Source organism: Antedon mediterranea, chromosome 1 (assembly GCF_964355755.1).
Source record: "Antedon mediterranea chromosome 1, ecAntMedi1.1, whole genome shotgun sequence".
Taxonomy (NCBI): domain Eukaryota; kingdom Metazoa; phylum Echinodermata; class Crinoidea; order Comatulida; family Antedonidae; genus Antedon; species Antedon mediterranea.
In genome coordinates, this window is record NC_092670.1 from 13,832,099 (window position 1) to 13,944,882 (window position 112,784).

Below are 112,784 nucleotides of genomic sequence, written 5' to 3' on the forward strand. Positions count from 1 at the left end.
GTCGTCGTCGTCAAAGCAAACTCTGATCAGTATTCTGAAACCATCTCCTGTCTTCTGCCATTCTACTTGCTTGCTCCATAGAGCCAAACACATCTGTTATAGTCTTTTCCCATTTGCATCTTGGTCATCCTCATCTTCTCTTCCCTGGAATATAAGCCTAAAATAATTTTGACTTCAAAAACTATCGTGGGATATATTATTAAACAAAATAAATGAAAATTGCTAGATGAACGCAGAGACTACGCTCTTGCTTGTATTATGTACAAATGTATGGTATTGCACCTCCCCGCCTGTGCAACGATATTGAAATGGTTTACGACCAACATGGATACTCTACGAGATATTCCCAATCTCTGAATGTTATACCACCTATGCCAAATTGCTTATTAATGAACGGATCGCTAAAGATTGCAGGAGCAAAAGCTTGGAATAAGATCCCTGTATAAATTCAAGATAGTTTGTCTGTAAGTTTTACAATTAATTATAAAAAGCATTTCTTAAAAAAATAATTGTATTTCCACACGTTTTATTATTAACGTTCTATATTCACTGATTGTTATATTAATTTTTTTTCTTGTGTTTTTTTTAAAGTTGTTTCATTGCAGGACCATATTGAAAAACAGAAATGTTGTGATATTTTCTTTTCTGAATTATGTTATCCTGCCTAAATATGTTTAAATAAATAAATAAATAAAATAAAAAACACTCTCTTCTCCATTCCATCTTGCCGCTTAATGTGTCCATATTAACAACGTTAAAACAAAGTCCTAGTTTGTTTGGTTTGTAAGTTGTTTGTTTGTTGATTCGATGTTCGTTTCTGCTAACTGAAATGTTCCGTGTATTTGTAACTAACATCTGTCATAATGTATGTTAATATTTCGATGATAGGTATATGAGAAGAAACCAAACGAAAAAGTGTACAGGAGAATACATGTGCAGCAATGTTTCAAATAGATACAAACAACACGTGGTTTGCAATATTTTGACCAATACCGTGCTAGGACAGACAAATTTAAACTATTTTTAGCGGTAATGGAGTGCGTGCGTGCGTATAAACTATAGTTTGTCTCGTATTAGAGATTGGAAGCATTGGCCTATCACTTGTTTGTTATATCCTATAAGTACAATCGGTAACACAAAAGTGAACACAACGTGTTTTCTAAAACCCATAGAGGAAGGAAAATACTTCTTTGAAAACAAACAAATTAGTTGGTTGAAGTTTCAAATAATTGGTTGCATAACAGTTGCTGCTGATGATAGATTGTCTGGTGTAACTGTTTTATTCTATTCATATTTTCTGTTCAAATTTTAGTTTACTGTGACAACAACCCCTGTCAAAATGGTGGACAGTGTAGGCACTCTGGTACATACTACGAGTGCGTTTGTTCGCAAGGCTTTATTGGATACAACTGTGAAAGTCTCTCCGTATCGGGATGCTCTACTAATCTATGTCAAAACGGCGGAATGTGTGTCGACCTGCAATCTGGAAGCTACAGTTGCACATGCACAACTTGTTTTACTGGTACTAATTGTGAAACAGGTAGGCTTATATATATATATATATATATATATATTACTAAAATTGCCAAAGTTAAGAAAGATACTAGACCCGCCTATAACTTAAAATCTAGAAGATTAACAAATCTTTCATTTACAACTTTTGGTTTTTATTAAACTTGAACCATAAAAATGGAAGTTGTTACCTGGTCAAATATGTCTGACCTGAACATTTATTTGACTCAATATATATTTTTCGTTAAAAAATATGCTAGATTAATAATTAAGTAGTTGAATAAAGTAGGCCTTATTTACTAAATAGTATTACAGCTTGCAAAATGTTTTTTCCTTCTGTTATGTACCGAGTAGCCATAGCGAGCTGCAACCTTAGCCCGTGCTCTAGTAATCCATGCCAAAACGGCGGGGCCTGCAGTGTCGACCAGCAATCTGGAAGCTACAGTTGCGTATGCACATCTTGTTATACTGGCACTAATTGTGAAACAGGTAGGCCTATGCTTCCTATATATCGTTTTGCATAAAATACAGTTTAAAGTTAAGTAAACTAAATATAATCTGCTAGGCTATGAATTGTAAAGAATGAGAATATGTGATAGTGAACAAAGTCGCCATTTTGTAAAGATTCGAACTGTGGTCTTTTGTCTGTTGCACGATATTATCTGGGATGATGGAGCTATCATTGAATATATTTTAGTAACAATTTGTGCTATTCGTTTTTATTTTTGGTTCACCTCAGATTACTAGTATGTGCCGGGATTAGATCAGTTATTGTTACTACTTTAAAATGATTAAAACACAATAATCAATGTAAACTTGTATTGATATCTTTTGGTTTTATTAAACTTTAACCTTGTGTTGTGTAACACATAAAAATGGAACATTGAATGAAGTTACCGAAAGGTACCTTGATCAAACTTAACACAAGATATTTTTCCGACTCTATAAAAACACGTATGCTAGATTATTATCCGAATTAGTACGGAAAAAATATAATTGCTGCCCATCGGAAAAACTGGGATAAGAGACAGACTAAATAGTATTGTATAATAATATAGCCTACAAATACAATGTGTTCTAAATACCTATTTTGTTTTGTACTGAATAGCCATACAGATATGTACCCCTAACCCGTGCCTAAATGGAGGTGTTTGCCTTAATAGCCAGACATGTACTTCGTTTTTCTGCAGCTGCCTAACTGGTTACAGTGGTTCCATTTGTGAAGTGGGTAAGTGTCAAAAGGAGTAGTCCTTTTAATGTGTATTGTCCACTCGTTCTGCTATCATTACGAAATGTTGAGTGGCTGCCCATAGAACGGCACCGAAACAGTATATAATAATTAATAATAATTATATAAATATTAAATTCATTCCTCTTTGAGGTTACATATTAAATTGTGCTTTTATTTACAATATACAAAAATGTCAAAAAATATGTAAAACGTCTTCACAATGTTATACTGTTACATGACCTATATTTAAAGAGTGAGAGACTTAACAATCATTGGGCCATATTAATAAAAGAAAAATTGAAACTCGCGAATGTTTTTACCAAAAATATTGCACATGTTACATTTTGTTTGAACTATAAGCATATAATAGTTTAAATAAATTAATGAAACACATCATTTAGTTACTGCACTATGTTGTTACAGCTCTATTTTCCGGATAATTACATTGTATTCATGTCATATATATTTGATGTTCTGCATACGTGTCTAGAAAATAATGTAAACATATTTTTAGGTGGTAACGACGCATGTAGAAATTCACCATGTCAGAATAGCGGAACCTGTATTCCTATGACCGACACAACTTACATGTGTTTGTGTGCGAACGGCTTCATTGGAGAGGATTGTTCATTAAGACGTAAGTTAACCAAAAATGTATCGACTATTTATTTATTTTCTTTTTTTATTTGCTTTTTTTTTATTTGTTAAATTTGAAAAATCTAACATTATCCAAAAGCACTTGGATCAATTACAATATCAAAATATATAATATGCACTGTACATGATACAAGTGCAATATACAAGTACAAGATACAAATTTTACAATTTTGAGATGTTTTGTACCATAGTAGATCATTAAATAATACAAAGTGATAAATATTTAAATGAATGCCGGTACAAGTTACTATCTTCTAAAGTTTTGATTAAATAAATTGCATGCCATATGCAGTGTTGAAAATCTGAAACGGTTTGTGCAAATCGTTTTCTGTGTCAGTCTAGCTCTTCCTGGGCAAGGGAGACCAGCAATGTAATGTTATACTACAATACAAAATGTTGCTCAGATTGAAATCCAACTGCGACAAAATGGCACTATTAAAGTATGTAACAAAAAAAATTTTCCTCGAAAGAAATATCGTGTCTTCACCTGTCTTGGTGCAAGAGAAGTATAATACGGTCCCTATCACTTTCCTTCCTCTATAAATATCCCCTTTAAAAATAAATTTTTTTTTAATTGCATTGAATTGTAAAAGTAAACCCTGCTCATTTGTTGATAAACATGTCAAATAACTAGACCTCCATTTAAATCTCCAGTCATAGACCCTTGCGAGAATCACCTTTGTCAAAATGGAGCTGACTGTGCACCGGTTCCGGGTTCGTGTACTGCATACATGTGTACCGACTGCCCAGCTTGCTTCTCTGGAGAATTCTGCCATGAAGGTAAGTACAGAAAACCTTGGGAAAGAGTGACATGGGTGTAGACCATTGTGGACAGTTTAAGATCGGTTTGAGTAGTAGGCCTAATAGTATCTATCCTGCTGGATTTAGAGGTCAACGTGTTTTCTAAACACAGAAGATTCTCGTCCTGTGTCGCAAAGATAAAAAATGGAAGACGCTGTTTATTTTTTTTTAAACATAAATTAACACATTTTTGTTTAAAACTAATCCATGTTATTGTACATTTACCGTAACAAAGAATGCGTTGCTCTTATTTGCTGAAGTATATTTAACTAATTAAATTACAGAATGTCATCACCCGTCCTATACAACTAATACAATAACTATTTATTTTTACTGGGTGATGACCTGTCACCTGTGTCCTTTTTTCATTTGTAGATTTTATATTTTTAAATTATGAATGTTCTTTTCTTTATTAAGCTGTGGACGCATGTAACAACCATCTTTGTCAGAATGGAGCCCAGTGCATGGCTGTTCCAGGCTCATGTACGCAATATTCTTGCGAATGTAGTGATTGCTTCACTGGTTCTTTATGTGAAACAGGTAAGAAAGAAAGAACTGTAAAGAAAGAAAGAATTCTAAAGAAAGAAAGAAGAAAGAACTGTAAAGAAAAAAAGAATTGTAAAGAAAGAAAGAAATGTACAGAAAGAAAGAACTGTAAAGAACGAAAGAACTGTAAAGAAAGAAAAAATTGTAAATAAAAAAAAGAATTACTGTAATGAAACAGACTGATTAAGAACTAGAGACTTGTGGCAAGTCTAAATGTTGACATTTGTTAAACCGATTCATTGGTTTTAAAGTTATCGGATTTTAATATGTGATGCTTAGTTGTTCGGTATTTGTATAATACTTATTTCGACAAGTTTTCAATCAAATGAATATAGGACTACATTTGATATTATTATGGCCTATAATTTAGTCCAAACAAAATGCGTGATGAAATAAAATATAAGCAAATTAAGATTTATTGATATTATATTTCAGAATTTAATGGTTGTGACAACAATATGTGTTCGAATGGTGGTATTTGTAATCTGGTCCCAGGCTCATGTACGTCATACACCTGTATTTGTCCATCATGCTACACTGGAAATGTCTGCCAAACAAGTAAGTTAACGACAAGTTACCAAACGTTTGTTTGCAAATTCTGTAGAAAATAAAAAAGGAAACTTTCAAACTAAAGTTCCATGAGCTATTGAAGAGTGCTAACACCGAGAATTGGCTATAGAGGCGACTGAATTATAACCACTATAATAATTATTATATAATATTATTTAGAAACTTATACATGGTTATTAATGTTTTAAGGTATAAATGCTTGCGACAATAACTTATGTCAGAATGGTGGCTTTTGTCTACCCGACGTAGGATCATGTACGTCTTACACATGTGTTTGTCCATCATGTTACAACGGTGACTTTTGTACTGATGGTAGGTGTTTTTTTTTTAAATATTATTATTTAGGCAAATTTTCAACGATAACCATAACGTATTCATTCACTATCCTTCTTAAAAGTAGCAATCCCGTCCCGACGATTTAAGACGACTCGCCGGGTCTGAGTTGGCCTTTACGCGCCTGACATTATTCCTATCCAGTTACAATCATACCGTAAACATTTTAATTACCCTTTATTTTTATATTATTAATGTAGTTTACCAATCACTAAATTTTAATTTTTTTCCATGGTTTTAGTTGTTGACGCTTGTTCAAACAATACTTGTCAGAACGGGGCAGCTTGTGCTGCTGCAGCGGGATCGTGTACGTCATACACGTGTCAGTGTACTGGCTGCTTTACAGGCATTTTCTGCGAAACTAGTAAGTGTCAGATAGTGGTAGATCCATGACTTTTGTGTAACAAAAACATGTGATAAACATAACCTAATGTTCTATCTTTAACATTTTAATTTCAAAATGTCGAATGTTGGGGCGGGACGTATCGGATCAATTAGTTTAATTGGTACATGTTCTTGACGAGAACATTATCAGCAGATTTGAAATGTTGGTTAACAATAATTTTGAAATTAAAATAAAAAATTACAATAACACACTTTCTGAGAGAGAATCATTAACAAAGTACTCCAGGATTTAAAAATACTAAGTTGGTGGGGTGGTTTTTTCAGGTGTAAATTCCTGTGTAGTAAGTCGTATCCGGATATTCACCCCCTGGACATTTACCCCCTGGAAAACTACCCCCCGGACAACCACCAACTGGACCACTACCCCCTTAGGACAACTACCCCTTTAGGACAACTACCCCCCGGACAAATACCCCGCGGACAACTACCCCCTTAGGACAACAACCCCCTTAGGACAACTACCCCCTGGACAACTACCCCCCGGACAATTACCCCCTAGGAACAATTACCCCCCGGACAATAACCGCCCGGACAATTACCCCCCCCCCCCCCCCCTCGGGTAATTACCCCGCGGACAACTACCTCTGACACAATACTCCCCGTAGGACAACTACTTCCTGGACAATACTCCGAGGGCAAATAATCTTTTAGGACAACTACCTCCGTAGGACAACTAACCCCTGGACAACTACCCCCCGGACAATTATCCCTAGGAACAATTACCCCCTGAAAATTACCCCCCGGAGAATTACCCCCCCCCCCCGGGTAATTACCCCGCGGACAACAACCTCTGACACAATACTCCCCGTAGGACAACTACCTCCTGGACCTGGACAATACTCCGAGGGCAAATAATCGTTTAGGACAACTACCTCCGTAGGACAACTAACCCCTGGACAACTACCACCCAGAAAACTATCCCTTTAGAACAACTACCCCCCGGACGGACAACTACCACCCAGACCATTCAACAACCTGACTCTGCAACAGTGTATAATAGGAATTAATAACTATATTTTAATTCGTTACTTTGACGAATTACTATTCATTATTGTAAACAAAAGTAAAAGATTGAACATAAATATAGCCTGGTATAAACTGAAGATTGTCACACATGATCATAGGATAGTCGAACGTATTATATAGTACTCCCTGTATTTACTGTAAAGACTGGGTTCGCTAATAATAATAATAATAATTTTTTTCGTCAGGACAATGCTTCGATAACCACTGGTCTTAAAAGAATTAATTTTTGTCTCAAATTTGTCATATATGTATTTTTGTACACTTTAAGAATAATATCACTTTTGATATTTGACCTCAATGTTCACTCACCGAATAAACGGCGATCTTTAAATAAATTCCCCTCAAATAAACGGTGACCATTTCACTCCCATGAAACATCATATGGAATAATCGGCGTCTATTTCCATTAGATTATACCCCCTCCCATTGAATAAACAACTTTCTTCCAATAAATGTCCACCTAAAAACCACCTAAACAATAAACAGCCCAGGCCGTTTTTTCAATAAATACGGTACTTTAAATCTAGCACATCTATGGTCTAGCGTGCTGTTAAACAGAATAATCGGTTAAAAACGGGTGTTTCGAAACTAGAGACCCGAGACCAGAGACCAGAGACCCGAGACCCAATACGAAAAGAGAGACCTAAATATACGAAAAGGGAGACCCACGTACAAAAAGGGAGACCCCACTATACGAAAAGGGAGACCCCACTATACGAAAAGGGAGACCCTAATATACGAAAAGGGAGACCTAAATATACGAAAAGGGAGACCCAAATATACGAAAAGGAAGACCCAAATATACAAAATGGGAGACCCAAATATACGAAAAAGGAGACCCAATATAAGAAAAGGGAGACCCCACTATACGAAAAGAGAGACCACACTATACGAAAAGGGAGACCCTAATATACGAAAAGGGAGACCCAAATATGTGTCTCCCTTTTCATATTGGGTCTCGTGTCAGGTCTCTGGTCTCGGGTCTCTAGTTTCGAAACACCCGTTAAAAACAGATGATTTCATTTTTACAGAAACCGGTCCTATATATTTGTCTAATTTTGGATTGGGGGGGTGGTAGTTGACCGGGGGGTAGTTGACCGGGGATAGTTACCCGGGGAGTAGTTATCCTAAGGGGGTAGTTGTCCTAAGGGGGTGGTTGTCCGGGGGTAGTTGCCCGGGGGGTTGTTATCCTAAGGGGGTAGTTGTCCTAAGGGGGTAGTTGTCCGGGGGTTAGTTGTCCGGGGGGTAGTTGTCCTAAGGGGGTAGTTGTCCGGGTGGTAAACATCTAGGGGGTAGGTGTCCTAGAACCGTAGTAAGTCGGTGCTGGCAAAATAGCGGTTTCAGGCTGAGTGTGTACTTGTGACGCCAATGAATGTAATATTTAAGTAATAGAGGATTTTAAATCATTGGTTGAATATAATTGACACAGGAGGTGATATGGTCTAAGCACAGTGGCCCCGTTAAACATTCAGCCAGTTCTATACTTTGTGGACAGAATATTCCTACGGACACATCACAACAGGAGTAATAACAGGAGTAATAATAGCAGTTTGTAATGCTCGTTAAGTTATCTGCATTGGCTTTAACATGACCCCAAACTGAGTTGCAACTCTGTTTTATTTTAACTTTTCAGGCATAAATGCATGTTCAATGCACCAATGTCAGAATGGAGCTGGTTGCGTTACTTCTACATCTTGTACTTCTTACTTTTGCGCATGTCCGATGTGTATTACTGGTCAACTATGTCAAACAGGTAAGTGTATACACATCGAATAAATGGAAAACTATACGAGAAGCCAATCCTTTGGTTGGTTGGTTCCTATCAGGACGCAACATTCAGACGCGAACGCAACAAAAATAAATCGGCCAATAATTACGACCGCTGGATTATCGAGATGGGCGTATGTGTAATTTTCAAATTGCGTTCAACTAAATTGAACATTTAGGCTATTTCGACCAAAATCTGGAAACATCAACTAATTATGCAAACAACAAAGTATAATTTGTGTTGCAAACGTTTGCTTCGGTTCTTACGGCTTCTGAAAATGTTATATATTTTTTTTTATTCCAGTACAAAATGCATGTGATTCTAATTCATGTCAGAATGGAGGCCTATGTATGGCCATGGCAAGCGATGCAACGTGTTCGATATACATCTGCGTATGTTCATCTTGCTATACTGGGACATTTTGCGAGATAGGTAAGTGTAAAATAATATTATGTACATAAAGTATGTGAATTTCTTCATGTTATGTGTTTCAGAAAGATGATTTTTTTCATAGAATCACAACTGATCAAACTACTGTAGTAAGATTGTTTACAAAAATGATTAGAAATATTCACAAGGAAACGATACTTCCTGAGCTGAGTTCCCTCAGCTCTTCATTATAACTATCAAATACTGAGCTGTATTCATGTAAAAAATCTATAATTTCTGCCACTATACTTACTAATATTAAAGCCTTGTAAATTTTTTTTTTTTAACTTTCAATTACGTTTTATTTATTTAATGTTGTTTGTATTACGTATTTGAGTCTGCCACGATCCAAAAAAAAATATTATTGGATATTAAAATTGTTTGGATCTTTGAATATTTTATATACACATTTTAAAATCCGAAGCTAATGATTTTGTTGTTATCTTGCAGCTGTCGATGCCTGCGTAAACAATAATTGCTTGAATGGTGGAACTTGCGTACCTGTGGTCAATTCTTGTTCTGCGTACACTTGTACATGTCCGTCGTGTTATGCAGGAGATAGATGCGAAACTCGTAAGTACCTTCTCAGATCATATAAATTCTGCCTGACCACCGACGTTGCGAACATTGAATTATGTTTTCAGATGTTTAACATTAACTCGTTTAAAATTATATGGAGCAGAAATCAAATGGATTTTTTTTTCATATCGTCAATATGTTTAAAGTAAATCTTATATTTATGATCATTTATGTCGAATATTTTAGTTTGTCAAAAGAAGGACTCTCTGCACAAATCCGTTTTAAAAGCAATTGTATGGGTTCTACTTATTCAACATTTTCACCTGACCGTGATGTCATCTCACCGTTTGACAATTACAAAGTAAACGAACAAAATTAAATTAATACGTTCCTTATTAACAACGACGATTACCTGCTGCAAATGTCATGCCGATCCGCAACCAGCAATGAACGACATCGTATGTTATAATGTATACACTACATACGTAACCATTCTTATAATTAATCATGCATAACGGAGAGTAACTAGCACCATCGTATGATTTAGATACGGCTAATCACATTATATTTTCAGCTACTGATGTGTGTTTTGGAAACCAATGTCAGAACAACGCACAATGCGTATCCGTAACCACCACTTGTAGCTACGTCTGCAGTTGTGCTGGATGTTTTACAGGAACGCTTTGCGAAACATGTACGTACAGTTGGATTTTGATTATAAATTAGTGGCCGTACTCACTATTAAGACGTCAAATATTCTTCTCTCTAGACAAGAGACATAATTTCATATTTATTGACGTACGTAAAATACGTATTATGTGTTATTGGCGAATACAACTGCAGCAAATGAGAGATAGAGAGAGAGATATTATGAGATTCATTATGTACAAGATGAACTTCAGAACAAGTATCTATCTAATATACAGTTTAGATTAAGCCTAGTTTGCACTAACTTTAAAAATCCTAGTTTATCAAGACAAGTTAGTCTATCCAAATTAAAACACTTCGGCAAACTGTAGAAAACTAATCTATATACTAGCAAACATAGTTTGTAAACTCCGAGAGCATTGTTAGTGCAGGCAATGCATTAAAGCCACTCTTGTCCCATACAAAAAAATGGAGAAAAAACCTTATTAACAGTATCTTGTGTTTTATTTTAGCAACTGATATTTGCGTAAGCAGTAATCCTTGTAATAATGGTGGAATATGCGTAACAACAACAGGTGCATGCAATTCTTTCACATGTGTATGTCCAAGTTGCTATACAGGGAGCTTTTGCCAAACACGTAAGTGACAAGTGTTGGAATTGTATTGTTTCATGTCTTTGTAGTACAGTCTTTGTATACATCAGCAACCATCCAAAACATGCATATCCTACAAGAATGACAAATAAGACAAATAGTGAGTACAGTACAGTCGCATCCAAGAGGCTTCTCTAGCATCCAAATATATGCTGGATCCGACTGTTGAAGGGCTTCCTTGACTGGGTTAGCTTCTTAGCTTGACTAGGATCGCACTGAAGGAGATTGCTTAATTTAATCCAGGGGTCACGATAGCAGTCAACTCCAAAATAATTTGCTCACTATTAGTCAAAATAACAATAGTGAGGCATTTAATGGATAGACAAACTTCCTTAAAATGTGACATGTTTCGAGAAATAGCATTGGTATACAAGTATTCTAGGCGTTGTTTTCTGTTCTTCTGATGATGAGATGAGAATTGTTTCTCAAAACATGTCACATTTTAAGGCAGTTTTCCTATCCATTAAATGCCTCACTATAGTTATTTTGACTCATAAGTTCAGTGGAGTCATTCATGATTGCTCACTATTGTCGTTAAATTGTTATAAACTATTTATTCTTGTGATTTCGATAAAGAGAGTTGACATCAGTTTAACTACCAATCTGCCGACGTACTTTAGTTTACTCAAACTCTTTTCGTCAGAGAAAGCCTTTCAGTGGTGACCAAAAGTCTACTCATGATTTCATTATTGGTATAATAGTAAACGATGATTTATTTTCGTTTATATTTTCAGTGGTAGAAGCTTGTGCTGTTAACCCATGTATGAACGGTGGACAGTGTCTGCCTGTCGCTAATTCATGTACCGACTATGCCTGCGCATGCCCATCATGTTCTACTGGATCAATGTGTGAACAAGGTAATTCGGTTCGCACCTATAACAATTTAACAAATTAAAATCTTGGTACGAACTTTTGAAATCGTTTCCGTGTTGTATTGATGTATATTCTAACATTAAGGTGTGTTTTACGTCTGCAGAAGGCAATTTGGAGAAACATCTTCCTTTAATAGCATCACAATGCACACATACATATAATTGTTAAAATAATGCATTGTTTTTGTTTTTATATTTTCACAATAATTTTATTTTCATTACATTTTTTATAAGTCATATATACTGGGGTTTTTTCGGCAGCTATCAATGCGTGTGACAATGACTTTTGTGCTACTGGCTCCGTATGCATTCCGACAACCGGAAGTTGTACTGCTTACACGTGTTTCTGTGATACATGTCAAAGTGGTACACTATGTGAAATATGTAAGTTGAATGGTTTATTCTTGCACATGATTATCGGTACCGATTTATTCAGTATCGATACATCAAAATAATTATTTGGTAATACAACATTTCACAAGTATCTCCTAGTATCGTATTATACCATAACTTAACCATTACCCTACACGACACAGGCACCACATGTGATATAAATGAGTGCTGTTTTACTAAATATTCCTGGTACTTGGAAAATATTATAGTATTAGAGATACAGCACTGAGAAGCAGACTACAAAATAATTTTATTTATAACTAAATAAATGTATTTGATTTTAACTATCAGAAAAAATAGTATTTAAACTAGTGCAAATACTTTTATATCACAGTACAGAAATACTTGAGATATTGTGAGATCATCAACAACAACAACAGTAAAAGTTACAATTGTTTGGGTCTTTGATAAATGTGGAAAAAAATCGAGAGCGAGAATCCTGTATTGCTATCGCGCTATATGTAATAATTATAACATACACCATGATAGCAATACATAGTTACTGATGATTTATGTTTCGATTAAACATTCTATTTAATTATTGTATAGCTTCAAACCCATGTGATACTAATTTTTGTCAAAATGGAGCGTTGTGCACAGTCAATCCAGGACAATGCGTATCGTATTCTTGCACATGCCCATCTTGTTTTACTGGCACTTTCTGCGAAACAGGTAATACACAAACTGTTATTAAGTAACTTTATTGACAAAATGTTGATTGAAATGATGCAAAGCCATCGTACGATACGATATACATTATCGTGTATGTTCTCTAACCTAACTGTATTCATAATGCTTTCGACAGGTTAGGACAAACTACATTCACTCGATAATTAGGCCTACACCCTGGCATTTTTGTGTAGTTGTCCGGAGTGTAGTTGACCGAAGGGTAGTTAGTGAATGGTAATTGTCCAAAGAATAGTTGACTTGAGTGCTAGGTAGTAAATTAATGTGGTACAGAGAGATTAGCTGTCAGATGGGAAGTTCTGCGATGTGGGTAGTTGTTTTAGAAGTGTAGTTCTTCAGTTATTATGGGGAATGTAGTTGTATTAGTACAGTAGTGCTAACGTGATATGTACAGTAATAGTAATGAAAACATTTCTTCTGGTTTCGATTCGTATAATAATAATATAAGTAGTTCTTTGATAGTAAACCAATAAAACTTACGTTGGCAAGACAGTTTCGTCTAGCTGTCAGCTTGACTTCTTCAGTTGCTATGATGCGTTATGGCGCCGATTGGTCTCCTTTCCAGCCACTAGATGATTTTGTTGTGTAGCCTAGGGGACCAGTCGTCGTCAGAAGCTGATCGTAAATGTGAGATAGTTGGTGCGCGCCTTCGTCTCTATTCATCTTTGTATTTTTATTTTGCTTTCTTATGCTGATGCTTTCTTTAATTTTACGTTTAAGCCAAACTTGTTCTTTGTGTAGTATCTCTATCTTATCCCAGTTAGGTATGTGGTTGTGTGTGGTCATATGGTCCGTGATTGCTGATTTATGTAAAATGGAGGACGAAACTTTCCGTGATGCACGCGTCTGCATGTTCTGTGTGTTTTCCTCAACATCTTTCTTGTGCTCTTTAATTCTGGTTTTGAGTGCCCTACCCGTTTCCCCAATGTACACCATCTCACAGTTGGTGCACCCCACTTTGTAGACGACACCACAGGAATCCTCTTTGCATGCTTTATCTTTCGGTCGGACGATTAAGTTTTTAATTTTGTTAGATGGTTTAAAGTATGTTCGTATGTTATATTTTTTAAATGTTCTCTTGATTTTCTCTGACAGGCCTTGAATATATGGGATGGATATCGACCCTCTTATATCTTCTGTTTCGGGTTGTTTGTCCGTTTTTTGTTTATCTAGGTTACGTTGTACCTTTCTAATCGTCCATGTAGGGTAGTTGCATTGTTTAAGTGAAGTATGTATCATCTCAGTTTCGTTCTGTTTGTCTGGATTATTTGTGATTATCGTGTTACATCTGTGTAGAAGTGTGCGGATAACGGATAACTTGTGTTGTAGAGGATGATGTGAGTTAAAGTCCAAGTATTGATTTGTGTGGGTGGCTTTCCTAAAAACTTTAGTGTTGATGTTGCCTTCCCCATCAACTAAAATTAGCGTATCCAAGAATGGGATAGAGTTGTCTGTTAAGGACATTTCTTCGCAAGTGAAATTAATGTCATCATCGATTTTGTTTAAGTGTTGTAATAATGGTTGTGTCGCATCCTTGGGAAGTATTGTTATAATGTCATCTACATACCTTTTCCACATCCTCGGTTTTATGTCGGTGTGAGCTGTAGTTATTGCCTCATTTTCCAGCCATTCCATAAATAAATTCGCAACAATCGGAGAACATGGACTACCCATGGCCATACCTGAATTTTGCTGGTAGATATCCCCTCTGAAGCTGAAATATGTGCATGCAAAGAGGATTCCTGTGGTGTCGTCTACAAAGTGGGGTGCACCAACTGTGAGATGGTGTACATTGGGGAAACGGGTAGGGCACTCAAAACCAGAATTAAAGAGCACAAGAACGATGTTGAGGAAAACACAGAACATGCAGACGCGTGCATCACGGAAAGTTTCGTCCTCCATTTTACATAAATCAGCAATCACGGACCATATGACCACACACAACCACATACCTAACTGGGATAAGATAGAGATACTACACAAAGAACAAGTTTGGCTTAAACGTAAAATTAAAGAAAGCATCAGCATAAGAAAGCAAAATAAAAATACAAAGATGAATAGAGACGAAGGCGCGCACCAACTATCTCACATTTACGATCAGCTTCTGACGACGACTGGTCCCCTGGGCTACACAACAAAATCATCTAGTGGCTGGAAAGGAGACCAATCGGCGCCATAACGCATCATAGCAACTGAAGAAGTCAAGCTGACAGCTAGACGAAACTGTCTTGCCAACGTAAGTTTTATTGGTTTACTATCAAAGAACTACTTATATTATTATTATACAGTAATAGTAAGTTGTCAATTGAAGTTATACAGGTGGTAGTTGTCCAGTGTAGTTGTGCGCAATTTTTAAAACGTAGAATGCGAATAGTAGGCCTATAGATATAGATTTGGCTAAAGTCGTCATTATAACAAAATGGGAATTGATTGTTTTAAATACAATTTCTTTTTACTCTGTTTCAGAGATTGACCCTTGCAACAATAACATCTGTCAGAATGGAGGTTTTTGCGCGGCATCGGCAAATCAGTGCACGACGTATAGCTGCCTTTGCCAACAATGTTTTACTGGACAATTCTGCGAAATAGGTAACCAAGTTAATTGAATATTTTCAATTTCACCAAATATTTTCAGTTGTATGACAAGAAGTGCCATTATGGGAGAATAAAGTTAGTATGTGTCGTCCACACATGTGGTTGTTTCTAACGATATACCTGCATTTTGATCAAAACCGTAATAGGTCTACATGTTACACAAGTGTCTGTGAAAATATTATTACAGTAATACATAAATGTACTGTATTCAACAGCTTAATATTACCATTCCAATGTATGCTTTTTTTTATTTACTTCTTCAAGCCGTGACGGCATGTTCGAACAGTCAATGTCAAAACGGTGGAGTGTGTACATCAGTAGCCAACTCTTGTACAGATTACACTTGCACGTGTCCTTCGTGCTATACTGGAGCGTTTTGTCAAACACGTACGTAAACATTTTAATCATGTAATAAGTAATAGGATTGCACTTACCCTAGGCGTTTAACCGACTGGGTTCTGTTTTTTATTCGTTTCTTTCTTGCTTTCCTTTCTTCTTTCCGGTGCCATTTTAAAATGGTACTAATTGCAGACAACTCTGATATCCTCCAAACCTGTTTTCAGTATGTGAGTGGTACACTCTCCTATTTATGTTGTATTTATAACTTGTTTGTGTCCATGTATGCCTACTACGTTCCATCGTAGTTTTTATATCATAGTTAGAGGTACTTTGGCCAGGAAAACAAACTTTTGTAGGCCTACGTATTAATGATTTACGCAACGGTGCTAGAATTGTTGGGAATGTTAGCCATTCATGATAATTGTATTTATTCGTTTCAGTGATTGATGGATGTGACAATCAACTTTGCCAAAACGGTGCCATTTGCACTGCATCTTCTTGTTTATCGTATGTATGTGTATGTAGTTCTTGTTACCAGGGAACATTCTGTACGACAGGTAAGTGTGTTTTAATTTCTTGCGTGTGACACGTGTACAATGCTTGCCAACACGAGAGGTGTAATAGGATAAGGAGGATCAACCCAATCATTCAATTGTTTAAAAACCCCAACGTTTTTGAAAATGTGTGAAATGAAATCAGTACGTCATCACGTTCCACGCCAATTTGTGACGTACGGTAAAATGAGCATTTTACGCATGGTAACCGGATACGGAATTTGATAATCATTATTTGAGCGTGTATGCCTTTGTAAAAATTATGAGTATGTTCTATGGGAAATGTAATGTTTGTTTTTACAGCGGTTGACCCGTGCATTAACAATGTATGTCAGAATGGCGGGCTTTGCATACCGGGTTCAACTTGTACTTCTTACACGTGTGTATGCCCATCTTGTTACACTGGACAGTTTTGTCAAACAGGTAAGCCTCATGAAACATTCTTGTTCTACAGGTTATTCTATCGTATTGAGTGCTTTGTTTGCTACGACCACGACCTATGACAGACGAGGTTATCAGTATTAAACCAGAGTGATGTCTTAAGTTATCTATGGCACGCTAGGACGGAAAGCCACGGTGCCCCATACACAATTTGTTTTATTTATGGTTTTTCGACGATCTTTCTATCTAATTACATGTACACAAAATAAGAATATGAATCTAAGAATCACTAGTTGTTTTATTGACTTTAAGTTACATGTTTCCTTTCTAATAGCTGTTAACCCATGCGAAAACCACATCTGTCAAAATGGCGCGTGTACTGCAGTAGCTGGCCAATGTACTGTTTACATCTGTTCGTGTATTGGCTGTTTTACAGGAGCATTCTGTGAGACGGGTAAGACAATTATCTAATATTCATAGAGTCATTATTTCACTTTAAATTGTGACAGGAGAAACCGATTTCGTTGGTTCGTTGGTTGTCCCATGACCTAGGTGGTCGTAGGGGCGTAGCAGACGAGATACGGTACTCATCATGATACGTTTAATGTTCAAATTTGACTTAGGATACGTAAGGATGCGTAAATGGTAAAGGGTAAAGATAACAAACAAAGAAAAGAAAATTGAACGACCAAGATTCGATCTCTTTATACTGATGTGCAATGCGCCCAAGTGCTATTACATCAGGTAATGGTAGGCCTATTCTGTGATTCCACAATGTAGTTCATTTAGTAAAAATATTATTTCACTATTATAATAAACTAATAATTTTTATTGTTGACAGAAATATCTGCATGTGCAGCCAATTCGTGTTTAAACGGGGGAACATGTGTTCAGAATCCCGGATCGTGTACGGCGTTCACGTGCGCATGTCCACTCTGCTACACTGGATCTCTTTGCCAGACAAGTAAGGATGGGTTTATATGATTATAATATTTTATTAAGTTACTAAGCTGATATTTTACTATAGTATCCCTTCAAAAGATGTCACAAAATGCTTAATAAAATCAAGGATGATAATATATGACAATTTGCCGGTTGATTTGAGAAATCAAAATTATTGTATTTATTAATAATTAAGTCTCTGTTGAGTTTTTAACATACATTAATTCATTCACAATAACATTTATTTCTTTCTCTTTCAAAGTAAACAAAATAGCAATTTAAATATAAATAATTAAGAGGCAAAAAACTTGTGACGGGTAGCCAGTTAAGAAATTGTAATCATATATTGAAGTTTGAACAAACAGACACAATGTATAATGTTGCATGCAGGGCCGCAATGAAAACCAGTTTAAACTGTTTGAGCTACCCTCTGGTTACAGAAATGTAATAATAAAAATAATATCTCGAATTATATGAATCTAAACATACAGTAGGCCTAATTACTAAACAACGCGTCCTCTGTTGCTCTATGTATTTTACAAAGTTTCATTCAGTTTAGTTTATTTTAAAATCGTATTTATTTGTTTTATTTCTATATGCCATAGGCCTAATTGTTTGGTTTTATATTATTATTTTAGTTAATGATGGTTGCCTAAATAACCCCTGTCAAAATGGAGGAATCTGTATGTTGAATCCAGGCCAGTGTTCCCTTTACACCTGTACATGCCCTAGTTGCTTCATAGGCTCTATGTGCGAGGCTGCCATTGATCCATGTGCAAATGTGGTGTGTCTTAACGGCGGACTCTGCCTAGCTACTTCAGGAGGATGTTCCGAATATGTGTGTGCTTGCCCATCCTGCTACACAGGAACGTTTTGCGAAAATAGTAAGTTACTAATATTATTATCTGTGTTCTTGTTTAAACTGTTTATTGGTTGGAATATTATCAACTCGTGAGTGTTTATTTGTTGGAATATTATCAACTCGTGAGTAAAGAAGCCCTTTTTAATTTTGTTAAAGTGCCCCTATATTATTTCACCCGAATAAGTACTGTATCTAGAGTATCATAGGAATATTTTGGTAATACAGTAGTACATCACAATCATGTGTATCTTCTAGTATCATATGCCATAACTTATAGATAGGCCTAATCCTTAACATATGATACTGGCACCACATGTGATACAAATGAGATGCTGTATTAACGAATTTTCCTATAATAGGCATATTGCAGTATGTTGAGATATAGTACTGATAGTGATATATTTAATTCATAACTACAATTATAGATTATGCAATTACGATGGAAATTAATCATACGTATTGTGCTATTGTTGACCCACACTCTCGTATGGAAAGATATCATTAATTTAGTTGGCTTATATGCATGAGGACAAAACATAGATTGAACTATTATTTCCGACATCTGCTCATTGTGATTTTCACGTTACTACTATAGTAACCGTTTTTAAACAGTTTAAAGTTAACCAGTTTAAAGTTAACCAGTTTAAAGCTAACCAGTTTAAAGCTAACCATTTCAAAGCGTGATATTCTTTCCCAATAAAGATAATAATCATAATGATAATAATTTATTGTCGTAGTGGTAAATGCTTGTAATAACCATGCTTGTCAAAACGGAGGCTTGTGTTCAGCAACGTCTGGTTCATGTACGTCTTACAGCTGTTCGTGTGTGGGATGCTACATTGGTACCTTCTGTGAAACTAGTAAGTTCCACTATTAAGCTCTATCTACACTATCAAACTTTATGTGACAAAAAAATATGATGTGCCCATATATCGTATATTACACGATGAGGTCATGTCACATCACTATCGTATTTGGGCACATCACACTTTTTTGTTAAAATAGTTTGATAGTGTAGACAGAACTTTAGTTAAAATATTGAAGCAAATAGTATGATTAATCAATGTTGATCAGATGATTTTCTGATGGTGATGAGATGAGTTCACCAACAGGCTCTTCAACAATATTAAGCCAATCACAACTATCTTACTTTGAGATTGAGGTATCATTGTACCCCACTGCGGCCATTCATTAAGCACAATTATACACACTACGAGTGGACGACAATCATCTTAACTTAACATACATGTGTATAATAATTTCGTATTTTATGTTTTTAAGGAACCGATTCATGTGTAGCCTCTCCATGTCAAAATGCTGGAATATGCCAACTAGTTGCGAACTCATGTACCTCTTATTCGTGTGTGTGTCCTAACTGCTACACAGGAACTTTCTGCCAAACACGTGGGTCCATATTTTTGGTTCTAGTAATACTAGGCTTAATACAAAGAAATGTAATATAGACCAAGCATGGTAGGACATTGTTTTCTAGATCTGTAACTGAACTGAACTAAATGTTATAATACTATATCTAGAAATAGTATTAGGGATTTTTAACCTGAATTTCTATTACTTTTTGCCTATGCTTTATTGTTATCTTAGTTAATTTTTCAACGTAATGAAAAAAGGTTTTACAAATACAGAACAGCACTGTAGTGATCTGTGTCGTTTTCGTATATCCAAGGATATCAATAGAATTTACTTAATTTTCACTAGTTCTCACTTTTTATTTGTCAGTTTTTATGACAAATAATAGTACTCATTTCAATAATAAAATAGTAAAATTCAATCTGTTTTTTTGTGTTTTCAGAGATTGATTATTGTACCGTGAGTAACCCATGTGTAAATGGAGCATGTTTCACTACAACGTGTCCAGACGTTGTGTGTGTTTGTGAACAGTGTTTTACTGGCGAATTCTGCACTATTCGTAAGTGTTTTACGCTCACAAATTATTTGACCAATCACAACTGAAGGACCATACGAACCTTCGCTTGTGATTGGTCAAATCGGTTGTTTTGCACGTAGGCCTATGTCGTCGTTTCGTTTCTTCCTGATGGAAATCAAGCGTTAGGAAGTCAACATTTAAGTAACCTCTAACAACTCGATTGTAAGGAAGATTGAAATAATATTCCTCTTCGGGAAAGAAAAATCAGACACAGACTCGGTAAAAAAAATGTCTAATATTATTGGAATTATTGGTATTATCGTTTCTTTTTTCTTCCTTTCTTCTGCGATTTTTTCTACGGCTTTTAAATTCTAAGTTGTTGCTGTTATATTTCTGATTTTTTATTCTGATTAAATTTTGTTAAAAGTTCTTTGTGTTTTTTTTTTTTGTGAGATTAAAATAAAATAGCAATCACATTCGAATCATTACTAAAATAACTCTTACAAAAACAATTCTTGGTTATTTACAGCTGTAAGTGGGTGTGAAAATAACCTTTGCCAGAATGGAGGTGCATGCATACCTAATGCGAACTCATGCACAAGTTACACCTGCCAATGTCCTTCATGCTATGAAGGTTCCTTTTGTGAAACAGGTATGATAATTCTTCCAAATTAAATTATTTGTTATTAAGTTATTTAAATTTATTTATTTTAGCTAAAATTATTAAAATCAGCTGTAAAAATAATTAAACTGACTCGTTTTAGTCTAAAAGTATTGGAATCTGGATATTTTTTGAGGAGTTTGTTTTCATTCTTCCATTCCTTTATTTTACTCAAAATGTATTTCAATAAAACAAGAAAAAGTACAAGAAAATTACCAAAAGGTATCAAACTTGATTAAATCAACTATTACCAGGTTTAGTTAGGCCTAAAATGAAACGTATTTCAATGATAGATTTTAATAATATGTATGAACATTTATTATACTTCTTTAGAGGTGAGTGGATGTACAATCAATGATCCCTGTGTAAATGGACTGTGCCTTGGTATAACTGGTTCTTGTCCATCAGTTTTCTGTGCCTGCGAATCCTGTTTTACAGGGGAATTCTGTACCACACGTAAGTTTAAACGATTATTATATATATAATATAATAGAATATAATATAGTATTTAGGCTTGTGTCCTCATTAAGACACGCATAAGGCACTTCATCCACGTACGTTTTAACTTGTCAGTCTGTCTTATTGTCTAGCTATCAATGTCTGTGACATGAATATGTGTCAGAATGGAGGAATGTGCGCCACAGTTCCAAGTGCGTGTTTGTCATTTACCTGCCAATGCTCTGCCTGCTTCAGTGGACCATTTTGTGAAGTTGGTGCGTATCACTTTATTTTCTGTATGACAATAATTTAGCGTTTATAAAAATCTCATCCTTGTTAACACAATTGTTTTCACACTACGGAAAACGTATTTTTTTCTTTAAAAATTATAATTAATTATAATTGATATCATTGCTACTCGTCGAATAATGTCTGTAACATCATAAATAGAGTATGGCATAATAACACCCATTTGTCAAAACGCAAATCTAACTTGTTAATGTTATGTGCATTTCACAAAATCTCACAAAGATGTAACTGCCCACTGCATATGTAAGGCAAATGCAGTTCTATACAATCTATATTTCATTTATGTTGCGATGAAAGGAGTTCCTAATTAAAGGTAACTGTAGCATTTACTGCGTTCGGATCAATGATATGTAAATTTGCAAAATAATGATTGTGATAACAGTTATTCCCAATAATAATAATATAAATGGTATCTAATTCTCAGCTCTTGAAGCATGTGACAATGACCTCTGTCTGAACGGAGGTACGTGCGTGGCCATGCCAGGTTCCTGTACATCGTATACGTGTACTTGTCCTTTGTGCTTTACTGGTGTACTTTGTCAAACAGGTAAGCAGTTGGACCTAACTTGACATACCATGAAAGAAATGCTCGTATTTTACATTTTAGACAGTCATTCTTGAAGTATTTTATGGATAAGAATTCATTATAAAAAAAAAGAATTATGTGGTTTAATTGGTCGTAGGGAAAATCTCTAAACAAAACAAGCTTTGCCCTTAGTCTCCATTTTGTTTGTATGTTGTTACTCCACCAGCGGTGTTCTGATTTTGTCTGCAGGGTGATTCAACTGAAAGTATTATACAACCTATACTAACGACATCTAGAAAAGCCAAATTGTTCATTAAATAACAGTAACGATTGTATTTAAATGATAGCAAAAGAAGATTTATTATATAATAGGCAATCTTGTAGTATTACGAAAAACTGAACTTTGCTGATAATTTCGTTTTGTTGTTTTTATGTACAGCTGTAAATCCATGTACCAATCATTTTTGTCAGAATGGTGGTATATGTTCAGTGGATCCTAATTCATGTACAAATTATATCTGTACATGCCCACTATGTTATTCTGGAACTTTCTGCACTACAAGTAAGTAAATAGCTCTTCTAACAAGTTTGTCCTCGTTGATGTCTGTTATACGCACAAGCAAGTTCAATACTAAAACAATACTAAAATCAGGTTTTGGTCTTTGGGCAAGAATTGAACTTTTACTCTATTAAACAATTTCCATAAATGAACGAATACATACATATGAATTGAATTGAATCGGAACTACAACTACATTTAATAAACAAAATACAGTTTTAATTAGAACATCTTTAATTTACAATAAACCGTTTTGGAATAAAATCATCATCATCATCGTCCTTCTGTGCAGAACCTTGTGTAGTCACATGACATACTGCTAAACTTGAAAGTCCAGTTCATTTAAAATACTTAAATATATAGTTGTTCTGTTAATAATGCATAAGTAGTAGTAAGAACATGCTCTTTACGGCAATGAGCCTGATTCAAAAAATCAAAAAATACTGATTGTCTAATTTTTGTTTAGAAATGAGTGCATGCGACAGTAATTCGTGTGCTAATGGAGCGGTTTGTGAACTTGTTCCAGGCTCGTGCACTCTGTACACGTGCGCTTGCACTGGATGTTTCATGGGAACACTCTGTGACACTCGTAAGTAGGCCTAATAATTACACTTAATAAATAGAAAAGAATAAGAACATTTGATTGAACTGTGCAAACTATTATGGTTGTGAAAATGACTTGACTTGCAATATAGTAGTCCCTATTCTGAATTTATACAGCATTTTGACATCTCGTCACACTTCATTGCTTATCAGATCCGAAAGTTCATTGTTTGTCTACAAAACATAGGTCTAAGGCGACATTTACGGATTTCGCTCCCTGCGAGTGAAACCATTTATTGTAGGCGACGATTGTACACTGCGTAGTCCATGGGAGGTTGTTATACAATGAAAGAAGCGTTTTAATATATGCATCTTTATTAGCGGCCTACTTCATAAAAATTACGTTGCTATAACAGATCTGCTCGCAGTCTTGAACTTTTCAATTTCTAATATATATAATATTTTTTTCAACATCATCCAGTAGCAATCAATGTTGCCCATAAAACATTATAAAACTACTTCATGTTAACATGTTAGATGTCTTATTTTTCAGCATTCACTGCATGCACAAACCACCAATGCCAGAATAATGGGTTATGTGTCGAAGTATCAGGTTCATGCACGAATTACAACTGTGCATGCACAGACTGTTTTACCGGGACATTCTGTCAAACGCGTATGTATTTTAGAGAAGAATTAAATATCAAATATAAGATAATAATGTGTGGCCTATCACAGGCTGTATAGGCCTACTGTATGTGTGGCATATGAATTTGCTTAGATCCACGTAAAATATTTTAATTCTTTGTTTAATAAGTTATTGTTTTCAAACGTGTCATAACACATTTTAAATTATAAAAATTACAGGAGAAAACCGAAATATGATTCAACGTTTTTATAATTTTCGAAGTGTTTTGGTATTTTTAATTTCTATGAATTATATATAAAATAATAATAAGATTTTTATAGCGCACATACCACTCAAGAGTGCTCAAGGAGCATTTAAAAAATAAAAAACAAATCATACAAATTCCTGAAAAATAAAGTGCAATTTCTTTGGAGGGTCCCCATCCGTTCTCGTTCTGTCGTGGTCCCGGACCCCTACCTAGGTGACCAAACAAAGGAGCAGGATACACATTTGCCTTGCCACAGACGACCAGGTGCTCAGAGACAACAACCAAGACATATATATAATATATTTATTTGAATATCATAAAACAATAATGATTTATATTTTGTTCAGAGATGAATCCATGTGCTGATAACCCTTGTGTAAATGGAGGTGTATGTTCAGTTGTCACAGGCTCTTGTACTCAGTTCACGTGCGCATGCCCAACCTGTTATACTGGAGATCGTTGTCAAAACTGTAAGTTGATTTATTTTGTCCCCAAAAGAGAAACATGTTACGTTAGTAGCAGGCTCTTTCAATATGTTATTCCATGTGTATGTTGTTCCAACTCGGACGAAACTTAAAGACGTAAGACCGCCACAATGTATTTAACCAATCACAAACAATGGATCATTTGAACTGTCGCTTGATATTGGTCAACTCACTTGCGGTGTATTTATTTCGCTACGTTATCGAAATTATGTATTCTTTATTTAAAAGGTGAATATTAAGTGGACTAGATTGTACTGAAAATTGAATTAGTGTTTTACGGATTTTGTTTATAGTGTATGATCCATGCCAATTTTCTTTATGCTCAAATGGAGGAGTGTGCAGACCATCTGCTGGTAATTGTTTGTCGTTTCAATGTGAATGTACCGCATGTTTTACGGGAGCCTTATGTACTACAGGTAAGTTTGACAACAAAACAATGCTATTATATATATTATTATATAGGTCTAACATTGTAATTTATCTTAAAAGTTAGCATTCTTTACTTTCCATGTAACAGTTATGTTCTAAAAAGGCCAAGTGCCTGAGTCGTAAGTTTTAGGTGAGGAAAGCTACGCTTCAAGTCGTTATAGTCTTGTTTATGCTGTTAGTATTCCTCGGGCGCCACCAGTCGGCATAATATACATATGACACGCTACGTGTGCCAAATGTTTATATTGTTACCAATACTAAGCCAAATCGCCGCCTAGTACCAACTAAGGCCTAAATACAATGTGTGCTTTACATTTTGTTCGCATATCGCATAACTAACATTGTTGTTTTTAAAGAGAGTAATATTTGTGAGGGGAACGTATGTATGAATGGAGCAACCTGCCTCTCCACGTCATGTACTTCTTATGTGTGCGTATGTCCTGCTTGCTATAGTGGAGCCCTCTGTCAAACAGGTTAGTTTATTATGTTATAAGCCAATAATTCCGAACGCATAATCACACCATTCGTTTTAATGCACCTTAATATTACCTTACAATGTTTAAACTATGTTAATATTAGGAGGCGATTTGAATTTCTTTTCATTAGTTCTTGACCATTTTTGTCGCTCCACATTGACAGCTTGAAATAATTGATGGACTATTTTTAATATTTATGTTTAAAAGACTATTAATATATGTTAGGTTTCCCTCTTTTGTAAGTAAAACATCACATAGATACTGTAGATTAGTCAACTTGGTCTTTTATTCTGTGGTCTACAAAAGGTAACATTACGTTAACCAAAATAATCTGTACTGACTAGATACAATAAGACGCGATCTTATCCCGGGGTTATTAGGCCTACTTGAATTGTGTTATTCTGTCGGTTTTTTATGATCTTAATTTTCTTTCTTTGCGTTGTTTAGAAAACTTGATTGAAGCAATTTCGTCAACCATTACCTTATCAAAACTTTTGTCGAATGAGAAATCATTTGTTGTCTTGTTTTATTTATTTTTAGGTATGGATCCATGTGCCAGCCACGAATGTAACAACGGTGGAATATGCTCCCCGGTACCAGACTCTTGTACCGATTACACGTGCATATGCCCTTCGTGTTTCATTGGGAGTCTGTGTCAGACTGGTGAGTGCTCTATAATAGTTACCATAATATATTTGTTCACACGTGTTAAGAAACGTGCATAAAACGGATTTAAGCTAATCCGAATAATTTACCTTCGCCAAGGAGGTATATGTAATCGATCGCGTGTGTTTGTTTGCCTGTCTGTTTGTTTTTTAGCAGGATTACTCAAAAAGTAATTACAAGATCTTTACCAAAATGAATGTACAGATAAATATGTGGTCAAGGACCATACCATTAAATTTTGGGACCATTTCGGATCACGGTCCCAATTCTGGACCACTTTTTTATATACTTTTCAGACCTGCTAGTGTTAAAAGATAGGACAGAATTTTTCAAAAGCCGGCGAGCAGTCTTAAAGTGAAATTGAATTTTCTCGAGAACTACTTGTCAAAAAAACTTCATTTTTGTACAAGAGGCAAGAGTTAAAATTTGTGATTTGAAATTTTGAAACATAATTTGATTTAATGTGCACGTTCTTTTGATGCCAGTAACTATTTCTTTTCAAATTCACTCGTTTGATTTTGGCGTTACTGTTCTATTGTTAGTCAACTGAAGCTATTGTTAATTGAAAGGATTGTTACATAACCATTACACCAAACTCGCATACACAAGCTTGTAGTGAAATTAGCCTAAATCACAAGCAGCGTTAAGACACACACACATAAAATTATTATATATAATTTTTTTTTACCGGAGAAATCCTATGTAGGAGAATTTTACAGTAGGTGGAGGTATGCACACTCGGAGTGGCTTTCTAGTTCATACTACATTCGTGTCGTAAACTCCAATAAAACTACAATTTTCCAGGTGTATACCCGATGTAACGTTAGACCACAAGATTTACTATGTGTTTTAACTCACGATAGGGAATATAGAGAGTGTAAACAGATTTAAACTAAAGACCGTCTTGATAACGCCGATGACGTAAACAATTATTATTATTTGCTTATTGATTTATAATTAGCTTCTTTAATTGTATTAATCTTGATTTGTTTTTAAGGTTAATGTTTTATTATGAAAGGTTTGCAAAATTCAAACAAGCATTAATTTAAAACTATGTTTTATTCATAGCAATCGATGGATGTTTCCAACGAACCTGTTTCAATGGAGGTACATGTGTACCGGACCAGGCAGTGTGTTCCTTATCCACATGCTCGTGCACCTCCTGCTTCACTGGTACAGACTGTGAACTTGGTAGGTATACGAATTTCATAACGTTTAGTTTTCTAATGCAAACCGGGCAATCCCTTCTTATTATGAAAAGGAAATCTGACAAGAATAAGTAATAGCGACCTTCTGTTTCACGATGCACCACTAGACTAAACGCACCTATTGAGTACAAAATTCATTCTTTACATCCTCATACGACGACAGCTACATAGACAAGTGGCGAATTGTGAAAAAGAAGCTTTCTAATTGTAAAATACGATAACAGACGTAATGCAAACCCCTTGGTGCGTTCAGGTTTAGATATTACGCGAACGGCTTACGGGCAAAAATATAATCACAAATGATAGTTCAGAAGATCCGTCGGTTTGATGATTGATCAAACTATATGCGTTGCGTCCTAGTTGGAACCAAACTGCAGTGTGTGAATACCCTGTTATTTGTGTGATAGTAATCGCTAAATTTTCTCTCATTCCAGCTGTAAACCCGTGTGAAAACCACAACTGTATGAACGGCGGAGCTTGTGTTCAGACACCAGGTGTATGTGATAGCTATACATGCATGTGCCCTGAATGTTACACTGGTGAATTCTGCCAATACCATTCTTGTAAGTAATTGATCATTTTATATAATGAAACTTTTAAAATGATAACTCAATAGGACATAAGCGTGTTTAAGAAATTGGTCTCATTTGAAATTTCATTTTTCATTTAAAAAAACCCTAAAAAAATTAATGTTATCAAATAATTATACATTGTCATTTGCTGTAAGCCATGGTGTTATACATTTTCTATCTATTTTTAGCCAATATTCTCCAGTTCAACGTGTGTGGAGCTTCTCCCTGTTTGAATGGGGCTGAATGTTACGCAAGCTACTTCAGTACAAGCACAAATGAAATAAGTTCCGACTATAGCTGCCGCTGTCAGGTTGGGTACACAGGGCAGAATTGCTTGTTCACAACCGGTAAGATAATCGAATACATCCAGTATAATCATAATAATAATAATGTGCCTATTTACCGTAATGGTAGCGAATAAATTATTTTCAACGCTGCTTTCCTTTCTACATTCTTCAAAATGTTCTGTTCTCAGCATCAGCTGATGGTAGAACAAGTCTTCTCGAAAAAACATTTATAAACTGGGGGCCATGTGTACTTTATAGAACCCAGCTTTCCGAATTGTAAGATACTATTTACTCAAAATTATGTTCTGTACAGTAAAAAAAAAGTTTTCTTACAGGTCAACTGCCTACGAGTGATGCATGTGCCACTGCCAATCCATGTTTCAACGGTGGAACTTGTAGGAATCTCTACAATAGCTACGATAGCTCTATAAAATACGTATGCGCATGTCCATTCGGATACAGTGGACAGGATTGTGAGCAACAAGGCAAGTATATATATAGGCTCCATTTTGTTGTATCCTATATTAATTAAGACTATGGCATGAAACCGAGATAATTACATTTTCATAATTTTTTTTATTAGTATTCAAGTTTAAACAGTTTAAAATGAATACAAAAATACAAAATAAATAAGTTTGTTGAAATTAGTTTAACATTGACTTTGAGTTAGGGTAAGATAAAATGAGAAAATGCAAGCATTATAAAGTGTCTATGCAGTATCAAAACTGCCTCAACTGGGAAAAAAGAAAATCAGATCTTGCAACATATATCAAAATCTACGAAAAAGGAACTCAACCATGGATAACTCAGAAAAAAACATTATCAACAGATATCAAAACTGTATAGTTTAAACAGTTATTCTTTCCAAGCCATAGTAAGCTTATTTTTGCCACACTAATTACATAATGCTTTTAAAACGTTTTAATCACCTTTTCCCTCACCAATTGACACTTTTTATTCGATTGATTATATTTTAAAGTTAATACTGTGGGACGCCGTAGAAGAGATGCCAATCAAGAAAACGAAAAAGGTAAAATAATATATTTTTCTTCTTCATCAAGACTAAATTTTTAGTTCATAATTATAAGATTGGGAAATAGTCTTGCAACAATTCGTGTAAGAGATTCAGATTTCTCAACGCGGACTTTTTAGTCATTTGTATACCCTGTATTATTTCTTTTTTTACCAATTCAATATAAACTAGCAGTCTTAATGAAAGAAGATAAGGATTGAAGGATACAACATCACTTCCGTCTTCTTTTTTTTCAGTTAACGTTTATAAATCTAATCTTTAAAAAAAAGAATCAGCTTATTCAATTCACAGTACCGTAATGAATGTATGGATGCAACATGATTATAATATGAATTCAGATTACTCTTTATTTTTGGAGTATTTTCTCCTGTTTATTCGTCATAGTCGCATTTGAATAATATTAAGCCACACTACATGTTTAAGTGATGTTCTTTGGAAATTAATTTATTTTAGATGAATGTCAGTGTGTACATGGTGCCTGTATTCTCGGTGACATTGGAAATAAGTCGTATTGTTCATGCAACGAAGGGTATACTGGGAAACACTGTGATACACGTAAGTAACATAACACAATGTATCTCCACAATAATGTTACATAATATCCGGAGTAATCTCTATAAAGAAATGGACAGTCCATTCGAATCATCACGATCGCCTCTCGACAACAAGGTAAAGAGATAAACATAATTTAGACTTCAAACAATCTTTCAAGATTCAATTTTGAGTCAAATTGACTAGTAATTATTCTAAACCATTTTAAAACACCGTGGCCATGTTCTATTCACACTGTTGATCTCACCATTCATTAACAGTGCTGCACTTGCAATAACCACTCACCCTAAAGCTCGGTTCCTAATTGGACGCATCGCAATTTGGTCAAAGTTCAGGTGATCCATCGCCACATTATTGGTCAATTTTATTTACTTGCGTTGCGTAGGAACCTAGCTTACCATTATTAATATCACACCCACTCTACCAATTCAGATTCAGATTCAGATAACATTTATTCAGATAATAATGAATATATGAACGTATACAAAATAGAAAAAAGATATTAAAGTGAAAATAGATAAAGCAGTAATTGGTAGTCATTATTATCATGGATCCCTTCTAGAAGTTAAAACTTGTCTCGCAGGGACCCACAAACAAAACACATTACTAAAAATATAAAATAAACCTAGAGTATATAATTATATAATTGTTGATAAGATTTACAGTATAATAATAACTAACATCTTCTTTATCAAAATTATTTAAAATTATATTTCTATATTTTCATGATATAAATGAAATAAGTACCGAATATTGGTAAATGAAAAAAATATATACACATATACATATAAATACATATACACATACATACATATGGTTACAATAATTGGATGGAGTAAGTATAGATTAAATATTGCAATAATAAACAACTAATATAATACCACACCCACTCTACCCATACCACACTACTACAGTACTAACAAAGCGGTGTTATTAAAATTAAAATTTAAACCACATAAAGTAACTCTAGATATGTTTTGTAATAAATTAAAAACTTTTAATATACGTAAAAGAAAATCAATGAAGTAATAGGTAGGCCTATAATAATTATAGTAATAAAAATTAGGCCTAATTGAAATATTTTGCAGTTTCTACTATTTCCACCTAGGCCTTATTTTGAATAAAATAAAACGTTCAGTACTACATTATAAATTGTAATTTTGACAATAGTGATAATAGCAATACTATAAATGACACGAATAATAATGTTTTGCATTTTAGATATGGTTGTTGACAACATAATAACCGATATGTGGATCGTTGCTCTGGCCATCATGATGTTTGTTATCGTTATTCTTCTCATTGCCCTCTATAGTTTAATTTCGAAGATTGTTGGTCCTTCAAAATAAACTAGATTTCTTTCGGTTGAAAAAACATATTAATCAATATTCATGCCATGTTAATTTTTCTAATTTTAAATTCTGAATTTTAGCCTACTGTTACGGATTTAATACTATACATTATGCAGATTCCAAGCTTGCATACGCGCTTTGAGCTGCACCTTTGGTGTAAACGTTACTAGGCGTAAATAATAAAAACAATAATAAATGGTAACTATATACTACATACCATAACTTCACATTTGATTTTAAATTAGAGGATTACTATTCCATTGGTCAGAATAAAGGGGGCGGGGAAATTGTATTTTAGATACTAATAGTAATTTGTATTATCAATAAGTTAAGAATGTATATAACAGCTTTTTCCATGCTTATTATTTCCTATGCAACTACAATAGAGGCACCTGTAGTAACTAACTTACTAAAATGTGAACAAAGTATCCATTTTTAAATTTTCATTTCAAATGGTTCTTGTTTGCAGGAAAACCTGTATATAAAATGAAATATTCTTTTTAGTAGAATGTTTAAAAAAATAAAAACAAATAGCAAATGATGCACTACTATTTACAACCACCGATTTTAAGATACACAGTGAAATGTACGTTTGTATCAATATGAAAATAAATAATACAGTAGTATAGTTTGTAATAATAAAAGTATATACAACTAATAGTTATGATGATATGAACTTGTTCTGAATACCGTATTAATATATGTTATCCACATAAGTTACGGTTCGGTGATCTGTCGTTTGTAATTGGTAAAATGGCTTGCGTTGCGTATCTTCCTTGCGTTGATTCTCAATACAGACGCAGTGCAGGGACGTAAGCGCAACGTAAACTTTGACCAGTGACAAGCAACAGTTCAATTCCTCGCTTGGTCAAATGACTTACTAATGTTCTTGCATTGCGTCTAGTGGGAACGCAACGCAACAAATGCACAACGCAATACGTAAGCACAACACATGCCTACTTTTACAATCAGTCTTGTATATAAATGCAATGAAGTAAAAATACACCATCATCTTTGAAACAGTCATAATTTTCTCAAGCTCTGTCTACAGTGTCAAACTAGGTTGACAAAAAAAGTATGATGTGCCCAAATATGGCAGTGATATGCCCGAATATGGTAGTGATATGACATCATGTCTATATAATGTTTGTCTTTTTTTTATGAATTTATTATCTACAAATATTTAATCATAGCGTGATGTCTCTCCCGCACACGAACCAACGAAGCGGAAATTGTTTATCGATTCTAATGAGTTTAAGTCTGGGAATTCTAAACTCATAACCATATTTATAGCACGTGGTACTGCTGAAATACACGCGAGGGTTTAGACGACGTCACTGGGGACGACACGTCATCAATAAATAGACGTGTTTCCACGTTTTGCATTGACAGAACATTCGTCTGTATTAGTTATTTCTGGAAGTTGTGTTGTCGTGTGTTTATGATTGAATTCTTTTTTTACTTTGTATCTGATTAACTGTTGACCTCAACTATTGACCTCAACTATAATCGAATTAATTTTTATAATATTAATTAGTGAGGTGGGGGACCGGGGGAGGGGTCATTTTGGAATTTAGTATCGGAACTTGTTTTGTTCTTCATCGACATATTATTATGTACTTAAATTTTAAATTTCAACCAGCGTAGAAAGAGTGCGCTTGTATGTTATCTCACTCACACCAACCACCTTGGATCCAATATTAGCATTTTTAATGTGTATACTTATAGCAGAGAAGATTATTGCCTGATTATACTTTTGTATAGGACAATAATTCCCAACACTAAAGCGCCGAGTTGACAATGACAAGCGACAGTTAGAATAACCCATCGCTTGTAATTGGTCAAATTTTACGTTGCGCTTATGTCCTTTCGTTGCGTCCTATTGGAAACCAAGCTTAACCCAAGCATCACATGTATTTTATTTTAATGTTTAAAATATTCAGCAAAAATCATCATTATATAAATCCCAAGGCAAATTACTGAAAAAAAGGAAATGCTGTGGGTTCAGAGTTCATAATAAAATAGGCAAAAACTACATAAAAACGATAAAGTAAAACAGCCAGAAATAATGCGCAGAGATTGCGGGCAACACTAGCCTTTCATCAGTGCTCTTCACCAGTGCACTTCATAATAATATATAAATATAACTCCAAAAGGCACAATTGCCAATACATGACTCACTAATAATCCGCTAATACATTTTATTGTGCCAAGTTTAAATAAAACCACAGATGTACACTATCATAGTGATTCATACTTTTGATTATTCATCTTTCTAATACAATACTTAAACCATTTCCTTGAACTATGCCTATAGTTCTTCACAATGTTTTTTTTATCATTTTTTCTTCATTTATATTCACTTATGATTCCTCCTAAAAATAAATTTGTAAACCATTTTTTTTTCAAATATCAATTTTAAAGTATCATTTTATTGTGGATCGAAAAAAAATATTTACAAGAAAAAACTGTAATTTAAAGAAAAATTGTAAACCTTAGATGAATTGTTTTTTTATATTAATATTAGGCCTATGCATTTATTATAATTTATTTATTATTATAATGTAACTGAATAACGTAAATGGAGGATTCATATTGCTAAAATTGCAATAGGACAGTATTTCCATTTCAGCACTTCATTTTACAATTCGTGTGGGTTGTTTTAGTCCGTCTCTCAACCATCCCTAAATCCGCGACTGAACTTTATTAAAACTAAAAATGGCCTACTAACAAATTGATGATTCATCGTTATATTTGTATATTTTACCATACGCATAAACGTATCAACGTACACAAATAGGAAAAATAATGTATATGATTAGAAAACCGACGATGCATTGCAACTTAAAAGGCTAAAAAATGACTGTGCATTAACTATTTAATTTAATTCAATCACAAAACATTAATGGCAATCTTTAGTACACACTTTATAGCGCTTGAATGACATCCCCCTTTAAATATAAGTTTTTGGATGCAATGTATAACTGTGACGGAAGTGAGATTATTAGCAGGAAATTTCGTCGAATTGCATACGTTGCTGCTATGTTTACCTCCTAACCATTACAACACTATTCCTCCCTGCGACGATACAAGCTAAACCTCGCAAAATGCGCCTAATACTGGTTTCCTTGGTTACTATTTTAACATGTTCTGTACAAGTTTTGGGATCTACTACAGCTAACGGCTACAAATATGGTAAGTGAATTATTGTTATTTTTTAGTTATGTTTTCGTTTTTGTGTGCGTTGCATTTCATGTGCACGTAAAAAATAAGTATCCACGCGCACACGTACTGCTGGGAAAACCAATGCAAATGATTGCAATTTGCTACACAGATTCTGCGGCGAGACAGACACGGCTTAGACGCAACTTAGACCTAAGCTTGGTTCCCACTAGAACGTAACGCAAGGACGTAAACGCAACGCAAGCGTTTTAACCAATGACAAGCGAAGTTATATACAGTTAGCAATCACAAGCGAATAAGCCATCGCTTGTGATTGGTTAAAACGCTTGCGTTGCGTTTATGTCCTTGCGTTACGTTCTAGTGGGAACCAAGCTTTAGACTTAGTTCCTCCTGTTCTCTAAAGAACATTGGGCAGCAACATCTGATCTCCATTTCACTCGGTTTAGCGCTTGTATCTTGGCATCCTCCCAATTGAGGCCCATTTTCTCCAGATCTTTTGCCATTGTTCTCTTCTATGTAGTAGCTGGTCTTCCTGGTTTCCGCTTACCACCGTTTGGTATCCAATCAAGAGAAGTCTTTGGATGTCTGCCCTCTTCCATGCTTAGGGTGTGACCTAACAACTTCAGACTGCGTTCCATCACAATGGTGCTGAGTTGCCTCTGGTCTGAGAGGCAACGGTAAACGAAAAAAACCTAAACATTTTTCGAGATAATGTACATAAGTAAATAATACATGGTTTATTTGCATTAATCTTCATTTTTTATTTAATGAAAATTTTTACCAGGCCATATGCGAATAACAGTTAAGCTTGGTTCCCACTTGGACGCAACGTAAGCGAGTTGACCAATGACAAGGGACAGTTAGAATAATCCATCGCTTGTGATTGGTCAAATCCCTTACGTTGCGTTACGTCGTTGTGTTGCGTCTCTAGTGGGAACCAAGCATTACTATAGAGAAGGATAAAAATAAAGGATCGGCGTTAAAGCTTGGTTCCCACTAGAACGCAACGCAATGACGTAACGCAACGCAAAGTGATTTGACCAATCTCAATTAGCGATGGATTATTCGAACAGTCGCGTGTGATTGGTAAACTCGCTTGCGTTGCGTCTACATCATTGCGTTGTGTTCTAGTGGGAACCAAGCTTAAAGCGCATTTAGACCGTAAGAAAAATGTACCAATGGATTTTCGCCTTTAAGTGCGTATAATTATATTTTTATTGTAAATCATATAATTCGCTATGTCTTGCTCATTTTCCCCTTGCCTCACTATGTTTTTACTGAATTATTTGAACAGATTAAATTATTTAGACTGAAGTAATTTCGTATAACAATTTGAACCGGGTGCAAAATATACGTTCGAATCCCCATTTTTTCTCCAATAAGTTCAATATCAATAATCAGTACGGTACTCAATATACTTATTATTGAGATTTTTTAAAGTCTGGATACGTACAAATAAATCCAATCGTTTTGTCATCAATTAAACAATCTTTCCCAGGAGATGGTTATTTAAATAGAATTATAAATCGTATTCAAACAGATCAAATAACTGTATCCTGCTGCTGAAAACGGAACAGTTATATTAGGAGTCATCGGCTTATCATCTCACATGTACGGTCTCACATTCACTAATTTTATCCCGTTATTCTGGATATACATAGACATAGACAACGTAAGGACGTGGACGCAAGCGAGTTGACCAATAACAAGGGACAGTTAGAATAATCCATCGCTTGTGATTGGTCAAATCCTTTACGTTGCGTAGACATAGACTTAGATATACTTTATTGTCACATAATAAATATAAAATATGAGACTCATCTCATGTCTACAACAGCAGGACCACTAATACTATCGGACTAGAGCTATATCGCGGTACATATTTCGTACGCTGCTGCACACGTACTTATGGTACAGGTTATACGCATGGTACATGTTATGCACGCGTGATATGAGTTATGTAAGCATTGCACGTGTTATCTACGCATGTTTCAGGATTAAGCGCGTTTTGTACGTATAGTATACGCGTTGTACGGGTTGTGTACGCACGGTATCGTAGATGTGAGTGTGGTAGGCCTACGAGTTGTGCATGAGACAACAGTGTACTGTATCGGTATGTAGCATTGACTATACGACGCGTACGCGGTACTGGTAATTTATGCGTGGCACTGATTGTTCACGCGTTGTTCTGGTGGTTCACGCTATGGGGTACTTATTGTGTACGCTTGGAAATGGTTACGTGCACGCGATACTCGCGGAACAGGAATATCTATGTACGTATTTGTCAACATTAAGCCTTTATGGTTTAAATGAAACATTACTCAACAACTTGAATAAACAAGTTGAAATGAAATTATGTTAAGGAAGAATTTAATCTATATTAGCACAGACGAACAGAAGTAAAAATAAAATACAATTTTTCCCGTTTTTCTCACGTATTTCTCAATTATTACAATTTATCTTTTCGCATTTCAATTTCCTGTTATAGAAAATAATTGAATGATTTTCTCTTACTATCTTCTTCAGACTACTTTAGGCGGCGACAAGCTAGACAGATGGCCACGTGTAAGTGTTTTAAATGTTGCTTCTTTATTCGACATTAGGTGGCGTGTTTTATCATCAGTCAATGAAAAAAAATAACTTTAGGAAAAAAAAAATACATTTTTATAAATAATAATTAAAAAGTAATTGTTTGGCCTAGTATTAGAGTAGTAATTTAAATTGTTAACAAAATGTAACACACACTACATCTTCTTTACGTAGAATCATAATCTGCTTCATCGTTTACCATTATGGACGCATTCTTGTCAATTCCAAAAAGGTTATCACCTTATTGGTAGTATGTCATATCATCATAATCAAGAAAATTAAAGATAATAGTATTTTCAAGATTATCACGATTGTCAATAATCATCAAACTGTTGTATCATCATTATCAAGCAAAGTAACCATATTTATCATATATTTTATTTATTATCAATCATTAAAACCATTTTTGTCGTCTTAGCTCAACCTAGTCCTTCTGCATGTGACCGTTCACCGTGTCTCAATGGTGCTACTTGTGAGTGGATGGATGTACCAATCACTTGCGACTGCGCAGTGGGGTTCACGGGACCGGTTTGCGAAATAGGTAAGTTCACCTGTCCCAAACGGTTTCAATCCGGGTAAATTAGTCCCACACTGATCAAAGGACAAGATTAACAAACACTTCTTTTTTTATCTTTGTCTTTATTTTTATTTTATTTAGATATCGATGAATGTGCATCGTCACCGTGCACAAATAATGGCTATATGTCCCGATGTGTTGACTATATCAACGGCTACGAATGCGAGTGCCCGGTTGGTTTTGGTGGAAGCGAATGCTCAGTGGGTAAGATACAGAAATGAAAAATCACTTAGAGACCAAAAGCACCTGAACAATGTTGTGTATTACCAATGATATTATAGAAACTTAATTGGCATGTTTTACAAGATAGATGCCTAACTATTATTTAAATAACTCTTTCATTTGTTATATAACTGAATCAACTTTTTTCAACATATTAAAACTCTTAAAAAATATATATATAAAATATCAGAAATTATAATGTTTTACTCAAATATGAATATGAAGAAATAAATGTTTATTTGAATTGAATTGAATTGAGGTACCGGTGCAGTTGCTGCGCATGACACGAGCATTCCTATTTATAACTGTAGGCCTATACATTCAATTGTTCTGTTGGATGGCACTGACAGGCACGTGTTTCTGAACACGTATTGTTTTAAAATGTGTTTGGCATTAAATGATATTGAATATACTAGAATCAAAACAATGGTTCAGCCTTTTTATTTTTATTTTTTTCTAGAGTTAAATGAGTGTGATTCGGATCCCTGTCAGAATAATGGTCACTGTAGAGATCGATTCAACGGTTTTACATGTTTATGTACTCGTGGTTTTACAGGAACATTATGTGAAATAAGTAATAATTTTTTTAATAATTACATAATTGTTTAATTTTATTACATTTTTTATTTCATTTTACCTAATTAAAAAATGTCTTTTATTGTTATTTGAACTACTTGACCTAAGCCGTCCACACCGTCTGGGAGACATGTGATGGCTTCTGTTTCATGACTCTTGCCAGATCCTCCTATCTTGTGACATTCTAGTTGCACTCGTTATGGATCCTTGGTTTCTTGATGTGCAGTCTGCCTTTACACAGTCTAAACATTTCTTGGCTGGTTTCCCTCGTGGTCTAGTTCCTTGGACAATTGCGCCCAAGATTAGATTTAGATATCTTGTGGAGGGCATCCTATTGACATGTCCAAAATACCGGAGCCTCTTTATGGCTATCCTTTCAATTATGGTGTCGTTCAGCCCAAGGGTTTCTCTGATTTTGGTGTTTCTGATCTTGTCAAGTCTGTTATTGTTATTATATTCTGTTAATGTTTATTTCGTGTTTACTGATTTTTTACAATCTATTGGCCTATCTCGTAATTTTTTATAATGTTTAAATTAGTTTTTTATACTTTTTTTAACTTTAATTTCGTGTGGAATGTAGGCCTAAAATAATGTCCGTGTTACATATGATATATAATAATAATGCAATGTAAATCAAAATCAAAACGAAAAGAAATATAGTGTTGGAAATTATAAACGTTTTATTGGATGGTATCACATCGCTTTATTATAGATATCAATGAGTGTCGATCGTTCCCTTGTCAAAACCAAGGAAGATGCATTGATGGTGTCAACACGTTTACGTGTGAATGCAGATTCGGGTTTAACGGACAATTGTGTGAATCCGGTAAATTAAATACAAAAATATATAAAACAGTATGTACATGGCGCGCGGTAAAGCTCGCTGTTTTTAAAATGTAGGTACTAATACATGTTAGATGGCCTTATTTTATGCAGCAACCGTATCATAGGTAGACGATGTAGTATACGTGTATAGGATGTTAATCACTAATAACACTTCAGCTAGGAAACGCACACCATTCAAAAATGTACCTATCTAAGTGGATAGCCTACTAGTCTACTTAAATGGAAATCCTGAAATGATAATGAATTAAGTGAAATATTGAGTATTTAAGTGGCGATTGGCGGATAAGGCCATTATCATGATGTAGGCCTAGTATGTACAGTAGGCCTATGTATCCATTCTGTTCATATATGAATCTGTCCAAATGGCTTTATGTGTGTTCGATCAGAGGGAATACCGTATTGTTTCTAATAAACGCCCCCTTTTTTCCATATTTGTAATGATTGGCATTAAACGGAAATATTTAGTTCACCCACTAGCCACTGGACTTATTGCTGTTCAAATAACTAGCACACGGGATATGACCTAGATATAGCTTGCACATTAACTTGTTTTTCAACAATTAACCAACTTTTTAAGTAATTTAAAGCAGCCTGTTTAGGTAATTTTGGGTGTTAAAATTTACCTCCAATAAACTCTAAGATATTAACCGATTCTTTTCATTTTGACAGCGGTACTGCAGGTGTACGGGTGTGTAGCTATGCCGTGTAGAAACGGAGGTCGATGCATAGATGTACAAGGCGGTTTCCGGTGCGCATGTGCAAGGGGTTTTCACGGACGTACCTGTTCCCAGTATTCAGGTACGTGTGATTACGATTAAAGAAAAAAAAACATGAAAAATGAAGATTTATTAAATCAGACTTTGAATATGTTATTTTGTAGTTTTAATAAAGTGTATCACTTCCGTAGAAAAAAAGGAAAGAAATAACATGATAAATGGTTAAATTCAACCAAAAATCCATTGGCTGGCAGCCAATTTGACTATTTTTTGCTTTAAACTCCAATATTTCAGGTAAATGAATTTGTTTTCGGTCCAATTTTTGGTAGAAGTCAATAACTATTATGTGACATAAAATGGCATATTCAACAAAGACAATTTAACTTATTTTTCAGGGGACAATACATCTTTAACGTAATTTAAAAACACATTAATATTATATTTGTGAATACCTAAACATATATAATTTTTACTCAATAATTATATTAATGTACTTTAATTGTGTGCGCGTAAAAGTATGTCTTTAGGCGAATCGAAATTGGTATTTGCGATGCGAAAAAAAGTGTACCAATTCAGAGCTTAGGAAATGATTTCTCATGCATTCATGAGTATTCGTCATTCAAATCAAACAATTCAGCTGGCACGTGATAAAATTGGAATTGAAGATAATATTAGCTCCTTGTTGTAAAATAATATATAAAGGTCGATTCGCACGAAAACATTCACTTAGGGAAAAATGGATTTAGTTCTGTATAATTTTATACAATGATAATATATACCTATTTAGCAATTTAATTTTATATCAGAAATAAACAAATATACATAACAATACACAGAACAAAAGAAAAGAGTTCAAAATAGTAATCTAACGAATAGAATACAGTTGTTATTACCATATTGCATGATTAGAGAGATGTACGGGAGCTTAAAGTGACCATCCGTACTGAATAAGCTAACTAATACAACAATATAATATGATATTTATATCAATGCATTTTTTATTCATCATAGTGAGATCACAATGTCATATGTTTCCGTGTATGAACGGTGGAAGGTGCATTGAACAAAGACAAGGATATACGTGTCATTGTCATCATGGGTATACTGGATTTAACTGTGAAACGGGTAAGTATAGCCATGGAAACGCCTCAACTAAATAGGTCTAACATATAGCTTACTTAATGAGCCTAACTTAGCTTACCGATAGATGTTAGAATGAATATGTTACTGAAGTGAAATATTTCTGACAGGAGAAGAGAATTCTGCCAGTAACGAAGAGAATTAAGAAACATGTGATTCTTGTATTCTCTTAATACGAACATTTAGAAAGTTAATGAAGTCATCTGAATGCGAACTTAAGAAGATAGAGCAATGATGGAAATTAAGATGTGTCGTGTAAACAGTCACTATAATAGTGCATTATTTATTTTTAAAGCTACAGGTCTGGTAACAAATGGATGTGCACAGCGTCCATGTAGAAACGGAGGAAGATGTAATAATTTGGTGAACGGTTTCATCTGCACGTGTCCGTCTGGATTTACTGGCAAAAGATGTGAACGAGGTATGGCCTAGCTTAACAAAGATAGGTGGATGTAGGTTGACGCCTTTCCTAATCCACTGTGTGGAAAAAAAGAATCTTGTTTTCCAATCAAATTAAATATACACTTGTTGGCTACCCAGATATGATTAGGTTACATTACTGAGTTTTTACTGTTTTTGACTTTACTAATTATTTGTTTTTCAGAGATAGGAAAGTGCAGCCACTCAAATTGTTTGAACGGTGGAGTATGTGAGAGTGACAGAGAATTTACCTACTGCATATGCCCAGGAGGATACTCCGGTCGGATTTGTCAGTTTCACGAACAAGGTTTGAAATTAAAGATAGTTTTTACGCTTTAAAATTACGAACTGTGACACATAACTCCCATGCTTGTGAAAGAAACCAAATGTATGCGACGTTACGTTCTGTAAATATGCCTATATCACACTATTAACAAAACACAAATATTTTTATCGAGAACTAAACATTGTCCGACTATTAGCGTGATAAGTTTACTGTTACATTTTCTATAATAACGTTTCTAGCCATGCAGTTTCCTAACTGAAGACATAATAATTGTAATTACAATTCATTTACAAATAATTGTTCTTAATTCAGATTTTTTAGTTAGATTAGTTGGTGGTGAATTGGAAAATGAAGGCCGGGTCGAGGTGTATTACAAAAATAAATGGGGGCCTATTTCAGACGGCGAATGGACATTAGAAGACGCTAGTGCAGTCTGCCATCATCTAGGCTATCATTCAGCAACTGACGCTTTCTCACATTCAGAATACGGCAACAGCAATGATCCCGCTCAGATCTGTGAAATGATGTGCACAGGAAACGAACACGTCATTCATGATTGTGCACTTGACCAACCTACTGCTGGCGTAGGTTGTAAACACAAAGGGCACGTTGGAGTGATTTGTACTGATCTTCAGTGTAAGTTTTAAGTCAGTTTATTTCTTCAGACTACTTGCACAGTGGCTGTACATACATGCTTTCTGAAAAAATAATGGCGGCCACTGCGCGCCATAGTTATAATACATGTATAGAAGGTTTGAAAAAAACGTATTTTAAAATTTAATTTAGAATCACCACCAACAAGATATTTCATATACAACAAAAAAAGAAGAACCAATGAGTGAGTTCTTCACCAGACCTAAAACATTTTGCCAGTATGTTTATCGAAGCGATATTTTTTCCAGCTCCTTGTCCAGTATCATGGCGATCGTTGGGCTCGTCGTGTTATTACGTAGACCCTAAGCCTCGCACATGGGAAGAAGCAAGGAAAACTTGTCAGAAAACGGGCGCACGTTTGGCTCAAATCGCATCAGAACATGAAAATGAGTTTCTTAGAGATTATTTGGAAACCAACCATGGTGGATATTCTGCTGCTTGGATTGGACTGAGTGACGTCACAAAAGAAGGCACTTGGTCGTGGTTAGGTTTAAAGAACAGCTCATTTTACAGCAAGTTCATTTATTTTATTTTAATATAGAATTACCATAACATCATCATTGTTCAATAATTTCTAGCTGATCTATTTCTTATTTCGTCAAGAGTGATCTACATCTTTTCTATTTATTGTGTATTACAATTTTTATTAACATTGCTAGTATAAGTGCTCTGTAGTACTTTGTTAAAAGAATTCTAAAGTTGTTTTCGTATTCAAAAATGCTGATGATGGTGATGTTGACAAGATGACGCATGTGTAGATGATGTTGATTAAATTGATATTGATAATTCAGATGTTGATGAAGAAGATGTTGATGCGTATTTTGTTGATGATGAAGATGATGTTGATTAAGATGATGTTTATTAAGATTATACTGATGAAGATGATGCTGATGAAAGTTATGATGCATGATGTTTATGAAGATGATGGTGATGAAAATGATGTTGATGAAAATTATGATATTTATGAAGATGATGTTGATGAAGATGATATTGATGGAAATGATATTGATAAAGGTGATGATGGTATATATAGCCAGTCATCTTCATTCACCTTTACCATTTCCAACATTTCATTCACATTTTCCTAATTTATTTATAACTCTGAAGAATGGAACATTGGTGAACCAAACAATGGAGGAATGACGTCAATGATACGAACATCTAACTCAGTGATGATGTCAACAACGAATAATGGTCAAAATTGTGTTGAAATGTTATCAATCAATGGAAAATGGAACGATATTGAATGTTCTCTGAAACGATCGTCTGTTTGTGAAACAGGTCAGTTTAACAACGTTTTGGCGTTGACGATAATTAAATATTTTGCAGTTAAACGCTGATAGTATGTGTACGTCCTCTTGGTCACATTACGGTTGGTACTATCTACATTAACCCTAGATAGTAATGCAATGTTTACTGAGATTTGTGACTTTTACCAGGATAAGAAGCTAATTTGATTCGAGTCTTTCAGTCGATGTTTGCGTCTTGTGGCGTCTGCTTTTGTTATGCAAATGAGGTAATCCCAATCTGCCCATGCTCAGAAATTATATCTGAAAATGACTTCTATTTCTGCTTATGTAACTGTACTATAATAGTTATAGTAAATATTACTGTATCATCAAATATTTGAAAGCCTTGATATTATTTAATTTATTCATAATATTTTTATTTTCAGTTCAAGAAACAATGTCGTCTGTCAAAAAATTGTCTGCCGGTCTTATAGCCGTCATAACAGTGATTGTGATCGTATTCATCGTTGGTGGCGTTGTAACAGCTTGCCTTGTTTTAACATAACACGGAGAAAAAACAACCTCATACTCATAAAATTAAAAACCCTAAAATTTAATTAAATAAATAGACCATTAGCGTGGCCTTTAAATAGATGGATAATAATACTCTTTAGTGATAATGATGACAGGGTGTGCAACCGTTGTTTTTTTTTTTTTTTTTTTTACTGAGATTGTAAGATGGTATCCGATTGTGTAGAGCATTATCGGAAGTATGAATCATCTTACACAAATATTTCGAAATCATAAAATACATATTTCTTCTTGTGTAAAACGAACACTTCCGAAATTCAATACTAAAAAAACCAAAATACAGTATAGGCCTACCGTTTTAATCTTAGAAATTTCAACATTTTCTGGCAACATAACCGGACACATGTAATAGCTCTGATGTTTTCTAGGCCTATGTTCTTATTCTTTGGTCTTTGCCATAGAAAAACCCTCGTTTTCTGATTTTCTAATCTAGGAATCCGAGCTTAAATATTTCGGTGATAGTACTATTTTCACGCTTGTATATGACTACATTTTGTTTGTGTTATTATAATTTCACACTGATTCTATACCAATCTTTGCGGGTCATGTTTTGGTCTCACATGTATATATCATGTATAATAAGTTAATTAACAATACCACTCTGAAATGTATATAATATTATTCTTAAAGTATAAAGATTTATTGTTATCATAGTGTTCTTTAGTTAATATGTCTTAAATACTATTTCTATTGTCAGGCGCACTTGCATTTATTAAACTAAACATCCTCTTCTAGGAGAAACCTAGGCCATAGAATGGCGGCGCTTTGGATGCAGAGTATAGTATACACATAATGATCGTTTAATAGTGCGTACTATTGCACGCCATGTGACCCACATTCGTCCAATCAAATGACAGGAATTTATTTAGGTGTTATATAATAGCAGTTATGAACGGCTTCATTTTCGATTGCGTAGATCGTTACTTTAGTTGAATTAAAATATACACAATATTTGTGTTGATAATTTTGTTATTAAATATTCATTAGTTACCGATAATTGTTACCGTTATTATGCATCGATATTTCTCTTCAGAGAATTATAATTACAATGTCAATCTTTCCTATTTTACAAGTGTGTAGGCATGCTATTTAACAGTTTCAAAATAACAATGCATTATTAATTTTTAAATTCATTAAAACGAAATTGCATACATTTTTCAATAAATTGACTTAATTTACAGCAGTCGTGTTATTTTTAATAAATCAGTGTCTCCCAAGAGAGTCAAAATTACCTCAGTTTGAATAGCAGTACGTGTCTCTGTAGGACCGGCGACCGGACCATGTATATATAAGTCCGTACTCTGGTTATTGTACCTTTTAAGTATGATTCTGAAATCTCAAATTGAATACAAAACATAATAGTAAATTCCCAAATAAGCAGCGCACTATCAGCAAATACGAGATCGCCTAACTAAAATAACAATATTGATGAGAAACCCGCAAAACGGTTAATGAATAATGAATTAATTGAAAGACGATGAAGGTGACAACGTAATGAATATTAAATAAGAATTCACGCTCATTAATGTCTTGTTTGTCTCGCTGCTGTTTTAAACAAAACTTGGAAACAATCAATTTCGTTACCATAAGAACATTTATTTCAAAATATAAAAAGGTGGAAATTTGACCATTTTTCTATATGTTTCTTAAGTCTATAAGATGATTATAACTCAATTAAGTCGCATATATTGCAATATTATCGCATAATTATAGTATTTTTTATATTGGTCATTTTTGGAAAAAATCCCAGGTATTTTTTACGAAAAATTATCAAATTTCAACCTTTTATTTTTTGACATAAATGGTTACTATACGTCTATAAGATGATTATTACGCAATATATGCGCATATATAGCTATATAATTGTATAACAATAGTATTTAAAAAAGTACGTATTTTGGACTTTTTTTGGAAATTTTCTAAAAATGGCCGATTTTCGACCCTTTTATTTTTTGATATAAATGGTTACTATTGCATAATAAACGTGCGCAGAGACGAATAATGGGTTCTGCGCATGTCAATTATGCTATAGTAACCAGTTTTGACATAAATGGTTACTATAGCATAATAAACATGCGCAGAGTCGACTTATGGGTTTTTCGCATGTTAATTGTGCTATAGTAACCAGTTTTATCGAAAAATAAAAAGGTCGATAATTGGCCATTTAAAAAAAAATCCCTGTACTATAGTACAGGGAAATTTTCGAAAAATGGCCGATTTTCGACCCTTTTATTTTTTGACATAAATGGTTACTATTGCATAATAAACATGCGCAGAGACGAATAATGGGTTCTGCGCATGTCAATTGTGCCATAGTAACCAGTTTTGATATAAATGGTTAGGGATTTTTTTCGAAACATTGCCAAATTTCTACCTTTTTATTTGTTGACACAATTTAAATGGTTACTAACGTCTATAAGGTGATTATAACACAATATATGCGCATATATGGCAATATTATCGCATAATTTTTGCCATTTTTAAAAAAAATACCTGTACTACAGGAATTTTGTCGAAAAATGGCCAAATGTTTATATTTTGTCATAATTTCTTGACATAAATGATCTATAGTACAGGGATTTTTTTTTCTAAAAAGGGCCAAATTATCGACAGTTTAAAATATGTATGGAGGTAACATGCGCAGACCACATCATGTGATTCTGCGCATAATAGTTATATAATTTCAAAAATGAATTTCTTTCTTCGCAAATTTCCTGTACTTGGTAGAGGGATTTTTTGAAAAAATTGTTTAAAATGTGTATTGAGGTTTGTGATCCTGCGCATGTCGTATGTGCTATAGTAACCAGTTTTGATATAAATGGTTAGGGATTTTTTTCGAAACATTGCCAAATTTCTACCTTTTTATTTGTTGACACAATTTAAATGGTTACTAACGTCTATAAGGTGATTATAACACAATATATGCGCATATATGGCAATATTATCGCATAATTTTTGCCATTTAAAAAAAAAATACCTGTACTACAGGAATTTTGTCGAAAAATGGCCAAATGTTTATATTTTGTCATAATTTCTTGACATAAATGATCTATAGTACAGGGATTTCTTTTTCTAAAAAGGGCCAATTATCGACAGTTTAAAATATGTATGGAGGTAACATGCGCAGACCACATCATGTGATTCTGCGCATAATAGTTATATAATTTCAAAAATGAATTTCTTTCTTCGCAAATTTCCTGTACTTAGTAGAGGGATTTTTTGAAAAAATTTTTAAAATGTGTATTGAGGTTTGTGATCCTGCGCATGTCGTTATTTAAAAAAAGTAAATGGGTCGAATTTTATTATCATAATTGACATACGCAGAATCACAAACATGTGTTATGCGCAAGTTACCTCAATACATAATGAGTTTTTAAAAATATGTGCGATAACCACATAATAATAACAATCACATAATGTGTTCTGCGCATGTCAACTATGATAATAGTAACCACTTATGTGAAGGGTAGAAATGTTGTACCATAAGTATATATTTAGATATATTTATAAATACATTGAAACTTGAGAGAAAATACATACAAAAAAAGGAAAGGTAAATTAAGCGTATCTATCAATTTGAAAGTATAGGCAATTACATGTATTATTCATGTATATCAATGGTGTTGAAGATCAATATCAAATGAAGCATGTCACTCAAGATTAAATTTAAATGCGACAGCGTTTTAACCAATTATTTTTTTGAGAGAATTTGCGATTCAATTCTCGTTAGACATTATCATCTGGCTTTTATAAGAAGCACATCAAGTCAGAAGAAACCACGGTCAAACGGATACAATAATATCATCTCATAGTCGATAACCAATATAGTAGGTTTACATTACCGAGGCTTCAGGGAAAAACCCAACTAGAGTGTACACAAATTGAGTGGTACGTACTTATACGCATAATTATACTTATTCTTCTTATTCTTTATTGCCAATCAACAACAAACAAACAACAACTACAAAGTAAGTGGCAGGAAACACAAAAGGGAACTAAATCCATACTAAAGCTTGTTCCACACTTGGAGGCAACGCAACGACGAGGGCGCAATGCAAGTGAGTTGACCACTCACAAGCGACAGTTTAAGTGATCCATTGTGCCGTGATTGGTCAAAATACTCGCGTTGACGCACAACACGCGAACCACATCTCTTCTTGCCTACTAATAAGCTGAAGTTTACGAATTTACGAAATTACGAGATAAAATTACGAGATAAAGTTTGGAGCTTACACGCACTTGGTGCCTGTACGAAGATACATATTTTTTTGATATAAGGAAAGACCTCATACATCTCTCGGCAGATAATGAGCGTTGATGATCAAACAAGGGACTTAAACCAGTTTTTAAAAAAACCTGTGAAGATAGTTGGAATTTGAGCAGATGTGTCGCGCTGCATGGTAAATAAAAGTACCTCATACCTATCTTGGCATATAACACTCAGAGAGCTGAGTTCACGGATAACGGTTTTCAAGACAAACTCTGTAAACACTGTTGGATTTTATACGGACAAATTCGTGAAATGCATTTGACTATTCCGAACCTACAAAATAGTGTATGCAATTGAATTACAAGGTAGGTCATGGATAATTATAATAATAATGTTTTATAATAATAAAGTTTTATAATAATATAATATATACAGTAGCCCATAACATCGTACCGACATTAGGCCTATCTATATTGAGTAGGTTAATTGTCACTGGATATCAAATTTAAACTTAAAGGACGGGATTTTATAATCTTTTGTCCCGCAGGGAAAAAATATACTAATAAATAATGTGTAAATTTATAAAGCGCACATTTCCATAATAAAATAAAAATCATCAATACAATCCAATGTTTTCAAGTAGTCTTTTAAACTGACTTGTTCTCCAAGTTACGTATACTGTATTATTAATGTATATAATAATATAAATTATTATTCATTTCAGTACGTTAATGTTATAAGAGAGAAAAACACGATGGAGCACACCTTATTTTTACTTGGTAAGTAGGCCCGAGATTGTCATAACTAAATATTCCTGTCCAACTCATAAACATTTATTATTTTCATTTTTTGATGACTGTAATTAATGTATAGTCTCCGTGAATGTTACGGAGAATTAGTAGTTCGCGATTTTACTATTGGTAACATTAATAAGAAAGGACTTAGTTTCCAAACAAAACATCGTTTTTAAATAAAAATCCCAAACATTAGGCCGCTGGACTTTACAGCAAACATGGTCCACTTCTGCCAAAATCAGTTTGTGTCTCTATGTCTGAAATAACTAAATATCACGGAAAAGTATTCGGGAAGGTGTCAGAACAAACTTATGAAAGTGAAGAGTTGTTGTTTAAATGAATGAACGGGCGTGTCGAGGTTTACGTAATAAGTAATGATTTAGCTCTAGGACCTTTTGTTTAACATATTGTCGACGACCGCTTGAGAACGCTGTACCGCGAGTTCCGACTTTTAACAGGAAGTAGCTGCTAAGCAAAATTACGTAATCGACACTTCTCGGAATATTGACACGGGCCTTATTTCCGCAGACAATATGCGTACAAAAGGTAGATGTTTTCTAGATGGTACTGTACCGTGACAAGTATGGGTCACTGTAGAATATCTGCTAATATACATATCGACACCTTACACTCCTTAAGCAATTAAGTTTATAATTACACTCAATAAATCATCACAATGCTATAAAACCAGTCAATTATTACTCGTGTATTTTATTTTATGATCTCTATCAATACGTGTGATTGATCTTTTAACTTAGTAGCTGTCTGGCTACTGCCTAGTACGTCAGCATTTAAGTGCCTGCAATGCAATGATATTATGATGCAAGATTCTGACTGTAAGCTTATCCCATCAAACGTCAGCATAGAGGTGGAGTGTTCAACGTTTTGCTTTGTACGTATATTTGTATCATTTTAGTGTTCTTTTGAAATCGATTAACACATTATTAACCTACGTGCATACTTGTTCCGTTTGTATGGAATGGTACGGCCCTATTCGTTACGATAGCCCTATTCAGGATAATTATTTAACTACTACGAATTAGCTTAATTGGTCAGATTTTAGCCCTTTGAACCCCAAACCTCCGCACCATTACCCACTAGCCATCAATCTGTAGCCATATCTCTAGATGGGACCACCGTACAACTAAAATACAGTACACTACGTCAGAGTAGGGTAAACATCTGACCAATTACTGCAATATGAAAAAACAACGCCGCCTTATTCCGTTCCTTGAGATGGAGTGAATAAATAATTAGGAAAACCAACCAATATTTTGGAAAAATAAAGGGTCTTCAAAACAAATGCCGAGAATCGTCTTCGTACTGGCCCTTAAGAATTTATGCTTATGGTCACGTGACAATACTCAATCAAAATTCTATGAATAATGGCATGAACACAACCTGAATATTTTTGCAAGAAAAAACCTTTCTGACGTCAATTGGACTTGATGTGACAAATTTGCTTTACGTAAGAGACACGTACCGAATTGATTTTCCTTCTTTTTTTGTGAATTTGATTAGACAAAAATGCATATAGCAGCTGGAATTGACATAGATGTGGAGCGAGGGTGCACCGAAGATGAGGAGTGCGATGAAGAGGATTTATGTGGAGGTATTACACAAACAGGACTTTGTTCAAATTGCTGTCGAGAGAACAATTGCAATAACGGGTATCCCAAGGGTGTTGTTAATTCTTCAAATAATATTCTTTGTAAATATTATGGATACATTTTTCTTATATTTGCACATGCTCAAATGATCATGTTTAACATATTCATAGATTCATGAAACTTGGGTGTTAGACCTATACCTACTAATATTAAGTGTCGAAATTATTAGCACCAGATTCTAGTAAGTTCTATATCATAGAGACAATAAACATGAAGTTTGCCTGTTTCTCAATTACGTTATGCTAACGCTTCGGTAAGTCAGTTGTTTGGCTAAATGGTTAGCATTTCAGCTTCCTTTTCTTAAAGACAAGGGTTGGAATCAGGAGAGATATTATTTATATGATTAGGTTCAGACAATGTTCCTTTTATCGTCGCTTGACATGAAACATCCCCGCAGTGTATTGTATCTAAAGCTTGGTTCCACTATTGACGCAACGTAACGCAATCTACGCAACGTAAACAAATGCCATTTTAATAATTATATTTGCTTCAAACTGCGTGAAATCAAACCTGCGATGTTTGCAGAACTATTGCGTCGTCGGTTCCCACTTGTTATTACAACACTTTGCGTCGATACGTCGCTGCGTTGCGTTCTAGTGGGAACCACGCTTTATAGTACATTGGATTAGAGATTTTTACAGTGTATTGAGAACAATATTAAATTTGCATAATATTAAATTCTTCTTACGTTTGTGATATTTTTTCAGATAAATTATAGAATAGTATCGGTTAGTAAGTCCATTACTTAATCAACAATTTAAACACGCACACAACTTTTTTTTACCAGATAATTATGATTTTAATGTGAAAATAGTAATGAGTTAAAGATCGACTGTGAAATGAAACATTTTCTCTATTTAACAAATACATTATATTATTTGTTTATAACACAGCCTAAAATAAACTGTTATTTTAATCAACAGAGCTCGGCAACTGTTGAATAGAACCACCCAAGATGTTATCGTTAGTTGTAACAAACTAACCGACGCCATACGATACTAACCGACGCCATACGATACTAACCGACGCCATACGATACTAACCGACGCCATACGATACTAACCAACATCAACCAATCAAAAATGCAAGATATACATTAATTATGTAAATCCCCTCGTATCATCAACAACGCACTGCAATTTCATAATTATATACATTTAAAGAACAACAACAGTACTACTAGAATATGAATGTATAATATGTACACAGTATTCTCTTATCTTACGCTCTATCTACACTATCAAACTTTATGTGACAAAAAATGTGATGTGCCCATATATATTGACATGATGTCAATGTCATATCACTACCATATTTGGGCATAGCACTACTATATTTACGCACATCACACTTTGTTGTCAAACTTGCTTGAGTAGACAGAGCTTTATGAATAATCACATAATGTGCTTACCTGCTAGGCCAAATGAGTATATTACATAACTTCAAAGCCTACAAAATCAATGAATCATCAAGTCCATCTTAATTCCTAACCCTAATAATAACATGAAACATAAACATCTTCATTGTGCAGGCAATTATGCACTCCCCAGCCTCTATGAGGGCAGTCGGCAATGTTTAATTCCGTACCTATACAGTTGACATTATCAAGCCAAATTTGTCCACGACCCGGCGCAATAGGTAACGTTAGCAACGGATGAGACGCCCATGGGTAGCCCAGCATCCTGCAAATGACTCGAGCGTTGTTGTGGTCCCATTGGTCATTGCATATTGTACCCCACACTCCGTGACGTAGTATCTCAACACGACCCCATCCAGGTAAAAAGGAACCTGCCAATCTCACTGATCAAAAATGGAGCAAGAATAGTAAGTTTTAGTTAAAACTGGAAAGTGCATGTTTACCACTGTCGCTATAATCAATTATATCATTTTCTACAATATCATCCTCATTGTCATCATAATCTGGCATCATCATCGTCATCATCATCGTCGTTGTTAAAATCTTTCTCATGTTAATGTGTATTCCATTATTAGTATTGAAGGCTTGAGTAAGCTTACCATTAACAGTCTGTGAACACACGACACCAGCGTCCTCAGCATGTTGACAGTTGTGACTACCAATTCCTCCGTGGGGACAATCAATTATTGAGCTTTCGGTTCCCAAGCAATGTACGTCATCTAGATGTATCTGTAAAATCAATACGTGAACGGAATACTGAGAAATACACATACACAGTCTTGCATCATATATTGAAAACACATAAACGTATTTATAAATAATGATATTATGTAATAATAAAGGGCGAACTTAGAAATAAAGAAGTTGGAAATACGTTGGCGTACTTGAAACTATAAAAACGTAGTTGAAAATAATACATAGCAAAGAATAAATAAAAAATTAGAAGAAATGGACCGTTATAAATTACGGTACGAAGAAAGAAAATATCACGAACTTATACCTGACCAGTTCCTTGCCCAAAGTGTGCATTACAAGGTGCAGAACTAGCTCTCCCAAGACCAAGTTGTCGACAGATTACAGTAGCGTCTTGTAAACCCCATGAATCATCACATATCGTTCCCCATATGCCTTGTATCTGTATTTCAACGCGCCCTTCTCGGTCGTTATTTCCACCTACAAGTCTAACAGCTAACATAAAAAACACACATTACATTATGATATGAAACGGTTTACTGCATTTTATTTGTCAATTGCTGCAGTAAACAATACACACAGAAAGTTCGATGCACATGAGCAACCTCTATACTAATCTGCATATTTGTATATACATACCAAACTTGTAATCGAATTATGTTGTAATTTAACAATTAAATTTGATCATTCTAATATTTGTTTTACCCATACTCAACGAAACCAATCCGAATTGGTAAATCGAAAAAAAAAAAGCACCTGGACTATAACTAGTTAACTACGGTACGTACTAATCGTTTTTAACTGTTTCCTGATGTTATTCCTAGTAAAAATAAAGTGATTGTTTTATAATCTAACTTACCGATTGAGTTTGTACAGACGACACCAGCATCTTCATTGTGATCGCAGTCATGTACACGTGATCCCGCGTGGTCACACTCGAGTAAACTGTGTTCATCACCAGCGCAACAAACCTCGTCCAGATTAATGTTTCCTGTTCCGGGTCCAAAAAATGCAGACGTTTTTGCGTCTGACGCCGACTCATACCCGAGCTCTCGGCACACAACGTTAGCATCATTCAAATCCCAGGAGTCGTCACACACGGTTCCCCATGCACCGTCAACAAACACCTCCACTCGTCCCCGGTCATGAGTGACTCCACCAGCCAACCTGACTGTATACACAGAAATACATAACTGATTAGACTTTATATAGTATTTAGAGGCAATTTTCTAAACTCACAAAGAACAACATCTCGAGGATGCGAAGGTATGCTAATACATGGCGCCGTTCTAGACACTGCTAATTAAGTCAATATACTTTAGTTACATGTATGCGAAACAGAATAGTTACTGTAGGATATAAATAATTGTGTAATAACATTATTAACTTAATTTAATCATGTCTGTACATAATTTATTTCGGAAACAAATATTTCTGTCGCATAACAGTATGTAACATAACTACATTATGGCGACAAAATTAGATATGTCATAAACGGCGCCCCGTATCATACTCTGAGCTATATCATCGAATCAAACAATGTATCAATTGAAACGGCTATGTAAACAATTGTAAGTTACCTGATTTAATGCATTCTACTCCCGCGTCTTCATTATGACCACAGTTTTCTATTCCTAAACCAGCATGTGAACAATCTAAAATCGACGTTTCATCTCCATTACACCCAACATCGTCAAGATGTATAGGTCCTGTTCCTTGACCCCAGAATGCATTCGTTCTTACCCTTACCGCGCCTGGATAACCAAGCTGTTTGCAAACTACTGTACCGTCTGATATGCTCCAGCTATCATCACAGACTGTTCCCCATACGCCGTTGTGGAGTATTTCGACACGTCCTTCATTCGGGGTAGAACCATCTTGAAGCCTAACGGGCTCTAATGTAAGAAAACAAATGTTATGTTTATATGGCCTAGAAAATAGTGTTAGCTTGGTGGTGATCATGTCCACATTACATGGCTCACATAGCTCTCTTGGCTCAAAGCGGACTTCCAAAGCATCAGTAGCATACAGGCCTCTCGAGGTGTCATTTAACATCTCAGTTTTGTTTGGTAATGTATATAGTTAACAGAAACATACTTGCCTCCATCAAGACATGTAACTCCAGCATCTTCGCTATGTTGGCAGTTGTGGCTTCCAAGTCCGTTGTGATTGCATTCAAGTATGGTGGATTCGGTTCCAATACAAACAACATTATCTAAAAGGATTGAACTTGTTCCTTGTCCAAAGTGCGCTGAACCATGGGAATCGATGGCACCAATGTACCCCAGCTGTCTACAGACAACATTGGCATCGTTAATACCCCAGCCATCATCACAAATTGTTCCCCATCGGCCGCCGGCATACACTTCAACTCTGCCTTCGCGTTCATTGTTTCCACCAACTAAACGTATACTTGCTATAAACAAAAAATAACAATCATGGTAACATCGGATAAGTGTTAAAGAACAGTGCACAAAAGCTTTAGGAGGGGGAGATCTGATGGTAAAGGTATTTATTCTGGTCCTCAAGTTTAACTGGAAACTGGGGAAATTTGGATTAGGTCCTCTACGGATCCACAACAGCCAGCAGTGCGTACTAAATTCGACCACATCATCACCGGGAGACGATCTCCTACTCTTTTTGTTCAATCTGAAGGACGAGACACTGAGAGTAAAGTACCGTGCCCAAGAACACTGTAGTATTTATGATTTGGTAAATTTGTTTGCGCGTTACGTTGAGTTCAAGTGGAAACTAAGCTTTATTTTAAGTAATAAAACAACATTCCTACCAGACGCAGAGCACCGGACACCGGCGTCTTCATGGTGACCACAGTTGTGAATTCCAATACGATTTGACGGACATTGATTCAGACCAGTCTCTGTACCAACACACGCAACATTATCCAACAAAATGGGACCAGATCCCTGTCCGAAATACGCACGAGAGAACGCTTCACTTGGGCCTGTGTATGACAGAGAATTGCAGACGACGGCTGCGTCTTCAACTCCCCACGAATCATCGCAGACTGTTCCCCATTTACCCTGGTAAAATATTTCAACGCGGCCTTCTAACGCAGTGGCACCTCCAACAAGACGCACTAAAAAATGTAAATAAATATGATAACAATTGTGAAAACATTTAAGTTAAATAATGAGCGCAGGATCAAGCTTGTACACTATCAAACTAGTTTGACTAGTATGATGTGCTAAAAAATGACAGTGTCCATAATATATGGGCACATAACATATTTTTGTCCCATCATAAGTTTTATTGTGTATACAGAGCTTTAGTGCTAGAATTGTTTTTCCCCCGCATACCTGCAAGTCCACATCGAACCCCAGCGTCCTCATTATGATTACAATTATGCTGCCCCCACTCGCTATGGTCACAAGCCGCCAAATTAGTCTCCATGCCACTGCAGTCAACATCATTCAAATGTATTCTTCCACTGCCAGCCCCAAACGTCGCATGCGTCGTAGCCTCTACTGCCGACCCAAAGCCAAGCTCCTTGCAAACAACATTAGCGTCCACGCGTTCCCAGTTATCATCACATACCGTTCCCCAAGCGTGGTTGTAGTAGTATTCAACACGGCCTTCGCCTGAGTTTACACCACCAACCAATTGAACTGTAATCAAGATATTATTGTTTTGATATTGTATTTTATTGATAAACCTATATTATTTCTTTATAATCTTCTTCATGTCTACTCTACTGGTAGATATTAGAGAACATTAATGTTCACGTCTGGACGGGCAAAGTTATGTCCGCTCAGATGTAGCAATTTTTAATAATGCTGCGTCTTTTGAAAGGTAACTCTATACTACAAACCAAAGAGAGCGTGACAAACCTCTTGGCATACAATAAACACCAGCATCATTGTGGTGACCACAAGACGATGTCTGTCCTACATGATCGCATAGATCTAATCTTCTTTCATTTCCATTACATTGGACACGGCTCAAGTGTATCGGACCAATTCCTTCACCGAATTCAGCTCCTGCGACAGAGGACAAAGCACCCGGGAAGTCCAGCTGACGACAGACAACTGTTGCTTCGTTTTGGTCCCAGCCGTCATCACAGACTGTTCCCCACTGACCGTTCCTAAGTATCTCAACACGACCCTCATTTTCCAATGTTCCTCCTACCAATCGAATTTTAGCTGGATATAGAATGGAAACGTGCGGTACACATGTTTATTATCTTTTATCACATATTATATCATTATAATAAATGTAAATTAATCTAAGTAAAAAATATACCTCAATGTTGGCCTTTTCACCTTTCCGATCAAGTGATTAGATTTGAGAACATATACAATCTATTTATGTTTATCAAATAAATATATGAACACATATAATTGTGATCTTACAATTTCCAATGCAAACTGCGCCAGCATCTTCTCCGTGATTGCAGTTATGGCTTCCTATGTCTCTGCTGTTACAATCGAAAATACTGCTTTCTGTACCAGAACAATTTACATCGTCAAGCCAAATGAGGTTACTTCCTGCACCATACGTGGCACGACCTGGGGCTTCAATGGCTTCCGTATAGCCTAGCTGACGACATACTACTGTGGCGTCCGGTATACCCCAGCCATCGTCACAAACGGTTCCCCATTCCCCGTTATGGTAGATCTCTACTCGTCCTTCATTTTGGCCTGATCCACCAACAAGACGAACAACATCTTTGGGGAAAAATTATTAAAATAGATACAAATACTATAATACTCGGTGTAAAAGAAATATGTTGTCTATGGAAAAATATTGCATCCTTACAAGAAATTATGAGTGGTAAATTAATTTTGAAATATTAACGCACAAGAAGAAATATCAATCAGCCACAACAAAAGATAAGGAAGCATTGGTCATCAAATTGACGGAAAGTAGTGCAGGGCAGAAAAAAATTGTCGGACAAAGAGTCGACCATAATAAATCAACGTTCACACGTGACAAAGGAAGTACAGTACTTGTTGTATTGTTGAGCGAAATCTGAAGTCAATACGCAAAACAGAGATTCATTCTAGTAAAACCCACCATTAGTAAAACAAATGACACCAGCATCTTCGTAATGTGCACAGTTGTGAACTCCAAGCCCATTGTGGCTACAATTCCCGAGGGAGTGTTCTGCTCCAGTGCAACCAACATTGTCTAGAAGAATATTTCCAGTGCCTTGCCCAAATGATCCAGTTACCGTTACTCGTTCTGCCTAAGTACACATCATAATTGTTTGAGTCGTGTTGTTCGACATCAGTCCAAAATACGCAGACGCATTTTGGAAAGAAGCGCGTATTTTAGATTAAGTATAACGCCCTCAAGCTGACATTTTGGAAAAAAAATCTGTGTATTTTGGACTGATGTTCACCAACCCAAATCAATAGTTTTGGTAGTTACTTATAGATAAACACACAATGAATATATGTGTATGTTTTACTGTAAATAACATGTAAATCCTGAGAGTGTTTTGGCTGTTTCTACAGATGTTCTTAAGAACATGTTTATCTTACCCGCTCATAACCTAGTTCTTTGCAAACCACATCACCGTCATTCCGATCCCAGCTGTCATCGCACACTGTTCCCCATGCACCTTCCGCATATACCTCAACACGTCCCTCCGATGGTATAGCTCCTTCTGCTAGGCGAACTAATTAAATAGAGGGAATTCAATATTTAAGTTTCCAACTGTGTGAGTGCCTGAATATTGTTAGGAAATTGTATGATAAATATTTACCTTTAAGATTGCAAACTACACTGACATCTTCTGAGTTCTGACAATTATGAACTCCAATGCCTAAATGTGGGCATTCTGATATTCTTGACTCATTACCGTTGCAGCGTAGATTATCTAAAATAACCGGAATTGAGCCTACACCAAATCGAGAATTTCGGTAAAAAGTCAATGCTTCCCAGAAGCCTAAATGTCTACAGACAACATGAGCGTCATCAATGTCGAAGTCATCGTCACAGACGGTGCCCCATCGTCCATCAAGGAATACCTCAACACGTCCTTCTGTTTCTTTGTTACCATCAACCAGACGAACTACATGAAACAAGAAACACAATGTGGTAGAATGACGTTAAATAAATTTTGTTTATAAAGTTCTAGTTTTTAACCAATCAAAATAGGTCATACACATGAATGACTTACTATTATTTTCACAAACTGCACTAGCGTCTTTATGGTGACCACATATATCAAGGTTCAAACTGTTTCGCGGACACTCAACCAATTGTGTCTCCTGACCAGAGCAATCGACGTTGTTCATGACTATGTCACCAGTGCCTTGACCATACATCGCCCGACAAGGAGCTGATACAACGTTCGGGTATCCTAGCTGACGGCAAACCACCTGGGCATCGAGTATGCCCCATGAGTCATCACATACAGTGCCCCATTCTCCTGAAAGGTTAACTTCAACTCTGCCTTCATACGGAACATCGCCGCCAACAAGTCGAACGGAAGCTGAAAATAACATTAGGCACATGGTAGTTTGATTTGTTATTATCTATTCAGTGTCTATAAAACTAAGATATTTTTTTCTAGACACTAGGATAAGTTGAGTAACACACATCCAACAAGTGCACGTAAATTATTCGTCAATTACAAAATGGAAAACCAGCACGTATGCATTGGTTTATCAATGAACAATTGGCAAGTCTTCTATAAGACAGCAATTATAGTTTGAACCAGTCGAGCGAATACCAATGTAATTTAATAACGTACATGAATTTAAGCAGATAACCCCCGCATGATCATTTTGTGTACAGTGATTGACGCCTGGCTGTGTGTGACCACAATTGATCAATCGGCTTTCAGTTCCTAAGCAGGCTACGTTGTCTAGGAGTATATCTCCAGACCCATAACCAAACTGACTTCCTCCGTCAACGGCTTGTAGAGCCCCAGTAAAGCCAAGTTCTCGGCACACAACAAGTGCGTCGTCGATTCCCCAGTCGTCATCGCATATGGTTCCCCATTCTCCGTTCCAGAAAACTTCTACAACGCCCTCTAGAGCATTCCCACCACCAACAAGACGAACTGCAGAAGAAGAATGAAACCTATAACAGTGATTACACTTTAAACAAAATGAATTCCCTGTCCACCATTGTAACAAATAACTGATATTAACAAGTTAAAATCGGCACTCCCTACTGTTGGTATGACCACTCACTGAAATGGTTGGGCCTTACTACCTGGAATTGTTCGAATTGTAACGTTTTATTGAGGGGCACATCTTTGTTTAACTTTGCCTCTATTTCTTGGATACAAGTTACACAGTAAAGTAAGTTAACACAGTAAAAGCTCAGTAAACAAACTGTGTGAATACATGCAAAACCTAGTGGAAAAAAAGAGTGGTATTACGGGGCGCATTTTGGAACATTTTTCATTTAGTTTTTTGAACCATGACCCAAACATCTTACTCTGCAAGATACATACCGCCTTTCATACAATGTACACCGACATCTTGCTGATGGTTACAATTATTGATACCAAGTTCTGAATGACCACAATCCCCTAACGTCTCTTCGTAACCAGTACAATCGACCTGATCAAGAATGATTGGCCCACTTCCTGGTCCGTACGGAGACGAAACCCCGTATGTGCGGATCGCACCGGGTGTGTCAATTTGACGGCACACAACTCGAGCGTCGTTTAAGTCCCAGGATGTACCGCATATTGTTCCCCATTGGTTGTTGTAGGAAACCTCAACTCTACCATCATATGGGGATGTTCCGTTAATCAATCGTATGCCACCTACAAAATAAATACACTCTATAATGTAGTATTCGGTTGATACTAAGTATTACAGTACGACGAGGTGATTACCATAAGTAAACAGCACACTAGGTAGAGAACAATGTTATAATCCTTTTTTTTTCTGGTGCAAGAATGATATAGTCGATTCGTCCTAATTAACGCTACTGTCAGTCTCTTTGGTTATAATATACACATTATTTGTGAAAGTCTAGAAACTTTATTAAATTCAGATTGACCTTGTTTACTGTTCCTACTATGATGATGACATTGCGAGATTATTATTACCATAGTTCAAGAGGAAAATAAACAAGCAAGAAAAAAATGCCTTACCTAACTGACAGGTTTTCCCAAAGTAACCGTTTTGACATGCGCATGTGTAAAAGCCATTTCCATCAATGCACTGCCCATCATTCAAACATGGATTTGATAAACACTCGTCCGTATCTTGTAAAATTAAAATAATACAAAATACACTTTAATAATTCAACTAGGAGTTATCTAAAGAAACATTTCCGTCGTGTGAATCAGATATTATGCTCACTTCTTTCACAATATGACCCATCAAAACCATCTGGACAATGACACGTGAATGCATTGACGTCATCAGTACAAGTTCCACCATTAAAGCACGGCTGAGGTTGGCATTCGTCTATATCTGTATTTTGAATAAAGAAAAAATAACAATTAATACTTATAATAATATAAACAATAATTCAATAGCTCTGTATAAAGTAAATTTAGAATTATAATTATAGAATAACTAAAATGTATTTATAAAGTCCCACATAGCACCCTGTATTAAAGTTTGATGCTCTAACGAAATGTAACAATAATAATTATGTTTCATACATTCGCTTTACATAAAAAGTTATTTATTAATGTCACACGTGGCACTCCATATACCAAGGAAATTAACGTTTTTTAAAAGTAGGTTCGTTACTTGTTTCACAAGATTCTCCATCGTAGCCTTGCACACAGTCGCATTTGTAACTGTTGATCCAGTCGTGGCATGTTCCACCATGTTGACATGGATTATTTTCACATTCGTCAATATCTGTAAAATCACATTTTATAACAATTTTAAACAATATGGTTTATGAATCTAATGAAATAGATGAATATAAATGCCCAAAATGCCTTCCATACATTAAACTTTATAGAGATCCAGTAGGCCCTATGGATTCGTTTCCTATTGGTCCCCATCTCCAAATCCCAATAGTGAATGCAAATTGAATTGATTATTGTGAGAATAATAAACCGCAAGACAATCTAATGACAGGATAGAGCTCCAGAGATCAAAGCGTTTATCTGAGGCTGCGACACGATAAGTCCCACGTCCCCTAAACAGTTTGACTGATTTTCTATTGTCCAATTAGATTCCCCAAATGTTTTGTTAACACCGAGCCGCGGACAATATGTACATAATACCACACTGCTGCTGTTGGTATTTGCAGCCAGACATAAGATCAAGGGACTGTGGCGAGCGAGCACAGCGTCGTGTTGTTAGATTGCCCTGTTAAAAGTATCTACAATTTTGTGTTGAATAAAAATGTTATTTCATACTTGTATGGCATGTGTCTCCAGTAAACCCTGCTGCACATGTGCACTGGAAGCTGTTAACAAGGTCCAAACACGTTGCTCCGTTAAAGCATGGGTTATTAGAACAATTATCAATATCTGAAACATATAATATTGTATGTATTTAAGCCAACATTAGCCGACTGCAAACAAATTACAGAAAATGAATATAGACTGGGATAAAAGGTTAACAAAATGAAATGTTTATATAACTGCATGTAACAAGTACGTCTGTAAATGAATGGAGTTTACCGTATTCACACAATCTACCATTGAATCCAAAAACGCAATCACACGCAAAGCGTCCTACTCCGTCAGTGCATGTACCACCATGTAAACAGGGGTTAGAGAGGCATTCGTCGATTTCTAAACACAAATTAAAGTAAAATGAATGTTCACGGACAAATCTAACAGGCACATAGAATTAATAGGCGCAAAAAAAACCAATTACGGGGTGCCGCTTAAGCCATGTATAATTATGTCTTCAAAGTGAGCATTGTTAGAATGACGTTCTGTAGATGGTGACATAAAATAGAGGTTTGCCTTGACCACGACGATACAGACTAATGTTTCCTCAGTGTGTTACTATGTTTATATTCAATTCATTTTTTTATTAAGAAATATAGTAATCTAAACTATACTATGCTGTACCGTACCTGTATCGCAAAGAATCCCTTCATAACCAATATGACAGGTGCAGTTGAAGCCGTCAACCATGTCAAGACATTCTCCATTCAGACACGGAAAGGAGAGACACTCGTCACGTTCTGTTTAAAAAAAGAAACATAAATGGTTCAATTAAAAAAAGTAAACGTAAAAGCAGTTAGTATCTTGATTAAATGTCCTTAACGGCGCCCCGTACAATTACTAACATTGTTTGTGTACAAGGAAAGGGAATCGCGTCACAAACAACTGGTTAAAAATTTGACCGCACTGATATTACTCTAACCAAGGTAATCTAACAACAGGATGCTGGGCTTCGGAGATCAAAGGGGTTATATGTGGCTGCGAAACGATCTGTTCCACGCCTCTTAAGAATAATGTACATTATAGTACTGTTTGTATTTGTCAGACATAAGATCAAAGGAATGTTACAAGTTCCTATCTTGGCAAGGCGAGCTCAGTGCCCTGTTGTTAGATTGACTTGATATAACATACCATCTCATGAGAGTGGACTGGAAGGTAAAACCTGACTTATACAGTCAAGTAAACAAAAACGATTCAGCGACAACTTACCAACTTCGCACCGGTCGCCAAAATAACCGGGTGGGCAGACACACTCGTACTTGTTGACAAGATCGAGACAGGTTCCTCTGACACAGGGGTTTAAGGAGCATTCATTAAAGTTAGTCTCACATGTTACGTCTATGAAACCTGGACGACAAGTGCAGGAGAAGCTACCAATGTTGTTGACGCAAGTGGCGTTATTCTTACAGGGGTTACTGGAACACTCATCGGTATCTGAAAAATTGATTAAAACAAATATAATCTAATAACAAAAACACATGATGATAATTTGTATTAATGACAAATGTAACATCCTTTAAAACGATCACTTTTTGTAAAACAAAATAAGTGTATCATCAAACTTTTTCCTTGTTTACGTACACAAGTGTATATTTATTTTGTTTTAGAACACTATTTCTTTTAATAGTTTTAATATGATATTATTATGTAAAAATAGTTTACTGTGTACTATAAAAGAGTTATTCGTTACCTATTTCACACAAATCTCCATGAAAACCAGTACTACAGTCACAGGTAAAGCGATTTAGTTCATTATTACAAATTCCATTATGTGTGCATGGGTCGGAGTCGCACTCATTGATCTCTGTAATAACGATACATTAATTAAGTATTTGTTATATGCAAGACGATAAAAAAATGCCTTCCTTCACCATATATATTTAAATGTATACAAAGGAAAAGGACACGCAAGTTACCTTCATTACACCTCTCTCCTGTATAGCCTCCGATACAGACACATGAGTACCTGTTGACCAGATCAACACATTCAGCGCCATTGAAACAGGGATTGGACGAGCATTCATTCAATTCTGCAATAACAAGTGTACACATTGAAAATGAGTGTTTTTTTAAATTGGATACAGAATTTGGTAAGCGCCCTTTGCCACATCTCTCCTTCTTCACCTCACCTAGGCATATAATATTGTCGACTAATTCTTACCTATACCACAGAACAGCCCTGTATACCCCGGGAAACACTGACATTGAAAGCCATTAAGTTCATCAATGCAAGAACCATTTTTACAAGGTGATGATGCACACTCGTCAATATCTGAAAAAAATAACAAATTCACTTTATTTCGCAATTTGTACCGGTAAGTTGTAAAAGTGCTATGGCGTAATGGTAATGGTTATCAAACCAAGGCAACAATAGGACATTGAGCTCGCCTTGTCAAATGAAGTTCTTTGATCGTATGTAAAGCTGCGAAAAATACCAACAGCACTGTGTACAGATATTACTTTACGTCCCATTGCATCGGCCTCATTGCGGGCGTGGCGAAAAACCGTTTGTCATGTGTACGTTAAAAATGGTGACCATGGTACTAAATCTCTCTCAAATATTAAAAAAAAAACGGGAAGAAGTCGACGGGTTTCGAAACTGATACCACTGAGCCGACTTGCAGAAAACCATTTATACAACCTATTTTCAAGTATTCATGAATAATGATAATCGATAATCAATAATTATAGAATATAGCAGAGGGACGCACAAGCATTGATTTAGATGCCCAAGATCAAGGTAAATAATTGAAAATGAATAAGAATAATTCGTCTTGTATATACTGGGCCTTCTGATAGAACAGTCGGCATATCACCCAGTATAAGAGTCGGGTCAACAAAGCAAATAATAAATAAATTATAAATACGTCCAAATCACGTCAGTATTTAATAGAATAGTTGTATACTAAACAAAGTATCTTACCGTGCTCACAGAAAATGCCGTTATAACCGGGCATGCAATTACAACTGTATCCGTTAATATCGTCGATACAGGTTCCTCCGTTTGTACATGGGAATGATCTACATTCATTGATATCTGTCAAAATAAATAATTATTAAAAACTAATTTACAGAAAGATTTAAACTACCATCCTGCACCGTGCGTTGCTTATACATCAGAATAAACACACGGCGGGAATTGTATGTCTGGGAAACCAAATGTGTATAAAGGATTGGTTTTTGGCTTTCCCGTACCTCGGTAATTTCTCCTTTTGGAATTACCGGTACCGCTGCTCCCATAACAATACAGAGCACTGAACCCCCTTCCCTCACCTAACCATAATATAATAATAATTCGTTTAGAATGCGTACAGAAGGTAGATTTTGATAGTAGTGGAGATTGGTACATCAGGCTCTATGGAACACTAGCTGTTTTGCGATGAGATACAACTGTTGCAGGAACATTGCTTTCTACTGCATACACATACAAATTATATAAAATCACATTGATTCCTTACTAAGTTCACAGATAAGCCCAATGAAACCAGGTGTGCAGTGACAATAGTACCCGTCTATGAAATCTTGACATGTACCTTGGTTTTTGCACGGATTGGAAAAGCATTCATCAATCTCTATAATAAAATAAGAAGATATGTTAACGTGGTATGTACAGCACATGGTAGTGAATGAATTCGGTAAGTTTGTTTAATATGTATTGATATTATTAGTTCAAGTTGCTGTCAGGTTAAGTCATGTATTGTGCGAATATAAGGAAAAGTGCTTTCTTCTATTCTAAGGCACAGTTTTGGTGTTTTCTAGGTACAGCCGACGTATGCTTCAGATCTTCGCACTTCTCTAATAATAGTGTACTACAGTAGCCTTTCTTGATATTTACAATGATGAATAATGTGACGTCACAAAAGATGAAAAACCGTGAAAATAGTTACCATCCTCGCAGTTAGTTCCTTCGTAGCCACGCGCACAAATACAGACATACCCAACTACCGTATTGTTGCATGTTGCTCCATTAGCACAGGGCTGAGACACACATTCATCTAAGATACAAATGAAATCACAGCATGAATTAGATTTTATCAATTTATGACGTCATAAATGATAGAAAGAATATAAGCAAGTCTTACCTATATCGTGGCATATAGCGCTAGCATCATGACCATGCGCACACGTGTCGCCGACAGTCGTCTTTCGTCTGCAATTCAATATAGAAGACTCATTTCCATTACAATCCAAATCCTCCAACAATACATTCTCAAGCACGCCTTCTCCGAAATAACTTCCAACTGGAGCTGACATAGCGCCTGGAAAACCGAGGCTATTACATAAGACATTGGCGTCATCTAAGCCCCAGCCATTGTCACAGACCCTACCCCACAACCCATTTAAAAATACCTCAACGCGTCCTTTACGATCAGTCGTTCCATTAACTAATCGAACTGTTGGGAAGAAAAGAAATCACAAAATAAAAGTATAGGTATTATACAAATCAAATACCGTCTACTCATGGGATTACTTATCTCATTGACTTGCGATAGTCAGTTATGTTATCCAATGACATTTGCAGAATTAGGTGAAACAAATCAAGTATAACCAAAGAGAAAAAGTCATAGATTTGTCATTTAAAAATTCGAACTTTCGGTGATTGAATTATTACGGAGTTTTGCACCCATCAGTGAATTAAAATGTTGAGGCCTATGCCTACAATACTTACATGGCTTCTTACACACCACACTAGCTATTGTTTTCTCCGGTTCGCAGGTAGATGACATACCAGAAATACTTGGATTACACTCCCTCAGATGCCCCTCTGAACCTGCACAATCAACCTTACTACATTTCACAGGCCCAGAACTTGGTTCGAACTCATCAACGAAGGCCTGCCGTTGAGATCCTGGGTACCCTAGTGTATGGCAGACTATGTCGGCATCGAGCAGCGTCCAATCATCATCACATATAGTACCCCAGTCTGTCCCGTGGTTTACTTCTACTATCCCACTGTATGTATCACCATTCACTAAACGAACTACGGGAACAAACAATACAGTGTATGACAAGTCAACATTTTTAAAGAAAGAATCGTGTGTTGGCAACATCGAGCACTATGTAAATGCCTTATTCACATCTTTTAAACCTTAACCGAAGCCGTATTTAAAACACTGCGCGGCCACTGGATGTGTAGTAGATTTGGTACAAACCAATAATATTTTACAAAAGCAGAGGTAAAAACGGTTAGAAATATAGTCTACTTTTGCGAACCGCAGCAGCTCTTTAAATCCACCATCATAAGCTTGGTTCCCACTAGAACGTAACGCAAGGACGTAAACGCAACATAAGCGTGTTGACCAATGACAAGCGAAGTTATAGACAGTTAGCTTTCACAAGCGAATAAGCCATCGCTTGTGATTGGTAAATTCACTTGCGTTGCGTTACGTCCTTGCGTTGCGTCGCTAGTGGGAACCACGCTTAAATTGAAATTGTTGTTTGACTAATATCTGCCCAGTATCAAAGGCATATTTCGTACCAAGAATCATGTGCACTAGAACACGTACACGGTATGTTCATTTCTATCCATTTAGTTTATAAAACAATGTTCCAACACTTGGTATGGCCGCCCATACGATGCCATGCCATGCGTGCAAAAATAGGCCTACTGTAATTATTTACAACAATATTTATGCAAACTGACAACCACCAACACATTTATTAAATTATATTATGACTTATCCAAAAAGTTCCAATAACCCAATTTTATTATTGATCAGATTATAAATCAACTGATTTGTAAATCCTCGCCGAAAGCAAAGGTCTACTTAAAAGGCTCAAGTGAGATGTTAGGTGCCATAGAAAACGTATAAATCAATTTTTTTTTTAAGAAAACAAACCTATAAAATGAACACCCGTAGTGGTACAATTTAATTGTAGTTACACAAGTTTTACAATAGTTGTACTTGTTTCTCACTTATCATTCTCTTGTATTTCAAAATGAAATTTGTCGTCTAAAATATATTTGTGATGATCTACAGTTTCTCATGCACGCAGGTAATTTGCAATCATGACGCGATGGCTGTGTCTTTCGTCCTAGTGTGAGAAAGAAACACCAGCGATCATAGCATACATGCCTGACAGTCAAATTAAATGGGATCAAACAAAACATGGGTGTAAAAGATAAATACAACAATGTAAAATAATGAATATAGGCCTAGATAAGACAAAACTGTAAGGTGTTCAGTGTTTAATGGGAGCTGTCATCAGCCAATTTGGTGTGATGCATGACGTGATTTAAGTCTATAGCAAAGATTGGTTAGTATGTTACAAAAAAAAACGGTAAGATAGAAAGAAAACATGTTTAAAAACGTACACGCAAAGTAACTTATTTTGACCATTCAGAAGCGACATATCAGAACTGCCACCTGTAATTGGTCATCAAATTACGTGCGCGTTACCTTCAAGATCTTGACAAATAATGCCAGCATAAGTTTCAATTCCAGAACAGCAGATGTCAGACCGGCACACTTGGAGTTTACAAGTAGCAAGGGTATATGAATACGTTCCACACTTAATACTTTCGTAGGAGATATAAGTACTGACACCGTCGCCCTTAAACATAAACAAGCGTTTGATTAAACATTACAGTTAGGCTACCACGAATCTGATCACCTCATGGAATTATGTCTGACGTATCATACATGTAGCCAGATTATGTCTGTATGATATATGTTAGGTTAGGCTTATGGTCGGTAACAGGCGTCACATGTGAAATATTTGCCTATGATACTGGATAAATTATACTGTATTTACAGTACAGAGAATCGTCATATAAAAATGTATAATGTCTGTGATACCGGAGCACAATCATGGTTACACACTTACGTAAAATATTTCGTAAAAAGTTTTGCTAATTAATGAAAGTTGAGATAGCATAGCACATGTATACATGATATAGACAGTTACAGATAAATATTCTCTTTTTCTTGCTCCTGTAACATGTAAATAGGCCTGATCGAACATTGTAACATATATATATATATATATATATATATATATATATATATATATATATATATATATATAAATCAATGATGTTGCGTAGCACTGTGTAAATTATATATAAATCATACTGTAAATTATAGAAACAGTGCTCATATTCGGAACATGATCTCATAATCGCGTCGAGCATAGCTCATTGGCGAAAGTTCCGGAACTTTCGCCAATGAGCTATGCTCGGATCATGTTCCGAATATGAGCACTGTTTCTATAATTTACAGTATGATTTATATATATATATATATATATATATATATATATATATATATATATATATATATATATATATATATATATATATATAAATGAAAGACGCTAGTAAATTACCAACTGAACATTGTATTGCACTACAGGCTGTTTCATGAGTATGAACTCAATCTTCATGTGCTTGATTGAAGATTGAGTTCATACTCATGAAACAGCCTGTAGTGCAATAAAATGTTCAGTTGGTAATTTACTAGCGTCTTTCATTTATTTATTTTGGCTCTACATTTTGTATCGAGCACTTTCGCTTTCATGATCTGCGTTAAATTCACCACGATTTATATATATAAAAAAAAATCTATTTGGTGGTCGCTTAACAAATTAAACTCCCATGCATGTGCTCGCTTTACCAAAAGTTCTAAATATTCAACCACACAGAAAAGAATAGTTTGTACATACATTTGAAGAGGTCACAACCTTTGCCGAAGGAAACCCAAGTTGTTGGCAGACGACACGAGCAGCCTCTAAATCAAAGTTATTGCTACAGATTGCCCTCCATGATCCATCTACGTACACCTCTACTACACCTTCTGTGTTGGTACTGCCGACCAGTCTGACGTCATCTAAAGTGACGAAAGAGTAATATTTCATATCCACGCTTAGCAGTGTTTGATTAGTTTTCGTGTCTGAAAACGTTGCTACCTATCTTATATTACAATGAAAACAAGAAATATTTTTTACTAATAACGCCGATCGACTTTTTGACGTAAAAGTTTTAATTATTGTTCTTCATTAAATGTGATAATAATTTAAGAAATAACGATTTAGTATCAATTTGTTTAATTTAACTATCAGACAACAGTAGTAAACATTTTTTGTGTAATGTAAATATCACTAATTTAATCAAATAATTCTCCATTTATACACATTATTCGCAAAAAATTACGATAGATTGTTTTGACCATTTATATATATATGACGGTACTGTAATTAAACCCGGCTTATGTTGACAGCAAAAACGAGTCATTGTTTATTAAATATAGGTATACAGACTACTCTCTGCATATCATAGACTGTCTGTATAGGCATGCCCAGTTCGAGTTTACAAATTCCTATTTTGACTCTCTTTCCAGGCGTGTTTTGGGTTGTGCGCATGCCCAGTCCGAGTTTACTAATTCCCATTGTTTCAGTTATAATAGGTCTAAACTATAAGCTTCCGTGTGATATTTAATTTCCCAAATATTCCGTTCTCTTGAATGAATTTAACTGCCTATGGCGCGGTGCGTTTAAATTTCTCAGAATTGTATATACCTATAACCAGGGCAGGGGCGTAGCTAGAGTTTCAGAACAGACACTACTGGCAAGGCCATGTTTATTCAAATAGTCAAACAGTAACGATTAATATTAAAGTGTTTAATATAATACAGAGTGTGCTGATCATTGTATCTTATATTGCAATGATATTAAATTTCTTAGAGTTATACCTCAGCAGCAAGGGATTTATATAGACAACAATTAAGGCAATTATGGCCAAAATGTTCACGTCCAGAATGTAATTTTGTACTGATGAAATTTAACAGTCACGTTAACGCACCTATAACGCCTGGCGACCGAAATCAATAAAAAAGACGACCATTATAGAAATAAGTAAAAGAAAGTACAATGCGGCTTTTCAAAATTTCGAATAGAATTCGAATATTTTAAATAAAAAAACCAATATCAAGAAATATGCCTACACAGTCTATGCTTGTTGAACTCTCCAACTACATCTTAATAAACTTCCTCTCTCCTATTCAGATAAATAGAGGCCTAGGCCTATTTTAGTAGCTATTCTTGAAACTGCATGAAAAGTTAATCATAAAAGTCTACACAGGCATAAATAAAGCTATATAATATACAACTTGAGTGTAACATATACTTACAATCTGCTGGTTGTATTACAGCGATACCATTTTTTAGAAGATCAGCACTTAGAAAAAGGACCAGTAAATAAAACATATTGTAGGTTTGTAGTATTGGATTCAACTAACCCAAACAAATGTTATTCCTTGGTATATGTACTTATTTCCTTGTGTATGCTCGTCTTTGATTGGATATAAATTTCTTACACGTCATTTGGGAATATGACAATTTTAAAACACCGTAAAAAACAATATTTTGTACCGAACTTTCTCGGTCGGTCGGCTACCTGTCACCAAGAGTTAGGTATGAACATAAAACAACACCGTGATGTTTATTACAGGTTCGGTAAGTCATAGCTGTACAGGTGGCTTGGTACCAATCCGTGACCTGTACACAGGTGATGGTCATAAAACAGTGGGGATCCTGGAAAATGACAGTTTAAGCCTTTCGTTTTTGGTAATAAGATACTTAATAAGATAATAAATAAGATATCAAACTCAGGGGGATTTCCCTTTTCTTTTTTTTAGCCAAATTATGTAATGCCTCGGACCAAAGAACCTAAAACTTTATCAGCCTACTTTAAAGTATAAACAGGAAATATACATACATTATAAAATATGAAAGTTTGCATCTGAACTATCAAACTATATACTATAAAAACATGGACACACACCCTGCAATTGGGCATATATGTATGTACAATATAATTAGTATCAGTTTAAAATGATTAATGAATTAAATCAAGGCCTATACACAAATGTATATTGTTAACTACTATCGTACTGTACATTCATGTAAAACACAAATCCTTGTTTTTTTCGTAAATAAAATTATCTTATAACTATATTTAAAACAAAACTACACAGTAGGCCTACATATTTTTTTTATTCGTTAATTTTATTTGTAAATAATTATAGCTTGTCTACTATTTGGTCTTCTCCAGCTCCCCTCATTATCGTTGTTACTGTTAAACTTGCACTCTTTGTAAACCAATTTTTGAATTGTTTTGTTAAATTAATCTGTGGTCTCTATCATACAACCCCCCTGGTTTCCTGAGACCCCATGCCATCATTTTCTTGAAACATACTATTATTGTATTTATGATTTGATGATTGTATTTGTATCATTTAAATCCTGGTTAGCGACGAGGGCGTATCCCTATACTTTTTTTGAGTTGAACTTTTTATTTTTTTCCCTCTCTCATACAGAGCTTGAGGTTTTACGACACTAGGTGATTTATAAATCCAGGATATTATTGTTGACCTTTATATGTTTCAATAATTTGGAAACGTAAACCTTAAATATTGTTGATCTAATTTCCATGTCATGACGTAAATTCCACATGGTACCATCTCCCTGTTTATATTAAATATAACAATTTCGGGGAAAAAAACATCTGAAAAATAACTAGCCTGACACAAAGATATTCGTTATCATTATAAAATGTTGCGTCGTGTTCATTACAACAAAATCCAGTTTGTACAATTTCAATCATTTATTCCATTATTGGACTACAATTGGGTATTATATTACGGAACAGTTACTCAATTAACATACAAGAAAATATCGCTTATATTGCATAGGCGCTTTCAGTATGCTTGCGTTCAGTTGAAGTGAATTGCGCGCTCTAAGCGCATTCAAACAAAGTCAGTTCTCAGATTCAGTTAAAAGTCAAAGTTTCTTTCTGTCCCATCTCCTATAGATTAAAATCAACTGACTTATAATACGTACCGACTTTCTTCCCAAAAGAAAGTACATTTCATAATAAATAAAATAACGCGCTTTCGAATTGTCTAAAATTACAATTTTAGACAATAATATTTACTTAATTTTCAATAATTTCCTTGATGAGCTGATAATAGGATAGGCCTATCATTTCCTTATGTTATGTATCAACAAATTATGTATAATACTCGTGTAATACTCGTATAATACTCGTCTGGTAAATGACGATGTTTCATTTTCATGTTTCATACCATGTGTTCACACAGGAGTTTCTCTACTCTGGGATTTTCCACCACCAATAAATCGGTGGATTCGCCACACTATTCATACGTTAATCATGTGTTCACACAGGAGTTGGAAACTGTGCTAACTCACTCAAACTTATATCACTATGGATACAGGCCAATGATTTTCCAATAATGTATTGCAATGCATTTCTCTACTCTGGGATTTTTCACCACCAATAAATCGGTGGTGGTTCGCCACACTATTCATACGTTGATCACACAGGAGTTGGAAACTGTGCTAAATCACTCAAACTGATATCACTATGGATACAGGACAATGATTTTCCAATAATGCATTACAATGCATTTTTCTACTCAGGGATTTTCCACCAATAAATCGGTAGATTCGCCATACTATTTTACGCTAACCATGTGTTCACACAGGAGTTGGAAACTGTGCTAAATCACTCAAACTGATATCACTATGGATCCAGGCCAATGATTTTCCAATAATGCATTGCAATGCTCTTCTGTACTCTGGGATTTTCCACCAGTAGATCGGTGGATTCGCCATGCTATTCACACGTATCAGGATCCGTACACATAATGATCCATATACCCATACGTCACGTGTCATACCATCTGCGCAAAATCGAATGACTATGAAGATAATGGACGGGAACCAGCACAACCACATAATCCCTGTTATAGCCGCGAATACTTTAAGTACATGTCTGGTACGTTTCACGCGATTTAAATTTCTGCCAAAAGCTCTCAGTTCTCGTTCTTGGTCTTTAACATAGCGATATATCGCAAAATACACACAGGTGTTTAAAAATAGTAAAACGATTACAAATATTCCTATTAAGAAATCCATAATGTTGTAATCGTTTAATATTTTAAATAGTATAATCCAGACAAAAACCGGCACGCTCCATAAAAGTAGCAAAACGAAAAACAAGGTTTTACTCATAACGCTAGACGCATAAACCAATGGAAACGCTACAATAGCAATGTATCTATCGATGCCAATCGCTGTCAATGATACAACGGACGTTAAAAAGATACAATAATTTACAATTTGTAATTCATCAGATTTCGGTATATCAAAGAATATTAGAAAAGCGAAAAATGAAGTTAAGAAGTCAGCACATGTAAGCGAAACAACGAAGACGCTTTTCTTATGATGTAGCGGTCGAGAGACGATGAATCCGGCCAACACTGTAAAGTTTCCCAACACAGCTAGTATGGTTACAACGAGGTAGATTATGGCGAGAGCAAATCCAACTGAGGATTGTTTCAATGATTTGAAAGTTAAATCCAGTGCCTTTGTTTCGGCGTTCGTATGTGTGTCGTTAATCGAAAAGTTGTCCATTCTATTTTGAAAAAGAGACAAAAATAGAAACGACGATATAATCCATAGCATACTATAAGGCACTGTTTAACCAAAAATGTGCCCTAAAGGCTATTATGTTAAATGCAACTCATGGAATGATGATTAGGCCTACAGAACCGTGAACAACAGAGGCTGAAAATGCCAAATATTAATCTAACGGGTTAAAACTCGCGGAAGTACATGTTGACCAATTACAACACGAGGGGTCATCCGAATTTTCGCCTGTGGTTGGTCAACTCATTCATCCTAATGGGAAGCAAGCTTATAATTCATAACAATTGTAATATCTTGTTGTGTTGATGTCAGTTATTTTAAATGCACGATATTCCCGACATCATGATATATTATGTAAATACTCCTTGTTTTATGCATATTTATTTCTATAACGTATAATGATATTCAAATATTATGGCAATCATTCATATAAAAAATAAACATTGAACTCGTGTTGCATTAATTATTAACAATGATAATATCAATTATAGTACAAAGTGTATCAATTAAATTCCCGTATAGTATTATGAATGATATTATAGATACTATAATAGTACATGCACTTAGTAGGTTTAAACTGCAAAGGGGAATTTAACTAAAAATACTTTATTTTCTTTATCTAGGCAACTGTCGATAACAGTAGTATCATAAGCAAAGGCATAATGCAGGGTCTCATGAGAAATTGTTATAATATACAATACCCTAATAAACATATGCCAGGATGTATAAAATTATGGTTAACATCTAAGATACTAACAGCATCATATACAATACGGGGAAGTTAATGGTTTGAGCATGTAGCTGTATACTTTTATAGCTCCATGGTTAGAGGAAGAAATGGCGAACAGGCGCGTCTACAATCGAGAGTTGTATATAATGTCATAATAAATCGTTGGAGGCGCTAATTTCACTATGTTTATAGATTGGTGGGTAAAATAGAAATGAAGTATAACTAAAGAGGTAAATGAAAAAGAACAATAGTGAAACCTGCTGAAGTGCAGCAGAAAAAAGAAACGTATATTAGAATATAATTATTAGAAGATATGGAGTCGGTATTGAAAGAGATATTAATCGAAACGAATGTTCTCGTAGTGAAAAAAAGCAATTTTAATGTAAAAATTTAAGAAGGACAGGATACCAACAGAGAGAGAATGCCAACATGAAAACAAAACAACTATTGCCAAAAAACAGATGGAAAAATTAGGTGCTATTGATCATGTCTGTAGGAAGAATTAATATTTCAAATTTAATCCCGGAGTCACCCTTTAAGAGAGTATTCTGTATAAAGTTATAATATTATAATCTGTATTGTTTGTGCATGCTTAGAAATATGTATACAGTAGCCTTACATAATATGATTATTTCTTATCACAGCTGGGAAATCTTTTCTCGAGATACGTTTTCACGAATTGGACATTGATTTTACGTATCCAAATGCTGGATGTATGGAATGCAAAACTAGCCAAAAAGATAATAATTCTGATGTGTACAAAATTCGAAACATTTAATATCTTGCACTTCAGTGAAAAGTAACCTTATGACTATGTAGCACTATAGTTCAGACGATAAATCTCATCGATATGTTTTTCCAATTTGGAAATTTCCAATTTACATTGTAATTTGTTTTGTATTATTTATAAAGATAATTATGAAACTTGATATTGTTGTAAGTATGCGAGTCATGCCGGCTAACGGTATATTATAACACCAGTAATAAATCATAATGTGACTACAAGTTCGGCTCTAACGTAGATGGATGGATGAGCATTTATACGACCAATTTATTGCGTTACAACATACTGACAGTGGTAATGGGCGTAGAGAATATGTGGATAATTATGTAGTATGACTGTGGCAGATTTCATAGCAAATAAGAAGGCATAGAAATGACTCCGACAAAAATGTGTGCCTAAAAAGAGCATGTATAAGGGCATGCTCCGGGTATTTTAACCCGGTACTTGCACAGGCAACTCAACGGTTCCTGGACAACCACACTAATAATTCAAAGGGACCACGGATTATTGTTAGGCCTGTTGATCAATGTATAGGCCTACCTATGCCCAGTTGCTACCACGGTTGGAACCATATTAAATGGATATAGGTCTAAAGCATAATAAACAGCGTTTGGCGTCGATGGTTCCGAGCAAGGGGACTCTCCACTTACTGCCTCAATATCATTTTAACATGGGCTTGCTGAAGCATACCAGGGAAGGGCTAACATTAAAAAAAACAGATGATGAACGGGGAACAACTACGCAGTTCCAGTATACAGAACGTAGTATTCAAAACACATTTCACATTCAGCTATTAGTAAAAGAAAATACGTTAGAGGAACGAATATCATTAAAGTATTGATTTCTTAGGTACATTACGAATTACTTCGAAGTGTACATTGTGCTATGAAGGAGAATGACTTACCTGTCACCATAGTCTCATGTCGTTTGATTCAATCAACAATATATTCTTTCATCCATTCTTTATAAATAAAAATAAGTTGTTTCAGGCACGACCGATACAATATACAACACGAAAGCTTTTCTCTTAATAATGTTAAGAATTCCGCTCATACAATATATACTGCATGGAATTTAAATTATATTATCAATATCAGCTCTTCAAACTGTTAGCAGATATAACGCCGCCTAGTGAGAAAGAGATACATTGACCAGTCGAGTCACCGCATTACCAGGACAGACTGTCTAATGGCTACTAACAATTTTTCTTTTGCGTGATATTTCATATAACGCGAGCATTTGATTCAATGAAAGAAGTTACGTATGAATATTTGATTTGAAGTAACAGACGGTTCATAAGGTTGTAACATTTTTAACCAACAAAATGTTTTGTCAGAAATTTACAGTAGGCTACATTAAAAGAAATAATTAGGTGATCATTTAGAATAAAATGATCACCTATTGTTATTGTATGAAATCTTTATTATTAGTTATCCGCATTCAGCGGATAACTCCTTGTAACTGTCCTGTTTCATCTTCTTTTTTTTCTGTATTCTTCTTTCTTTCTGTCATTTTTGTGCAGAGCGTATCTCTAAAACATGTAAACATAACATTTCATAACTTTGTCAACATATGGGCATTCGCGTGAAGTTGTGCCCCTCTTATTGTGAATGACGTCAGAGTTACGCAACGTGACTTACACGCGTTTTTACGTTTTTCGCGTATTTAACATAGATCGAAAACCATATAACAATTTCAAATGAAACTTAGCATAAGTTTAATTTATATCATGCGCTAACTTTCTGTGTAAAAAAAATGACATGTTTCACACGAAGTTACGCGCGCACGCGCGTTTAAAATTTAAAATTGCAAAAAATCAGTTTCTAATCAACTTTCTACGCGTTTCATGTCATTTTAAGCATGTCAAAAATTCCCAGGCGCGCGCAATTCTTTTACGCACACGTGCGCACGTAGCGCAAAACACTTTTTTTTTCGCGTGATTTATGTTTTTCCAGCCTTTTCTAGTAATTTTACAAACTTTTAAACAATTTCGACTTAAAATCACGTCATACGGGCACGTAGAATTGGATAATTTTCGCGAGTTTTTGATGAAAAAGTAAAAAAAATTGTCAAAATTTGTCTAAATTATGCCTTTTTTTAAACAGTCGTAATTTCTAAACTGGACGGTCAATTTTTTGTGGATGACATATTCTTGAAGTTGATGAGTTATAGATATCGGATCATGTATTAATATGGCTAACCGGACATTGTGACGTCATCGTATGGCCACGCGAATATAAAATTTAGGATTTTTGTATCTTTCGTCGTAGCTTATCACATTTAATAGAGCGCATCTCTACTTATCCGTTTTCCATTTTCACCCCGATTTTGATATTGTCTAGATCAATCAACTATCTTTCGCATGAGTTAAAAATATTTTAATTTTTATTACGTCATCATGTCTAAAAACGTAAATAACGTGGGTCAATTATTTTCATCTTTACTTTCTCGTCAGAATAAAAAGTGATAATCATGATTAAAATGTTTCCTGGAAGCTATTGGATTGTAGATACGAATTCATGTGAACATTTTTCCAATCCGACGTTGTGACGTCATCATATGGCCAGTTGAATAAAAAAAGTCGTATTTTCATCTTTTGCGTCATAGTTCATCACATTTAAAAGAGCGCGTATCTATATTTTACGTATTCAAATTTCTTCTACACGTTAATATGTTGTTGCTGAGATAATTTCATTCTGAAATTTCTACTTTTGCATTTCATTTTGAAACCGTCAAGATGTAAAACATTACAATAAAATACGGGTCCCGTAATTTCACCTATTTTACACTGTTTGTGATATGTATACAGATTGTACTGTGTATACTATATGACACAAAATAACAGAATTCAGAAATAACAACATATCATATTCTTCAGTTCAGGTCATAATGCCTTAATATTTTTCTGTGTGCAATATTCTAACGTATGACGTGCACGTGGCGTTTGTCGAGCGGATAACTAACTCGTTAAAGTGACGAGTTTCATGTCTAGTTATTATTTTTTTTTTTGGTTATCCGCAACGAAGTTGCAGGATAACCTCTTGTGATTGTACGAAATCATCATCATCATCATCATCATCATCAACTTTTTATTCTTCTTCTTTCTTTCTGTATGATTTTTGTGTAACGCTTTTCTCTAAAACTCGCAAACATAACATTTCGGTAACTATGTTAACATTTTGACATTTATGTAACGTCGTCAAGCGAAGCTTTTCATGATGTTTACAATTGCGCAACGTGACGTACGCGCGATTTAACGATTTTCTCGTATCTAACATATGTCGAAAACCAAATAACATTTTAAAGTGAAACTTTGCAAAAGTTTAATTTATATCATGCGCTAACTTTCTGTTGAAAAAAAATTGCGTGTTTTACACAAAGTTACGCGCGCACGCGTATTTAAAATTTCAAAATGCGCAAAATTAATTTATAATCAACTTTCTACGCGTTTTATGTCGTTTTAAGCATGTCAAAAATTCCCACGCGTGCGCACATTTTTACGTGTGCGGTGCGCACGTAGCATTGAAAACGTATTTTTTTCGCGTGATTTATGTTTTTCCAGCCTTTTCTAGCAATTTTACCAAATTTTAAACAATTTCGACTTAAAGATACGTCATACGAGCACGTCGAATTGGACAATTTGCGCGCGTTTTTTATGAAAAGGTTAAAAAATTCGTTTAAAATATGCCTTTTTTTAAACAGTCGTAATTTCTAAACTAGACGGTCAACTTTTTGTGGATGACATATTCTGGAAGTAGATGAGTTGTAGATATCGGATCAGGTATTAATATGGCTAACCGGACATTGTGACGTCATCGTATGGCCACGCGAATATAAAATTTAGGATTTTTGTATCTTTCGTCATAACTCATCACATTGAATAGAGCGCATCTCCACCTATTCGTTTTCCATTTTCACCCTGATTTTGATATTGTCTAGATCAATCAACTATCTTTCGCATGAGGTAAAAATATTTTAATTTTTTTGACGTCATCATGCCTAAAAATTTAAATCACGTGTGGCATAAATTTCATCTTTACAGTAAATTTTAATCTGTTATAGCTCGTAAGAATAAAATGTGATAATCACGATTAAAACTTTTTCTGGAAGCTATTGGATTGTAGATACGAAATTATGTAAAAATGTTGCCAATCGGATGTTGTGACGTCATCATATGGCCAGTTAAATGAAAAAGGTCGTATTTTCATCTTTTGCGTCATAATTCATTACATTTAAAAGAGCGCGCATCTATATTTCACGTATTCAAATTTCTTCTACACGCTAATACGTTGTTGCTGAGATAATTTCCTTTCGGAATTGCTACCTTCGCGTTTTATTTTAAAACCGTCAACATGTTAAAAATTGCAATAAATAACAGGTCCCGTAATTTCACCTATTCTACACTGTATGTCACTGTATGTGATATGGATACAGAATATACTGTTTATACTATATATGAATTTAAATAATAAAATTCAGCAATAACAACATATCATATTCTTCAGTTCAGATCATAATGCCAACGTGAACACTTCCTTTTGTCCTCAACCTATCCCCTTAATGTTAATGTTGCACCACTTGCGCGGCGGATAACCAAACTCGTCAAAGTGACGAGTTACATGTCTAGTCTTTTTATTGTTTCTGTACACTATTTTGTGTAACAATTATCTCAAAAAGTTTAATGTCAATGATTACCAAAATGTCAGAATATCTTTCAAATAATATAACTTAATCCTAATCAGCTTTCCAGCGTGATCACTCATCCGTGACGTCATTTATATGCCATTTTGTGAAATCACATTATCAATCATATCTCCATAATTCATTATGACATATTAATGAAATTCACTATAGGTAAACTTCAGGTCAAGGGTAAAAATATTAGCAAAAAAAAAGTTGCGCGTTTCAAGGTCATGCACGTGAAATCGCGCGTTAAAAATTTAAAACGCGCAAAATTAGGTTTTGATCAATTTAGAGCATGAATTAGGCCATTTGCTCATTTCAAAAAATTACTGCGCAAAAATGCGTTTTTGTGCGCACGATTCTTAAAATGCGTAAAAAATTAAATTTGATGTATAAATCACATTCTACTCACAATCCTTAGTACATTCACCAATTTTGAGTCCATTCCGACTTAAAATAACGCTATACGAGCACGTTAAAAATGACAAAATGCGCACACTAATTGTACAAAAGTGCTAAAAATGGTAAAAAATAAGGACTTTTTAAAATGAATATAACTCTTCAGAATGGCAGATGACCCCCAATTTTTTTTAACTTATTATGGAAGCCAATACGTTGTAGATACAAATGTATATACACATTAGACGTACAAAATGGTATGACGTCATCAAATGGCCACTTGAATTTAAAAATTAGGAATTTTTTTCTTTTTGTGTGGGTTATCACATTCAATAGAGCGCATCTCCGTTATTTGAGCCCGATTTTCGCACAACTTTTAGTATGTGCTTGCTCAATTAATTATTCTTCTAATGAGTTGTCAACATTTTTATTTTGATGACGTCATCACGCGTAAAAACTTGAATAACCTAGGTCGTGTAATTTCAGCTACACCATACATTTGAATATCTTATAGCTCTTCAGAATTAAAGGTGACCTTGAAGATTATAACTTATTATACAAAATTAAGCCTATCGGATGTTGTGATGTTATCATATGGCCAGTTGAAGTTAAAAAGCAGTTTTTAAATTTCTTTAGTCAAAGTTATACAAATTTCAAAGACCGCGCATTGCGCTTCTAGCTACGTGTCAAATTTTCTTCCAATCCTTATATTTATTTGCTCAATTCATTATCTTTCGAAATTGTCATCTTCGAGTTTATTTTGAAAATTCCATCATACCAAAAAATTAGAACACGATATGAGTCCCGTAATTTCACCTATGCTACACTGTATATAGATATACAGTATACTGTACATATTGTATGACACATAGATAGAACTCAGCACTGTAAGTGTATATGCAATCATGTCATAGGATGGCGTACATCAACTTGTAACGATCGTATGTTAACGTACATGCATGTTTAAAAAATGTTAATTTTATTAAAATGATAAAAATGATCACCTATAATTCGTCAAAGTGACGAATTAAATTCTAGTTGTATTTATAATTGTATATATTATTGTTGATATAAAGTTTGCGGTACACCACGTGTATTAGTTCTGAAAAGAACGTTTCGATCAATATCCATTCTCACTCCTGAGGGACGATCAAAGCATATTGATCGAAACGTCGAGCAACTCAACAGTTCTTTTCAGAACTAATACACGTGGTGTACCGCAAACTTTATCAACATTTGATTTCGCCATGCAAACCTTCAAACAATGTATATATTATTATTATAAACATAATAAATTTAAATGAATAAATAAATCGTGAGATGATTTAATAAATAAGTATTTTTTAAAATATTGCGAATCTCAATTTAAGCAAAAATAGTCTTGATAAGATAGTATGATATTGATTTCTTATTTTAAGTAAAACATTTTTCAAAATAAGTATTTTTAAGAATATTGCGAATCTTGATTCAAGTAAAAATAGTCTTGATAAGATAGTATGATATTGACTTCTTATTTTAAGTGAAACATTTCTCAAAATAAGTATTTTAAAGAATATTGCGAATATTGATTCAAGTAAAAATAGTCTTGATAAGATAGTATGATATTGACTTCTTATTTTGAGTAAAACATTTCTCAAAATCAGAATATTGTGAATCTGAATTCAAGCAAAAATAGTCTTGATAGGATAGTATGATATTGACTTCTTATTTTAAGTAAAACATTTCTCAAAATAAGTATTTTTTTAAATATTGCGAATCTCAATTTAAGCAAAAATAGTCTTGATAAGATAGTATGATATTGACTTCTTATTTTAAGTAAAACATTTTTCAAAATATGTATTTTTAAGAATATTGCGAATCTTGATTCAAGTAAAAATAGTCTTGATAAGATAGTATGATATTGACTTCTTATTTTAAGTGAAACATTTCTCAAAATAAGTATTTTAAAGAATATTGCGAATCTTGATTCAAGTAAAAATAGTCTTGATAAGATAGTATGATATTGACTTCTTATTTTGAGTAAAACATTTCTCAAAATCAGAATATTGTGAATCTGAATTCAAGCAAAAATAGTTTTGATAGGATAGTATGATATTGACTTCTTATTTTAAGTAAAAAATTTCTCAAAATAAGTATTTTTTTAAATATTGCGAATCTCAATTTAAGCAAAAATAGTCTTGATAAGATAGTATGATATTGACTTCTTATTTTAAATAAAAAATTTCTCAAAATAAGTATTTTAAAGAATATTGCGAATCTTGATTCAAGTAAAAATAATCTTGATAAGGGTAGTGTGAAATTGACTTCTTATTTTAAGTAAAATATTTCTCAAAACAAGTATTTTCAAGACTATTGCGAAACCTAATTTAAGAAACTTTGTCTTACCTAGAAAAATATTTATTGTTTTAAGTAATTTTTAGAATTCATCAATCTTGATTTAAGAAAAATTATTCTTGATAGGGATAAATATAATATTGATTTCTTATTTTAAGTAAAATACTTTTCAAATTAAGTATTTTAAAATCTTGTTTGAAGCAAAACTATTCTTATTAAGAAGAGAATGATATTGACTTCTTATTTCAAGTAAAATATTTCTTGTAATAAGCATTTTCCAGAATATTGCAAAACTTAATTTAAGAAAATGTGTCTTTTCTAGAAAATTATTACTTGTTTTAAGTAATTTTAAATCTTGACAAGAAAAAAAATACTTATTTTAAGAAATTTTTCTTAAAACAAGATTTTTTTTTCTTGCTTAGAATTTCTAATTTTGCTGTGCATTAACAGTCTGTGAACACACGACACCAGCGTCCTCAGCATGTTGACAGTTGTGACAACCAATTCCTCCGTGGGCACAATCAATTATTGAGCTTTCGGTTCCCAAGCAATGTACGTCATCTAGATGTATCTGTAAAATCAACACGTGAACGGAATACTGAGAAATACACATGCACAGTCTTGCATCAGATATTGAAAACACATAAACGTATTTATAAATAATGATATTATGTAATAATAAAGGGCGAACTTAGAAATATAGAAGTTGGAAATACGTTGGCGTACTTGAAACTATAAAAACGTAGTTGAAAATAATACATAGCAAAGAATAAATAACAAATTAGAAGAAATGGACCGTTATAATATTACGGTACGAAGAAAGAAAATATCACGAACTTATACCTGACCAGTTCCTTGCCCAAAGTGTGCATTACAAGGTGCAGAACTAGCTCTCCCAAGACCAAGTTGTCGACAGATTACAGTAGCGTCTTGTAAACCCCATGAATCATCACATATCGTTCCCCATATGCCTTGTATCTGTATTTCAACGCGCCCTTCTCGGTCGTTATTTCCACCTACAAGTCTAACAGCTAACGTAAAAAACAAACATTGCATTATGATATGAAACGGTTTACTGCATTTTATTTGTCAATTGCTGCAGTAAACAATACACACAGAAAGTTCGATGCACATGAGCAACTTCTATACTAATCTGCATATTTGTATATACATACCAAACTTGTAATCGAATTATGTTGTGATTTAACAATTAAATTTGATCATTCTAATATTTGTTTTACCCATACTCAACGAAACCAATCCGAATTGGTAAATCGAAGAAAAAAAAGCACCTGGACTATAACTAGTTAACTACGGTACGTACAAATCGTTTTAACTGTTTCCTGATGTTATTCCTAGTAAAAATAAAGTGATTGTTTTATAATCTAACTTACCGATTGAGTTTGTACAGACGACACCAGCATCTTCATTGTGATCGCAGTCATGTACACGTGATCCCGCGTGGTCACACTCGAGTAAACTGTGTTCATCACCAGCGCAACAAACCTCGTTCAGATTAATGTTTCCTGTTCCGGGTCCAAAAAATGCAGATGTTTTTGCGTCTGACGCCGACTCATACCCGAGCTCTCGGCACACAACGTTAGCATCATTCAAATCCCACGAGTCGTCACACACGGTTCCCCATGCACCGTCAACAAACACCTCCACTCGTCCCCGGTCATGAGTGACTCCACCAGCCAACCTGACTGTATACACAGAAATACATAACTGATTAGACTTTATGTAGTATTAAGAGGCAATTTTCTAAACTCACAAGCTTTTAGCTTTTGTTGTTGATCCTTTTCATCTTTTATGCATTTTATCTTTGACATGTTTTATGATTTTTATGTTTTTTTTTTGATGAATAAAATGAATGAAATGAAATGAACAACATCTCAAGGATGCGAAGTATATCTAATACATGGCGCCGTTCTAGACACTGCTAATTAAGTCAACATACTTTAGTTACATGTATGCGAAACAGAATAGTTACTGTAGGATATGAATAATTGTGCAATAACATTATTAACTTAATTTAATCATGTCTATACATAATTTATTTCGGAAACAAATATTTCTGTCACATAACAGTATGTAACATAACTACATTATGGCGTCAAAATTAGAAATGTCATAAACGGCGCCCCGTATCATACTCTCATTGAACAATGTATCAATTTAAACGGCTATGTAAACAATTGTAAGTTACCTGATTTAATGCATTCTACTCCCGCGTCTTCATTATGACAACAGTTTTCTATTCCTAAACCAGCATGTGAACAATCTAAAATCGACGTTTCATCTCCATTACACCCAACATCGTCAAGATGTATAGGTCCTGTTCCTTGACCCCAGAATGCATTCGTTCTTACCCTTACCGCGCCTGGATAACCAAGCTGTTTGCAAACTACTGTACCGTCTGATATGCTCCAGCTATCATCACAGACTGTTCCCCATACGCCGTTGTGGAGTATTTCGACACGTCCTTCATTCGGGGTAGAACCATCTTGAAGCCTAACGGGCTCTAATGTAAGAAAACAAATGTTATGTTTATATGGCCTAGAAAATAGTGTTAGCTTGGTGGTGATCATGTCCACATTACATGGCTCACATAGCTTTCTTAGCTCAAAGCGTACTTCCAAAGCATCAGTAGCATACAGGCCTCTCGGGGTGTCATTTAACATCTCAGTTTAGTTTGGTAATGTATATAGTTAACAGAAACATACTTGCCTCCATCAAGACATGTAACTCCAGCATCTTCGCTATGTTGACAGTTGTGGCTTCCAAGTCCGTTGTGATTGCATTCAAGTATGGTGGATTCGGTTCCAATACAAGCAACATTATCTAAATGGATTGGACTTGTTCCTTGTCCAAAGTGCGCTGAACCATGGGACTCAATGGCACCAATGTACCCCAGCTGTCTACAGACAACATTGGCGTCGTTAATACCCCAGCCATCATCACAAATTGTTCCCCATCGGCCGCCGGCATACACTTCAACTCTGCCTTCGCGTTCATTGTTTCCACCAACTAAACGTATACTTGCTATAAACAAAAAATAACAATCCTGGTAACATCGGATAAGTGTTTAAAGAACAGTGCACAAAAGCTTTAGGAGGAGGAGATCTGATGGTAAAGGTATTTATTCTGGTCCTCAAGTTTAACTGGAAACAGGGGAAATTTGGATTAGGTCCTCTACGACATTAGCGTCCACGCGTTCCCAGGTATCATCACATACCGTTCCCCAAGCGTGGTTGTAGTAGTATTCAACACGGCCTTCGCCCGAGTTTACACCACCAACCAATTGAACTGTAATCAAGATATTATTGTTTTGATATTGTATTTTATTGATAAACCTATTTTATTTCTTTATAATATTCTTCATGTCTACTCTACTGGTAGATATTAGAGAACATTAATGTTCACGTCTGGACGGGCAAAGTTATGTCCGCTCAGATGTAGCAATTCTTAATAATGCTGCGTCTTTTGAAAGGTAACTATATACTACAAACCAAAGAGAGCGTGACAAACCTCTTGGCATACAATAAACACCAGCATCATTGTGGTGACCACAAGACGATGTCTGTCCTACATGATCGCATAGATCTAATCTTGTTTCATTTCCATTACATTGGACACGGCTCAAGTGTATCGGACCAATTCCTTCACCGAATTCAGCTCCTGCGACAGAGGACAAAGCACCCGGAAAGTCCAGCTGACGACAGACAACTGTTGCTTCGTTTTGGTCCCAGCCATCATCGCAGACTGTTCCCCACTGACCGTTCCTAAGTATCTCAACACGACCCTCATTTTCCAATGTTCCTCCTAGCAATCGAATTTTAGCTGGATATAGAATGGAAATGTGCGGTACACTTGTTTATTATCTTTTATCAAATATTATATCATTATAATGAATGTAAATTAATCTAAGTAAAAAATATACCTCAATGTTGGCCTTTTCACCTTTCCGATCAAGTGATTAGATTTGAGAACATATACAATCTATTTATGTTTATCAAATAAATATATGAACACATATAATTGTGATCTTACAATTTCCAATGCAAACTGCGCCAGCATCTTCTCCGTGATTGCAGTTATGGCTTCCTATGTCTCTGCTGTTACAATCGAAAATACTGCTTTCTGTACCAGAACAATTTACATCGTCAAGCCAAATGAGGTTACTTCCTGCACCATACGTGGCACAACCTGGGGCTTCAATGGCTTCCGTATAGCCTAGCTGACGACATACTACTGTGGCGTCCGGTATACCCCAGCCATCGTCACAAACGGTTCCCCATTCCCCGTTATGGTAGATCTCTACCCGTCCTTCGTTTTGGCCTGATCCACCAACAAGACGAACAACATCTTTGGGGAAAAATTATTAAAATAGATACAAATACTATAATACTCGGTGTAAAAGAAATGTGTTGTCTATGGAAACATATTGCATCCTTACAAGAAATTATGAGTGGTAAATTAATTTAAAAATATTAACGCACAAAAAGAAAAATCAATCAGCCACAACAAAAGATAAGGAAGCATTGGTCATCAAATTGACGGAAAGTAGTGCAGGGCAGAAAAAAAATTGTCGGACAAAGAGTCGACCATAATAAATCAACGTTCACACGTGACAAAGGAAGTACAGTACTTGTTGTATTGTTGAGCGAAATCTGAAGTCAATACGCAAAACAGAGATTCATTCTAGTAAAACTCACCATTAGTAAAACAAATGACACCAGCATCTTTGTAATGTGCACAGTTGTGAACTCCAAGCCCATTGTGGCTACAATTCCCGAGGGAGTGTTCTGCTCCAGTGCAACCAACATTGTCTAGAAGAATATTTCCAGTGCCTTGCCCAAATGATCCAGTTACCGTTACTCGTTCTGCCTAAGTACACATCATAATTGTTTGAGTCGTGTTGTTCGACATCAGTCCAAAATACGCAGACGCATTTTGGAAAGAAGTGCGTATTTTAGATTAAGTATAACGCCCTCAAGCTGACATTTTGGAGAAAAAAATCTGCGTATTTTGGACTGATGTTCACCAACCCAAATCAATAGTTTTGGTAGTTACTTATAGATAAACACACAATGAATATATGTGTATGTTTTACTGTAAATAACATGTAAATCCTGAGAGTGTTTTGGCTGTTTCTATAGATGTTCTTAAGAACATGTTTATCTTACCCGCTCATAACCTAGTTCTTTGCAAACCACATCACCGTCATTCCGATCCCAGCTGTCATCGCATACTGTTCCCCATGCACCTTCCGCATATACCTCAACACGTCCTTCCGATGGTATAGCTCCTTCTGCTAGGCGAACTAATTAAATAGAGGGAATTCAATATTTAAGTTTCCAACTGTGTGAGTGCCTGAATATTGTTAGGAAATTGTATGATAAATATTTACCTTTAAGATTGCAAACTACACTGACATCTTCTGAGTTCTGACAATTATGAACTCCAATGCCTAAAGTTGGGCATTCTGATATTCTTGACTCATTACCGTTGCAGCGTAGATTATCTAAAATAACCGGAATTGAGCCTACACCAAATCGAGAATTTCGGTAAAAAGTCAATGCTTCCCAGAAGCCTAAATGTCTACAGACAACATGAGCGTCATCAATGTCGAAGTCATCGTCACAGACGGTGCCCCATCGTCCATCAAGGAATACCTCAACACGTCCTTCTGTTTCTTTGTTACCATCAACCAGACGAACTACATGAAACAAGAAACACAATGTGGTAGAATGACGTTAAATAAATTTTGTTTATAAAGTTCTAGTTTTTAACCAATCAAAATAGGTCATACACATGAATGACTTACTATTATTTTCACAAACTGCACTAGCGTCTTTATGGTGACCACATATATCAAGGTTCAAACTGTTTCGCGGACACTCAACCAATTGTGTCTCCTGACCAGAGCAATCGACGTTGTTCATGACTATGTCACCAGTGCCTTGACCATACATCGCCCGACAAGGAGCTGATACAACGTTCGGGTATCCTAGCTGACGGCAAACCACCTGGGCATCGAGTATGCCCCATGAGTCATCACATACAGTGCCCCATTCTCCTGAAAGGTTAACTTCAACTCTGCCTTCATACGGAACTTCGCCGCCAACAAGTCGAACAGAAGCTGAAAATAACATTAGGCACATGGTAGTTTGATTTGTTATTATCTATTCAGTGTCTATAAAACTAAGATATTTTCTTCTAGACACTAGGATAGGTTGAGTAACACACATGCACATCCAACAAGTGCACGTAAATTATTCGTCAATTACAAAATGGAAAACCAGCACGTATGCATTGGTTTATCAATGAACAATTGGCAAGTCTTCTATAAGACAGCAATTATAGTTTGAACCAGTCGAGCGAATACCAATGTAATTTAATAACGTACATGAATTTAAGCAGATAACCCCCGCATGATCATTTTGTGTACAGTGATTGACGCCTGGCTGTGTGTGACCACAATTGATCAATCGGCTTTCAGTTCCTAAGCAGGCTACGTTGTCTAGGAGTATATCTCCAGACCCATAACCAAACTGACTTCCTCCGTCAACGGCTTGTAGAGCCCCAGTAAAGCCAAGTTCTCGGCACACAACAAGTGCGTCGTCGATTCCCCAGTCGTCATCGCATATGGTTCCCCATTCTCCGTTCCAGAAAACTTCTACAACGCCCTCTAGAGCATTCCCACCACCAACAAGACGAACTGCAGAAGAAGAATGAAACCTATAACAGTGATTACACTTTAAACAAAATGAATTCCCTGTCCACCATTGTAACAAATAACTGATATTAACAAGTTCAAATCGGCACTCCCTAATGTTGGTCTGACCACTCACTGAAATGGTTGGGCCTTACTACCTGGAATTGTTCGAATTGTAACGTTTTATTGAGGGGCACATCTTTGTTTAACTTTGCCTCTATTTCTTGGATACAAGTTACACAGTAAAGTAAGTTAACACAGTAAAAGCTCAGTAAACAAACTGTGTGAATACATGCAAAACCTAGTGGGAAAAAAGAGTGGTATTACGGGGCGCATTTTGGAACATTTTTATTTAGTTTTTTGAACCATGACCCAAACATCTTACTCTGCAAGATACATACCGCCTTTCATACAATGTACACCGACATCTTGCTGATGGTTACAATTATTGATACCAAGTTCTGAATGACCACAATCCCCTAACGTCTCTTCGTAACCAGTACAATCGACCTGATCAAGAATGATTGGCCCACTTCCTGGTCCGTACGGAGAAGAAACCCCGTATGTGCGGATCGCACCGGGTGTGTCAATTTGACGGCACACAACTCGAGCGTCGTTTAAGTCCCAGGATGTACCGCATATTGTTCCCCATTGGTTGTTGTAGGAAACCTCAACTCTACCATCATATGGGGATGTTCCGTTAATCAATCGTATGCCACCTACAAAATAAATACACTCTATAATGTAGTATTCGGTTGATAGTAAGTATTACAGTACGACGAGGTGATTACCATAAGTAAACAGCACACTAGGTAGAGCACAATGTTATAATCCTTTTTTTTCTGGTGCAAGAATGATATAGTCGATTCGTCCTAATTAACGCTACTGTCAGTCTCTTTGGTTATAATATACACATTATTTGTGAAAGTCTAGAAACTTTATTAAATTCAGATTGACCTTGTTTACTGTTCCTACTATGATGATGACATGGCGAGATTATTATTACCATAGTTCAAGAGGAAAATAAACATGCAAGAAAAAAATGCCTTACCTAACTGACAGGTTTTCCCAAAGTAACCGTTTTGACATGCGCATGTGTAAAAGCCATTTCCATCAATGCACTGCCCATCATTCAAACATAGATTTGATAAACACTCGTCCGTATCTTGTAAAATCAAAATAATACAAAATACACTTTAATAATTCAACTAGGAGTTATCTAAAGAAACATTTCCGTCGTGTGAATCAGATATTATGCTCACTTCTTTCACAATATGACCCATCAAAACCATCTGGACAATGACACGTGAATGCATTGACGTCATCAGTACAAGTTCCACCATTAAAGCACGGCTGAGGTTGGCATTCGTCTATATCTGTATTTTGAATAAAGACAAAATAACAATTAATACTTATAATAATATAAACAATAATTCAATAACTCTGTATAAAGTTAATTTAGAATTATAATTATAGAATAACTAAAATTTATTTATAAAGTAGGTTCGTTACTTGTTTCACAAGATTCTCCATCGTAGCCTTGCACACAGTCGCATTTGTAACTGTTGATCCAGTCGTGGCATGTTCCACCATGTTGACATGGATTATTTTCACATTCGTCAATATCTGTAAAATCACAATTTTAAACAATATGGTTTATGAATCTAATGAAATAGATGAATATAAATGCCCAAAATGCCTTCCATACATTAAACTTTATAGAGATCCAGTAGTAGTCAGGCAGCATTTGTATTTTACTTCATATATTTAGCCAAGTTTGATTTTTCACTTTTAAGTGATCAAGGACATCACAACGAACAACTTCCAACTTGTTGTCCAAATTCTAAACGCGTTTTTCATTCGCTGGGGGCGCTTTTTCAAAATGGCCGCTTATGCTATCAAGTACTTATATCTCGGCAACCACTAATTGTAGAGACTTGGTTTTAATCTTAAAATGTTTGTAAGGTACATATTTCTATTTACTCTAATGGAATATTTTGACCAGAAATGACTGAAAATGCCATTTCTGACCGTTTGACCTTTGACCTTCTATCATCATATCTCGGTAACTAATGGTCACACAGACTTGAAATTTGTTTCAAATTGTTCGCAGTATGCCTTTTTATATTTACTGTAATTAAATGTTTTGTTTTAAAGCAAACAGAAATGCCATATCTGACCTCATACCCTAATGCATGTAATATCCACAACTGAGAGACTATAGATTTGTCTAGTATTGTTTATAACTTGTACCGGTACTTGTGGTTTTGTTGATGATATCCCTTGTTCCAAAATCAATATTTCAAATCACCAATGGAACTGTTATAATAAATAAATACATACCATAAATATTGAATATTAGATTCAGATTACCCTCTCCAGTCAATAAAGTTCATCGATATCGTCTACTAGCTCTACATTCCAGTCCTTTGTATTCTCACATCCATCACCACACTCACATGCATCAGTACAGAGCAAGTTGTTTTTCTTACAACTACAGCGATTTGTTGAACATGAACCATTGCAGGTACATCGACGAATTTCTAGAAGAGCTTCTGGTGCTAGTGGATTGTTGCAAAATACCGGCTTCAAGTGACCATTTTCTAGTTGCCAGGAGTAGTCAGTTGCTGGTGGAATAGATGGAGTTGGCTTGCATAATGAATTCCATACAATAGACATGTAGTATGCTCTGTGATCTAAGAGTTCCCATGGTTGGAGGTAACTGTTGTCCTTCCTTGCCTTTCTGTGCAAATAACATCCATCTCAAGTCTGTGACATAATCTGCCTTGATCTTAGAAGTACTGTATAATATGCAAACATATCTTTCCATTTGCCTGAAAATCCAATTTGGTATTTCAGAGGTCAGTCCATATACAGCAAATGCATCTAGTATTTCATTGTCACATTTCATAAGTGCTGTGAAATGGGCGGACACTCCTTTTCCAGCAAATGTACCTGTGTTATCTGTACCTTTAAATGCATACCATCCAATCAGTGCTGCTGATATTTGTTTTCAAAGTCGGTAATAGCATTCCCATATAGGTATTTTTTCCCCTCTTTTCCTACAAAATGTGGTCATTGGAGGAAGTAGAGGATAGCTTCCTGTTAAAAGGATAAAGACATCAGTATCTACAGAAAATATGTCAACATTGGCACTTGGGTCTTTGTTCATACAATCAAAGGCATACAATAAGACCAGTTGGTCCCCTTCTTCCAATGTGTGTTGTCCGTGTGTCATCTCTGGCATCATGATAACTTCTGAGAGATTGCAGTTTGCCATCATGGACGTGTGATGTGTTACTAGGACCTTCTTCGTCTTGTTCTTGAAATGATTAGGTATCTTCTTTGACAGATATTTTGTAAGTTCAGCTTTTATCTTTGTGCGATAAAAATGTCTTAATGTTCTTAATCTCAGTGTTGTCATTGACATGGTAGTGAATGGTAGTTGTTTTCTGTGTTCTCTTATCTCGTGTAGATTCTTTTAAAGATCCTGATAGATATTTATCAAATAAAAGACTAACTTCATCATGGTTTGCCCATACCAACAATCAGGTTAACAAATTCAGATGCAAAGTCAGCAGAAGCATTGAACTCTTCTTTACCATATTGACGACACGCATTCCATCAATAATTAGGATTGATGCTGCTTTTTATCAGGCCTGCTGACATTATCTGGTAGAGGGAGTTCTGTTATTGACTAATACCTTGCATTTTCCAGAAAGCATTATAATTTTTCCATCTGGATGGAAATTTGATGGTGGAGTGCTATTGAACTCATAGTTGCCTATGACATTCTTTAGAGCGAACTCTGGCCTGCTCTTCGCCACAACTAACAATCTAGACAGCAGCTTTCTCTCTTGCTTAATTGAAACTAGTTGAAATAGTATTTCCGGTCATTTTAGGGAAAAATGTTCCATTATAGTGAATAGAATTATGTACCTTACGAACAATTTAAGACTAAAACCAAGTCTCTACGATTAGTGGTTGCCGAGATATAAGTACTTGATAGCATAAGCGGCCATTTTGATAAAGCGCCCCCAGCGAATGAAAAACGCGTTTAGAATTTGGACAACAAGTTGGAAGTTGTTTCTTGTGATGTCCTTGATCACTTAAAAGTGAAAAATCAAACTTGGCTAAATATATGAAGTAAAGTTAATATAGTAACAAATGCTGCCTGACTATAGGCCCTATGGATTCGTTTCCTATTGGTCCCCATCTCCAAATCCCAATAGTGAATGCAAATTGAATTGATTATTGTGAGAATAATAAACCGCAAGACAATCTAATGACAGGATAGAGCTCCAGAGATCAAAGCGTTTATCAGAGGCTGCGAAACGATAAGTTCCACGTCCCCTAAACAGTTTGACTGATTTTCTATTGTCCAATTAGATTCCCCAAATGTTTTGTTAACACCGAGCCGCGGACAATATGTACATAATACCACACTGCTGCTGTTGGTATTTGCAGCCAGACATAAGATCAAGGGACTGTGGCGAGCGAGCACAGCGTCGTGTTGTTAGATTGCCCTGTTAAAAGTATCTACAATTTTGTGTTGAATAAAAATGTTATTTCATACTTGTATGGCATGTGTCTCCAGTAAACCCTGCTGCACATGTGCACTGGAAGCTGTTAACAAGGTCCAAACACGTTGCTCCGTTAAAGCATGGGTTATTAGAACAATTATCAATATCTGAAACATATAATATTGTATGTATTTAAGCCAACATTAGCCGACTGCAAACAAATTACAGAAAATAAATATAGACTGGGATAAAAGGTTCACAAAATGAAATGTTTATATAACTGCATGTAACAAGTACGTCTGTAAATGAATGGAGTTTACCGTATTCACACAATCTACCATTGAATCCAAAAACGCAATCACACGAAAAGCGTCCTACTCCGTCAGTGCATGTACCACCATGTAAACAGGGGTTAGAGAGGCATTCGTCGATTTCTAAACACAAATTAAAGTAAAATGAATGTTCACGGACAAATCTAACAGACACATAGAATTAATAGGCACAAAAAAAAAACAATTACGGGGTGCCGCTTAAGCCATGTATAATTATGTCTTCAAAGTGAGCATTGTTAGAATGAAGTTCTGTAGATGGTGACATAAAATAGAGGTTTGCCTTGACCACAACGATGCAAACTAATGTTTCCTCAGTGTGTTACTATTTTTATATTCAATACATTTTTTTATTAAGAAATATAGTAATCTAAACTATACTATGCTGTACCGTACCTGTATCGCAAAGAATCCCTTCATAACCAATATGGCAGGTGCAGTTAAAGCCATCAACCATGTCAAGACATTCTCCATTCAGACACGGAAAGGAGAGACACTCGTCACGTTCTGTTTAAAAAAAGAAACATAAATGGTTCACTTAAAAAAAGTAAACGTAAAGCAGTTAGTATCTTGATTAAATGTCCTTAACGGCGCCCCGTACAATTACTAACATTGTTTGTGTTCACGTTAAGGGAATCGCGTCACAAACAACTGGTTAAAAATTTGACCGCACTGATATTACTCTAACCAAGATAATCTAACAACAGGATGCTGGGCTTCGGAGATCAAAGGGGTTATATGTGGCTGCGAAACGATCTGTTCCACGCCTCTTACGAATAATGTACATTATAGTACTGTTTGTATTTGTCAGACATAAGATCAAAGGAATGTTACAAGTTCCTATCTTGGCAAGGCGAGCTCAGTGTCCTGTTGTTAGATTGACTTGATATAACATACCATCTCATGAGAGTGGACTGGAAGGTAAAACCTGACTTACACAGTCAAGTAAACAAAAACGATTCAGCGACAACTTACCAACTTCGCAACGGTCGCCAAAATAACCGGGTGGGCAGACACACTCGTACTTGTTGACAAGATCGAGACAGGTTCCTGTGACACAGGGGTTTAAGGAGCATTCATTAAAGTTAGTCTCACATGTTACGTCTTTGAAACCTGGACGACAAGTGCAGGAGAAGCTACCAATGTTGTTGACGCAAGTGGCGTTATTCTTACAGGGGTTACTGGAACACTCATCGGTATCTGAAAAATTGATTAAAACAAATATAATCTAATAACAAAAACACATGATGATAATTTGTATTAATGACAAATGTAACATCCTTTAAAACGATCGTTTTTTGTAAAACAAGATAAGTGTATCATCAAACTTTTTCCTTTTTTACGTACACAAGTGTATATTTATTTTGTTTTAGAACACTATTTCTTTTAATAGTTTTAATATGATATTACTATGTAAAAATAGTTTACTGTGTACTATAAACGAGTTATTCGTTACCTAGTTCACACAAATCTCCATGAAAACCAGTACTACAGTTACAGGTAAAGCGATTTAGTTCATTATTACAAATTCCATTATGTGTGCATGGGTCGGAGTCGCACTCATTGATCTCTGTAATAACGATACATTAATTAAGTATTTGTTATATGCAAGATGATAAAAAAATGCCTCCTCTCGCCATATATATTTAAATGTATACAAAGGAAAATGACACGCAAGTTACCTTCATTACACTTCTCTCCTGTATAGCCTCCGATACAGACACATGAGTACCTGTTGACCAGATCAACACATTCAGCACCATTGAAACAGGGATTGGACGAGCATTCATTCAATTCTGCAATAACAAGTGTACACATTGAAAATGAGTGTTTTTTAAATGTCTTATCTGTTGGATACAGAATTTGGTAAGCGCCCTTTCCCACATCTCTCCTTCTTCACCTCACCTAGGCCTATAATATTGTCGACTAATTCTTACCTATACCACAGAACAGCCCTGTATACCCCGGGAAACACTGACATTGAAACCCATTAAGTTCATCAATGCAAGAACCATTTTTACAAGGTGATGATGCACACTCGTCAATATCTGAAAAAAATAACAAATTCACTTTATTTCGCAATTTGTACCGGTAAGTTGTAAAAGTGCTATGGCGTAATGGTAATGGTTATCAAACCAAGGCAACAATAGGACATTGAGCTCGCCTTGTCAAATGAACTCGTAACAGTTCTTTGATCGTATGTAAAGCTGCGAAAAATACCAACAGCACTGTGTACAGATATTACTTTACGTCCCATTGCATCGGCCTCATTGCGGGCGTGGCGTAAAACCGTTTGTCATGTGTACGTTAAAAATGGTGACCATGGTACTAAATCTCTCTCAAATATTAAAAAAAACGGGAAGAAGTCGACGGGTTTCGAAACTGATACCACTGAGCCGACTTGCAGAAAACCATTTATATAACCTATTTTCAAGTATTCATGAATAATGATAATCGATAATCGATAATTATAGAATATAGCAGAGGGACGCACAAGCATTGATTTAGATGCCCAAGATCAAGGTAAATAATTGAAAATGAATAAGAATAATTCGTCTTGTATATACGGGCCTTCTGATAGAACAGTCGGCATATCACCCAGTATAAGAGTCGGGTCAACAAAGCAAATAATAAATAAATTATAAATACGTCCAAATCACGTCAGTATTTAATATAATAGTTGTATACTAAACAAAGTATCTTACCGTGCTCACAGAAAATGCCGTTATAACCGGGCATGCAATTACAACTGTATCCGTTAATATCGTCGATACAGGTTCCTCCGTTTGTACATGGGAATGATCTACATTCATTGATATCTGTCAAAATAAATAATTATTAAAAACTAATTTACAGAAAGATTTAAACTACCATCCTGCACCGTGCGTTGCTTATACATCAGAATAAACACACAGCGGGAATTGTTATGTCTGGGAAACCAAATGTGTATAAAGGATTGGTTTTTTGCTTTCCCGTACCTCGGTAATTTCTCCTTTTGGAATTACCGGGACCGCTGCTCCCATAACAATACAGAGCACTGAACCCCCTTCCCTCACCTAACCATAATATAATAATAATTCGTTTAGAATGCGTACAGAAGGTAGATTTTGATAGTAGTGGAGATTGGTACATCAGCCTCTATGGAACACTAGCTGTTTTGTGGTGAGATACAACTGTTGCAGGAACATTGCTTTCTACTGCATACACATATAAATTATATAAAATCACATTGATTCCTTACTAAGTTCACAGATAAGCCCAATGAAAGTGGTAATTTGACGTCACAAAAGATGAAAAACCGTGAAAATAGTTACCATCCTCGCAGTTAGTTCCTTCGTAGCCACGCGCACAAATACAGACATACCCAACTACCGTATTGTTGCATGTTGCTCCATTAGCACAGGGCTGAGACACACATTCATCTAAGATACAAATGAAATCACAGCATGAATTAGATTTTATCAATTTATGACGTCATAAATGATAGATAGAATATAAGCAAGTCTTACCTATATCGTGGCATATGGCGCTAGCATCATGACCATGCGCACACGTGTCGCCGACAGTCGTCTTTCGTCTGCAATTCAATATAGAAGACTCATTTCCATTACAATCCAAATCCTCCAACAATACATTCTCAAGCATGCCTTCTCCGAAATAACTTCCAACTGGAGCTGACATAGCGCCTGGAAAACCGAGGCTATTACATAAGACATTGGCGTCATCTAAGCCCCAGCCATTGTCACAGACCCTACCCCACAACCCATTTAAGAATACCTCAACGCGTCCTTTACGATCAGTCGTTCCATTAACTAATCGAACTGTTGGGAAGAAAAGAAATCACACAATAAAAGTGTAGATATTATACAAATCAAATATCGTCTACTCATGGGATTACTTATCTCAATGACTTGCGATAGTCAGTTATGTTATCCAATGACATTTGCAGAATTAGGTGAAACAAATCAAGTATAACCAAAGAGAAAAAGTCATAGATTTGTCATTTAAAAATTCGAACTTTCGGTGATTGAATTATTACGGAGTTTTGCACCCATCAGTGAATTAAAATGTTGAGGCCTATGCCTACAATACTTACATGGCTTCTTACACACCACACTAGCTATTGTTTTCTCCGGTTCGCAGGTAGATGACATACCAGAAATACTTGGATTACACTCCCTCAGATGCCCCTCTGAACCTGCACAATCAACCTTACTACATTTCACAGGCCCAGAACTTGGTTCGAACTCATCAACGAAGGCCTGCCGTTGAGATCCTGGGTACCCTAGTGTATGGCAGACTATGTCGGCATCGAGCAGCGTCCAATCATCATCACATATAGTACCCCAGTCTGTCCCGTGGTTTACTTCTACTATCCCACTGTATGCATCGCCATTCACTAAACGAACTACGGGAACAAACAATACAGTGTATGACAAGGCAACATTTTTAAAGAAAGAATCGTGTGTTGGCAACATCGAGCACTATGTAAATGCCTTATTCACATCTTTTAAACCTTAACCGAAGCCGTATTTAAAACACTGCGCGGCCACTGGATGTGTAGTAGATTTGGTACAAACCAATAATATTTTACAAAAGCAAAGGTAAAAACGGTTAGAAATAGTCTACTCTTGCGCACCGCAGCAGCTCTTTAAATCCACCATCATTAGCTTGGTTCCCACTAGAACGTAACGCAAGGACGTAAACGCAACATAAGCGTGTTGACCAATGACAAGCGAAGTTATAGACAGTTAGTTTTCACAAGCGAATAAGCCATCGCTTGTGATTGGTCAATTCACTTGCGTTGCGTTACGTCCTTGCGTTGCGTCGCTAGTGGGAACCACGCTTAAATTGAAATTGTTGTTTGACTAATATCTGCCCAGTATCAAAGGCATATTTCGTACCAAGAATCATGTGCACTAGAACACGTACACGGTATGTTCATTTCTATCCATTTAGTTTATAAAACAATGTTCCAACACTTGGTATGGCCGCCCATACGATGCCATGCCATGCGTGCAAAAATAGGCCTACTGTAATTATTTACAACAATATTTATGCAAACTGACAACTACCAACACATTTATTAAATTATATTATGACTTATCCAAAAAGTTCCAATAACCCATTTTTATTATTGATCAGATTATAAATCAACTGCTTTGTAAATCCTCGCCGAAAGCAAAGGTCTAGTTAAAAGGCTCAAGTGAGATGTTAGGTGCCATAGAGAACGTATAAATCAATTTTTTTTTTAAGAAAACAAACCTATAAAATGAACACCCGTAGTGGTACAATTTAATTGTAGTTACACAAGTTTTACAATAGTTGTACTTGTTTCTCACTTATCATTCTCTTGTATTTTAAAATGAAATTTGTCGTCTAAAATATATTTGTGATGATCTACAGTTTCTCATGCACGCAGGTAATTTGCAATCATGACGCGATGGCTGTGTCTTTCGTCCTAGTGTGAGAAAGAAACACCAGCGATCATAGCATACATGCCTGACAGTCAAATTAAATGGGATCAAACAAAACATGGGTGTAAAAGATAGATATAACAATGTAAAATAATGAATATAGGCCTAGATAAGACAAAACTGTAAGGTGTTCAGTGTTTAAATGGGAGCTGTCATCAGCCAATTTGGTGTGATGCATGACGTGATTTAAGTCTATAGCAAAGATTGGTTAGTATGTTACAAAAAAACGGTAAGATAGAAAGAAAACATGTTTAAAAACGTACACGCAAAGTAACTTATTTTGACCATTCAGAAGCGACATATCAGAACTGCCACTTGTAATTGGTCATCAATTTACGTGCGCAAAGTAACTTATTTTGACCATTCAGAAGCGACATATTAGAACTGCCGCTTGTAATTGGTCATCAAATTACGTGCGCAAAGTAACTTATTTTGACCATTCAGAAGCGACATATCAGAACTGCCACTTGTAATTGGTCATCAAATTACGTGCGCAAAGTAACTTATTTTGACCATTCAGAAGCGACATATTAGAACTGCCGCTTGTAATTGGTCATCAAATTACCTGCGCAAAGTAACTTATTTTGACCATTCAGAAGCGACATATTAGAACTGCCGCTTGTAATTGGTCATCAAATTACGTGCGCAAAGTAACTTATTTTGACCATTCAGAAGCGACATATTAGAACAACTGCCACGCATATTACCTTCAAGATCTTGACAAATAACGCCAGCATATTTTTCAATCCCAGAACAGCAGATGTCAGACCGGCACGCGTTGAGTTTACAAGTAGCAATGGTATATGAAGACGTTCCACACTTCATACTTTCGTAGGGGACACCGTCACCCTTAAACATAAACAAGCGTTTGATTAAACATTACACAGTTAGGCTACCACGAGTCTGATCACCTCATGGAATTATGTCTGTATCATACATGTAGCCAGATTATGTCTGTATGATATATGTTAGGTTAGGCTTATGGTCGGTAACAGGCGTCATATGTGAAATATTTGCCTATGATATTGGATAAATTATACTGTATTTACAGTACAGAGAATCGTCATATAAAAATGTATAATGTCTGTGATACCGGAGCACAATCTGGTTACACACTTACGTAAAATATTTCGTAAAAAGTTTTGCTAATTAACGAAAGTTGAGATAGCATAGCACATGTATATATAGACAGTTACAGATAAATATTCTTGACTTTTTCTTGCTCCTGTAACATGTAAATAAATTAAATTTCAGTATATCACCGGGCGGTTTAGAATTAGTGTTATTTGCCTACTGTGTTTATATATATATATATGTGGTGGTGGTCGCTTAACAAATTAAACTCCATGATGCGTGTGCTCGCTTTACCAAAAGTTCTAAATATTCAAACACACAGAAAAGAATAATTTGTACATACATTTGAAGACGTCACAACCTTTGCCGAAGGAAACCCAAGTTGTTGGCAGACGACACGAGCAGCCTCTAAATCAAAGTTATTGCTACAGATTGCCGTCCATGATCCATCTACGTACACCTCTACTACACCTTCTGTGTTGGTACTGCCGACCAGTCTGACGTCATCTAAAGTGACGAAAGAGTAATATTTCATATCCACGCTTAGCAGTGTTTGATTAGTTTTCGTGTCCGAAAACGTTGCTACCTATCATTCCATCTTATATTACAATGAAAATAAGAAATATTTTTTACTAATTAAACGCCGATCGACTTTTTGACGTAAAAGTGTTAATTATTGTTCTTCATTAAATGTGATAATAATTTAAGAAATAACGATTTGGTATCAATTAGTTTAATTTAACTATCAGACAACAGTAGTAAACATTTTTGTGTAATGTAAATATAGTTTACAGCCGGTACTCACTAATCAAATAATTCTCCATTTATACACATCATTCGCAAAAAATTACGATAGATTGTTTTGACCATTTTCAATGATATATATGACGGTACTGTAATTAAACCAGGCCTATGTTGACAGCAAAAACGAGCTATGTTTATTAAATATAGGTCTACAGACTACTCTCTGCATATATATCATAGACTGTCTGTAGGCATGCCCAGTTCGAGTTTACAAATTCCTATTTAGACTCTCTTTCCAGGCGTGTTTTGGGTTGTGCGCATGCCCAGTCCGAGTTTACTAATTCCCATTGTTTCAGTTATAATAGGTCTAAACTATAAGCTTCCGTGTGATATTTAATTTCCCAAACATTCCATTCTCTTTAATGAATTTAACTGCCTATGGCACGGCGCGTTTAAATTTCTCAGAATTGTATAGGCCTATATACCTATAATAGACTAGTCCAGATTTGAGAAAAATGAAATGCTGTAGGCATTTCGTGTTAAAAGCGAATAAACATGTGTTTTAGGGTAATTTTGGGGTGCTGAATTCAAATTTGCTGTTTACCCGGCTCAATTTTTAGATCTTCACCCTTAAAATGTGAAAAACAAAATGGCCGCCATTTCAGACTTATTTTGGCTTATAACTTGACTTTTAAGTGACGTAGCAAGTTAAAAAATGGTGTCTATACCTATGTTTGTGATAGTGAAGATTCCAACTATATTGTTATTAAAGTTGAAAATATTCTATTTCAGCCGCCATGTTGAAATCCAAGATGGCCGCCATTTTAAACGTATTTTGGCTTATAACTTGACTTTTAATTAACATAGCAAGTTAAAAATAGTTTCTATACCTATGTTTGTGATACTGAGGATTCCAAATATATTGTTATTAAAGTTGTAAATATTCTATTTCAGCCTCCATGTTGGAATTCAAGATGGTCGCCATTTAAAACGTCTTTTGGCTTATAACGTGACATAAAGTAACATAGTAGGTTAGAAATGATGTCTATACAGTACCTATGTTTGTGATACTGAGGATTCCAAATATATTGTTATTAAAGTTGTAAATATTCTATTTCAGCCTCCATGTTGGAATTCAAGATGGTCGCCATTTAAAACGTCTTTTGGCTTATAACGTGACATAAAGTAACATAGTAGGTTAGAAATGATGTCTATACAGTACCTATGTTTGTGATACTGAGGATTCCAAATATATTGTTATTAAAGTTGTAAATATTCTATTTCAGCCGCCATGTTGAAATCCAAGATGGCCGCCATCATTTTAAACGTATTTTGGCTTATAACTTGACTTTTAATTAACATAGCAAGTTAAAAATGGTTTCTACCTATAGTCCAGTAAAAGTATGGTTGAACCTAGAACAAATTGCAACAAAATTTGTTTTTGTTTTGTCTGGTTGATATGGTCCAAATTAACATCATATCCAAAGTTTACCAAAATCGGACATCGTGAAGTGGGTTCATTAGCATAAATTAAAAATGGCCGCCATTTACCATTTTGAAGCCCTGTATATTATCTCATTAACGGTTGGTTTTACTTATAGACCACCTACTGTAAGTGAATTACTATTAATTATTATTAATCAGATGTCTTGTTAATTTTGGACTGAACAAAAGATGCATGTTTCGAATTCATTCATAATTCATATCTTTGTTTCTTTGCAAGTACAGATCGTTTCTCATTCGAAATGCCATTGAAGATGTTGCCATTTGCTCCCCAGTGTTTTCTTTAACTACAGATTTTCCACTATGCTTCTTCTGTCTTAAAATATTTTTTTAATGATGGCAAAGTAATAGTAGGCCCCTAATAGATTTAATGCTCCATCTGCATTCAAAGTTTCGATTCCATTTCCTGAAATTTTTTGCCAAGGAAGTTAAATACTGCTTGTTGTAGAAATTTAAATACTGTAATAAGGTACCAATTATCAATTTATTCACAATTTCAAATTATTTCTAATTTATAAAGATTTATAACAAATGCTGGTGTGGATGACATAAGAACAAAGCTTGTTTACCGGTCACCGGTAGTGATGGCAAGTTAGAAAATTACCCAAACCCTTTGAATACCGTTGATATGTAGTATCTTTAACTGATGGTTCTTCATCCTTGTTGGCACAATATAATGTCCTTTATGCTCGACGAATCTTGGAAACAGCATTATAATATAAGCCAAAAAAGTTGTTGACTTGGTCACCAAACAGGTAAAATTCTGGCAATGAAATAGCAACTTTGATTGCAGATGAAGATGCTCACTTGTTATACCAAGCAATATGACATTATTTATTTCATGTGTCATTTCAATTTTGGATGTTTCCATACACGTTTGATCCAATAGACTGGGGTAATAATGTTTCACAACATTAGGTTCTATATAAATCCACGATATTATTGTATGAAAACTATTAATATCATGATATCTAATTATTATACTATAAATTAAACTTATATTTATGTGTGTAGGCCTACATATTACCACTAATTGCAAAGCATATATAGCTTAATGTTTATTGCGTAATAATTGCTTAATGGGCTAGGCCGGCTATGTGCAGGTGTTCACAGGTCCCCAGGGCACAGAGAACTACATGCACAACAGGCCTAGGATATGCGCAAAAGCAAGGCAAGTCAGAAATGTATGCGAGCCATCGTTTTACCATCATCAAAAAATGCGAGGCAAAATTTAGGATCGATTATTATTCTTTGAAAACAGAACAGGATCAGCAGTAACATATTACAGCATTTTTATTGAAAAATTAACAAATATATTGAGATTAAACGTGTTTTTCACCAATAAATGCATGAGAAATTGACGCATTCCACTTTGTTTTAGTCCTCTATTATCATTTTGGCCGTGAAGCTAGTTAATTCTATTTCCTTATACTGAATTGAAGGCATTATATAATACTGTAGATGAAAAAACCTCAAAACGAAACCTCTACTTCCTCTGGTATCCAGTATCATTTACTACTATATGGCTAATGCTATCATCTTACACTATTGATAATTTTATAAATTACAGTAACATTTTGTACTGTACTTTTATATGTGTTACCCCAAATTTCACAACAATCATTAATATATGGTAATATCAATGCATAAATAAAATAAATTATACACTACTTTTTAGCAGTTTTCTCAATTTATATATTATTATTATACTGATGTCTTTATCAATTGTTGTTTTTATACATTTAACATGTTTGTTTTTTTTACGAATTTTACAATCTATTTCTATTCCGAGAAATGTTTTGATATAAATACGTTGTTGTTGTATTGAATTAATTCTGTGAAGTCTTTTTGACCAACTCTTTAATTATCATTATGAACAAACAATGTGAACATTGTAGTCAACTTATACCAGCCTTAAGGGTCGTTCACACCTGTTCCGGCACTGTTCCGGTCCGGCGAATCGAACATCAATGTTTCGTTTTCACTCGGCTATGCGCCAATCGATATGTGCGTAGCCACGTGAAAACGAAACATTGACGTTCGATTGGATTTTCCGGCGCCGGACCGGAACCGTGCCGGAACAGGTGTGAAAGACCCTTTATACACGATATGACTTGAATGAAAAAAATAATCGTTACATAAAAATAAACAACATAGCATGATGAGTATATACACGAATCTATTTCGATACGCTGGCCTATTTTAAAAATATAAATAATTGTAAACTATATGCCTCGCCTCTTTTTGAAATTGTAAACTATATGCCTTGCATGCCTCACACTTATATTTGGTGTGCCTCGCTGCCAAGCCCAATCGAATTGGAACAATACAATGAAAACCCCAGTGGTCTAATGGTTAGGAGATCTGCATATCAAGCAGAAGGTTCCGGGTTTGAATCTGGGAGAGGGCTTTTTCTCATTCTCACAGGTTTCGTCATTTTTATTTTTTCTAATTAATTAAATTTCATTATATCGGGCGGATTAGAATTTATTCTGTGATGTTTATATACTGTATATATATATTTTTTTCTCTTTTGTGGCGCAAACACTACATTCACATTCCTATTATCTACTACTACTTTTTAGCAGTTTTCTCAATTTATATATTATTATTATACTGATGTCTTTATCAATTGTTGTTTGTATACATTTAACATGTTTGTTTTTTTACCAATTTTACAATCTATTTCTATTCCGAGAAATGTTTTGATATACATACGTTGTTGTTGTATTGAATTAATTCTGTGAAGTCTTTTTGACCAACTCTTTAATTATCATTATGAACAAACAATGTGAACATTGTAGTCAACTTATACCAGCCTTAAGGGTCGTTCACACCTGTTCCGGCACGGTTCCGGTCCGGCGAATCGAACATCAATGTTTCGTTTTCACGCGGCTATGCGCCAATCGATATGTGCGTAGCCGCGTGAAAACGAAACACTGACGTTCGATTGGATTTTCCGGCGCCGGACCGGAACCGTGCCGGAACAGGTGTGAAAGACCCTTTATACACGATATGACTTGAATGAAAAAAATAATCGTTACATAAAAATAAACAACATAGCATGATGAGTATATACACGAATCTATTTCGATACGCTGACCTATTTTAAAAATATAAATAATTGATTATTAGGCCTATAATATAGCATAATAGCACGTTAAGAAATGCCTCGCACCTTTTTGAAATTGTAAACTATATGCCTCGCACCTTTTTGAAATTGTAAACAAATTGGAACAATACAATGAAAACCCCAGTGGTCTAATGGTTAGGAGATCTGCATATCAAGCAGAAGGTTCCGGGTTTGAATCTCGGAGAGGGCTTTTTCTCATTCTCACAGGTTTCGTCATTTTTATTTTTTCTAATTAATTAAATTTCATTATATCGGGGGGATTAGAATTTATTCTGTGATGTTTATATACTGTATATATATATTTTTTTCTCTTTTGTGGCGCAAACACTACATTCACATTCCTATTATCTCATGTCATTAAATCCTATTATTTAACACATTTTTGTTAATTCCAAATGTCATACATTTTTACATTTATGAATTCCGTATTACCTCCTTTTTTCATTAATTTTTCTAAACACTTGACAATGATCATCATTATCATCTATCTCGTTTTAAAATATTTTACACATAAAGAACAATCCCTTTGTGAGTTTTTCATTTTCATTTCTTTGTTTGCCTCGCACTTTGTTACTACCCTGTGTGTGTGTGTTTAAAATAGGCGCCATCTTTGATTTCAACATGGCGGCTGTTTACAACTTTAATAACAATATATTTGGAATACTCAGTATCACAAACATAGGTACTGTATAGACATCATTTCTAACCTACTATGTTACTTATATGTCAAGTTATAAGCCAAAATACGTTTTAAATGGCGACCATCTTGAATTCCAACATGGCGACTGAAATAGAATATTTACAACTTTAATAACAATATATTTGGAATCCTCAGTATCACAAATATAGGTACTGTATATACATCATCTCTAACCTACTATGTTACTTATATGTTAAGTTATAAGCCAAAATACGTTTTAAATGTTGAATTCCAACATGGAGGCTGAAATAGAATATTTACAACTTTAATAACAATATATTGTACTGTACTTTTATATGTGTTACCCCAAATTTCACAACAATCATTAATATATGGTAATATCAATATGCATAAATAAAATAAATTATACACTACTTTTTAGCAGTTTTCTCAATGTATATATTATTATTATACTGATGTCTTTATCAATTGTTGTTTTTATACATTTAACATGTTTGTTTTTTTACGAATTTTACAATCTATTTCTATTCCGAGAAATGTTTTGATATAAATACGTTGTTGTTGTATTGAATTAATTCTGTGAAGTCTTTTTGACCAACTCTTTAATTATCATTATGAACAAACAATGTGAACATTGTAGTCAACTTATACCAGCCTTAAGGGTCGTTCACACCTGTTCCGGCACGGTTCCGGTCCGGCGAATCGAACATCAATGTTTCGTTTTCACGCGGCTATGCGCCAATCGATATGTGCGTAGCCGCGTGAAAACGAAACACTGAAGTTCGATTTGATTTTCCGGCGCCGGACCGGAACCGTGCCGGAACAGGTGTGAAAGACCCTTTATACACGATCGACTTGAATGAAAAAAATAATCGTTACATAAAAATAAACAACATAGCATGATGAGTATATACACGAATCTATTTCGATACGCTGGCCTATTTTAAAAATATAAATAATTGATTATTAGGCCTATAATATAGCATAATAGCACGTTAAGAAATGCCTCGCACCTTTTTGAAATTATAAAATATATGCCTCGCATCTTTTTGAAATTGTAAACTATATGCCTTGCATGCCTCACACTTATATTTGGTGTGCCTCGCTGCCAAGCCCAATCGAATTGGAACAATACAATGAAAACCCCAGTGGTCTAATGGTTAGGAGATCTGCATATCAAGCAGAAGATTCCGGGTTTGAATCTCGGAGAGGGCTTTTTCTCATTCTCACAGGTTTCGTCATTTTTATTTTTTCTAATTAATTAAATTTCATTATATCGGTCGGATTAGAATTTATTCTGTGATGGTTATATACTGTATATATATATTTTTTTCTCTTTTGTGGCGCAAACACTACATTCACATTCCTATTATCTACTACTACTTTTTAGCAGTTTTCTCAATTTATATATTATTATTATACTGATGTCTTTATCAATTGTTGTTTGTATACATTTAACACGTTTGTTTTTTTACCAATTTTACAATCTATTTCTATTCCGAGAAATGTTTTGATATAAATACATTGTTGTTGTATTGAATTAATTCTGTGAAGTCTTTTTGACCAACTCTTTAATTATCATTATGAACAAACAATGTGAACATTGTAGTCAACTTATACCAACCTTAAGGGTCGTTCACACCTGTTCCGGCACGGTTCCGGTCCGGCGAATCGAACATCAATGTTTCGTTTTCACGCGGCTATGCGCCAATCGATATGTGCGTAGCCGCGTGAAAACGAAACACTGACGTTCGATTGGATTTTCCGGCGCCGGACCGGAACCGTGCCGGAACAGGTGTGAAAGACCCTTTATACACGATATGACTTGAATGAAAAAAATAATCGTTACATAAAAATAAACAACATAGCATGATGAGTATATACACGAATCTATTTCGATACGCTGGCCTATTTTAAAAATATAAATAATTGATTATTAGGCCTATAATATAGCATAATAGCACGTTAAGAAATGCCTCGCACCTTTTTGAAATTGTAAACTATATGCCTCGCATCTTTTTGAAATTGTAAACTATATGCCTTGCATGCCTCACACTTATATTTGGTGTGCCTCGCTGCCAAGCCCAATCGAATTGGAACAATACAATGAAAACCCCAGTGGTCTAATGGTTAGGAGATCTGCATATCAAGCAGAAGGTTCCGGGTTTGAATCTCGGAGAGGGCTTTTTCTCATTCTCACAGGTTTCGTCATTTTTATTTTTTCTAATTAATTAAATTTCATTATATCGGGCGGATTAGAATTTATTCTGTGATGTTTATATACTGTATATATATATTTTTTTCTCTTTTGTGGCGCAAACACTACATTCACATTCCTATTATCTCATGTCATTAAATCCTATTATTTAACACATTTTTGTTAATTCCAAATGTCATACATTTTTACATTTATGAATTCCGTATTACCTCCTTTTTTCATTAATTTTTCTAAACACTTTACAATGATCATCATTATCATCTATCTCGTTTTAAAATATTTTACACATAAAGAACAATCCCTTTGTGAGTTTTTCATTTTCATTTGTTTGTTTGCCTCGCACTTTGTCACTACCCTGTGTGCGTGTGTGTGTTAAAAATAGGCGTCATCTTTGATTTCAACATGGCGGCTGTTTACAACTTTAATAACAATATATTTGGAATCCTCAGTATCACAAACATAGGTACTGTATAGACATCATTTCTAACCTACTATGTTACTTATATGTCAAGTTATAAGCCAAAATACGTTTTAAATGGCGACCATCTTGAATTCCAACATGGCGACTGAAATAGAATATTTACAACTTTAATAACAATATATTTGGAATCCTCAGTATCACAAATATAGGTACTGTATATACATCATTTCTAACCTACTATGTTACTTATATGTTAAGTTATAAGCCAAAATACGTTTTAAATGTTGAATTCCAACATGGAGGCTGAAATAGAATATTTACAACTTTAATAACAATATATTTGGAATCCTCAGTATCACAAACATAGGTATAGAAACTATTTTTAACTTGCTATGTTAATTAAAAGTCAAGTTATAAGACAAAATACGTTTAAAATGGCGGCCATCTTGGATTTCAACATGGCGGTTGAAATACAATATTTGCAACTTTAATAACAATATAGTTTGAATCTTCACTATCACAAACATAGGTATAGACACCATTTTTAACTTGCTACGTCACTTAAAAGTCAAGTTATAAGCCAAAATAAGTCTGAAATGGCGGCCATTTTGTTTTTCACATTTTAAGGGTGAAGATCTAAAAATTGAGCTGGGTAAACAGCAAATTTGAATTCAGCACCCCAAAATTACCCTAAAACACATGTTTATTCGCTTTTAACACGAAATGCCTACAGCATCTTATTAGAGTGGAAATATGACTATCTGGACTAGGCCTAGTCTATAACCAGGGCAGGGGCGTAGCTAGAGTTTCAGAACAGACACTACTGGCAAGGCCATGTTTATTTAAATAGTCAAACAGGCCTATCAGTAACGATTAATATTAAAGTGTTTAATATACTACAGAGCTGATCATTGTATCTTATATTGCAATGATATTAAATTTCTTAGAGTTATACCTCAGCTGCAAGGGATTTATATAGACAACAATTAAGGAAATTATGGCAAAAATGTTCACGTCCAGAATGTAATTTTGTACTCAGATGAAATGTAACAGTCACGTTAACGCACCTATAACGCCTGGCGACCGAAATCAATAAAAAGACGACCATTACAGAAATAAGTAAAAGAAAGTACAACGCGGCTTTTCAAAATTTCGAATAGAATTCGAATATTTTAAATAAAAAAACCAATATCAAGAAATATGCCTACACAGTCTATGCTTGTTGAACTCTCCAACTACATCTTAATAAACTTTCTCTCTCCTATTCACATAGATAGAGGCCTAGATTAGTAGCTATTTTTAAAACTGCATGAAAAGTTAATCATAAAAGTTTACACAGGCATAAATAAAGCTATTTAATATACAACTTGAGTGTATCATATACTTACAATCTGCTGGTTGTATTACAGCGATACCATTTTTTAGAAGATCAGCACTTAGAAAAAGGACCAGTAAATAAAACATATTGTAGGTTTGTAGTATTGGATTCAACTAACCCAAACAAATGTTATTCCTTGGTATATGTACTTATTTCCTTGTGTATTCTCGCCTTTGATTGGATATAAATTTCTTACACGTCATTTGGGAATATGACAATTTTAAAACACCGTAAAAAACAATATTTTGTGCCGAACTTTCTTGGTCGGTCGGCTACCTGTCACCAAGAGTTAGGTATGAACATAAAACAACACCGTGATGTTTATTACAGGTTCGGTAAGTCATAGCTGTACAGGTGGCTTGGTACCAATCCGTGACCTGTACACAGGTGATGGTCATAAAACAGTGGGGATCCTGGAAAATGACAGTTTAAGCCTTTCGTTTTTGGTAAT

At 35.1% G+C, this 112,784-nt stretch overlaps 7 protein-coding genes and 1 long non-coding RNA gene across 11 annotated transcripts; 5 read left to right on the forward strand and 3 right to left on the reverse strand.

The window, feature by feature from the left end:
* The first annotated feature begins 5,212 nt into the window (after positions 1–5,212).
* LOC140046793 (uncharacterized) lies at positions 5,213–5,998 on the forward strand. Its single transcript, XR_011844848.1, has 3 exons — positions 5,213–5,305; positions 5,507–5,629; positions 5,892–5,998. It is a non-coding gene; the product is annotated as an uncharacterized lncRNA (long non-coding RNA).
* A 2,722-nt stretch (positions 5,999–8,720) lies between these two features.
* LOC140057470 (uncharacterized) lies at positions 8,721–32,258 on the forward strand. The gene is made up of 36 exons (XM_072103148.1): positions 8,721–8,834; positions 9,153–9,281; positions 9,729–9,851; positions 10,372–10,491; positions 10,958–11,083; positions 11,833–11,955; positions 12,232–12,354; positions 12,913–13,035; positions 15,517–15,639; positions 15,910–16,032; positions 16,425–16,541; positions 16,842–16,961; positions 17,254–17,373; positions 17,761–17,883; positions 18,500–18,745; positions 19,461–19,583; positions 20,005–20,127; positions 20,534–20,650; positions 21,138–21,260; positions 21,603–21,725; positions 21,860–21,982; positions 22,441–22,563; positions 22,982–23,104; positions 23,568–23,690; positions 24,198–24,320; positions 24,888–25,010; positions 25,319–25,441; positions 25,811–25,927; positions 26,471–26,593; positions 27,665–27,787; positions 28,239–28,367; positions 28,565–28,723; positions 28,999–29,148; positions 29,643–29,693; positions 30,150–30,251; positions 31,470–32,258. Exons 1-36 carry the CDS (start codon positions 8,732–8,734, stop codon positions 31,595–31,597), a joined length of 4,494 nt encoding a protein of 1,497 aa, XP_071959249.1. The 5' UTR covers positions 8,721–8,731; the 3' UTR covers positions 31,598–32,258.
* A 2,434-nt stretch (positions 32,259–34,692) lies between these two features.
* On the forward strand, positions 34,693–39,697 carry LOC140041818 (uncharacterized). Its single transcript, XM_072087659.1, has 7 exons — positions 34,693–34,795; positions 37,310–37,348; positions 37,791–37,913; positions 38,031–38,153; positions 38,632–38,745; positions 39,460–39,573; positions 39,684–39,697. The coding sequence occupies exons 1-7, from the start codon at positions 34,708–34,710 to the stop codon at positions 39,695–39,697; spliced, it is 615 nt and encodes a 204-aa protein (XP_071943760.1). The 5' UTR covers positions 34,693–34,707.
* A 500-nt stretch (positions 39,698–40,197) lies between these two features.
* LOC140046802 (uncharacterized) lies at positions 40,198–46,064 on the forward strand. Its single transcript, XM_072091530.1, has 8 exons — positions 40,198–40,391; positions 41,321–41,434; positions 41,745–41,870; positions 42,054–42,176; positions 42,468–42,791; positions 43,058–43,321; positions 43,917–44,090; positions 44,485–46,064. Exons 1-8 carry the CDS (start codon positions 40,292–40,294, stop codon positions 44,601–44,603), a joined length of 1,344 nt encoding a protein of 447 aa, XP_071947631.1. The 5' UTR covers positions 40,198–40,291; the 3' UTR covers positions 44,604–46,064.
* A 2,094-nt stretch (positions 46,065–48,158) lies between these two features.
* On the forward strand, positions 48,159–51,713 carry LOC140057519 (uncharacterized). 2 transcript variants are annotated; one of them, XM_072103217.1, is made up of 4 exons: positions 48,159–49,204; positions 49,564–49,618; positions 50,392–50,525; positions 51,155–51,713. In XM_072103217.1, exons 1-4 carry the CDS (start codon positions 49,187–49,189, stop codon positions 51,419–51,421), a joined length of 474 nt encoding a protein of 157 aa, XP_071959318.1. In that variant the 5' UTR covers positions 48,159–49,186; the 3' UTR covers positions 51,422–51,713. The 2 variants fall into 2 exon arrangements, with proteins under 2 accessions (XP_071959318.1, XP_071959325.1); XM_072103224.1 differs by having other exon boundaries at positions 50,395–50,525.
* A 324-nt stretch (positions 51,714–52,037) lies between these two features.
* Positions 52,038–112,432, reverse strand: LOC140057493 (scavenger receptor cysteine-rich domain-containing protein DMBT1-like). 3 transcript variants are annotated; one of them, XM_072103185.1, is made up of 34 exons: positions 112,344–112,432; positions 102,619–102,782; positions 69,173–69,326; positions 67,441–67,752; positions 66,854–67,165; positions 66,659–66,766; positions 66,230–66,343; positions 65,695–65,808; positions 64,933–65,043; positions 64,688–64,801; positions 64,462–64,575; positions 63,981–64,205; positions 63,401–63,511; positions 62,997–63,110; positions 62,730–62,843; positions 62,107–62,220; positions 61,708–61,821; positions 61,497–61,610; positions 60,846–61,163; positions 60,135–60,446; positions 59,559–59,873; positions 59,142–59,450; positions 58,918–59,054; positions 58,448–58,619; positions 57,784–58,098; positions 57,262–57,573; positions 56,731–57,039; positions 56,202–56,510; positions 55,515–55,829; positions 54,994–55,308; positions 54,273–54,584; positions 53,721–53,908; positions 53,320–53,449; positions 52,038–53,103 (listed from the first exon to the last, which is right to left on the reverse strand). In XM_072103185.1, exons 1-34 carry the CDS (start codon positions 112,417–112,419, stop codon positions 52,796–52,798), a joined length of 6,975 nt encoding a protein of 2,324 aa, XP_071959286.1. In that variant the 5' UTR covers positions 112,420–112,432; the 3' UTR covers positions 52,038–52,795. The 3 variants fall into 3 exon arrangements, with proteins under 3 accessions (XP_071959286.1, XP_071959278.1, XP_071959295.1); XM_072103177.1 differs by lacking the exons at positions 102,619–102,782; positions 112,344–112,432 and adding exons at positions 70,437–70,600; positions 71,900–72,008; XM_072103194.1 differs by lacking the exons at positions 62,997–63,110; positions 102,619–102,782; positions 112,344–112,432 and adding exons at positions 70,437–70,600; positions 71,900–72,008.
* Positions 84,403–102,026, reverse strand: LOC140050456 (scavenger receptor cysteine-rich type 1 protein M130-like). The gene is made up of 21 exons (XM_072095649.1): positions 101,909–102,026; positions 99,821–100,132; positions 99,234–99,545; positions 98,975–99,146; positions 93,314–93,615; positions 92,385–92,498; positions 92,135–92,248; positions 91,924–92,037; positions 91,274–91,591; positions 90,564–90,875; positions 89,982–90,296; positions 89,565–89,873; positions 89,341–89,477; positions 88,870–89,041; positions 88,205–88,519; positions 87,683–87,994; positions 86,882–87,196; positions 86,361–86,675; positions 85,546–85,857; positions 84,995–85,182; positions 84,403–84,722 (listed from the first exon to the last, which is right to left on the reverse strand). Exons 1-21 carry the CDS (start codon positions 102,024–102,026, stop codon positions 84,579–84,581), a joined length of 5,022 nt encoding a protein of 1,673 aa, XP_071951750.1. The 3' UTR covers positions 84,403–84,578.
* On the reverse strand, positions 95,430–98,981 carry LOC140057509 (uncharacterized). Its single transcript, XM_072103206.1, has 8 exons — positions 98,430–98,981; positions 97,662–97,772; positions 97,407–97,520; positions 97,181–97,294; positions 96,700–96,924; positions 96,121–96,231; positions 95,716–95,829; positions 95,430–95,562 (listed from the first exon to the last, which is right to left on the reverse strand). The coding sequence occupies exons 1-8, from the start codon at positions 98,461–98,463 to the stop codon at positions 95,438–95,440; spliced, it is 948 nt and encodes a 315-aa protein (XP_071959307.1). The 5' UTR covers positions 98,464–98,981; the 3' UTR covers positions 95,430–95,437.
* Positions 112,433–112,784: the final 352 nt, after the last annotated feature.

Coding starts and splice junctions, on each gene's coding strand:
- LOC140057493 (XM_072103185.1), bottom strand. CDS start 112,419: ATGTTTTATTTACTGGTCCTTTTTCTAAGTGCTGATCTTCTAAAAAAT. Junction 64,802..64,932: donor AGGGCTGTTCTGTGGTATAG/GTAAGAATTAGT, acceptor TTGTTATTGCAG/AATTGAATGAATGCTCGTCC. Junction 61,164..61,496: donor TGGGAAAACCTGTCAGTTAG/GTAAGGCATTTT, acceptor TTTATTTTGTAG/GTGGCATACGATTGATTAAC.
- LOC140041818 (XM_072087659.1), top strand. CDS start 34,708: ATGCGCCTAATACTGGTTTCCTTGGTTACTATTTTAACATGTTCTGTA. Junction 37,914..38,030: donor GGGACCGGTTTGCGAAATAG/GTAAGTTCACCT, acceptor TATTTTATTTAG/ATATCGATGAATGTGCATCG. Junction 38,154..38,631: donor TGGAAGCGAATGCTCAGTGG/GTAAGATACAGA, acceptor ATTTTTTTCTAG/AGTTAAATGAGTGTGATTCG.
- LOC140050456 (XM_072095649.1), bottom strand. CDS start 102,026: ATGAAGTGTGGAACGTCTTCATATACCATTGCTACTTGTAAACTCAAC. Junction 99,546..99,820: donor TGTGGTGTGTAAGAAGCCAT/GTAAGTATTGTA, acceptor TCTTCCCAACAG/TTCGATTAGTTAATGGAACG. Junction 92,499..93,313: donor ATGTGAGTGTGGTGATGGAT/GTGAGAATACAA, acceptor GTGATTTTACAG/ATATTGACGAATGTGAAAAT.
- LOC140057509 (XM_072103206.1), bottom strand. CDS start 98,463: ATGCCCGGTTATAACGGCATTTTCTGTGAGCACG. Junction 96,925..97,180: donor TGGAGATTTGTGTGAACTAG/GTAACGAATAAC, acceptor TCAATTTTTCAG/ATACCGATGAGTGTTCCAGT. Junction 95,830..96,120: donor AGGGATTCTTTGCGATACAG/GTACGGTACAGC, acceptor ATTTGTGTTTAG/AAATCGACGAATGCCTCTCT.
- LOC140057470 (XM_072103148.1), top strand. CDS start 8,732: ATGCACCAATGTCAGAATGGAGCTGGTTGCGTTACTTCTACATCTTGT. Junction 9,852..10,371: donor AGGAGATAGATGCGAAACTC/GTAAGTACCTTC, acceptor TTATATTTTCAG/CTACTGATGTGTGTTTTGGA. Junction 21,726..21,859: donor AGGGGAATTCTGTACCACAC/GTAAGTTTAAAC, acceptor CTTATTGTCTAG/CTATCAATGTCTGTGACATG.
- LOC140046802 (XM_072091530.1), top strand. CDS start 40,292: ATGCCGTGTAGAAACGGAGGTCGATGCATAGATGTACAAGGCGGTTTC. Junction 40,392..41,320: donor TACCTGTTCCCAGTATTCAG/GTACGTGTGATT, acceptor TATTCATCATAG/TGAGATCACAATGTCATATG. Junction 43,322..43,916: donor AAAGAACAGCTCATTTTACA/GCAAGTTCATTT, acceptor ATAACTCTGAAG/AATGGAACATTGGTGAACCA.
- LOC140057519 (XM_072103217.1), top strand. Junction 49,619..50,391: donor GCACACCTTATTTTTACTTG/GTAAGTAGGCCC, acceptor CTTTTAACTTAG/TAGCTGTCTGGCTACTGCCT. Junction 50,526..51,154: donor AGTGTTCAACGTTTTGCTTT/GTACGTATATTT, acceptor GAATTTGATTAG/ACAAAAATGCATATAGCAGC.